This window comes from Desmodus rotundus, chromosome 4 (assembly GCF_022682495.2).
Source record: "Desmodus rotundus isolate HL8 chromosome 4, HLdesRot8A.1, whole genome shotgun sequence".
NCBI lineage: Eukaryota > Metazoa > Chordata > Mammalia > Chiroptera > Phyllostomidae > Desmodus > Desmodus rotundus.
The window spans coordinates 178,504,824-178,644,232 of NC_071390.1; the positions used below are offsets into that span (position 1 = coordinate 178,504,824).

General features: G+C 59.2%; 2 protein-coding genes across 4 annotated transcripts; both read right to left on the reverse strand.

Annotated features, from left to right (window-relative positions):
- Positions 1-2,022: 2,022 nt before the first annotated feature.
- Positions 2,023-87,515, reverse strand: PPP2R2C (protein phosphatase 2 regulatory subunit Bgamma). The gene is made up of 9 exons (XM_053923312.2): positions 87,041-87,515; positions 37,968-38,065; positions 35,704-35,869; positions 34,444-34,556; positions 31,172-31,349; positions 20,326-20,490; positions 10,972-11,141; positions 8,990-9,081; positions 2,023-4,720 (listed from the first exon to the last, which is right to left on the reverse strand). The coding sequence occupies exons 1-9, from the start codon at positions 87,108-87,110 to the stop codon at positions 4,429-4,431; spliced, it is 1,344 nt and encodes a 447-aa protein (XP_053779287.1). The 5' UTR covers positions 87,111-87,515; the 3' UTR covers positions 2,023-4,428.
- Positions 87,516-100,946: 13,431 nt separating this feature from the next.
- MAN2B2 (mannosidase alpha class 2B member 2) lies at positions 100,947-133,519 on the reverse strand. Of its 3 annotated transcripts, none has more exons than XM_053923533.1 (19): positions 133,422-133,519; positions 129,667-129,813; positions 127,112-127,217; positions 125,348-125,520; positions 124,548-124,636; positions 123,723-123,900; positions 118,603-118,801; positions 116,802-116,992; positions 115,942-116,080; positions 114,361-114,494; positions 112,529-112,794; positions 108,797-108,988; positions 108,090-108,342; positions 106,930-107,040; positions 106,668-106,860; positions 105,055-105,192; positions 103,694-103,806; positions 102,081-102,189; positions 100,947-101,214 (listed from the first exon to the last, which is right to left on the reverse strand). In XM_053923533.1, exons 2-19 carry the CDS (start codon positions 129,805-129,807, stop codon positions 101,123-101,125), a joined length of 2,817 nt encoding a protein of 938 aa, XP_053779508.1. In that variant the 5' UTR covers positions 129,808-129,813; positions 133,422-133,519; the 3' UTR covers positions 100,947-101,122. The 3 variants fall into 3 exon arrangements, 2 of the variants coding, with proteins under 2 accessions (XP_053779508.1, XP_053779509.1); XM_053923534.1 differs by lacking the exon at positions 133,422-133,519 and adding an exon at positions 131,351-131,514; XR_008426775.1 differs by lacking the exon at positions 133,422-133,519 and having other exon boundaries at positions 101,152-101,214; positions 101,905-102,189; positions 129,667-130,090.
- Positions 133,520-139,409: the final 5,890 nt, after the last annotated feature.

Sequence of the window (139,409 nt, forward strand, 5' to 3'; positions counted from 1 at the left end):
CAGCCTCCTGCGTGGGTGCCTGTGCAGGTGGAAGAGTGGGGTGACAGACGCTGCCCACTCAGCGGGGCGCCCGGGGCGAGGCGCAGCTCTCAGGGTCCCCAGCTAACACAGTAATGGCGCTGCATGTGGAGGGAGAGAGTGCCGGCGGCGTGCTGGGCCCATCACCAAGTGGCCCACGTGCCAGGCCGGGCAGAGCCCTGGGGGTGTGAGGGGCCTCAGAGTTCTCAGGGCTGAGGACCAATGGGGTGACAGTGACGTTTTCATCAGAGCAGACAACGCTCTGCCGTGGGCGGAGGTGCGGGGAGGGGAGCACATCCATGTGGGGCCTGCTCAAGTGCTCCCCTCCTGCCAGCCACAGCCCTGAGCCCAGGGCTGTCCACCTGGGTGGACCCAGCGGGATCCGGCCTGGCCGCCCCGCCCAGAGACCCAGCTCCCCCCACAAGTCCCTGGCCTTCTGGGAGCCCTGCCCGCCCCTATGTTTCACCACCAGGCTGCACGCCCCGCGAGTACTTCCGGGAGCTCCCCAGCGGGGTCGCACCCTGCCACCCTCACAAAGGGTGATGTGGCATCCGATCCCCCTCTGCTGCCCGCTCATGGTGAGTGACGAGGGCAGGCGGCTGGACGTGCCTGAGGGCACGCGGCTGTGCGGCCGCTGCAGCACCACCGCACGCCATGCCTCCTGTCTTGCAGTCTCTGGGCAGAAGTCTTACCTGGGTCCCCCAGGCTCAAGTCACGGTGTGGACGGGGCTGGTCCCTTCCGGAGGCCCTTTCTAGCTCCCAGAGCCGCCAAGTGCCCTGGCCTCTGCCCCTTCCTCCTTCCTGCCAGTGGCGGCAGGTGGGGCCCTCAGTCCCACCTCCCCAGCCCTCTCCCATTGGTGCGGCTCCCTCAGAGCAGGGCCAGCAGAGCTGCTCTGCTTTCCAGGATGCTCATGGCAGAGCATCCCCCTGGGGATGGGTCCCGCTGGGGACCCCGGGCTACTCTCCCCACCTTGGGGTCCACCTGCTGAGGCCCACCTCAAAACAGATAGCGTGAAGCCTAAATGAGATGACATGTCAGGTCCCCCGCACAGTGGGACCACGGGGTCAGGAATGGCATTGCCCTCTGGCCCACAGGTGAGGCTCAGAGAGGTCGGCCTCACGTCCAAGGTCACACGGCCAGGAAGTGGCTTTCTCCCACTTTACACTCTGTCCCGAAGGCTGTGTGGTTGGTAGAAATTGGAACCCAGGGAAGCCCTGCCGGCAGACCCTCCGGAAGAGCTCCTGCCTCCCTCCCGCCTCCCTCCCTGCTGGGCCTGGCGTGTAAGCGCCCCTTGATGGTAGCAGGGCGGGGCCACGGCTGGGAGGAGGGATGCCCACATGTGTCCCCACGTGTCCTCCTTCACCTCGGCTGTGGCAGCCAGCGAGGCTGGGCCTCTCTGGCTTCCAGAACTAATCCCGACACCCTGTGGTCTCTGTCCTCTCCGGCCCCTTCCCTTGGGACACAGAGGCACGGGGGCGTGGGTGTTGGCCTTCAGGGGAGCCCTGGATTAGGAGTGAGCCAGCCCAAGCTCAAAACCCGGCACCTGTGCATGCTAGCTGCGTGGTCTCCAGTGAGGCCCTTGACCTCTCCGAACCTCGGTGCCTCCTCTGTACCGTGGTCTCATGCTGGACGTGAGGGTCAGAGTAGATCGTGGGAGAGCGGGAGAGTCTCTGGAAATCAGGGTGGGTTACACTCACCGGCTCTGAACAAACTACACTTGTTGGGGGCTTGCGTGCCAGGCACTGGGCTCGGAGGCCAGGTCTCGCCCCACCCCCAGGACGGTGAGGTCCATGTTATTAATAGCTCCATGTCCTCGGTGAGGACCTCAGAGCTCGGAAAGATTAGAAGCCGCGTTAGGAGCTGCAGGCAGCAAAGCCCTGAGCCCGACCAGGCTTCCCAGTGCCCATGTGCACCCCCATCCACCGTATCACCCCCCGACAGGACCCACCGCCCTGCGCGGGGCCTCCTTAAAGACAAGCACCATGCCGAGCCTCGTTTTCGATGTAACATTTGTTGTTTTATTGGAAAAAGCTGGTATTCACATATTTATAATTTTATTCAACAGTTGGATAATTTGGGAGACACCAAAGAAAACAATGCACCTGTGAGTTACAGAGTCCAGGAGGGTCCGGTGGGCGGACGCCGCCTGCACACCCCCGAGAGCTCCGTCCTCAGCAAGAATGAAACCGAAAGCAAAAACACCCCACCCACTTCACAATGACCATGAGCACGCCACACAGTCCCCGGGGGCAGAAAACCGGGCAGAGGAAGGACACGAGGCCTGTGACCGCGTCACTGGTCCTTCCGCCGTTTCCCATGCTGCCCCCGGCCCGGCCCCGCCCCGCCCACCTTTTCTCAACACACATTTTATTCTTCACGGCTTGCTCTGGCCATTATTCCCCAGGCTTTTCTTCTGAAAAGATCCTTTCCTTTCTGGTCCTTCTTCTATGTTTCTTTTCGTTTTGGTATCCAAAACTGAAAACAGATGTAAGGACCTAGGAGCTGTATTAAGACCTCCTTTTGAATCCAGCGTAAGATGCGTACTTGGCAGGAGGAAAGGGCGACTCCACTATCGGATCCCACTGGACAGTCACCTCTAGCTGCCGACTCGAGCTGCCTCTCGGCGTCTGAGTCAGGAAGGGACGTGGATTGGGCCAAGTACCCCAGGGGGTGTGTGAGGCCCTCCGAGCTGCATTTTGGCTTCCACAAGGTTTCTATACAACTGCCCACACTCCTGAACCTCTTTACAAAGGGTGGGAAAAGGAATCCAATCCCGTGATTGTTCGTCTCCCTTAGGGTAGCTATGTACATATAATACTGTCCAGAGGGCCTGGGTTTTAAGTGACATATAAACAAGCATTTCTTCATTCATGTTGATTAAAAAAGAACCCAGGGACCCACGCCCTGTGTAAGTACCGAAGGGCCGGGACCGAGTGGACATGCGTTTTGTGCTTGGACAGACACAAAGGTACGCCGTCACCCACGGAGAAAAGTCTCGCGTGGGTCTGTTTCCTGGGCAGCAGGTGGGTGGGTGGGTGGGTGGTGGGGGTGGGGAGGGGCTGGCCTTGACCTCTGTGGCCCTGAGGGAAGTGTCTGGAGGCTGTGTGGTCAGGGAAGAAAAGGTACCCTAAAATGGCCATAACATGCAAGTTTCTGTCGGAAGTGGTTTGGTGCATCGGGAAAGGAGCCAGGTGCAGCGTGGGCGAAGGGAGACCACGGGGGGGGGACCACGGGGTGGGCCAGACTTCTGGCGCCACCAAGCAGGGCGAGGAGCCCCAAGGGTTTTCTCCATTCTGCCTCCCGCACCTCGGTGCTCCTGGGACCCTGTCACTGTCCCCCCTCCCCCACTCTGTCCTTCTTCACACTGAAGATCACCTTCCAGGTGAGACTCTGGTTTCACTGTGAGCCACCGACGCAGGCAGGAAAGCGCCCGTGGAAGACCCGGACGGGCTCTGGACGCCACCGCGTGGTTGGCGCGTGCCCTGGGCCGACTACAGATCATTGCAGGGCCTCCTTCCCCTCACGTGTGCGGTGGGGGTGATAACCGTCCACGTTCTCACCCCCGGCACCTGACGCACACAGGGCCTGGCCCTCAGCAAGCAGTTGGTGTGCTTGAGGAAGGTTCCAGAAGGTCAAAGACAGAGCCAGGTGAGTTCCCACAGAGCTCCCGGTGACGGATGAGGAATGAGGGTGCACAGGGGGACTGAGGGCCATGCCTGGCCCATGGCCAACGCCGCAGGGAAGTCGGGTTAAATCAGATGAGAGTTGCAGGCACACCTGGGAAGATGCCACCCCCGCCCCTTTCTACTCGGAAACCTAACAGACCTGGGATATGGAAAGACACAGAAAGAACCTAAAAGACGGGCTTGCAGCCCCAAAGTCTCAGCATGAACTCACAATCCAAACTGCGAAGGTGAGGCCCTGGGCTCTGAGACAGTGGAGACCACCCCCTTTATAACCAGAGGACCCCTGGCTGGCTGGTCTGAGCTTCGTTTGCCATCCCCAGAGCCCCGATGTGGGGCTGCTGAGGCCGTGACAGTAGCGGCTCCCACTGGCTCCCTCTTGGCTTGAAAGAAACTGCTGGAGTGAAAAATTAACCTGGCGATGTAAAAACCCTGTCAATGTGGAAAAGACCACAGGCAGGTCAAGCGCGGGAAAGAACGAACCCTGAACGTGGAGGCCGACCATCACTCCGTGTTATCATCTGCGGCTGTGACTGCTTCGTGTCCCTCGCTTTACACAGTTCCCAGCGAAGGCGGCCTGGCCTGCGGGAGCCTGGGGAGGGCCGGGGCCCAGGGGCCGACGGCCCCGCGGGGCCACGTCCTCTCCTCCTCCAGTGGCTGTTTGACCGTCGCGTCGGAGACAGCCGCCACAGGAGGGCTCCGGGGATGGGGCTCCCAGTGCCACGCCTAGTGCATCTCGGAGTTGACCTTGTCCTGGAAGATGTACAGGTTGTTGGTGGCCGCGATGGCGATGATGTTCTCGGCCGGGTGCCAGGCCGTGTGCAGGATCTTCTTGGTGAAGTCCAAGCTGTCCACGCTGATGTCGTCCCGCCGGCGTTTGCCCCCCATGCACACGCGCCGCGGCTTGAGCACCGCCCTCGGCTTGCTGCTCTCCCTGGAGGCCTCCAGGGTCACGTCCCGCTTGGTGTTCCGGTCGAACATGCGGAAGAAGTTGTTGTAGGCCCCGGTCATGATGACGCTGGCGGAGAAGGAGAGGCGTCGGGCGGGGGGCACGGGAAAGGGAGGCCCGCCCCTTCTCGCAACACACACCGGGGCTGCGGGGCCCTCGCTCCCTGAGGGGCGGCCTGTCGATGCTTCTCTCCCTCTGTTTCTCCCTCCCTTCCCCGCTCTCTAAAGATAAATAAAAAATCTTTCTTAAACGAAAGAAAGAAAACGAGGGGACTCGCCTCTCTCCTCTCTCACCTGAGGCAGCCCCTCGGAGTTCTGGTTCTTCACAGGAAGAACCTTCACTCGGCCGGGAGCCTGGCACGTGTGGGCCAAGGGTCTCCTTTTGGCTCCCGCTCGTGGGCCCTGCTTCGCAGCCAGTGCGGCGCCTAGAGGTGGCCGTGCACCCACGAGGCTGGGCTTGGCCAGAGCCCACCTTGCGCAGTGTTTGAGGTCACCCCCCCTTAACACCCAAACTGTTTTCTCTGGCCTCGTGTTCAGAGATTGGTGGGCGGGTGTTTTGGGGCAAAGGGACTAAAACCCATCTGTAAACTGGCTCTTCTGTGGAAGTTCTGGGGTGTCCAGGTGGACCCAGGAGGACCCAGGTGGTGCTCACCTGGGCAGCCAGGCCTCTGAGCAAGGCCAGGACAGTGGGGTGTGGAGGGCCTCTCGGAAGCTCTCTGGGCATCAGGTGAGGGGGGTGGGGGGCATGCCTGGGGAGGGGGCCAGACAGACAGTGCTGCCTTTTTGAGATTTGTCATCTCCGGCGGAGAGGGGAGGGTGGGTGGAGAACTTGAATGTATTATTGGGCTCTGTTCTTCGCTGCTCTGAGATTCTGCCTCTAACACCTCAGTTCACGTGGCGGAACAGCTGGCTGCTGAGACAATTAAACAATGTGTTGGAGGCACGCAGCAGCGGGTGGGCTCCTGCAGGTGGGCGGAGCCCGCCCGACTGCTGGGTGGGGAGCACGCCCGCTGACCCCACCAGCCCGAAGGAGCCCCTCTTTGCTCCGAAGAGAAGGCTGGACTGGCTCTAATGTCCCCTCAGTCATGGCCCAGGGGGCCTCACTGCAATGGGACCCCCAGGGTGGTAGCAGGGAGTCTGCTGAGCCTGAAAACGCTCCGGAACCAGGGAAGGTCCGGTGACTCGGCCAGTGGAAGAGGCGTGAGGGCCATCGGCTGCCCCTCAGCTGCCCGGCACCTGGCCATTTCAGCCAACAGGAGGCTACCCAGTGGGGGGCCCTCAGCCAGGTCATCACCGGGAGTGGCCTCGACTTTCACTGGGGACTCAGGACAGAGACCCACCTGGCGAGCCCATCAGGCCCCACGGCAGCCCCACCCGGGTGCCCTCAGCCGCCTGGGGTGGGTGCCGCCCTGGTCCTCAAGCAGGCCCACTGGGTGCGGATCACCCAGAGCAGTGGCCAGGAGCTCAGACGGAGGTCAGGAGCCAGGCAGGGCAGCCCCAGAGTCTGGGTGACCTGGGGCCGGTAGCTGCCCCCTGTAAAGGCAGGGACGGAGGGCTTGCTCTCCCCACCTGAGTTACTGTCCCTAAAAGGCAAAGGCTCGCTCCCAGGCTGGGCAGCTTGGGCAGATGCTGGGCTCTGGCCAGTCCCCCCAGGTCCATTCCCAGCTCTGCTTTCCCACCTATAACATGGGGGGCTGAGGGCCCCGGCCCTGGAGGGGGGTTGTACACTGGGTAACACAGTCAGGCACTTAGATGGGTGCTGGGCTCTGGAGACCCCGCCTCGTAAATGCCAACAGGTGCCTCTCATTCTAATCCTCGTGGCTTGAAGCCTGATTCATCTGAGCCAGGAGACTAGGGAGGCAGTGGGAAGGTGGCGGGGGTGGGTTGGGCCCTGCCTGCCCTGGGGGCTGGGGGCCCAGGGGCCACGGCCCTCCCTCCACAAAGGCAGCGCTCCTTTGTTCTTTAGCAAACACGTCACACCCAGTGGGTGCTTCCACACAACACCCATTCTTCTCCCGATAATTACGGGAAAGTGAGAGTCAGATCATCCAAGTCAGCTGCACCCACAGTTACTAATCCTGGTTTATTAAGGGGCAGGACCCAGGTGACGTGCTCCAGGGGAGACGCAGCCTCCTCCGCACCTGCAGGAAGAGGATCTCTCCCCTGAGAACACCAGGCCCTGGCCCCAGGCAAACCACGGCAAGCATTCTTAAATGTTCTCTTACATTCCAGAAGGTCCTCTGAACAGGGCGAAGGACAGCGCCTGCCCTGGCTTGCCTCTGGGCAAGTCGCTTCCCCTCTGCTGGCCTCATTTTCCTCATCGGCACGCGGGGTCAGGGGCCTGGCGGCTCCCGCTGCCCAGCTCTCCTCTCTCCACCGGAGAGGCGCCTGCCCTACCCCTGGGGTTCTGGAGGGTCTGTCAGTCACAGCGCTCCACCTGTCCCCAGCCGGCCAACTGTGACATGTTATAATCATGTCCATGCTGACTGGCTCAAAAAGGGAGCATGTGACCCAAACAAAGCCAATCAGATCCTTCCATGGGAATTTTTCCTAGGCCCTGGTAGGGGATGAGGACAAGCGAGGGTCACTGTTTGGGGTCATCATCCCCAGCAGCAAGGGGGCGATGTCCCCAGTAGGAAAAGATGAAGCTAAAGTGTAAGGAGACGGAGTGGGGAGCAGAGTGAGAAAGGACACAGAAGAGATGGCCCCAAAGCCACAGCGTGAGCCCTGGGCTAGCGGTGCCCGGAACTGCTCAGAACCAGCTTAGGCTTGTCTGACTCCTGCAGCCAGAAGACGCTTTGTTGACACAAATCCCTTTCTCCCAGGCAGATCAAGGAGAGCTTCCTAGAGGGGGTGGCATTTGAAGTGGGTCTTGGAGGCTCAGTGGGCAACCAGGGCGGACAACAGGCCCCTGCATGCAAATCACTGGGCCATCCACGGCCAGTGCGGACCCGTGGCCTTGCCAGGAGCTTCACACGCCAGGTCTCAGCCTCAGAGCAGTCCTGGAAAGCCACCTTCCAGGTGAGCAGACTCAGGAGGCTCAGGGGCTTATGCCAGGCTGGAGAATGGGGGAGTGCGGACCAGAAATCAATGTGCCAGACCAAAACCTTTCCTCTACCCCAGGCTGCCCACCTAAGTCTTGCTGGAGGCAGGTAAGGGGCCGCGGCGAGGTTAGCAGACACCGGCAGTCTGGGTGGCCATGCACTGGGCACTTTGAGTGTCCCATCAGCATGAGAGGGACAGCACACAGTGAGCCCATGGGATTCGGGTTTGCTTGGTCTGCAGGGATGGGGCCCTGGGGGGCAGCACTTGCCCTCCCCTTAGCCTCTGAGCTGGGGGAAGACAGGGGCCAGGGCTTATCCATGTCGAGATCCCTGTCCCCAGGGCGTGCCGGGCTCAGAGGGGTGTTAGGGATGAAGGAGAGGAGGTAGTACATGCCTATGCCTTCCAGACTGGACACTCCCAAGCCCCAGGGGAGCAGCTCAGAAGGGGCGCCCCAACCAGTGGGAGAAGCAACCAGAGGCAAGGAGGAAATGTGATAAATGCCAAGACTGAAAAGGAAAGCCCAGGAGGTTTGGGGGCAAGTTGAAGAGGATCCTGAGGCCTTCCTGGAGGAGGTGTCCCTGACTTGAGGCAGTAATGTGAGGTGACAGGAGTGGGCAGGGTTCCAGGGGCAGGAGCAGAGTGGGTTATGGCAGGGCGGGGGGGATAGGAACTGGGGGGCGGAGACCACCAGGGCTGGGGGTGGCCACAGTGTGAAGTACAAGGCAGGAAGTGGTGGGCGTCAAGCAGCAAGGAGAAGTCAGGCTTCTCCTGTTTGTGCTCGCCCCCTGGTGGCAATGTGAGGAAAAGGCGGGCAGTGGTCACAACCTGTGGGGACCCCCAATCCTCTCACACATAGAGTTGGATTTACCTTTTGCCAGCATTAAGAACAGAACCCCCACTCCACGACCCACTGGCAGTGTTTTCCAGGGCACCCCCAGTGTGGGGCCTACAGCTCCAGGTGGGTACCCAAGGAGCCTCACTGAGTGGGTCTGGGATCAGCTGGGGTGCAGGTGCCTAGAGGGAGTGCCAGGGGTGCCCTCAGCCCAGGCTCAGCCTGGCGCCTCCATCCCGGCTTTCTCAGTGTCCTGAAGTGTCCCCCTTCCCCCTCTTCCATAATGACCACCAAGCCGGTCCCTCTGACAGAGAGCACAGCCCAGCTCGGAGGCCCCATGGGCTGGGGGGCCCCAAGGTGTCAGCAGCAGCTGCAGGAGACTCCTACTCCTGAACATAAGGCTACACTCCACTTGGGCCCCCTGCTTCCTGGTGGCCCCACCGGCCCGAGGTCTGGGGTTACCTGTCGCTCCCGTTCCAGGCACACTCAAACTTGTCGAAAATGCAGTCGTTCTCATACAGGGAGCACAGCTTGCTCCGCAGGTAATCGTGGACCTGGCAGGAGAGGGGACAGGGTGAGTCGAGGGGGTCCCGGCAGTCCTGGCCCCCTCCATGGGGAGGGCCTCACTGAGCAGTGAGGCACTGTGCCCTCCGGGTCTGGTGGCATTCTCAAATGGCCCCTGTTCATCGGGAAGGGTCCACAGCCTGGCACATGGCCAACCCCTGAGCTGTGGCCAGAGAGGGAACAAAGGGGACCAAATCCTGGCTCCGCCCCTCCCCAGCTGTGTGATCCTGAACGAGTGACATTGCGTCTCTGAGCCTTGGTCCCTTCATCCTTAAAGCGATAAGAGTGTATGCCTTGTGGGTTCTTCTGGGACCAAGTATGGGACCCCGCTTGGTGCAGGGTCATGCCCCTGATGGTAAAGGTCACGTGAGCACAGTGTGATGACCATCACTGAGAAAAGGGAGAGACAGACGCCCTGCTCCGAGCCCCATCCCCTAGCATGTTGCAAGCGCCGCCACCTTTTCGCCCTGCCTTTGCCTGCACCCCTGGCCCCAGTCCACCCGTACGAGCAGAGGGAGAGGCCCCGTCACACCTCCACTCCAGACCCCTCGGACCTCAGGCTCTTCTTCCCTCCCCTTTGCTCACTCTGTTCCAGCCAGCTCCTCCACGAAATTTCACTACACGAACCACGCCCTGCTTCAGGGCCCTCGCACGTGCTGTTCCCACCTCCAGGAGCAGCCCCGTCCCAGACCGCTGAGGCCTCATCGCCCAGTGAGCGCGCACAGCTAACGGGGAGCTTGTCGCACGGAGCTGTGATGGTCCTTTTGTGAATCGACCCCAGAAAGGAGGGCAACTGCGGGAAGGAGGTAATGGCCAGAACACGCCAGATGTCCTTGTGGGCACGTGGCTTCTGGGAGCACCCCGTCCTTTCCTCTCAACCTTATGTCCCTTCCCAGTGGGCCCCTTCTGCTCCCCAGGACACTTCCCATCCCCGGCCCTGCCAGGGAGGGAAGGCAGGGAAAGGGGTGCAGGGCTCCGACGTGGTCCTGAACCTGCCACTGTCCACTATGAGGCAGTTCCCACACATCCCAACCGCTCAGAACTCCAGCTTCCCCGCCCGCAAAATGGGGCTGATGGCACCTCCTTCCCAGGGGCAGTGAGGAGTAGAGGTGACAGATGTCAAGTGTGTGGAACTCTGTGCACACCTTGGTGACACCATGAGGGTTTGGCTGGGGCTTCTCGGGTTAGGGGCTGTTCTCCCACTCACATCTGCATAACCAAATCCTACTCATCCTACCAGGTCCAGCACAAACATCACCTCCTCCAATAAGCCTCCCTGATCTCCCAGCTAAAGGCATTACTGGAAACAGCCTTAAACAACTTTATAGCAGTCTCATAATTCTTTCAAGTCTCCTGAAGTTTGTTTTCTACTCCCTAACATACCTGGGCGAATCATAACAGAAGAATAATTAATACTAGAGACTTTCCGGGAAGGCACCCCACCCTCCACCTGACAGGCGGGGCTTACGAGGCCTGTGCTAAGGACACTCCCCAGAGAGGGCGGAGCCTGCCGCCTGGATGGCAGGACTGCCAATGCTGGCTCTGGGGGGGATGCCACTGACTGCACCCTCAATCATGTGCACCCATAAATCAGGCCCAGCCTGATGTTCATCTTGCTGCCCTGGGCCCTGGACCGCAGGCCAGCTGCAGCCCGGCCTCAGGGCAGGAGCTGCAAGCAGAGGGCACACAGCTCCCCGAAGGGCCGGGCTGAGCAGGGCCTCCTGACCTTGGCCCAGCTACGTTGGCTTCATTTCCTGAGCCTCGGTGTCTTCGCCTACTACATGGGCGCCCGAAAGCCCCCCTACATGGGAAAGCCCCTCCACGGGAGTTCTCGGCATAGGAAAGGGCGTCTGGGGACTCCCACCAGCGGAGGGGCTCACCTGGTAGGTCTCAATGGGCCTCGCCTCCATGTTCAGGTCCCAGACCTTGACTGTGAGATAATCCCGAGTGAGCATGTACCGGCCGCTGTGGCTGAACTTCACGTCAGACACGGAGGAGATGATCTCCGAGAAGAAGGAGCGGTTACTGGGGTCCTCAGGCTCCTCAAAGACTACAGGGACAAAAGAAAAAAAAGAAAGACAGCCGTCACTGGCTGCTCCTGCCCATGGCCTCGGAACCACACACGACTCTGTTTCCACCCTGTGTGCGTGCTGCACGGTCACTCAGTCATTCATCAAACCTAAAACTGTCAGGCATCAGCCCAGAACGGTCCTACAAAGAGGGAAGAACCAGCAGTGTTTACTGAGCATCAACTCTGAGCCGGAGTCTGTGCCGAGCCCTTTCCATGCATTACTGCATCTAATCCTGGATGAAAAATAGTATTTTTATTCCCACGTTAGAGCCAGGGAAGCCGAGGCACAGATGGCTGACAGCCCTGCTGAAGGTCTCAGAGCTGGGAGAAAGGGTGGGGTTGGAGTTTGGAACAGAGCCCCTTGGGCTCGCTGCTCTCTACTGCCTCCTGGTGGTGATGCTGAACTCCAGGCCAGTGAGGTGTGCTGACCTCCCCAACGTGCTGGACCACGTCCTGGTCTAGGTGGGGCATTGGTTGGGGCTCTGACTGGCCCTGGGGCCTCTGTTTGTGGGGTGCAGTGTGCTCATGGCCGAGCCCTGCTTGCAGGCGCCTTCTGTTTGGCCACCCCAGGGCCCATAGCGTAATCAAGCCTCGATGCCCCGGAGGGAGCTAAAGTCCCATTTGTCGTCCACTACCTGCCCCTACTATAGTACTAGAGCAGCTGCTCCACACAGGGATCTGCCTACCTGGCCCCTCACGGTGACAGCTTGCTGTCCCTGCTGGGTGATCCCAGTCTAGGACATAGCGTACAGGGTCCCTTGCCCCCTGGTTCCCGGGAAGCAGGACAAGCTCTTTCAAACCCCTGTCCATGGCTGGCTGTCCCACCCATTTGCTCACCAGCGCCCCCACTGGCCAGTCAGATCCGACAGTAGTCCTGGGGATGGAGCAGGGTGGGAACTAGGTCCCTGCTGGCTAAGCTTTGACTCCTTATGACCTGGCCACAGGGGGGCCTGGGATGGGTGGGGGGTTCGGGGGGAGGGCAAGGGGCTGGGAAGCCAAGGACCAGGCAGTCTGGAAGGACTGAGACATCTGACCACCTGTCCAGCTGTCCTTGTGGAGGGCGGCCGAGTGGCTGCCCTGCCTGCCGCCCATGCTGAGCCTCCAGGCTGAAGCCGGGGGGCAGAGGGCAGATCACACCTCCCCAGAGGCTCCCGGGAGTGCCCTCCCCAGCGTCCCTCCCAGTCACAAGGTCCCGCATCCCGCTTCCCAGGACTGTCCCAGCCCTGTAACCCGCATCTGGGCCCCTGGTTTTCCCTGTTGTCTGAAGTTCATGCTATTCCCACCGTTCCTGCTTTTCCCAGAAACACAGCTCTGCCCCTAGCTCCCCTCTGCATGGTGGCTGGGAACACTCGGTGCTGATCAGATGCTCGCTTGTAATCACTCACTCATTCATTCACTCATTCTCTCAGTCACCCCGTCCATCGGGGCCTCCACCCTGTGCCAGGACTGGGGAGCTGCTGGGAGCCACAGGCCCCTGCTCTCCTGGAGCCGACACACCCCTCCCAGAGACGCACAGTAACACACAGGGACATGCTGTTCCTTCAGGCAGTGAGGGGCGCTGGGAGGCGGAACACAGAGCAGAGACAGAGGGCGGGGCTGCGGGTGTGGAAGGGCAGGCCTCTGCCGAGAGGCTGAGTGAGCAGAGATCCCAATGAAGTAAGGGGGAGGAGCTCTCCAGGCAGGCAGAGTGGCACGTGCAAAGGTCCTGAGACAGAGACAAGCTGAAGGCCGTGTAGACGGAGAGAGGAGTGAGCAAGGCACAGGGAGCCAGGGGAAGGAGGCCATCCCACAGGCAGTGGGGAGCCACAGAAGGGCGTGGAGGGAGGGAGGCACGGTGAGCTTCGGGCTTCCCTGGTGGGCGGGTCACCGTGGGCCTCTAAAACCTCCGAATTCTAACTGGCCACCTCACGAGACCACGTGCGGTGCCCAGGTAATAATGATGACCACACTGCCATCTTTATTTACGTCTGCAGGTCTAGACGTTCGTAGTTTTTCTTTGATAAGCCCCAAAGGGATCGATGGCATGTCCCTTTCCTCCCAGACGCCTGGAGTAAAGAAAAAAAAAATCAATACTGGATTTCTTTAATAAAATGGACAGTGATAATGACCTGATTGGGAAGGAAGCCGGCAGAGGGTCTGAGAGAAGAGGGACCCCAAACCCTCAGCAGGGGCGCCAGTGGCCCCAGCACCGCCCCAGGTCCGTGCATGTCTGCTGCGTGGGGTCAGAACAGAAGGCGAGTTAGAGAAACATAAAGCCGGGTCTGCCTCTTGCACCCCGAGGGTGAGGGGATCTTTTGTGCCCCCTCGCCCTCCTTGGTGGATTTCGCTGGCCAGTCCCCACCAGGGCCATGCGGGCTGGTCCAGCTCAACCTACCCCTGCACCCTTGTGGGGTTAGGGTGGGTGGGGACCGGGTCACAGCCGTGGGTGTATCCACACAAGATGTCCCAGAGCCATGGACTGCGCCTTCTGCGGCTCCGAGGGTCAGGAGACCGCGCAGGTGAAAGGCCAATAGGAAGATCGGATCAATAGTTGGAAACAGACCAGAGAGGCCCGCTGTGACCTCAATTCTGGCTGCACTGGGCATGTGCGATGGGTTTTTAAACACAGAAGGATCAGAGCTGATATTCATGGGAAGGGATTTTAACAAGCCTGGACTAAAAGTTCTTGTTTTTCTTTTCAAACATTTCTACGAAATTATTGACATGATTTTTTAATCAACTGACAGCAATCTGCTGTGCCCTCTCCTGCACCAGTCCCCGCCCACCCCTCCTCCCTCACACTCCCAAAGGCGCGCCTCCCGGGGCATTAATAAGAGACACGGGGGTCTCCCCTCTAATTGACAGGACCGCTGAGGACATTTCACGGTAATTACTGCTGCTGAGAGTTCCAGGGAACCCTCCCAGAGCCCCTGTCCCTTGTGACGGGCTCAGTTTGGCCTCTCTGCCCCGCCCCCGTCATTGTAAATTCTGACGGCTCCAGCTCCAAAGGAGCATCAATCTCCACCCTGCTTCTCTTTAATGAGTTTGCATAACTAAGGCCCTCTTGGCCCCTGCTGGTTCCCTGACAACCGTGACCTCTTCTTTAGGTGGCTCACTGTGTTATCACTGCCACACACAGGGGACGGATGAGAAGCACATCCCCCAAGGCCAAAGTGAAGCAGAGGGGTTCTGGGGAGCCCAGACGAGGCTCTGAAGCACCTGTGTGTCCCGTGGACGCACCAGCCGCACACACGACCCGCTTTGCTTAGAACCCTGCTTGGCTCCCACGGGATCAAGGTTCAAGCTCCGACCTGCGGCTGACATGCTCCCTCCAATTCAGCCCCCCCCCCCCCCCGGCCTGCTGCTCCAGCCCCTACACAAGTCCAACCTCCTACAGCCACACTCCAGCCCCTCCCAGCCGGAGCCTCCAAGGGGCGGGGGGAGCAGGCAAGGCCCTTAGGGCAGCACCAGGGGTCCCCACAAACACATGCCGCCCAGGGCTTGCCCTGCCACCCACGGGGCAGTGGGGTGGAGCGGAGCTCTGTGAGCCCTGGCGCTTCCCTCACCTGGCGCACAGCCCCACGGGACTTCAGGAGGCGATGCCTGGAAGCCTCCGCCCTGCGAGGGAGGGGCTGGGAACAGGTGCTTAGTAAGACTGCGTAACTGTATTTCTGTAGTGACTTTTTCACATGTTTTCTCCCCCAGAAATTTCCTTTCCCATTTTTAGCCCCGGTCTTTCCTCCCAACTCCTGTGCATCCTTTCGAACCTCAACTCCAACACCCTCTGTGAGTCTTGTCCAGATGCCCCAAAGAAATCAAACGCTCACCCTCCTGCAGGGCCCCCGCCAAGGTGTGTGGTCACCTCGTGGGGCTGTGAGTGCGCTCGGGGCAGGGACCTGGCCTCCATCACCATCACCTTGGCCTCCCACCCACCCTGGGGCCCACACAGGGCACGGTGCCACTGCCGCCATGGCTCAGCCCCCGCCTGGCACAGTCCCCCTTGAGTGCCAAGGCCCGGCAGGGAGGGCTACAGTGGCCTCTGAGTGCCCATGGTTCCTGCTGGGTCCCTCTCCGTGGACCTGCTAGGTACCACTCCTGTCACCAGTGTGGGGACAGTCTTCTCCGGGCACGTGGGCGGAGGGGGTTAAACCAAGCAGGCAGAATTGACTGGGTGGAGCCAGGGGTGAGGGGATCAGGGTTGGATGGCAGAACTGTGTTGGCCTGAGCCTCATATTCAGGGACAGCCGCACAGGTCAGCAAGGACAGGGAGGGACACAGATGGACGCAGTGCAGAGGTCAGGGGCCACCAGTCCGTGGGGGGTTGGGGGGGCAGCACACAGGAAGAGCCAGCCCAGGGAGCCCATGGGATCCTGCCTGGTGTTGCTCCCAGTTGCCATGGCAGTGGGTCCCTCCTCTGCTCTGATGTCCTACCAGGACACCCACGGGAAGGATGGGTAGCGGTCTCCTCGGGCTCCAGGAGAAGCTCCTGCAAGCCGCCCTCAGGCAGGGCTCCGGGATGACCTGGCGGGGGCTCTTCGCAGCAGTAAAATGAGGTGTGGGGGTGTGGGTCACAGGGTGACCCAGGTCCCCCTCAGCTCATCACTCCTGCACAAAACCAGTGTTGGGGCAAAGGCCTCCTGTGTGGTGGCCGCTCTGCCCCCTCACCCCTGCTGAGGCTGTGCAGAGTGGGCGGGACACAGAGTCACTACCGGCAGTAGGCACAGTTCTGTGCTTGTACCTGTGCCCTGCTCAGCCCCGGGTGACAGACCCCATCAGAAAAAACAAAATCCAATGCCCACCGTGATCTGCCCCCCCTCAGTCTTTGCCCCCTACAGCCTGCCCCTTCGTCCCCCTGCAGCTGGGCTCCCTCCCTCGCCCATCTCTGCGCAGCCTCACTCTTCTTTCTTTATGGGGCAGAGGAGCCTCCACTAACCACCTGAATGAAGAGCCAAGCGCATCAGAGCACCCGTGATGGACAGACAGACGGACATCTTCAGAAACCTTCCCCACGTAGATGCTCCTACTTATTGATCGGCCTGCTTGCCCCATAAAGGCCTGCGCCTCCCCTCCGCCCCAGGCCTGCAGCATCCCTCCCCTCTCTCCTGCCATTGGGTCCGGGAACAGCACCTCCCCCGGGACAGAACACGTGACCTCCCAGCTGGCCCCCACGTGCACCCCCACCGCACAGATGACAGCCCCAACTGAGCAGCCAGGGGACCCTGTTACACAGCCAGGCCCGGCCACTCCTGTCCTCCCAGTGCGGCTCCTCCTCTGGCCACACGCCCACCCCTCTGACTTCACCTCCCACCTCGCCCCTGCTTTGCTCCCACCCTGGGGCCTCAGCAGGAAGCTGCAGAGCCTTCCTGCCGGCTGGCCCCTCTGCTGGGAGACCCTGCTCTGCACGCAGGTGTCTAGAGCCTCCCCAGCAGAGCATGGCTGGGTCTGGTCTTTTTACCCCAGATCCCCGACCAGGTTGAGGCCTGTGAGCACCCCTCCCAGCCCCTTTCAGTGAACCGGGCTCACCCACAATGCCCCTAAGAGTTCTTGGTTCTCGAGGCCTCTGGGACGAGAAAGTGAGGAAGAGCACAGGCTGACAGGCAGAGACTATGGGAGCCTCTCTCCTGGGTCTGCCTGGCTGTGTGGCCTTGGGGAAATGTCTTAACCTCTCTGTGCCTCCCTGTGGTAAACTACAGTGGCCCCTCAGGATGCACGCATCCTCATCCTTGGGACCCAGTACGTGTTGCCTCACGTGGGAAACGACTCTGCAGACGTGACGAAGGGTCCTGAGCGGCAAAGACTGTCCCGGTCTCTCCAGGGGCTGCTCTGACCATGGAGGTCCTGAGAGGGGACAGGAAGGTCAGGGCCAAAGAGGAGACGGGTGATAGAGAGGGAGGTGGCGGTGCCACACTTTGACTATGGAGGAGGACTGTAGGCAGCCTCTGGGAGATTCTCCCCTGAAGCTTCTAGAAGGAATACGGGCCTATCAGCACCTGGGTTCTAGACCTCTGAGCTCCAGAGCTGCAGAAGCATCTGCTGGTGTCACTTGAGCCACCACCAAACTGTGTGGCAATTTGTTACAGCAGCCTCGGGGAGCGTGCACACTCGGTCTGTGAAGTGAGTGACCCGCTCCCTCTGTCACAGGCCGGCTCCGAGGACTTGAGGAGACGCCAGCTCAGTGCAGTGTGGGGTGCGCAGCAAGCCCCCCCACGTACTGGCTGTGGCGGCCATCTCACCCAGCACAGGCGGCACGCGGCAGGGGTCCCGGCAGGGGCTGCGATTGTCATTATCGCCTCTCCTGAGAAATCTGCGTGCTCCGGTACAGCCCTTCCCTTTGGCAGACTCGGAGCTGTTAAAAGCAGAAATAACTGTCTATTTGGAGGACTCCCATACAGTCGTTTCCATGGTTACACTGTCATAATGACTAGCAGACAAAAGACCTTGATCGCTACTGCTTTGGAGAAAGACGGGAAGCCATGGGCCACCGTGGTGGCAGCAGCCAGGCACCCCAGCTCTGCCCTGGGGGGGGGCCCGGGGAAGCCACTGCTCTTCTCCGGCCTCGGTTTCCTCATCTGCCCAATGGCAGCAGGAACATCCACCTGTGATGTGCGGGATGCCCTTCACTCAGGGTGCAGACACTACTGTGTCACCTGCTGGGGAGGTGATGCCGGGAGCATGCATCTCGAGGTGTCCCTCTCAGCCAGTCCCCAGGCCAGGAACAGCAGCTGGGTGAGTGGACAGGAGACATAGAGAAAGAGTTCTAATCTCCAGGTCTCTTTAAAACGAAAAATCTAGCTCAAATAACAATCACATGTGTTCAGAACCCTACCACCAGCCAGTCCGTGGCAGTCGACTGCTGGCCTGACTCCCCGTGAGAACGGAGGGCGAACGCAATCTGGACGGAGCCGATGAAGGACCGACGCGGCAGCGACTCCCTGCTTGAAATGGGAGCTGCGAAGGCGGCCACAAGCTGGTGAGCGCTGGGCCGCGGCTTCAAGGGGGGTTTCTGCCGGGGATGTCGAGTTGGAGAGTGGAAAAAATGTAGAAAACTTTAAAATACACAATTAACTCCAACAGACAACCCGTACAAACCAATCATAAAAGATTTACACTTGAGTTTTACTAAGACTTCCACACATTGCATTAACTGTTTCAGGATAAGAGAGGGCAAAGCAGGCTCAGCTCATTTTTACAAGAGGAGAATAATCTTAATAAAACTGTGCAGAGAGAGTGTAGGAAAGACAAGGACCAACTTCACCTACAATGTTTAGGCAAAAATTTCTCCACAAGAGCCCTGGCCCTGGCGTCACCAGGCACAGCCACAGCCCATGGTGGCCAGAAGCCACGATGTCCCTCCCTTCAAATATGGGCCCTGGAGAAGCCTTCTGGAGCGCATGGGTGACCCACGACTCCACTGCGGCCCCAAGGTTAATGTTCACGGCAGCCCTGGGGCAGGGGTGGGGGAGGTAGTTACCGAAAGTGAGGTTATGGCCCTTGCACTTGCGCCTGGGCCGGTTCACACGCAGCTCGTCCACCACCAGGCCTGGGACAGTCACGTGCTGGGGAGCAAGGCTGGGGAGCGGCCATCCTGGTGGGCGGCCGCTCAGCTTGCTCTGACCCCCTGGGGACTGGACCACAAAGTTCCAAAGGCCCGGGGCGGGGGCTCAGGCGTCCCCCTGCAGCCCACCGAAGAGTGTCACTCAGACACGGCTGGGTACACAGTACCACCTGTCTGCACCCCACTAAGCACAGCCCTCCCTGTCCGCACACACGGGGCCCTAACTCGACGCCGAAATCCACAGCGGGGGTGCAAGTGCAGACACAGACACGGGTCGGGAGGAAAGTGACAACTGCGTCCTCACTCGGGCACCTTTCTCAGCGTACTTCTTTCCAGCGTTTTCTCCGTTTCCAGTTGTTTGGGCCAGGCAGGCACTGCTGTGCCTTTTCCCCTGTGGCATTTTGTCACATGACCACCTTCCGTGTCATCAAAAACCCCCTAAATCAGCATCTGAAACGGCTGTACACTGTTCCACTACAGATGTCATTGTCTTTTGCTCTGGTGGACACACAGCGTGTCTGAACTTGGGCCATAGAAACAAGGAGGTACCATGATGCCTCATCCTTCCTCCCACGGGGCCCCTGAGGCACAGGGCTGGCCCCGGGGTGGAGACATGGGGTGGGCATCGAGAAGGTGGCCGGGGGTACCCGCTTGGGGCTGTCTGTGTCCTCATCACAGACCCGTGCGTGTGTTGCATTCACGGCAAAGGGGTCCTGAGGTTGAAGACCAGCTGACCCCGAGGTGGGGGTTTCCTGGCCTACCCAGGGGGGCCCAACGTCATCTTAAGGCCCTCAGAGGTGAAGGGGGAGGCAGCAGAGTCAGCCAGCGTGAGGCGGTGTGAGGGACACTGGAGTGGCCATGGCTGGCTTAGAAGGTGGGGGAAGGGGCCCCTCAAAGCTGGAGGAAGGTGAGTGCAGGGATTCCCCCCAGAGTTTCCAGAAAGGAGCCAGCCCTGCCCACACCTTGCTTGCTGCCAGGTGAGACCAGCACGTGGGAACTGCAGGGCTGTGAGAGAGGAGCCTGCGGTGTCTGAAGCCACCGAGTCTGGTCGCTGCTAGGGCGGTGCTGGGATGTGGACGCAGCCCTGGGTGGCTGTCGTGGGGTCGTGCGCACACTCACGCCCCAGGCACCTTAGGTGGCCCCTGGGCTTCCCGTCCATCCAAGCACAGAAAATTCCCCGCCCCAACTCCAGACTCGTCTCCTCAGCCCTCCTTGGAGCCCAGTACAAAGTCCCAAACAAGCCTGTGTCCCAAACAAGCTTGCCCGTCCCCTCTCCCCACCCCCCACCCGTGTGCTGTCCCAGCAAAGGGGCCCACCTTCACCCCAGGACACAAACCAAACCCCAAGGAGTCACTCCCGGTCCACGTGCCATTTGCCGAAGCCCACCGTCTCCACCTTCAATGAGGGCCGCTTCCCAGCCTCTGCCGCCCCACCCTGGAGTCCTCCTCCGCATCTTCTCCATGACCGACTGCAGGGGCTGCCCCCTCCCCCGCTCCACGCAGACCCCCTGCGGTCTCTCCTTTCCATTTTCATTTGCATCTCACTCGACACACCCATGCTCGCAGCCCTCCCCCCATAGGCTAGTCCCGCCCCTCTGGAGCCACGCCTGGCTGGGGCAGGGGCACTTACGCTTGGAGTGCTTGTCGCACAGGGCGGCGGCCCGCATGTCGCAGAGGCGCAGGGAGCCCTTGCTGCTGCTGTAGACGAAGAGGTTGCAGTGGTGCGGGTGGAACTCGGACGCGGTGATGACCTCCGTGAGGTCCTCCATGTTGGCCGGCTTGATGTCCACGATGTCTGCCCGGTCAAGGAAGGGCGCCCAGCTGCTCGGCCTCCCTGAGCCCAGGGACCCTGGGGTCTCCCCCACCCCTCTCCCTGACAGACCCATCCGGCTAAGCTGCCTCTCTGTTCCCCGGACTCCTGGACAAACACCCGCCCCAGAAGGTCCCCAAGCTATGGGCCCGCACATCGAACCGCCCACTGGCTGTGCACCTCCTTCTGGGCACCCCTCCACGGTCCCCCAAAAGCTGGACACGACACCTCCCTCTCGGCCTGACCCTCTCCGCAGCCAGTGCCCACCTGCTGCCCAGCCCCCACCCACCCCGGTAGGGTGACCTGAGGCCTCCCCGCTTGTGCATCTTCCCTATCAGTAGCCAGGAAGCCGACAGAGTGCCTACTGCGTGCCGGGCACCCTAAGAACTGTGCCTGGGTAAGTGAGGCACCTGGGGGCTCCCCTCCTGCATACGGTGTGTGCTGTGGCTGTGGAGGGACCCCAGGACCTGGAATACCGGGAGTGTGGGGGAGAGGAGAGCCGCTCAGTCCTCTCTGCTGGGCAGCGGCGGGGGCAGGGGGCGGGAGGCTTGTATCTGCTGCCCTGACAAAGGGGAACCCAGGAGCCTGAGGGTGAGCAGGCAACCCTGAAGATGAAGGGCAGAGAAAGCTCTGGCAATACCTTTGGAATCCTGGATCAGGCTGCACCTGAAGCCATGTGCCCTGGACTGTTAGATGTGTGGGAGCCGTTAAGCCTGCCTCCTGCTTAGGGCCGAGAATGCTGCTGCCTGCTAGGGCAGCACCCCTGACAGACACACGGGCACCCAGGGAGGGCGAGCAGCTTGCCCGGGTGGCTCAGTGAGCGGCAAGGCTGCTGTTGTGTCCTCCCCCGGTTGCTGCGACAGCTGATCGGAACTCCGTGGCATGGCATTCAAGGCTGGGCACACACCGGCCTCTTTACCTACCTCTCTGGCTTTGGAACCTACTAGTCGACTTGCCCTACTGGCCTTCTCCCCCCCGCCCCACCCAGGAACTGTGACACCCTTGGCCTCTGCTCTTCCCAGCCCTGCCTGGGGCTCTGCACAGTCTGTTCCCTCTGAATGAACCCCCTCCTGTCCCTCCACGTGTGCACTGGAGTCAGAGTCCGGAGTTCGAATCCCAGCTCGGCCAGCTCCTGGCTGCATGATCGAGGGTGAGTTCCCCGGTTCTCCAGGCCTCAGTTTTCTCGTCTGTAAAATGGGTTCACAGCCCTAACCCCAGGTTTGCCATGAAGGTTAGAAGAGGCAGGGCCTTGAACCTCTGCCTGGCACATCTCAGAATGTCAGCTGCCACCATTACTGGTGGTACCTGAACACGGACGGGGGCTCCAAGATCCCCCCTGTCAGCCCCTCCTCCACCCTGCCGCGCCCCGCCCCGGCTGCTGCCTCTCCCGGGAGACAGAGGCGTTTCCTGTAAATGCGTGTAAGCCTGAGAGTTCACTTGATACCCGAACAGCTGCCGCTGCATCCCTGCGGTCAGAGGCAGGAGCAGGGTCTCTGCACTCATGCTCACGTCGTGCTTCCTAGAAGCGCGCCATTAACCAGAAACTTGGAGTCACACGAACGTGAGGAGCGGACAAGGAGCTGCATCACCAGTGCCTGAAACGGTTTCCCTGGAAACCGTGGTTTTCCGGTGCCATAGGAAGCAGAGATGAAATCTCAGAAAACAAGGCTGAAGGTTGAATGGGAAAAGAGCCGAGGCCACCACCATCAGCCCTGCAGTCCCCCGGCAGCCCAGGACTGAGGTTCTCACAGAGTCAGGGACACTTGCTTGCTGTTTCCAAAAAGGGACTCCGGGGACAGAGGGTGCTGGGGATGGGAAACGCGGAGTCTTCGTTTCCACAGGACCCTGGTGGAGGGGGTGCAGCCACAGTCACGGTCAATGTCTGTCTCTAAATGCCACGATCCAGAGCCGCGCCCGGCACACCTGGGGCAGCACGAGGCCACCTCACCTGGGCCACAGCCACCTGGTCCAGGGACGGCCTCTCTGAGACCTCTGGCTCCGCTCACCAAGGACCTGTGGCCTTGCCACTCCCTGGTGCCTCGGGTGTGTGAGAGGCATTGGTTATTGGGTTGGGCTGTCCTGTGGGGCCCATCAGTCCCTCAGTAAAGCAGGGGCCTGACAATGGACTCCTGACAAGGGGAGCAGGTATGGAAGGAGACTCTGTACATAGCACAATGGGGGTGCCCCAGACAGACACCGCAAACACCCCTCCTGGACTCACACCCATGTGGCCGCATGCTGGTGAACTCTGACACACTTGGCCCCACAGTGACCATGAGCGGCGGCTTTGACTTTGGCAGCGACCTTGAGCTTTGGCCTGGGCGTCGGGTCTTGGTTCTCTTTGGAATGTTCTGTGCCACATGCCAAGTCATTTCCATTCTGCAAGCCTCAGTTTCCCTCACTCGCACCATGAGGGGTGGGCAGGACCCCGGAGGCCCTTCCATTTCCAGGATCAACCCCCAGATGGCCCCTCCTTCCGTGGCCGGCCTCATGAACACACCTGCAGACGGTGCTCCGCAAGGCTCAGGGCGGGACTGGTCGCCCTTGGGAGCCAGTATAATTAGACTCATTCACGAGCCCCGCCCCCGGCAAAGCTGGATGAATTATTCTCGTTGTGTTTTCCCCTCTCATTGTACTCCATCTGATGGGCTTTGTTAAACTCCAATCCCACGCTGGCAGCGAGGAGTGATTTTCCCTGCAAGGAAAGTTTGGCAGACACAGGCAGGCGGACAGAGGAGCGGGTCAAGCGGGGGGGAAGCGGGGGAAGGGAAGCTCAGGCCAGGCCCACTGCCCTCCACAGAGCATGAGGTGTCACTCTGCCGTGCAGGGCGTGGAGTGCCGCCCCCCACAAATCGATCCATGCCCACCTCCCAACCGTCAGAGACTTGGAACGCGACTTCATTTAGAAAGAGAACTTCCGCTGATATAATCAAGGACCCTGAGATGAGATCATCCTGGGTTTGAGTGGGCCCTAAATCCCATGACGAGTGCCCTTGGGAGAGACACCAGGACAACAGAGGCAGGGGCTGGGACAATACAGCTACCAGGAAGGCCTGGGCCACCAGGAGCTGGGAGAGGCAGGAAGGACGCTCCCCAGACCCTCCAGAGGGAGCCCAGCCTTGCCCGCACCTTCCTTTCAAACTTCCAGCCTCCAGGACGGGGGAGCACATTTCTGTAGTTTTAAGCCCCCTGGTTTGTAGAAATTTGTTAAGGTGGTCCCAGGAAACTCAGACCCCAGGCTGCTGCCTGTGAGCAGGGGAATACCGCACGGGCAGGAGGCTGGCCCCATGGACACATTTCTCTCTGCCCATCCTAGACCGCTTCTCTCACCTGCATTCCATTTCGGGTCCCCCAGCCCTGAGACACCAAGCCAGGAATCAGGGGGGCTTCCTGTCCTTTCTCCCCCTCCCTCCTTTGCCACATCCAAAGGACTCCAAATCCGGGGTCCCCTGCACCTGAAGATCCCTGCCTCTGGCTGCCCTCCCAGCCTTGGCCAGAGGGAGCCCCCAAAAGCAGGGGGTGGGGTTCCTGCTGCCCCACTTGCTGGTCTCCGCCCCTCTCCATAAGAGAACTCGAACACCTTGCTGGGCCTATAGGATGGGTCCTGATCACATGACCATGGCTCCGACCACACCCGGGGGACTCAGCAGAGCTCAGAAAGAGGGGCCTGCCCGCCCCAGAGAGAAGTCTGTGACTTCCTGCCGAGGATGCAGGAACAGAATGGAATGGGACTCGGGAGGACCTTCTGCACAGCCACCAGGTTCACGGAAGTTTTTACAGAAACTCCATCATCTCCCACTGCCAAGGGAGATGCCCCACTCCCAGCGCCCAACATCCATAGCCACGGGGCTCCCCCCAGCACCGCGCAGCATGGCCGGCCCTCAGTCCTGCAGCCTCGCGGATCCCAGGCGGCGGGCCGTGAAGTGTCAGCGGGGAGTCCACTGTGCCTCACCTCCGTGAACCTTAGCCCCCCTCACCTGTGTGGGGCACAGGGACAAACGGCCATCACAAGCCCACTGGGCCAATCTCTACTGACCACAAAGTGGGCCGAGCATGTGAAGTGAGCAAACACGGCTGGTGCGTGCTGCGAGCAGCTCACGTGAGAAGCGGCGGTGGGCAGCAGCCCGCACACACCAGGAAGCACACTCACAAGCAGCGATGGGCTTAGTAGTGATGCCTCAGCAGGTCACTCTGCGGGCACAGCACCGGCCTGACCTGGAGCCACAGTCAGCCCCCAGGAGCTGGGGAGCGCAGCGCCCCGCAAGAGTGGGCCCCCACTCCAACCCCAGGAAGGATGTGCCCAGCACTGCACACGCAGGTGGCAGAGCAGAGACAGAACCCTGGCTTCCCTCCTTCCGGACCCTGCACCTCTGTTCCAGAGTGATTGTGTCTCCCCAACATGCAGGTCCCCCAAGGACACCGCTGCCGGGCTCACTGGACTGGCTCGTGTCCTCTGCAAGGTGGGCACTGAGAATGGGCGGGGGGCTCAGGGATGAGAAGCGTGTGGCCTTGGGCTCCATCGATTTAACTGAGCAAGGCCGGCTTCACCCAGATGTCACAGCAGGAGCACGCTCTCGGGATAGGAGAGGCTGTTGCCATGGTGACAGAGCTGCCGAGGAGTAAGGATGGAGGCAGCTCTGCCCAGGGCCACGAGGGGCTTCCCACGCAGGCCCCCAGGGATGCTGGCTGTGCAGGTGCCCGGCAGCCTCCCACACACGGGGGCGGTCTCACTGGGGCACAGCCAGCAACGCAGCTTTCTTTCCAGAAAGTTTTCTCAGAAAGATGACCTGGCTGTAACAGCAGCTGGGAGCACTCGGGCCAAACAACGTCAGATGGATCAGAGGCTTCCTGGCACCCGTGCTGCTGCGCGAGCTTCACAGGCTGCCGCGGGCGGACGCCACAGCTGCGGGCTCCAGCAACAGGATATTATTCTCTCTCAGCTCTGGATGAGGGGAGGCCAAGACCAAGGTGTCCGCAGAGCTGGGGTCTTTGAGGCCTCTCTCCTTGGCCTGCACATGGCCACCTTCTTGCTGTGTCCTCTCCTGGTCCTTCCCCTGTGTGTTCGTCCCTGGTGTCCCTCTGTGTTGTGACCAAACCTCCTCTTCTTATAAGGACGCCAGTCAGACTGGCTCAGGGCCCATCCGACAACCTCGTGTCACGGTAACGACCTCTTTAAAGCCTGTACCTCCGCGCCGTCCCCTTCCGGTGTCCTGGGGTCACAATTCAGCCCATGACAGCCCCCTTCCCATCTCTGCAGAGAACCTTGACAATGACGGTGCCAGGTGCCCGGGAAGAAGAGCCCAGATTGCTGGGGGCAGGTGGGACCATGGGGGAGGGGCCTCCCGGCCTGACTGCTCACTGCACAGCCCATGGGAGCCCTCTCGTGTTGTCTGTGGGCGGGGAGCCAGTCTACAGGTCCCCACCACAAGCCAGGTTACGTGATTCCCAAGAGCTCAGACAGGAAGCAAGCACTGAGTTCGGAGTCACGAAGACCAGGGCTTGACCACCCAAACCCGCCGTGCAACAGCCGTGGGGCTTACGGAAACCTTCTCAGCATCCCTGTGCCTCGCTCTTCTCATCTGCAGAATGGGTTGGTCATATCCACTTTGCAGGGCTGCCCTAAGGATTTAATGCGATGACCTACGTCAAAGGCCCTAGCGCACCGTTAGTACTTTTACCAACAATTAAATCAGAATCAGAGCCTTTCTCTTCCTCTGAATAAACAGGAATATAAGCAGGTTGCAGAAGCGGCAGGGCTCGCTCGGGTTTCTGCAAGCTTGGAGGGAAACCTGGGAGGAAGAAGAGTGGGGACTCACTCCCAGATGGCTGTCTTCTCCTGGCTCTGAGAAGGGGCAAACCGGGAGCCACCCCAACTTCCCAGGGCTCCTCGCCCAGGAGCGCCGCCAGATATCAGCCGCACGGCTGGTGCTGTGGGAGGGACATTCCGGGTGCACGTGAAGGGGTTTGCAAGGAGGCTGGAGAGTCGGGGAGGGTCCTCCGAGGCAAAGGCCTGAGAGTGAGCAGGCGTAATCTGGGTGGAGGGCTGGGGTCGGGGGGACTCGTAAGGCTGAGGAGGTGCGAGAGGCCAGAGCCCTGAGAGGGAGGCAGAGGAAGGGAGCAGGGCTGTGGCCTGGGGTCCACAGGGTTTCCACCAGGAGCGTGTCATAGCAATGCCACGGAGGCCTGTCAGGGAGGGCCGTAGGCACCACCTTCCTGGCACATCCCCACATCAGAGGAAGCAGGGACACACACCTGCCAGAGCTCACGCATCCGCACAGTCCCCAGCCTGTGCTGTCACGATGTGAAAAGCACCTGCTTTCCCTTGGGGTCTGAAACAAGAGCCAGGAAGCATAACACCACAGATGGGGCTGGAGGGGCAGTCTGCATGTCTGGGACGAGGAGGGGCGTGGCAGCTGAACACCCCCCTCAGAGCTCATCTCCGGGGAGCAGGGGATGGCAGCACCACCTCCACGGGGGGCCTGGGGTCTGCTCTCAGGCTCTGCCACGTCCCGCTGGGTGGCTCTGGGTAGGTCACCTAACCTCTCTGTGGCCTCTTCCTCCTGTAAAGGGGGCATGTTAGCGATGCCAATGCCACGGTGTGGCCGAGAGGATGAACTGGGTTAACGTGTGCAAGGTGCTTAGAGCTCCGTCTGGCCCCGAGGGAGTGCGGTGGTCAGGGGGCCAACTGCGGAGGTGGCTGCCAACAGAGCAGCACCATGGACAGCGCCCGGAGCCACCGGCCACGGAGGACTCTCGCCCACCTGGCCTTGCTGAAGCCCCAAAGCCGCTGAGTGCTGGTCACAGTTTAACCACAGGTTTTCCAAGTGGAAAACTGATTTGGGGGATCCAGACTTGGGTCCTCCTGAGTGGATGTATCCCTGGGTCCTCTGCGCAGCGGTGCTGGGGCAGCATGAAGAGAGACAGCCTGTGTGGGGCCGACAGTGGTCGCAGGTCTGCGGCATTCCACCTGCCCAGCCCCGGCACCAGAGAGGCATGACCCACAGAACAGACCAGAACGGGGAGGCTTAGAAAGGCTGAGTGACTGTCAGGGATACTTGTGAGTGACAGAAGCTGGCCAACCTGCTTTTGGTTTTTCAGGCAGCAGAGAGAGCCTGGCAGGTGGAGGGGCCTTGGACAGTCCCCTCCATTGTCCCCTGCTTGGGGGAGAAGCCCAGGACTCAAGCTCCTGTGTGCTGATGAGGTTTGGGGGCCCAAACTGCTGCCTCACCACCCAGCCCAGCTCCAGGGCCGCTCCAGAGACAGGAACTGGACCCTTGTCCCAGACCGAGGGCTGGTGGAATGCCAGCTTTCGCCATGAGAACCCACTCCAGGGTAGGAAAATCAGTGGAACCATCTTTACGATTCTCTGGTGCTGAAAGGAAAGCAGAGGCCCATCCGCCGAGGCCGCCCGCCCATGCAGCACGCTACCTCCAAGATGCACCGACCTCCAGAGAAATCACCCGGCACTGCCCGACGATCTCAAAATGTCAGCATCAAGGACGGGAGGGTTTGTACAGAGAGGCGAAGCTGACACTGGGGCAAAAAAATAAACAATCAGAGAAGAGGCAGGAATTCTGAGAACCAGCCTTAAATATGTGAAGGCCCGTTGTTTAAGGGGGAAAATAATGCCAGCCACCCTCTGGGGCCCGATTCGTGCCAGCCCTTGTGTGGCCGGCTCCTCTGCCCCTTACACAGGTCCTCCCGACGAGGAGCTTGGTCCAGGCTGCATCGGCGTAACGCGATGGCCTGGAAATTAGCGAATCAGAGCCCAGGTCTCGGGGCCCAGCACCCACACGCTTCTCTGTGGTGTCTGGGACTGAGCGCCCTAGAGCCCAGCTTTACAGGGAGGTGTCCGTGTCCCAAGACCAGATGGAAACCGAGCCTTCCTGCTCCTGAGTCACCATCTACAGCCCTTCGTGAGTACCTACTATGTGCCGGGCCCTGCGTTACGTGTGGGGTACCAGCAGGGCGCAGACTGGGGTCCTAATCTCAAGCATTTCACCAGAACGTGAGGGAGGCCCAGTGTGACAGGGAGTGTGGGCCCAGGGGGGCTCTGACCCACCTGGGAGGGGCACAGAGTGGCCACTGCACAGGTAGCCAAGCGAAGGGGGCCAACGGGAGCCAGCCTGGCTATGAGAGGGAGAAGGATGGTCAGAGATGGGTAGCAGAAGGCAGAGCACGGCCCCAGCCCTGTAACGTGAAGGGAAACCCAGAGGCCTGAGGTGTGGGCAAGCCTGATGCAAAGGACCCTGGGGAGGAGGGCAGGGCGGGTCACCAAGGGCCGAAGGACACCATTGAGGGAGTCAGTCTTTGTCCAGGAGCTGGTGGGGACAGATGTGGTCAGACCAGAGGGTCCAATGAGCCACTCTCACAGCTCCGTGGGGGACGGGCAGGCTGGACAAGGTGGGATTCAGACAACAGGCCAGCAGGACCGGTATGGCCGTGCTGAGCCTCTGACAAAGATGGAGAGGAGGACCTGACGCCAGAGCCGCAGGGGGAGAACGGAAGGGCCTGGCACCTCTTCCCACCCTGTGGGCGAGGGAGGAGGCCGGGGGCCCTTGTGTTAAGCCTTGGTGGCAGACTGAGGGAGGCTCTGCACCCACGCGTGTCCCGCACAGAAGAGGCTCGGGAAGTCCCAGCCCCTCCCTCCATTCAAAGCAGCCAGTTCTGCAATTAATGGCCAAAACAAGGCCCACTTTTCACCCTTACCAAAAAGCTTCCCTTTCTCTTTAAAACCTTTGCTAAAATGCAATTCTGCTTAACTGGAAAGTCTTACTATTTGGACACAAGGACACAGTAATGCAGCTGAAACCTCCCTGAACAGCGGGTGGCAGCAGGACAGGTCAAGACACCAGAGAGCCACCGTAGAGGCATGAAGCCTCCCAGGTCCCAAGTCCCCTGGCAGGTACTTGCTCAAAGGGCGTCTCAAGTTCAGCGTCAGGTGCAGCTCAGCGTCAGCTGCTGCTTCTGGGCCTCCTCCCGCACTGGAAATGAGACGCCTTTTCTCGTCGCTTGGCTGCTATCTGACCCATCCTCACACCCACCACCCGCGGTCCTGACAGCGTCCCTGACACAGGCGCCAGGTCTCCCTGAGTCCTGTCACTGTGGTGGCCAAGCAGCAGCAGGCCACGTGGAGGACACACGCGGCGTGATTCCCTGAACACCCAGTCTAACCAGGGGGGTCTGCAAGCCTCCCTGACCCTGGAGACTCGGCCCTCTCCTTCCTTCTGCCCAATGGGCACTGGGGCTCCACAGGCAAGGGCTGCTGGGACCCCCCCCCTTCAGCAGAGTAACACACACTCCACCACCTCTAAGGGCCAGGATACTTTCATATTCAACCAACTACCAATTCATTTTCACAAAATTGGAGGCTACACACAGGCAGGACCGACAGCCAGGAGAGCCCCCTGGTTCCCATGGGGACCCCCAATCCATGGATGCTGCCTTCCTGTCACTGGGCCTCACCCCCCGACCTGGTTTAGATCCTAGGGTCAACCACTATTCCTGCTGCCGCGCATACACCGCCAGCCCCACGTCCGTTCGTTCACTTGGCAAAGCCACCTCCGGGCTCCCTCTGCACCAGCCCCCGCCTGTGGCTTCAGCAGATCAGGCTGGGGAAACATGCTCGCCAGCACACTCACCAGTCCCACCCAGGGACCAGCTCGCAGCCCTGACCCCCCGCTGGCAGGCCGGATGTTTTACATGCTCTTGTGTTAACGGTTTCCAACCTGTCCCTCCAGGAGGGCTGGGCCTCTGTCTGATTCCAGCCTCGGCAACAGGGCCTCCCTCACACACATCTGGGAGGTGTCCTTCCAAAGAGCTGTCTGGTGTCACAGTGGGAAACGCAGACTTGGGGGCCGGGCTGGGACACTGGCCAGGAGTGAGCCCTGAGCAGGTCAGTTCAGACTCCCCGTGACTCAGTTCCCTCACATGAAGAGGAGGATCGGGGTAGTGCCTATGTCACAGGGCTGCTGTGAGGGTGGAATGAGTCACATTAACACGCATTGATGTCGGACAAGAGCCTCACTGTGAATATTATCACCGTCAGTCTTCAGCATAGCGACAGCCGAGCAGCCTGCCTGCTCTGTCCCCTGCAGCCCCGCTGGGCCACCTTAGCACTGCCCCAGGCCCACAATCGTGCGTCACCAGTTCATCCCTCACCAGTCAGTGGGGGCTGGACTCAGTCCTGTGGCCCCTCGCTTGTCCAAACACAGGGGGCCACCAAGCAGGGCCCTCCTTGACTCCATGTGGCTGGGCTTCTCACACCCCAGTTGTCTCTCTAAGCCCTGGGTGGGGCCCTAGGGAAGGGGGTCCAGAGGAGACTTGGCCAATGGCCTCAGGTGGGTCGGCCATCCCTCCCCCACCCTCCGGAGGGCTGACTCCAGCACTATCTCCCCCTTCATCCCTGGTGAGGTCCCAGGGTGACAGGGATCCCAGCCACCGTGCAGGTGACGAGGGTCAAATGTAACCTTCACAGCCAGTTTTACAGCGTTTGTAAATGAACTCGGCACGATGTCATGTCTGGGCTTCAGTCACACACTGTAGACTCACCGACGAAGGTGAGTGAAGCAGAAGCCCCCAAGCCCGCTCGCTTACCAGCAAGGCCGCCATCCCCACCCAGAACCCACGGCGGGGGCGCAGGTGGGGCCGCAGCGGGAAAGGATACTGAAGCTCCTGTCGGTGATGGCCAGGTGCCAGAGGTTGATGCGCAGGTCGTCCGCTGACATGTAGGTCTCACAGTCGCTGTTGACGGAGATGGAGTTGATGTGGTAGGTGTGGCCGTTGGCGAAGACCCTCCGTGGGCTCACCTCCACCATCAGGTCCATGGGCTTCAGCACGGGCACCTACAGGGGAGCAGGGGCACCCACCCCGCACGTGTGGGAAATCGGCAGTGCCACGTACCCAGTGTCCGTCACCACCAGCCCGGCAGCAAAGCCCACCTCCTTCGCTTGGCCTCCTGGGATTGGCTCTGAGCCCACCATGTGACGCTTAATAAGTGACTGACCCCTCTGCACCCCAATTTCCACATCTTTAAAATGGAACGAGAAGATCCCATAGCAGAGTCCACTGATTCTCCACCAAACCTTGGCAACCAGTAAGTGACAAGGGGCTGCCCAGATAAGGACTACATTTCCCAGTTGCCCTTGTAGCCAGGTGTGGCCACATGACTGGTCCTGACCAATAGGATGTGAGTACAGTGATGCCTGACACTAGGGGCTCAGGTGGTTAAAAGACGAGTGTGCCATTTCTACCCTCTCTCCCCTTCCACTGAAGGAAGCTTTAGGGGTGGAGGCACAAGGAATGGAAGGGACCTGTGTGTGCCCAACGGGGACACCCACACTGCACAGTTCTAGGAAAGGGAAGGACATTTTCACGAGCCCTGCCCTGCAATGCTGGGGTCATTTGTTGGGCCCACAGTGTAAGCCTCACTCGCTTGGAGGGCGTGCGTGAGGAGGGCTGAGACAGCGTCAGTGAGCGTGCCTTTGCCTCCTGCCGTGCCCTCCCCCTGCAGCGCTCACGCCGCCGGACACCTGGCGAACCGCGACTCCTCCTGAGAGGCCCAGGGCAACAGCGCTCTGGGAGTGCGGCTGCCCTGGTAGGGAGGGGCGGCGTGTAGCCCACACCGCAATCGGGGCTCTGGGCCAACACTGCTGCGCGTGCCGTGGCCCCAACTGCGAGGTCTTCCAAGGTGCGGCCTCATCGATCCTTCCCAGGCGTGGCCTGGGCTCGATGCTCAGGAAGTGAAAAGGCCAGGTGCCAAGGTGAACCTGACTTGTCTAAATCATGGGGTCAGGAAATGATGGAGTCAGGCCGGGACTCGGTGTGACCGCTCCAGTGGGTGCCCGTGTGGAGAGGTGCAGACCTGAGGCCTGACCGCCAGCTCCACTGGGGATGTCACACCTCTGGCCTCAGTTTCCTTTTCTGAAAAGGGGTGGGGGGACGCTGGTGCCTGCTCAGAGTTAACATACAGTGAGTCTCGGTCCGTATGGGGCGCCTTCTAGGCCAAGAGACCGGAGGTGGAAGGACCCGTGTGCCTACCCCTTCCTTCTCCCGAAGCCTCAGGTTACAGTCCAGTGCCGTCTCGGGATGTGTGTGACACGCGGGGGACCCTCAGGTGCTAGGAGGGAAATGAATGGGACTCCTACGGACCACTGGCTCTGCCGCAAATGCCGGGCCCCTCACGAGGCGACAGCTGCATCCTTCCCACCAGAAGAAACTCGCACAGACTCGCTTGGGGCTGGTGGTGGGGGTGGGGTGCCGTCCTCCTGTTACTCAGCGTTGAAGCTAATTGGCTTTCTCAGAATTTACTTGTGCAATTTGACAGTCATTTAGAGGCCAACGTGTTTAAACGTTTATTTCTCCTTCTCGAGAACACTGGTTACCATTTCACATTAACAGTGATTTGCTAGATGCTTCATGCGTGCGCTGGCTAGGTCGTTTCAGAAAATGCGAGTCATCGTCTCCGTTTTGCTGGGGAGGAAACTGAGGCAGGGAGCGGGGGAGTGGCAGCGTGTGGAGCTGGGGGCAGTGTGTATGTGAGCCTGGGGGAGGCGCTGCCACCACCCAGCCCAGGCAGCACCCCACCCCTGCACCCACTCGGAGCAGCCAACACTTACACCTGAGGGACGAGCCGAGGGAGACGGCTTTCATGGGACGGGAATCCGCCTTTTCAAATCAGCTAGAACAGGCAAACCAGGACGGAAGAGAGCAGTCACTTCCCGACACACATCCCCACTCCTTCAAGGCACTCTGAGGCCACCTCCTCTGAGCCAGGCCTGTCCCAGGCACTGGGACACCAAGAAGACTTAGACCTCAACCTGCCCTCAGGCTCTGTGTTCACTGCAGCCTCCCAGGGCCTAGAGCCCGGCCCGGCACACAGTAGGTGCTCCATAAGTGTGTGTGCTGAATGAGTAACTCTAGTTAGCGGTGCGCCGGCACCCCTTCAGCAAACTCGTTGGAAGCGCCCACCCCGCTCCGGCACGGTTCCGGATGCCAGGGACAGATAGGGCAGCGCCCGCGGGCATCCTGTCCTGCTGCCGGGGGGCAGACCGATTTCTATGTCCTCCCGGCAGAACGCCACGAACCAGCCCGCGGCTCTCCCGTGAGGCAGGGACCGCATGCCCATGTTACAGAGGAGACGGGACTCCCCGGGTTCAGAGCCCGCATCTCTGAAATGGGGGTGATGATCCCCTTTAGTGGGACTGTGGTAAGGGGTTCAGTGAGTTATTCCAGCCAGAGTGCGTGGAAGGCACATGCTGGCCACAGGTTCATTCTTGTTCTCGATGAAGAATCGGAGGCTGGCGGAGGCCGAGAGCCCGGCCCAGGGTCACTTTGCCAGGAAGTAGCAGAACCCAGGCCCTGTGACTCCAGAACTCTTTCTTCCACACCTCGCTGCTGGGAGAGAGAAGGGTCCTCTTGCCTTTTAGTCACAGTGAGGACTGCAGTGTGCTTCAGCACGGCTCTCCAGGTTTTTTGTAAATGAAAGGCCACCCTTCAAGCTGAGTTTCTGTAAAGGCTGCGAGAGCCACAGGTCCAGGCCTCCCTGTGCCCCTCAGCAAAGGGCTCAAGTCCACTCAGCTCCGCCCACAACTTCTGTGCTCACTCAGCTGGGCGGCTCCAGGTGACTTCCTGCCTCCCTCTGGGCCTCAGCTTCCCCTCTGTGTGACAAGGGGTTACCGGATTTGCTCTGCAGCCTCAGGTGTGGCTGCAAAGCTGAACGTGCAGCCCCTGGCCCCATCCTCACCAGCTCGCCAGGAGAAGACGGCCATCTCAGCTTGGCTGCTGGGGAAACTGAGGCACGGAGCAGGGAAGTGACCACAGACAGGACCTGAACCCAACTTGGGCTCAAATCTCAAGGGCCCTTCACACCCTAAAATCCTCATGGTTTAATCAAAGAACCACAGGTGTGCTTCCCACTCGCTGAAGCCAACATCTTACCTGCAGGGACGTCACCGTGGACAGGTCCTTCAGCTTCCCTTCTTCATCTTTCAGGTTATAGCCCTCAGGCCTTTTATCTCGTTCAGTAATCTTCCACAATTTGATAGTTTTGTCTTTAAAAGCAGAGTGAGACAAGACGCAGGATTACACAGAGAAGGGAGCATCCACCCTGGTCCGCTCCATACGGACCTGTCATCCAGAAATTACTCAGCTGTCACATGCGGGTCCTCTCTCATTTTCCCCTGTGTAAGCGGATGCAGCGAACACCTTTGCGTATGGGATGCCTGTCTTCCCTCCCTAGCTCCTCACAATGGACCCTAACGGTGACATCACTGGGTCAAAGGGCATGACACGCTTAAGGGCACTTTCAGTCTCTCCGCTGACTTCCAGAAAGACTGGACTGGTGTCACCTCACTTCACTGTGACCACACCCCAGAGGGAGCTGTGTCAACCAGGTGCACAGATGAGGAAACTGAGGCTCAGCGCACTTCCCCAAGGTCGCAGGGCTGGGACAGAGTGCAGGCCTGTCCGCTCGCACCCTCAGGCGGCTCTGATGATGGGGTTGAGAAGAAGGGGGGCGAGCAGAAGGCAGAGCACGTGGCAAGTGGAGCCTCTGGCCCCAGGCCCAGTGCTGGCAGAGGCAGGACCGCCCCAGGGGCCCCACCCTCAGAAGGGACCACCTCGAAGCAGGAGTCCAGCCGGGAACCTCCTCAGGGGCCTGAATGGCAAAGGGCCAGCCAGGTTCCTGATCCTGTGCGTGGTCACACCACCTAGGGATGACCCCCTCTCTGGGCAGACTGGGGTTCTGGGGTGCAGAGGAAGAGGTGTCCCCGTGTTCCCTGGCCTGGCCTCCTTTGATGGGAATGTCAACCCTCCACCCCGGAGGAAAGCATCCCCAACGACGTCATGGCACCGCCGTGTAAACCATGGGAACAGCCCCGTGTCCGACAGGGAAGAGGCTGAGGACGCTAGAACACGCTCACTGCACGGAATTCACGTGCTGCTCAACGTGGTTTGTTAGGAGCCCCGCAGACTGAGAAACATGCTCAGTTCACCAGGGAAGTGAGGTGGGAAATTGCACTTGATGATGAACTGCTGCATCACACGCCCACAGCTGCACGTACTCACGCTCAGGCACAGAGGCACACAGCCACGCACACGCTCGGGCGCACAGACACACACGCATGTGCTCGGGCACGCACCACCCACACGCTCGGGCACACAGGTCCGCGTGCGTGCAGGCGCGCCGCGCTGCCTCACCGTTGGTGGACAGCAGGGAGTGGGCAGCGTTCTGCTGGGGGAGCCATTTGATCTTGTTGATTTTCTCCTCTATCTCCAGGCTCTTGAGATAGTCGAACTCGGGCTCGTGGCTCTGGAAGGTGCTGTAGACATCATACTCGCCCTGGTTGTGAGGAGCATTCTTGCTCTGCAAGGAGAGCCAGACGGGGCCTGAGCTCCAGGCCAGCAGGGCAGGTGGGACCAGGCCTGGGGCTGGGGTTGGGGCCGGGGTGGATTAAACCACAGAGGGCCTGACAGCCATGGCGACCGGGTATCCAGCAGGACCCCAGGACCCACCCAGGGGTCAAAGGAAGCCCTGCTTTTTAAATCGCCTTGCTGTGTGCTGCGGCCAAGCCCCCGCTCCTCCTTGGCCTGATAAGTTAGGACAACAGTAACAAAGCTAGCTCATGTTTATTGAGCACCTACTATGTGCCAGACACCAAGCTACGTGCGTCTTACGCCTCATCTCCTGCTAGCCTCAAGGCCCCTCTGTGTTGGGTACCGTGACTCTCCCCATTTCACAGGAGCAGCAACTGCAGGCTCAGGGGTGACTGGACCAGCCAAGGCCACGTGTCCACAAAGTGCAACTCACTCCCCAAGGTCTGACCTGCTCCTCACATCCAAGTGTCCGGCTGGGCCTGACTGAGGCACGAATGCATTTTGAAGCAGACTTTCCACTGGGGCAGAACATGCTGTGACGTCAGAACCAAGGTAGAATACTGTTCCCTGACTTTCCTCGGTGGACGGGTCCCGCCCCAGTATGGGCAGCCCCCACCTGGTGAAGACCCCGAATAGTGAGGCGAGGAGTCCACCCCGGGCACCAGGGGCCACATTCCCAGCAGACGATTCAAATTTACGTGACAATGTGGAAATGCAACCGGAAACATAACTGCCCGGGAGCAAATCCAAGACACTCAACCAGGCACAATGTCAGGTTTTGTGATCATTTTTTTAGAAGTCCCTATTCCATTTCTTTACCTGCCTTGCTTCCAGGAAGCTTTAAAGTTCTTCAATATTTGTGCATCTAATTCACTACGTCTCCCTTCAGCACCAGCTACAACAGAGGTCAGCGGGGCCAAAATTAAGAAAAAAACTAAAGGAGAAAAATTCAAAACCAAGAATCTGGCCTCACTCATTAAATTTCTTTCTGCGGTTTGGCAAAAAACAGGCTTGGCTTTGCAATCCCCGGTGGGGTGCGCTGGCTGCTCCGGTGAAACAGACACGCTCCAGCCATGGCACCGCGTGGACCCCACGTGTGGGCACCGCGTGTGGACAACGCTGTGTCCTCACTAAGCTGCCCCAGGGCCCCTGGGCTCCAGTCCTGTCTGTGAAGTGAGGGTGACCACAGCACCCCCAGGGCCGTCGTGAGAGGGGCGCTGGGAGCAAACACAGGTCAAGTCAGACCTCAAGGGGGTGACGCTTAGGGACTGAATGAGACCCCCCTTTTTTCTCCCCCCTCCCACTTTCCCCTTCCCCCCCGCCCCCGCCAGCTCCTGGTCCAGTCTACGAGCCCAACACGTGTTTGATGCCTCAGCTGCCCCCTCTCAGTCTTGGTTTCAATCCCTGGGGTTTGCTCACTAGCTGGGGTGACTACTCCAAGTGTCCTCATCTGTGAAATGGGGGGTCAGTCCCCCCACTTTGAGGTGGGCAATGAGAGTAAATGAGAAAAGTGGGTAGAGAATGTAGCAAGGTATCTGCACATAGTAGGTGCTCAACAAGTGGGAGCTTTTTTATCACGAGGTTCTTCCAGTGGTTCGAAAACAGTACCCCTGGGTGCAGTGTTCCAGGCCGTGCCTGTCTTACCCGAATTCTAATGGACCACGACGGTCACTGGGAAGGGACCCAGAGCCAAGCAAAACCCCCAGCCCAGCCCGAGGGCCGGCCCCACAGCTGCCAAAGGGCCTCACACCCTCCCAGCGTGGCCATGGCTGGGACAAGGCCAGCTCACCCAGGCACAGGGTAGTTTACTTGGAGGCCTGTCCCGGGACACCAGCTGACTCTGCCTTCCTGCTTCTCCAGGGCCCGGGACGCAGAGGCAGTCCACAAGCATCTGCTGAGCAGGCCCGGAGGGCTCCCTGCCCTGGACCTGCCGGGTGCCCGCCCCACACCCCACCCAGCACACCCTTGCTGTCCGGCCCCAGGACCCTGCTGGGAAAGCAGGGGAGCTTCCCCAGGGACCCACCCTGGTGGAGTGCAGGGTGGCACCCTGCAGGATACAGCCCCCCACCCACCAGGCCCCGTCACACCTCGGGTTCCCGCTGGAAGATGACGACCCGGCCACCCTTGTCGCCTGTGGCCAGCAGCTCTCCTGTGTGGTTGAACTCGACAGTAGAGATGATATCGGCTGGCGGAGGGGAGACAGGAAGGCGTGGCTCGTTAGTGCCCCAGTGCTGTGCAGTTCAACACCCCCAGAGGCCCTGCGCCCCTGAGCCGGGCCACCACCGGGCAGCAGGAGCCCGAGGGGTGGGGGCCCTGAGCAGGGGCCAGCTGCCCCTGGCCCCGCCCTGCTGGCTGCAGAAGAGAGACCTGTTCTTGGGCCTCCTTCCTGCCTCCTTGCTTCCTTCCAGAAGCAGCTGAAGGGTTTCCTCCTGTGCCAACTAGGTGATTGGGATGCAAATCAGACACCAGCCCAACTCTGGGGGCTACTGAGACCGACTATGCCCCTTCCTCACCTCTGTCCCCCCACTGCACTCCCCATGGATGGGACCCCTGTGATCTTCAGGTCTCTGGTGGGGACTCTGTAGGCACAAGAATCCCAAATCTGACTATAACAAACTGAATCCACTTTCAAACAAACTGCAGATCTGACCCACCTCCCCAAGGGCCCAGGTGGCCACTGAGCTGCCCACCCCCTACTTCCTCCTTACCGCTGCCAGGGGGACAGTGGGTGTCTCCGCTCATCACCCTCCATGGTCCCCAAACCAGATCCGATCCCTCCCAACTTCCCTCCTCCGTGACGGCCCCCACCCTCAGGGGACCCACCCTGCTAGGGCGCCCAAGGGCCCCCTTGACTCCCTCCTTGCCCTCCTCTCACCCTCCTGGCTCAGTCTTCGCGGCGCACGCATTCCAGCCCCCTCTCTATCTCTCCTGGGTGGATGGCCACGCAGCCTCCTACGGAGTCCTCGCTTCCTCCCTGCCCTGGCCATGGCCCGCCTCAACGGGGAGGAGGAGAGAGGGAGCTCGCTCAAAAGCCACCAGTGGCTCCCCATCTTATCTCAGAGTAAAGCAAAGGTCTCCCAGTGCTGAAAGCTGTTTGTGACTTGCAGTCCCCGGAGGCAGACCCCATCAGGACCCCAAAGCTTCTGCCCTCTCCTGCACCAGCACGTGGAACCTAGTGTGGCTGCCCACCCTGCACCCGGTAACCTGCCCCCACTCCTGGCTCCGGGGTGGCCCTGGGATTTCCTTGGGCCTGTGGGACTCCGGCAGACAAGCTGCTGCCAGGGGAAGGACCTACCCAGACTAGCCCATGGGTCCTGGGGAAGGGAGGGAGGAGGCCAGAGGACTTGTCTGTGACAGAGCCCACCCCCTCAGCCAAGCCAGCCCCAGGCAGGGCCCTGCGGGCCCAAACAAGCCTCATCAGCCAAGTCAGTGGACTCACAGTTACAAATATTTTGTGTTGAAAGCCAGAGAGTTCCGTGTTTCTAACTCAGTTCAAGGTAACCGACACCCTCTCTCCAGCCTCACCTGCCCCCACTCCCCACCCAACTGGTCCACTCCTACTCTGGGCTCCTTGCTTTTCTCAAAAGTACCAGCTGCCTCTTGTCTCCAGAGCTCTTCTCTCGGCATCAAGTGCTTTCCCCGCTTTTACTCAGTAAGTGTGTTTTCCTTGTCCAATCAGTGCCTGGCAGAGGCAGCCCCGGACCAGCACCAGCCTTCTGAACCACGGGTAAACGCCAGCCTTGCCGGCCAAGGGGAGGGGAGAAAGAAGGTGTGTCGGAAGCAGATGACAGGCTGGACGTGTTCATCCATCAAGAGAAACGCACGTTTCATTAAACTTAAAAAGACCAGACCAGACCAGGAAAGCGGCGCTCGGGGAAGCACTCACTGATTCGGAAACGCTGGACACGGCCCTCCGCCCGGCCAGGGACTCGGACCGCCACGAGGCAGAGCCGCAGCCCGGCACCGCTGGGGGCCCGGACGCAGCTCTGGGTCTTGCTATTTCCTATCAGGGCCCCCTAAGGGGGGGGAGAGCAGGATATAAAATTGTATATAAAATGTTTTTAATTATATAGACCAGTGATCACAACCATGTTAAACAGCAAACAAACCGGGCAGATAGAAAAAAGCTGGGAGGGAATTTTCCATCCTGTTAGCAAAGGTTGCTGAAAGGTCATTGACATAAAAGATTTTTTTCTTCTCTTTCTACTTTCCCTGTTTTCTAGATTTTTCTGTAATGAGTGCCTATTTTAATAGCTCTCCTACGATATAAATGGATATGCAAAAATGCACATATTTAACATATATGGTTTGAAGAGATTGTACATATGCATAATTTATATTATTTTTATGATGGGTAATAACAATGCTATTAAATTAAAATGGCAGTGTAACCCCTGGTGCCCACAGCCAGTGTGGGCGGGAGTGCCGGGTGGTTGCCACAGTAACAGACCCTAACGTCTGCGGGCAGTTCACAGTGGATGTCTGCTTCGCACTCCCTGCCTCCTCCGGCCCTCCCCACCCTGAAGGAGGTGGGACCGTGACTTCTGTCTGCAGCTGCGGAGAGGGAACACCCCTCCCTGTCCCCCCTTGACATCCCCATGAGCTCTTCGTGGACTGGCTGGACGTCCTGGCTTGGATCTGGGCCCCAGTGCTTTGGCTGTGTGACCATGGGTTGCTCACACCTCTCCTCCGAGGCTCGGTTTTGTCATCTGCACCACCGGTGGTGTGGCATCTGCTCAGAGTTAGAGGCCCCAGTGAGGCGGTGGAGGCCAGGGGTTCGGGAGGAAGAACCACTACTCAGAGCAATTACCAGCCTTTACCAAACAGAAGGCTGAAGCTCCTTCTCATCCTCCCTCCCGGCCTCCACGGAACTCACGGTGGCAGCTCGGAGGTGTGTGTGACGACTCTGTGACCCCAACTCGCTGTGCAGCATTCGGGGTCCTGTCCACTAGCCCCCGCCCTGTCCATCCTACGAAACACAGAGCAATGACCAGACCGCAGGCCAGGGCATGCATCCTCAAGCCTGTAGGACAACTGACTCTATTCACTGTGACAGCCAGTGTCTTCCAGGGAGAGGTCCCCCAGGGGCCCATGCTGTCTGTGCACCGGGGAGGCCCCCTCTGCTCGGCTGCAGCTCTGGGGAGTCCTCTGAGTGGCAAAGCAGGCTGGACCACCGGACAGGAGGCACCAGCCAACCCCCGGGACCAGGCACAGGAGCCCCATCGGCGAGGACAGATGGGGAGGGAGCCAGAAGGCCACCCTGTGGACCCGTGGAGGCTCAGGAAGAAGTCAGCAGTGCTGTCCCAAGCGGCCAGGCCAGTGGCAGGCCCACAGTGGGAGCTGCAGCCAGAGAGGGGAAGTCAAAGAGGCGTTGTGGGTTGAACTGTGCCCCCCAAAATGTATGTTGGAGTCCCAGCCCCACTGTGACCTGTGACTCAGCCCTATTTGGAAATTGGATCTTTACAGGTGATGGAGCTAAGATGCAGTCATACTGGACAAGAGTGGGTCCCCCACCAATGACTGGTGTCCTGAGAAGAAGGCCATTGAAGACACAGGGACACAGACACATGGGGAGACGGCCACGTGACAACAAAGGCAGAGACCGGAGTGACGGGCCTACTGTAACCGAGCGCAGGTCCGGCTGCCTGCCGCTACGAAAGCCAGCACTCGAGAGGCAGGTGCTGACGTCAAGGAAAGGGGTCTGTTTTCAGGTGCTGGCCACCTCGGAAGATGGGGGACTCACGTCTCAAAGCCCATCTCCCCCTCTCAGTGCGGGCAGAGGTTTTTTTAAGGAGGGGTGGGGGACAGAACAAAGAGATCAGGGGAGGGGGGTGCAAAGTTCTTTACGTGCCGAGGAGCTCCGTCCCTTCTGACAAGGTAAGTGCCAGTCTGGCGCACGTCACCCTGGTTTAGTCATCGGCTCCACATCATCCTGGCTCCGTGGATGAAGGTCAGCACATCTCCCGGGGCCGGGATGCTTGAAAGCTGGAGCCTGTGTCTTTCTGAAGTCAGCTCCTAGGGTTCTTACACACACACGCTGTGCATCCAGGAGCTGCATGTCAGTCAGAGCTCGCACTCACAGAAACAATGGAACGGGGGTAGGGGGTGTCACACTTTCCCACCGCTACAATTTTCCTCTGTTGCACAAGCAGCCAAGGAACGCCAAGGTGTGCTGGCCGCTGGCAGCAGCTGGGAGAGGCCTGGAGCAGAGCCGTCCCCGGACACCCCGATCTCAGACTTCCAGCCTCAGCGCTGTGAGCAAGCACATCTCCATCCCTGTGAATCAGTGAGTGTGGGGGGCTTCGTCGTGGCTGCCGGCCCCCGTGCCCCCACATAGGGAAAACAGAGCTGTGATGACACCAGGCCGACGCCCCAGGCTGCGGCTCCTGCTCGGGCCACGTGCTGGGCAGTTGTGGGCCTGGCCGCCGCAGAGGCAGATGGGCTTGAGGACCAAGCAGCTGTGGATGTGCCTGTGGTCAGCTGGACCCGGTCAGGCTGCAGGGGTGATGCCCAGGACGGGCTCTGGCACAGCCCTCCAGGTGACACCCCTCAATCAGACCCCTGTGGGCCCTCCAGGCGGTCAGATGGCCCGAGGCCAGCAGATGGCCCGAGGTCAAGGTGAAGGGGCTGAGAGAGGCCCGCCCGCTCTCTGCTCTGTTTTCTAGCAGCACAAGCTCCTGGAAGCCGCGCAGCTCCATCACCGGGCTTCTCTCCGAGGGTCCTGCCTGGACCCACTGGGTCAGAATCGCTGGCGCCTGGAATCTGCATTTGACCAAAGCACTGGGCTCGAGGGGCACTAGGGTTTGAGAGCCACCGGCCAGGCGCTGACTGGGCTGGGACGGGGGACCGCTCTCTGCCAGCCACCTGATTCCCAGCAAGGTACAGACATGCCCCGAGCCCCTTCCTGGTCTCTGACATGGGTGGGACGCGGTGGTTTCGGGGCTGTGAGGGTTTAACGAGGGGACAAAGGTCGAAGTGCCTGGCCACGGAAAACTGCCCCCAAATTGTCGCTGCGCCCAGCCCTCCGTTACTACCACGTGCATGCCAACCAAGCCGCAGTGCTGTGTGGGTGTGGGAAGAAGGCGGAAGGGCGAGAAGTCAGAAATGAGACGAAGACAGAGAGAGGCTGTGAGACGTGGCTGTCACTCCACCCCTCTGAGCCTCAGTTTCCCCATTTGTGTAATGGTGGCGGCAGGGGCGGTGCATGCTGGGAGGCTCTGCACACTGCAAAGGGCGGTCCCGCGCCAGGATGAGGAGCCGCTTTGGGGAAGAGGGAGGCGGCCTGGGGTGGTCCAGACCGGTTGCCTGTGTCTGTCTGGGCAGTGGGCCCGGGCTGGCTTCTGTCCTCCCCGCCCTGGCTCCTGGAGGCCATGTCCCCTGCTCTGACTGCGGCCAACCCCTCAGGCCCGGCAGGTGGGCCATGGGGCCAAATGGCCTGGCGACAGGCCACCTTTCGGGCCTTGTCACATCAGTGTGCCCATCAGCGCCCTCGCCAAGCCTGCATCTGCCTGTGCTAGGGGTGGGGGGAGGCAGGGCTGGGGCACGGAGCTGTGGCACAGCCGCCGATCCAGTCGGCTTCCCCAGTCGGCCTCCCCGCCTCTGCCTGTCCCAGGCCACTATCGCTTCTCTCCTGAGAGACTGGCTGCCTCTGCCCTGAGTCTCCTGACTTAGTCCCGGCCCCGCTTCCCCTGAGGCCAGAGGGCTTTTCTGACACTGGGGGCTCACATCAGGAGCCTCCCTAGAGCCTCCCGTGTCTCCCGCCTCCCTCTCCTGCCCTCACTGCACCTCAGCCAGCCCGGCCTTTCTGCATTTCCCCAACGGGGCCCTTTATTTCTTCAGTTAGCACCTACTGAGCACCTACTAAGTGCCAGACCCTGTACTAGGCAAGGAGAGCCCAGTGGTGGCCAAACAGGTGCTGCACAGTCCCCCACGCCCCAGACTGAGCAATCTCTGTACGTTGTCCATGCAAAGCCAAGCTCCTTCCCACCCCCATCCTCATGGGAAGGTCCCGTGTCCCAGCCTCTGGGTGACAGTCTGGTAGAGGAGGACAGCCACTCCCATTAAGGGCTGACATGGGGCGTAGGCAGTGTCCAGGACACTCCACAAGAGGGGCTGGAACAGCAGTCACAGCCCATTATCAGTGACACCCCAAGGTGGGCTGAGGGTGAGGACGGGGGCTTGGCAGGCCGGCGGACAGGCCCCCGGAACTGGCCCAGCTCCTTCGCCAGCCAGCTCCCGCATGGCGGTCACTGTGAAGTGGGATGCACAGGCAAAGGCTCAGCCCAGTCCCAGCCCAGCCGCCCCCAGATTCAGATGCTGTGCTCTCCGGGGAACGCCAAGCTCTGCCTTGCTTCTTGGTGGCAGCCAGTCCCAGCTGCCCTGGGCTCCCCGCTCCAGGCCTCAAGGCCACGGGGCTCCCAGAATGCCTGGCAGTGAACAAGGAGTGGCTGAACAAGGAGTGGCTGGGGAGACAGCCCCATTCTGGTCACACACTGGCTGCCCTGGCAGGACATGGCTCTCAGGGGTGGACTCACACTCGCTGAGAACCCGCCACAGCCGGGCACGGGCTGGGAGCCTCAGCCACGGGTGCTTAACCCTCCCAGCAGCCCTAGGAGTGCGAGGCAGTTGGCCATTTCCACGGAGGGAAACTGAGGCTCCAGGGGTTGGCCTGTCCTCGTGCTGGGAGCAGGCAGTGTCTACACAGGCTGGACCCCAGGGTCTGTCCTCCTGATGCTGGGACGCAGAGGGGCCAGCCTTGGTCCCTACCCTGGGAGGCGGCCACGCTCCTCCAGCGAGAGTCCCACAAGCCCTCCCTCCCCCAGGCCGCCCCGCTCGGTGCCCCACCCCCCGCCCCCCACCCACACCAGCCCCTCTTCCCACCCAGGCTCCTTGCTCTCAGGTGGAGATGAGCACACCAGGGCACCCCCCAGGCAGGACTGGGGGCCAGCAGGTGTGGGGCCCTCCCCTGCCCCGTCTGCTGTGGATTCTCAGGCCCTGTTCCTGGGTTTTTCCCGAAGTCACAAGCTTGCAGCCCAAGTGCTCTATTCTGCTGAGCAGCTGACAAATGCCGGCCGGGCCAGCGTGGTGACCACTTCACACCTGTGACCTCATCTAGGGGTTGGGATGGCCTTCATGGGTGGCATTACTCTTCTGCCCTTCTAGAAAATCTGATCGAGGTGAAGGCTTTCTCTCCGTGGGCGTGCAGCCCCACACACAGAGGCCGGGGCCTTCAGATCCTACCTCGCCGACGTGTCTCTCCGCAATACTTCTGCATGCGCACCCCCGGACAGGGTTGGGCATGCCGCCCTGACGGCTATCTGTGGGATTCTAGGACCGGGGTCCCAGACAGTTCATGGACGAAGAAGATGCAGTTCTTCGCCCTTCTGGAGACCAAGGGCAAGGCCAAACTGTGGACCTGCAGCTCGGGCCCGACGCAACGCAGAGCCCCGAATTCTGGGGCACCCTAGTCCCAGGTCCCGGTGAGCTGGCCTGGAGGTCTCCTCTCTGCTCTGCACGGCCCGTGGGCCTGATGGCCACGTGGCTCCAGGGGCCACAACTGCGGAGTGGTGACCACAGACCAGCTCCAAGGTGCCGTGGCAATGAACTCACAGAGGGCAAGTCACAAGCCAGTCATAAGCTCAAAGAGCAAAATCCAGGAGGGGACCTCTGCTACCTGGACACCACGGAGGGGGGTGACAGTGATGAAGAGGGCATTGGGGACGATGATGACGATGGCTGTCACTTAAGTAAGTACCCGCTGTGCGCCAGAATGGCACCACACGCTTACACGCGCCGTGCATCAGAGCGGAACAGTCAACGGCACCAACATCACGGCTGAGGACCCTGGTTCGAGAACTGGCTCTGTCACTCACCAGCTGTGCGACTTTGGCCCAGTGACCCCACCTCTCTGCGCCTTGGCATCCTCATCTGAACATGGAGTTAGACGTGGCAGGAGTACCACGTGCCTGGGGTACCACGTGCCTTGCTGCTGCGCGGATGTCTGGTACCAGGTGGGACACACTCGGAGTCACCCGGGGCATGGCCTTTGCTGCCCTTCTCATCTCTGGTCCACAGGCGTCCAGAAGGGGCGGGGAGGCCGAAGTGCCTGTCTGAGGTCCCACAGCGGGTGCTGGGCTTCACCCCCTGCCTGCCTGACTCCAAGCCCTCTGTGCGGTCCACGGCACCTGTGGCTCGTCACAGAGGCATCACCAAATTGAGCAACAGCCCCTCTTTGCCATTTTAGACCCACGATGAAAGGTATGATGAGCTGTAGGTGGGGTGCTTGGCTCCGACACTTCCCGGTTAGGTGTCCTCCGCCCTCCCTTCCTTCTCTCCTTTCCTTTCCCTTTCCCTTCCTTCCTCTCCCCTTCCACTCAGCAGACATGCGCTGTGCCTCTGCTTGGGGCCAGGAGTGAATCAGACACAGAGACCCCTGCCCTGAGGAGCCCCCAGTCTCAGAGGGGAGTCAGGGATGTCAACAAATACCACGTGGTGTGGCCAGTGGCGGGACCCATGGGGACTGTGTGGGCCCAGCCCAGAGAGCAGGGATGGATGGCTTCCTGGAGAAAGAGGCATGGAAGCTGAGTCCTGAAGGGTCAGCCTGAACAGAGAACCTGAGGGTGGGAAGAAAACCCAGGCGGGAGAGGCATGCATGTAGAGGCGGGACCACCATCCCAGGGAGGACAGCAGCAGAGCGAAGGGAAGCAGTGGGGCCTCAAACCTGAACAGCCACCTGCGGAAGATCCACTTGGTCAAGGAAACACGCTGGTCCCCTTGCTCTCTGGGCTAACACTTCCTAGGACCACCTGGTGAACTGGGAGGCAAAGGAGCCGTGAACGGAGCCAGGAGGAGCTGGGAAGAGCCACTGTGGGCTAATTAGAACCACAGAGCCTTAGAGCACTTCAATTACCGCTCTCAGCAGGAACACGGGGTGGGGGGCCTCCACAGGGATTTTGCTTACCACACAGGGCATTAAAAGCAGGCGGGGCCAGAGCAGCTCTGCATGGCTTAAAGGGGCGGCTGTTCCCCTGCGGGGGGGTGGGAGGGTGTCAGAGCCTCAGAGACAGGAGGCAGAAGCTCAGAGGGGCGCGCAGCAGGACCTGGTTTGAAGATGAGGATGGTAAGAACAGTGCCCGTCCTCCTCCTGGGCTCTGCTGCCCCTCCCCGACGTTTTATTTAAAAAAAAAAAAAAAAAAGGACAGAAACAAAACCGTACTTAAACCACGGCTGTGTCCAACCACGTGAAGTGCATGAGAAACGAGGCTCAGAACCGTTCCTCCAAGCGCCTGTTCCGTGCCCGGGGTTAATACACAGCCACCGCCCTCTGCCACTCCACCCCAGCGCTGTCCCCCGGAAAGGCACAGCGGAGCGGCAGGCAGTCGGCGGGGGGGGGGGGGGGGTCCCCAGCTCCCGCCCAGGCCGCCACCACCTCAAGGTCGAACCCGGGCTCTGGCGCTTGGCTGCTCGGGGTCTCCGTTCAGTGAACTGCCGAGCGGGCAGCAGTGGCTGGGCCAGGAAATCGGGCCCTCTGCCGCCGCACCGCTCCCTGACGTGCCCAGGCACTAGAGGTGCCAGTAAATGACGGGACTCAATTATTGTATATCCCAAGTTTTACACGCGACGTGCTTATCCTATTCAAAAACGTGCACCTGGCTGGTGTGGCTCAGGGGACTGAGTGCCGGCCTGCGAACCAAAGGGTCACAGTTCAATTCCCAGTCAGGGCACACGCCTGGGTTGTGGGCCAGGTCCCCAGTAGGGGGCACATGAGAGGCAACCACACACTGATGTTTCTCTCCCTCTCTTTCTCCTTCCCTTCCTCTCTCTCTAAAAATAAATAAATAAAATCTTTTTAAAAATTTGTTTTCTGAAGTCAGGTTTGATGTGGGCAAACTGTCTTTTTGTTTGCTAAACTCCATGACCCTATCAGGGCCCCAGCCCGCTCTCCATAGATTAAGCGGTGGTTCCAACAGGGTGCGGGGGGTGCAGGGCAGGGAGCAGAGGGGAAGGGAGGACCTCCCATCAGACTCCCCTGGGATGGGTCCCCTCTGTCTGAGAATCGCCGAGCCAGGGAAAGCCGACCTCACAATGTCAGAGTGGCCTATGGGGCACAGTCACTATTGTGTCGGTCTCCTTATTTCATAGACGAGGAAACTAAGCAAGGAGCGGGCGAGGGAATTTCCCATGGGGCTGCGAGGAGAGATCTAGCCTCCTTCCTCTCCCTCCTCTGCGTGCCCAGCGCAGGGCTGAAAACCGGCCCTCAGCAGACACCCCACGGCAGCTTGCTAGACAAATGAGTGGACAACTGAATCAATGAACACGTGAATGGGGGTGGGGGTGAAGGAGTGAGGGAATGCCACAGTGCCGACAGGCCTCCTTCAAGCTCAGAGGCAGAAGCAGAATCCCCAGTTTAATGATGGGAAGGGATCCCAAGGCAACCGCATGCCAGCAGGAACGCAAACACTTTCATTACTGTTTATGGCTTCCTGGGCTCATCAGCAAACCCCCAGACTGCCGGGGGCGGTTAGCTGGGGGAGGGGCCGGGCCTGCCCCGGACCACCGGGGGCGTCCAGGGCTGGGAAGCAGGGTGCACCTCGGCTCCAGATGCTGACATGACAACATCAGGGAAACCTCATCTGCAAACCCAAATTAATGCCATCCTGACAGCCATATAAAAGAAGGATGGGCACATAAAGCCAGCCTTGAACAAGCGTGACCGTGGTAACGGCATAACCGGGAGCCCCGAGAACTCAGAAAGGAGGGCTGCCGTCCTCGACACCCATTTGGTGGCTCTCGGATTCCACCCGAGTCTTCGTTTTGTATCCTGGCAGCTGGAGTCTCTTTTCCCTTCAGTCCCTCTATCGTGCTCCTCATTAACAACCCAGAAGCCTGCGCTAGGTGTGTACATACACAACCCTGGTCGCTACAATTTCGACGATGGAATTTAGCATTATCAGCGCCGTGCTGAGCCCGGCCCTTTTCAAAGTGCACTATAAGTATTCCCGTGTGTATGTGTGAACGATTTAAGGCTCGCCGGCCTTTCTGCTGTCTTTCGGTTTGCCTTCCTGAGCGCACCTGACATTTTTGCTCACCAGGCTACCCCGTGTCCAGGCCTGGCCGAAGTGACCTAAACCCCAGCCGATGGGGGCCGGCGTTGCCCGCTCCACTGAGCGGTGAGGCTGCGTATCAGTCTGCCCTTCATGAAGCACTGTCACGGTGTACGTTTCCTGCCGCAGAAAAACAAAACTATCGCGTCTCCTCAGGTCTCCATTCTTACGTTTCGCCGTGGGAGGTGGGGCGTTGCACACCAGCCTGCAGGAGATACGTCCCCATTCTAGTCCCCAGAATCTGTAAATGTGACCTTATTTGTGAAGAGGGTCTTTGCAGACAACATGGAGTTAAAGATCTTGAGATGAGATCACCCTGGATGATCTGAATGGGCCCTAAACCCAGTGACGTGTCCTTAGAAGGGACACAGTGAGGAGGGGGCAATGTGACAAGGAAGGCAGAAATGGGAGGGGTGCGGCCATCAGCTAAGGAGAGCAGGCAGCCCTGAGAGGCCGCAAGAAGCAAGCACGGACTCTTCCCGAGGGGCTCCAGAGGGGACACGGCCTGGCCTCCCCTGGATTCCAGGCTTCTGGCTGCAGAACTGCGAACAAATAAACCTCTGTTGTTTGAAGTCACTGCGTCCGCAGTACCACGTTAACGGCAGTCCCAGAAAACGAGTGCAGTCGCTACTCAGAAATGAACACGGGCGACAGCCGACCCGGCCTGGTCAGCAAGGACACGGCAAACACAGGACACGGGCAGTGGGGACCAGGGGACTGAACCCTCCAAAACTCTAGCAGATTTTACGAGCGTCTGTTGCTGGAAACCCAACATTCTGAAGTCAGGCAGCCCTGGACAAGAAACTGAAAAGTCCTCAAGCTATTCTAAACTGTCCAAGAGTGCATTAGACACATTAACAAGGACATAAAGCAAAGTCCCCACCCAACCGTGCTGCCCCGGACAGTGGCCGCCAGCCCCGGGGGGCCACCGGGCCCCTGAAACCTGGCTCGGGCTGAGCTGAGAGGGGCTGGAAGCACAAAGCACACACGGGCGTTCGAAGATTCCGTGTAAAAGAACAGCACGTGAACTCTCTCGCCACTGATTTCACTATTGATTGTACGTTACCCTTACTTTGGATCTATAACTGCCTCACAACATTAACTGCACCTATTTCTTGCCACTTGTGCGACGTGGCTGCTGGAAAATTTAAAATTACACGTGTGGCTCCCCTTACGTTGCGGGGACTCGGCGCTGAGAACGATCATCGGGCTGGAACCCTGGCCTCCCCACCTCCTGGCTGAGTGACGGTGGGCCCCTCACTTGCCCTCTCTGATCCTCAGCCTCCTCCTCATTAAAGTGCGGGTGACGGAAGTCCCAGCTTCACAGGGCTGTTGTGAGAATCCACTAAGAATCACGTGATGTGCAGGTGATAGACTTGAACCCTGCGTAAGTGCATCTGAGCAGGGGTGACCCGCCAGGCTCCCTCGGGTGGTGAGTGGCATAGCAGGGTGACACCCGATCTGTCATACTCTCCATGTGACACTCGGCCTTACGCTCAACCAGGCCCTGTCCGTGAACCAGCCAGAATGCCCTCCCCCCCCATGGCCCCTTCCATCACACGCCAGCCGCCTTCCTGCCACCACCCCACAATGGTCCTGTCAGCTGCAGTGCGCCCTTATCTTTCTGATGTTCCATCTCCCGTGTGAACCCGACCTCAAGTCCAGCCCCCGGGACTGACACACCAGCCCTCCTCTCCCCGTGCACATCCTGGTGATTAGGTCCCTGCTGCTCCCCAAGTCAGGCCGGGGTCTCCTCCTCGGCATGGGTGACAAGGCGCACCTGGGGCGGAGGGTTAATTAAGTCACGTGGCAAGGGCTGTAGAACAGGAGAGGACGCTTCACCGGGCCCTGCGCAAGCGAGCACACCCAGCCTGTTCCCGCCCCCGTGCCCGCTCCTGAGCTGGTGTCACCATGGCCTCGTGAGCTTGGCCAGGAAGCCAGGTGGGCTGCCGCCAATTCCAAGCCGGCATGTCCCTCTCCTGCCAGCTTGCTAGGGTGCAGAGCTGAGCCCTCTGTTTAATTAAGGGCATCTGTGGGACATGTGTCAGGTTTAGATGGTGACACCAGGCAGGCTCCTGGCTGTAAACAGCTTCTGGAGAGATTTCCCTAAACTCCGAAACCCGAGAAGGCTGCGGAGGGGGGGGGGGTGGTGAAGGGGGAGCTTCCGTCAAGCAACTGCCGAATGGAAAACTTCAAGGGCAGCCCAGGGCCACCGCTCCAAGCTAGTGGGGAGCCCATTGAGGCCACACTGGAAGCGGGGTGTGTGGGGAGAGTGACCCGTGGTCCTCTATGGGCCCCTGAGACAGTGCGGCCCCTGGCTGGCTCCTGCCCCCTGACCTCGAGCCAGGGCAGCCGCCCTGCTCAGCTCCCAAAGTCCCACACCCTTCCACCCACCGACCTTTGCAGCTGCCCAGGGGTCTCTCGCAGTGGCCCCGCAGACCTCCTGTAGCCAACACACCCAGGGGCTTGTTCAAAACGCAGGCTCCCAGGCCTCACCTGGCCTTCCAGGGGACGGGGCCAAGGAATCTGAATTCTTAACAAGTGCCACTGAAGTTACCAGTTTCCGGGCCTGCTCGCCTGCCCTGGAAGCTCAAAGAACCTTCCACTGCCTGAACTCCCACCCACATTCCCACCCCGGTCCCCGGAGGGCAACGCCACGGGCCCGGCTCTCTGGCCAGGGCCTTCAGAGGCGAGGACCTGCCTGATTCTCAAGCCGATGAAGCACGTGGAGACTCTAGCACTAGCCATCGCTGCCCGTCATTGAATGTGCGGGGGCGCTGATGGGCGCTCGTCCAGGTGGCCGCAGACATTTGTCCCGCTCTGGTCATCAGAGGCAGGGCCTGAGCCTCTGGGTGAGGAGACCCTGCCGCCCCCCGGGCCTGAGCCGGGGCGCACGCCTTGCTTCCTGCAATGATGGCAGAAGGTGACAGGTCTCTTCCGCCAACCGGTGCCTGATCTGCATTTTCACATTCAGACACCCCAACAGCCCTCTTACTGCAGGTGGAGAAACGGGGGCCCCAAGGAGCAGAGCGACTGGCTTGAGACCACAGCTAGCAAGTGACAGAGCTGAGGTCCCCACCCAGTGCCAGCCAGCTCCCAACCCACGGCCAGCCCCTGAAGCCCCTGCTCACCACTCCCTCCTCCCCCTCCCCTGGGCTTCATCCTCCTCCAGCCCCGGCCACACCTCAGCCTTAGCATCAGCATCAGTGTCTTCGCTGGGGGCTCAGCAGTCTGGGCCCCCGTCGCCAGTGAACGGCCAGGATCAACGGTCCCAAGCTAGAGGATTACACTCTGGACGACGCAGATTCTGTGTGTGTGTGTGTCTGTGTGTGTAGTGTGCTTTATCAGTTAAACATCCAAAGCAACACAACACTGCCACGTTTTTTTGCTCCTGGCTGGAGCTAGAACTGGGGAGCTGCTGATGACAGCAAGGGGCGGGGAGGGGGGCAAACGTACTGTCCACATGCGACAGGGGAGTTCCGGTGGGATGAACAGGGGCCCGGCCCCACCTGTGCCAGCCCAGCTGCCACCACAGTCCGGCCTCGTGGGGGCTCCGCGCCTCCCTGAAAGGACCAAGGGCACACCTCAAGGTCACACTTCCAGATGTTTAAATCCATTTGCATCTGGCAGCCACATAACACCTTATTTTAAAGGCAAATTTGTGCCTCTTTATTGTTTCTGCTTTAAAAAAAGGAAACCTCAGTGTGCTTGGCCAACCAGAGGCTCAGCTGCGCTCTCCGGTCCCCACAGCCTCTGCCCAGCTCAGCGCTCAGCACTGTGGCCTCCAGCCCTGCCTACCCACAGCCCCCAGCGGGGCACTCCCAATCAGCCACTATCTCCGGGATGAAGCGGGGACCCTGGCTAGGTGCCGGCACCCCGCCCAGGCTTCTCTCCTGGCCTTCCTGCCCCATCCTCTGCCCCTGTCCCAGCGACCTGCTGGCCAGGCCTGGGCTGCCAACATGCCTTCCAGCTGCACAGATGCCAAGTGGCAGAGCTGGGCGCAGAGTCCAGCTCCTGCTGTTTCTTAAGATTTGGGCTCCCACCACTGGACCACACCCCCCCAAGGATGGCCGGAGCCATCTGTCAGGATTGGGAGCCTGTGGCATTGGAGAACTTTCCATGGGGCAGCTCTCCAGGGTGCATGCTCTGGCCTCTCCCCTCCTTGGGAGGGGGTTGACTTCCAGCCCTTTGAAGGAGGGCTGGTAAGGGGAAGCCAGCCCCCCATGCCGGGGGCCCATGCTGCTCTGCCCTGCATACCTACCCGAGCGTCAGCAGTGGGCAGGACCCTGGGCCGAGCTGCTGGGAAGCCGCTCGGGCTGACGAGCCTAAGGCAGGTCTGCAGCATCCACAGCGTGGTGCCGGAAGACCCTCCTGCTTCTCCACGCCGCTGCCAGGGCCAGTGTCACTGTGGGGTCACAGCCAGAGCCCAGGGCACCCGGAAGGACATCACAAAGGATGGGGAGGGGACAGGAGGGAGTGAAAAGGACCAAGGTGGGGGAGGACAGTGGCAACAGGGCTTCTGAGAAAACAGGAAAGGACACAAGAGGAAGGTAGAGACCTGCCCCACAGCCTGGGTTTTTACAGGCTTGTCCCTGAAGTCCCATTCATTCAGGGTATGGCCCTTCTGCCCAACCCCACCACCCGTTGGCCTCGGGAATCTCCTGATGAGAAGCACCCCCTTTCTGGGGCTTCGGGCCCCTCCTCTTGGTGACTTTGCTTTGTCACCACTCACCACCCCCCCCCCCCCCCGCCCAGCCTGCCAGCCTCCCCCTGGACGCGCAGCTCCACTTCTGGGTGAACACATTCCCTTGCAGAGACTCTGGGGTGCGGGGGCCCCAGGGGTCCCAGGCCATGGCCTTGGCCCCACACAATAATCCAAAGATGCCACCTAGTCAAGGGCAACCAAACAGGCCTCCCCGGGAAGGAGTCTGCTTGAGGCCAGAGAGCCTGATTGAGGTGGGGGTCGGGCAGTGCATCGTGCCGAGGCTGAGGGGGACAGAGGAGGGGGGGCGGCGGAGCAGGGAGCAGCTGCCAGGGAAGTGACTGTGGTCCTGGAAGACGTGTGTCGTTTGACCCAATGATCAGCGACGATGAAGTTTCCCTTCGCTCTGGTCAGTGTGGCCTGACCGTCCACAGCTGGGATGAAGCCATGGGCGAGTGGTAACGCAGGACGGGAAGAGGGGCAGGAGGAGGGCCAGCCGGGGTGCCTGCCTTGCCTCGCGGCCTCAGGTAAGCCTCGCTGGGCCTCTGTGTCCTCATCTGTGAACTGCGGCGGCCTCAACAACCCTTGGGCAGTGCCAGGATAGGACGGACCCAAGGGGTGGGGACAGGAACCCACTCGGGGTGCAGAGAGGGCATGACGAGCACTAGAGCCCGTGAATGGCAGAGCTGTCACTGAGAGTGCCCCTGTACTGCGTGCCCACCCGGCCCCACAAGCCCAGGGCACTCACTCGGGCCCCCATGGCAGCCAAGCGGCAAAGCCAGACTTCACATCCAGGCCGCACTCCCACTCCTGGCTGCAGCTGCTTTCCGGGGCCACGTCCATCTGCTCCAGACCCTGACTGCCCTCCCCCACCTTGGGATGAACCCAGGCCCAGCCCTTCTGCTCTGCTAGGGAGGTGTGGGGCTCCAGTCATCCCACCAGCCTGGGCACAGGTCAGACACCCTGCAGTCTGGCCGACGTCCCCCTCAGTCATCAAACACTGTGTGGTTGACCCCACGGAGCACCCACCCCTCAAAGGGACGATGACGCCCCGTGAGTCCCTGTTGTGACAGAGGGAACTCAGAGGCTACTCGGCCCAGAGAGGCTTCCGGAAAGGCTCCCTCACTCCCCAAACACACCTCCCTCCCCTGCGCCCCCACCCTGTGCCCGGCCCTGCACCCAGCCCCTGGAAGGAAGTACCAACAGGCAGGCTGGGCATGAAGACTGGGAGGCCTGTGCCTGCCTCGAACAGTCCCTGGGCCTTCACGCGGGAAAAGCAGGCATGTTCCCTCCCACAGGTGAGAAACCCAATGCCCAGGGGCTGTGGACCCACCTCCCCAGTGGCAGCCTGTGGCCCCACAGCAGAATCCGTGACCATCTGGCCTCATGCGGGTGGCTGGGGCTCCCGCAGACAGAATTAAAGTCTCGCATCCAGGAGCTGACACACTGCAGCCCGCGGGCCAAATCCAGCCCAAGAGCAATGAGTACAAAGCAGGGAAAAATCTGCAACAGACACTGTATGTGGCCTGCGAAGTCTAAAATATTTACTCTCTGGCTGTTCTCAGAAAACTGCCGCTCCGATCCAGCTAACACCCCCTTGGCAGAGGGAGCGAACTGGGGAGATGGGCGGGTCTGTGCCTCTGTGCCCTGCTCCACCACAGATGGACGGAGAGGCAAGAACGACAGAACCGCACTCTCTCACGGTTCCCTGCAGACACCTTGACTTCTAGGTGTCTGTAGAGAACCAGGGTGGAGCCTGAAGTCAAGGTGTCCGCAGGGCAGCTTCCTCTGGAGGCCCCGAGGGTGGCCCGATCTGGGCCTCTCTCCTGCTGGCTGGGGGTTTCCCAGCCGCCCCGCTCGGTCCCTGGTTCACAGATGCGTCACCCCCCTCTGCCTGTCTTCACGTGGCACTTGCCTGCAGGTCTCTGTGTCCGACGTTTCCTCAGGAAGGCCCCAGCGGGTCAGGGCCCGCCCACCCCTACGCCCTCATCTTAGGTTACTGCATCTGCAAAGGCCCTCTTTCCAATAAGGTCACATGCTGAGTTCTGGGTGGACGTGAACTTGGGGGGCACTGTTCCACCCTCTACTGCCTGGAGCCCCCAGTTGCTCCCTCTCATTCATGCTGCCTCCCCTGGAGCACCCACTGCATTTCCAGGGCTGCGGGCACTTCTCTCTCTCACACACACACATTTCACTCCACGTGACAGGTGGGCGAGACGTCCCAAGGACAGGCTGTGCCACAACAGGCGGGCTGGCCCCCAGCCATGACAAATGGCTTGTTTCTTGCCAAGCCCCACTGCCCGTGTCTCCTTCCACGAGAAGGAGCCACCAGAGACCAGGGTAAGAAAAGGCTCATTCGCTGTGCATGACTCCAAAGCATCCCCGCCCGCCCATCTGCCGAGCAGGGGCTGCCCGCTCCAATCCAGCCCCAGGGCCCATGTGCCTTTCCTGAGAAGCATCAGCCACAGCCCTGCCTGTGAGCCCCTCCACCCACTCCTCACGCCCACCTGCCGAGGGCTGGAGAGGGGGCCGTTGGTGGCTGAGAACCTAGGATCGCCCGGGGACAAGGTCACCCACGATTTGGCCACCGTGCTCTTCAGCCACCCACAGGGCGCGCTGGTGGAGTGCTGGGCCCAGTACCCACAGAGAATAAACAGAAACTGACGCCCGAGGAAAGGTGGTTGGGAAATGCGAGACCCTGACGGCAGTGGCACCCACAAGTACCTGACTCAGAAAGAGGGTCACGGCACCCCCAGGGCCAGGACTGCGCTGGAACACTCGGGGGCCACACGTGTGCCGCACGCTCCGGATGAGACACCCGGGTCAGGGCACCATCCGTCAGCTGTTCACAAAGCCCCACTCTGCCCAGCCCGCCAGCCAGCCTGGGGGAGTGGCTGCTGCCGCCTGCAGGGGGCACCGGTTCTCCTAGGTGGACCCTCAGAGGGCTTTTGTGGAGCGACGGGCAGGGGCAGGGCCCTGAAATGGAGGAGGGGCCTTCCTGGTGGAGGGGTCGCTGGTGGGGGACCCAGGGTCACCAGGCACAGCCCCAGGCTGGTACCTCCTGACAGAACTCAGCTCTCCAGTCTGACCTCCTCCCCGCCTCCCCGCACCCCAGGCACAATGGGGGCGCACAGTGCTGGGTGTCTGCTGTCCCTTTGGCTGCTCTGTTCACAAGGCCCAGTCAGTCAGTACGTAAGGTTTACGGGCTACGGGTTCTCAGCTCTGCCGCTGCAGCGCCAGAAGCAGGCACAGATAACGTGGAAATGAACAGGGGTGCTGTGTTCCAATAAAACTTTATTCACAAAAACAGGTGGAGGGCTGGACTTGGCCCACAACCGGCACCGGCCGACCCTTGTCCAATATCACACCACACAGCCAAAGCGGTCATCATTTCTGACCGTGACATTGCCTCTTTGTGACTTCAATGCCACATGCTGGTTTTCGTTTCTAAGCTTATTTTTCACATCGCTTTTTAAAATTAATGTATGGATCAAACTGGATAATCAATAGCGAATCTCAGGCCCTGGTACCAAGTAGAAAGACAACAATGAAGATCAAAAGCCTCACTAGGATGTATTTTAATTGAAGGATGCAAAGAAAATGTCAAAGAAATCAACAACAAACTCTACAAGGAAACCCCAAAACAAGCAGCCACGTGTGATCGAATCCTCTCCAGCCCTGTCAATGAGAACTACCACGGAGCCGTGTGACGAAAGCACCCGGGTCTCAGCGGCCTGACCGTGGCTCCAGACCGCGGCTCCAGACCCCGTTCTGCAGGACACACGGCATGGCTTGGCTCTGTCCTACCTCTGGGCTCTGGAGTCAGGAGCTCAACTGGGATGAAAAGCCGGGTGTACGGCCCGTCTCGCCCTGTTTAACCAGCCCCTGGAAGCCTTACTGCGCACTAACTCCGTATCGATCCTCAATCCAGCGGGATCCACCATCGGGATAAACCAATGCCCAGCCACGTCCTAGAGGACAGGGTGTGCGTGCAGCTGGCCCCTGGGAAGCAGGGTGTGCAGTGAGGCCCGAGGACCCTCTCCGGAGGTGGCCTGCTCGTCCCAGCATGGGGTGCACCGAGGATGCCCAGAGGTGACCGCAGAGGCCTCGTCCCCACCTGAATGCTCCAGTTTCATGATCTTAGGACATTCCCCAAGACTTAACGGGTCACATCACCTTGTACCTGGGCCCAGATCAAACACGGGGATGGGAATGGCCACTGAAGATGAGGCCACGTGCGTCCACTCCTTTTCCATGACAGTGCACCGCACCGTCCCCAGCACCAAATGCAGTGACAGTTGCCACAACTATGTCTTTGATGTGCTGCGTGGTGCCTCACGGCTGCCACCAGCACTGTCTCACCTGACCCCCGTAAAACCCTGCCAGGCCTGCAAGGACCGTCCCAGAAGGAAGCCAAGGCCCAGAGAAACATGGATGCAATGAAATGTTACACGGCCATAAAAAAGAAGAAAATCCCGCCACTTGCACCAACATGGATGGACCCTGGGGGCTTCGTGCGGAGTGAAACAGGCCAGAACAGAAAGACAAACACCACGGCATCTCACTGACACGTGGCATCTACAACGAGCGCGCAGAGCCAGAGAACAGACTGGGGGTCACCAGAGGGGGCCTGACACGGGTGGAGGGGTCCAGCCAGGGGCGCACGCTTCCAGTAGTAAAGCACGAGAGTCACGGGATGTCGTGCGCAACACGGTGCCCGCGGCTGCCAACCCTGCGTTGTGCCGCGTGCTTCCCGGCTGCTGAGAGATCCGAGTCGCCCTCGTCACAGGGAAGAACGATCTGTGGCAGCCGGTGACTAGGCCCAGTGGGACGGCAGCGGCACTGGGACGGCAGCGGAGGAGTGTACAGGAGCGGGTCACCGCGCTGCCCACCTGGACCCAACGTGCCACGTCAATTACTGGTCCAGTAAACACCATCACCGCCCCCCCCCCCGGGGGAGGCTCCCCACGCACCAGCGAGGCCCCCTTCCTGCTGCTGCGGAACAGGGGCTGTAGCTCCCCTCCCAGGCAACCTCGCGGCACAGCCTTCTGCACACCGGCTCTGCCTGCGCTCTGCCGCCTGGGTGTCCTGTCTCCCTCCAGAGCCTCCTGCACCCATGTCCGACCTTTACTGAACTCCCCGCACTCGAGGTGGGGATGGTATTTGCATCTCCTCTTGTGCCGTTTGCCACTTCAGGATAGTTTCCGAAAGGACCAAGGGGAAACACTGTCTCTGCTTTTAAAACTGGAGTTCCCTGAGCCAGGCTTTGAACTTGGGCCACTGTGGCTCCACACCCACAATGCTTCCCCTGCCCCTCAGGGACTCATCCACGTAGGCCAGGGGCCAGCACGCATTTTCTGAAAGGGACCAGACAGTGACTACTTGAGGCTTTGCGGGCCACACTGTCTCTGTCACCCCACTCAGCCCTGCTGTGGCCTGGAGCAGCCAGACGATCCCCGAGCGAATGGTGTGGCGGCATTCCACCCAGACGGACCCAGAAGCGGTGCCCTTGGGCGCCTGGGCCGTGGTTTGCCCACCCCCAGTACGGACTGAAGAGCAGAGGCCACACTTGGTCACAACAGCCGGAGCCATCCTCGGGCAACTCGGCCCACAGCTGTGCTTCGGCCCAAATGACATTTTAAAACTTCTCGGTGAACATTTAAAAATGGAAAATTTGAACTGCAAACCTAAAATTCTGATTTCTTTTCAGAAATGGTAAGGGCTGGCCCCGCTGGAGTCCCACAAGACTAGGCTTGCCCACATGCCACAGTCCCCAAAACTCCCTGATGCCCCATGGAATGCCACTTGGTCACCCCTGGCATCACACTGCACTGGGTCTTCCTTATACATGCTGTACGTTGCTCCCTGACACGACCTGCCTGGCCCCTTTGGGCATCCAAGTTTATGGTCACCATAAGGAAGGACGAGCGTCTACTTCCGTTTCCTCATTAAAAGCCTGGTAAAGTGCCAGGCGTGCCATGGAGATGCACAGCTGGATGGCTCAGGAGTAAATCACACCCAGCCTGAGCCACCCCTTTGTCCCCCGCACAACAGGGAGGCTGACACGTTAAGGCCCGGAGAGCCTCTGGGGGCCGCCTGACACAGCCCCTTCCTTTCCAAGTCAGGGAGCTGGGGCCCAGAGAGGAGTGTGACCAGACCAGAGCCAGAGGAAGCTGGGACAGAGCTCTCATCACCTGTCTCCTCAGCCAGGACGCTGTCACTTATAAATCCACTAGGGCCCTCGTCTTCAAAACCAAACTCAATCTCGGCGAAGAAGAAGAGCAGAAGGAGCCGTGTCTCTTGCCATCTGTCTTCTCTGTTTACTGAAATGTACTTGTGAAAACTCACAAACACGCCCGAGAATTCAGCGTGCAGAGCGAGGCTCAGCAGCCAGCGCTGGGCGTCACCCTCACTCCACTTCCCGCAGAAGTGACAGGCGGCGCCCCTCAAGCTGTGTGAGGACGGTGGCCCACGTGGGCAAACTGCTCTCCCCCATCCCCCTAAGTCAGTTTCCTCACCATGACAGACTACGGACCCCCGCGAGGAACGGGACAGAAGTCGTTCGTCTGCCAGTTTTCCTCTTTCGGTGGTCTGCACCCAACCCCCAACAGTGCCGCTGTTGGCTTCGCCGAAGCCTCCCCAGGCTTTCCGGAAGGCGAATCAGAGCGTGGTGCACGAGTCTGCGCCAGGCCTGTCCCGAACTTCTCCCTCCACCCTTTTCCATCCCAGATGACCTCACGCGCTGTCCAGACCGCAGCCCCACGACAGCAGCGTCCAGCCCGCATTCGATACCACCGCCGGCCTCCGAGTGTCCTATCGCCACGGCTGCGGCAAAGCCAGTACGGTCATTTCTGACTTCAGGGTAATGTGAAAGGCAGGTTGGTTCCAATACACTCTCCTCAGGGGTCAAGGTTCTGCGCCAGCCACGGAAGCAGCTGAACATGAAACACACCCACGGCCCAACACAGCAGGTCACCCCAGAACGTGGCCCAGGATGCTGCCGGCTCCTCGCTTCTCCTGGCTCGGTGGAAGTGGCTGGAGGGCAAGCCACTCTCCGGCACTCGGGACTTGCCTCCCTCTGGGCTTTGCTCCTCCCTCACACCCCTCCCCTCCAACGACCTTCACCTTTTTTCCTAAGACAAAAATGCTGTGATTTCTGGAGTATTTATGAGGAATGGAACATCTTTCCCAACCGTGCTGAAGTTCCATAGGACTGTTACCATTTCTGTTAGAGTTTCGCTGAGACGCTGCACAGGCTGCCGGAGTCTGCCCGGCCTCATTCTGCCTGTCAGCCCGGATGCCGCTAACGTGAGAGGTGGCAGATGAAGACCTTTCTCAGGGACGCACGTGCCCCCTTCGAGCTGAAACACCTGCACTGGTCTTTACAGCTATGGGAGGTAGGGGACCTGGTTTTCCGTTCACGGCAGAAAGCCAATTCTTAAAGAATATTAAGTAAGTAATGATACGAGGGTACACAGGTGGTCCCTGACCCACAACAGTTTAGGGGTGGGAACTGGACATGGCGTGGGCCCCGTGCAGACAGAGCGAGCGATGAGATCGGCCAAGGGGCTTCAGAACACACGGGACAGATGGCATGGGACAGACACCCCTTTCTCAGTGAGTCCTTGAACAGCGCCAGGGAGGTGGCATGATCTCAAGAAGTGTTGTTTGTTACTATTACCGCCACCCTATTTCTAGAAAAGGCGACAAAGAAATCAACAGGAAGCCTCCTCTCCGGAATCAGGCAGCTGTGGCGCGCTGAGCGCGCTGTGGCGTCCTGAGCAACTGCGAAGGCAGGTCCCACGCATTTGCTTCCCATGAGCCCTGCGTAAGCGCTGCCTTGCCACTATCAGCAGAAATGACTAATTACTCTCGTCTGAAGCCTAAAAAGATAAAAAATGAGACCGATTGCAAGTGCAAGGATGTGCATGCTTGTGGAAATGACCTGTCCTGCAGTCTGCGGCGTGCACTGATTCACGGCGCCGTGTCCGCACGAGGCTGCTTTTTCAGCTTCTAGTGCCTGACATGAGACACAGATTAAAAGGGTTTTTGAAATCTAACTCTAGCTTGGTTCAAAATAGCTCATTTCCATCCCAGAAGAGCAGAGACGAGAAGTACCTTCCCTCCCCTTTTGTTCTAAATTAGGGAGACGGGATCTGGGTTCATGGATGCTTCCGGTCTCAACCTCTCAGCCAGGCCCTGCGACCAGCTGTCCCCCGTCCTAGGAAAGCCTGAATGTCTCCCCCACCGCCCTCCCGCCTTGAGGCTCCCCGTCTTGTCCACTTTCCCCTGCAGGCTAAGAGACCTCCCTGAATTAAAAATCTGACCCCATCGTGCCCCAGCCTAAAGACCTCTGCGGGACAGTTGCAGTGCCCGGGTCAAGCCTCAGGCCCTGGTCCCCCTCGGAGTCCTCACTAACTGAACGCACGCCTCTGGCTCACCTCGGCCAGCTCGAGCCCACGCCACACCTTGCCTTTTGCTCAGTGTGCTACTTCAGCCCTTAGGGACCAACGCCTCCACCCAGCCTGCTGTCACCTCCGCTCCCCTGCCCGGAAAACCCTTGCTACCCTCTTAAGAGCAGCTCCAGGATCATCGCGCTCCCCCCCCCCCCCACCGCCCCCACCCCATGCCCCACCCTCCATCACGACACAAAGGTCCCAAGCCCCTCCTTTCCTGCAACTTGTCAAAATGACACTGTAGTCATCTCTTGGCCAATCCCAGAGCAGGACCAAGGGCACCCCATCTCTAGGTCCCCAGAGCCCAGCATGGGGTCAACAGACAACTGGAAAGCCAACCACACTGGATGGGTGGATAGATGGGCCATATGCTTCGTGGACCCCTGTTCTGGGAAGTTTCCAGAAAAGGGCGTCCACCAATCCCGTGTCCTGGCGAGTTCACGCCAGAATCCCAATTCCATAGCCAGGGAAAGCAGGAACAAGGAAACCCACAGTCTTGTCCCCCTGGGGCAAGGATTTGCAGGGTAGGTGCAGCTCCCAACGGGAGGCCACGCCCCAGACACAGTGGCATTGACCAGAGAATGACCGGGCTTGCAACCTATACGACACAGGCTCTCCAGGGTCCCTGGGGCCCAGCCAATGGGGAGACAGATAGCCACCAAGGTGCTCCCCCTGGCGCTGTCCTCGGTGCTGACTCCTCCAGCCTCAGCACTTCCCTCCCTCCTGGCTCAGCCTCAGAGCTCCCGGCAAAGCTGACGGCCACTGCCTGGCCCTGTCTCATCGTACTTCCCCTGGACTTCCTTCTGAATGAGTTCCTTGGGCCCTTCTCTTTGCCACCCTACGTTAGGTTGGGTCCAGAAGCAAACTCAGATGCAAGGATTTGAGCAAGGTGTTCCCAGGAAAAACTGGGACAGGGTGGGGCGTGGGACCGAGGGAAGTCCCCAGGGCGGTGCCTGTGGCTCAGTCCTGTGGGGAGCTCTGGGGACAGTGCTGGTCAGCCCTCAGGGTGTCCTGCTCAGGAGCAAGGGACGGGGCGTTTGCCCCGGCGCACGTCAGACATTGTGTGAGGGTCGGCCCTCAGATGACAGATTCTGGGGACTTCTAGCTCCCCTGGATAGCCCAAGGGAGTGCCAGCAGCCCGAGGGAGACCAAGGCGAGGCTCTGGAAAAAGAAAGCACTTCACACCCTGGCTGGTGTGGCTCAGTGGATTGAGTGCTGGCCTGCGAACCAAAGGGTCACTGGTTCGATTCCCAGCCAGGGCACATGCCTAGGTTGATGTTTCTCTCCCTCTCTTCCTCCCTTCCCCTCTCTCTAAAAATAAGTAAATAAAAGAAAAAAAAGAAAGCACTTCAGGGGTCCTCATGCCTGAAAACAGCAAGGGGTCTGAGTGGACATGGCAGAACTCCACAGTGTCAGCCTGGCCCTCCTTCCTGCATCCTCACCTTCAAGCCCCTCCCACCATCTCTGCTCACCCCGGGCCCCACAGGAAGCCACTGCTGGGAAGACCCAGGATCCTCACCTGCCCTACGAGGAGGCCCCACACTGCAGTGCCCCGGCCCCCACCCTGCCGTCACAGCCCTGCCTTACCAAACGCCTGCAGTCCCTGTACAGCCTCCCAGGCTGTGCACCTAGTTCATGTCACATTCCGCTCTGTGTCACCCGCTCAGCACCCTGGGTCCCCACCCCACGCCCGTGCCTAGGCCTCACTGCTCAGCCCAGGCCTCTGCTCCCATTACCAGCCCGGAGAGGAGGGAAGGGACCTCGGCAAAGAACTGGGTACGTAATAGAGGCGTGGTGCTGTGGAAATCAGGGGGATGGGCCACCACACCCACACGAGATGACGGCTCCACCGTGTGTCTCGGGGAAGGCCCCAGCCCCGGAGTCTCAGAGTCTCTGTCTGCACAGGCCCCCCTGCTAGAGCTACCGCCAGAAGTAAGTGCCAGGCACCTGAGGCCTCCGGCCCCGAACAGCCCCTTCCTCCTCCGCCCTCCCGCCTCTGAACGCATCTCAGCGGCCACAGCAGGAGCCCCCAACCCCCCACCCCCACACCTGGGTCACACGGCTCCTCTGAGCCAAACGCTGACTGTGGGTGGCAAAAGCCAGCTGGCGAAGATGACCCCCTCATTCGCAGATTCACCCTGTTCCCTGAGCTGTGAGCTCCGGCTGTCACATTCTGATCTGACTCAGAAGGCTGTGACATGTGGCATCTTGGCGTGCACTGGAACTGCCGGCGGCTTGGGCGGGCCCAGGGTGAGGAGGCCACCAGACTGTCCAACGTGCCATCTCCTGTGCGTGTTCCCAGCACCTGGCCTGCCCCTCCCGGCCATCTGTCCCCACCAGCAGAAGGCCCACGCTCCCCGCTGAGCCTGGGGCTACAGAGGATTCTCCCACCAGGGGGGCAGCGCCAGCTCCCACCTGCTCTTGGCAGGAAGGTGGGTGAGTGCACAGAAGTATGGGCTTGGGACCAATCTACTGAGACCCTCCAGAACCCCCAGGGGAGCAGCCCTGCCTTCGGCCACCTTCTTCAGCCCCTCGGGCCTCTGGTCCACGATCGTGATGTTTTGCTGACCATTCAGTTCAGCTCAGTTCAGTTCAGGTGGCCCCAGGCCCCATTGCATGGCGCGCAAGGCACGGTGCCAACGGGCTGGGGGAGGACACAGTGAGGACAGCCATGACCATGGCTGCAAGCAGAGCCACCACGATACACTGAGCCCTCGCTGTGTCCCCGGCCTTCACTCAGTGTGGCCCCAAGTTAACTCATTTAAGTTCCCAACAACCCCGGGGCAGGAGTCCATGGTTTTATCACCCTCATCTTACAGATGAAGCAACGGGGCACAGAGAGGCTGAGCAACTCCCCCCAGGCCACACCGCTAGTAAGAGGAGTGAAGGCAGAACACCTGTGGTCTGACTCCAGGGTCCAGGCTGTCAGTGCTGCCCCCAGCACAGAGCCACTGCTGGCCATGAGGTGGACCCAGCATGCTCTACAGCGAGCTTTGGGACCCAGGACCCCCCCAGGAGGCACCTGCATTCCTCAGACACCACAAGGAGGCCTTGACCTTGAGTCAGCTGAGCTCTGAAGGCCGTGACTGAATCACCCTGCTTGATGGCCTCCCTGCGTGATTACCGCCACCCACCACGCATGTCCACACATCGTGGGGACGCTGTTTTCCACCCGAGGCCTCAAAGCCCTGGAGTGGCCCCGTGCGTGCGAACTTCCAAAGGGGATGAGGCCCCAGCTTGCTCTCAGGAGGACCCCAGACAGCCCACCCCACAGGACTAGTTCCACGTGAAGTTATTAGAAAGCTTCTCATAGGCAAATTGTTGGGAGCCAACCAACAGTTGATCCCTGACACAGCCGGGACGGATGAGATGCGTCTGCACAGCAGAAGCTGCTGTGGCTGGACTTCCTGTGTATCTCTTCCTGCACGCACGTCTTTGCTATTACTAGGTGGTGGGATTTTTGAGCACTTGTATTTCAGGTCCACCGATCTGCAGAATTCCAAAGCAATTGTACAAAATGCCTTCTTGGCCATAGAACAAAAGTCCCTTATAACCCCTCCACAGCCTACTTCCCCTACCTATTGGAAGATTAATATTAGACAATGGGCAGGCCAGCTGCCTGAAAAATGGAGAAAAGTTTTACTAGATATCCCCCTTAGCACAAGCCCCCTACACCTTGGACAGGAGTAATAATTGACGGAACTAGATGAGTAAAAGAGCAAGGAAAACAGGTGAACTATTATGATTTAAGCACCAGGGAACAAAGATCATCCCCTGCAAAGCGCATAAAGAAAGAACCTACACAGGAAGACAGGTGGCTGAGTCAGAAAGCCTAACCACACAGGCCCTTTAATAGTTCACATATAACCGCTGGCTAGTCTAGCGTATCTTTTTGACCTATGCCAAATTCTGAAAACTTTGTTAGACATCAAATGATCGATAGCCATTTGAACCTTTGCACATGTAGTTACTTGTGGTTGTCTGATTGATAGCCCTCCTGGTCAAAATAACCTTTGTTTAGTATGAATATCTGTAGAACTTCCTGTACATTTCCTTGGTATTTCCGTATAGACTTTTTCTGCTTGAGAAATCATGCCATGCACCTGTTCCTTTGATGTCACATAACAAATCCCTATAAAAATAAAGCTTGATTAGACTCTGAGAGTTCAGTCAGACCCACAAGGGCTGGCCATTCTCTGGCATCAAACTTGGTGTCTGACCCCTCATTCTTCGCCTGTGCCATCCATCCTTCGGGGACCCTGAGACCCGCCGAGGCTGGACCCCGGCAGCAAACGGTTATCTTCAGACTCCCAGACCGAACCGTCCCTCCTGGCTGTCCCATACTGCTCCAGAAAGCAGTCCCAGCTGGCGTACAGAGGCCCAAGGGTGCCCCAGGACCTGGGGGTCATTCGGTCACTGGGACAGGATCCTGCATGAGTTGCTCCTACTTACGAATGTTTCTGTGAGTCACTGCCACAGCGTTCAGCTGGAACAATGACCACAAATCTCAAAGCCCAATGGGCAGAACATGAGCTAAGACGTCAGGAAGCCCTGGGTTCAAATCCTACCTACCACTTCCTGGCTGTGTGACTTTCACTGGCAGCTCGACCTCTCTGAGACCCATGTTCCAGGGTTGCGAGAGGCTCTGGGCGAGGCTGGGTGCTCGGTCAATGTATTTCCTTCCCACTGTCCCCCCCAGGGGTCCTTGCAGGCCATCTGGTCCAAGGGCCCCTGGCACATCTTGCCCGGCTGCCTAGTTCGGCCCACTCAGGGGTGCAGGCAGCGTGACGAGGCCGGTGTTGGGCCGGCCCAGGACAACAGCAGCGCAAGCCGCCATCCTCAGTCACAACGTGGACTGCCCAACCTGGGTTCCAACCCCTGATGAGGAAAGAGTTGTCAGATCAGAAGAACGACAGCCCAGAACCCAGTAACGGACACAGAAGGACTGCACAGATGTCCACTGAGTGCTCAACGCAGACAGTGGGGCGTCGCCCAGGAACGGAAACCAGACTGGTACCTGTCACAGGAGGCCTGCAGGGGCGGAGCCAGGTGGGCCATCAAGGCAGCCATTCCCACACCCTCTTTCCTATGCAGTCTCCCCATCCCCACAAAGCCGAGCTGTCGCTCCCCGGCGTACACAGGGGGAGAACGAGGCCAACAGGTCACACCATTAGCCCAGGGCCCCGGATGATAAGCAGGGAAGCCAGGACGACTGTGAAGTCCAAATGCACCTCGCCACTCTCTGGCATCCCCTCCGCTGCAACTTCCCCGGTGGCCCTTCAGCGTGACTGCGCCCTTCTCCACACCTCCCCCGCCCCACGGCTCCCTGCCTGCGTGCAGCTCTGCACTTCAGAGGCAATAAGGGGGTGGACTTAGTTCCTGAACCTCTCCAAACACGAGGAAGCGCCACCATATGGAAGGAGACCCACGGTGCAGACACATACACTGCCCCCTCATTTCCCAGCGACAGCTAGCAGGACAGACAGACGGTGCACACACAGAGCTTTTTACTGAGACTCGCTATACGCTCCAGTGCGGAGCAGACAGCTGTCTGGCGGGCAGATGAGCAGGTTGCCGGGGTCACTTCTGTGTGGTACTGTCACCTCCGCAGCCCAGGGCACCCAATGCCTCTCTCCCCAGCCTTTCCAGGGTGCCTCCCGGTCACCTCTGTGCAACAGCTAAGAACGTTCCGGATTCCGGTGTCAGCTGCCCGGGCTAGACACGCCAGGCTGGACCCGCGCCCGTCTGCATCAGCGAGCGTGCGTTAATCCGCCAACCAGAACCGCTCAAGGGGACCGGACTAACTCCATTCAGGAGCGCACACTGTCTGCGGCAGTCTGGCCTGTTCAGCCCAGCAGTCCCAGAACAAGACACGGGCACTGTCACCGCACACATTGGGCAGCTTCGTGAGCGGACTGGTGAGGCTGCAAAGTTCAAGTTTTAAGAAAAACTGGAGTGTGAAATGTGTCACTTCCACTAACCCAAGTGGCTCGGAGACCATTCGAAGCACCAGAGCCCCTGCTTGCTTCAAATAACCTGACCCCCACGCGATGTTCTGAGGGAGGCGCTGGGCCCCTACCCTTGGGCCCCCCGGATATCCCGGAACCTGAAGCAGGGGGACACCTGCTCCTCACATGGCCATGTGGCCTCCAGTCCCTGAGGAGGCTGCACTGGACACTCTCCGAGGGCCACACCCTGTCACCTCCTGGCTGAGGGACTCTGACATATTGCCTAACCTCTCTGTCTCATGTGTACGAAGCCAGAAACGATGCTACCTACAGGACCACGTGGAAGGCTCAGGTGAGGTGCTTGGAACTGTACCTGACCCCCAGGAAGCACCCAGAAAGTGTCCGTTCTTATCCAGAGACGAGAACCCAGCGTCTTCAACCACCCCGGGCTGCAGGGCTGAGTCCCCCTCCCCCGACCTGCCCAGCACAGCCTGCTCCAGCCTCACCCCACCTACTCCCACCCACCGAGTTGGGGCTCATTCCTCCTCCAGCCAGGGTGGTCTTAGCCCAGCCCCACCGCCAGGCCTGGCAGCCAGGCCAGCAGGGGCACCTAGCCCGGTGCCTGCAGGCCTGGGCTTGAGTCCCAGCTGTCTCTTCCCGGGCTCCCTCAGCCTCCACTCCCTCATCTGTAACGTGCACATGGACCCCCCCGCTCCCCCCTCCCCCCACCCCCCGCCAAATGGGACTGGGGGTGGGACCGCTGAGAGCCGTGATCCCGCACACACTGGGCTCATAGGAGCTGAGGGGTCTCGCCGTCGTGCTGAGGACACTCCGCGGGTGTCTGAGGCCCCAAGCCCGTCCCCAGGGTGTCCCCCATCCATCCCCCGGTCCCGCAGCCATGGAGACATTGCTGGTACCCACATAGCACTCCCACCTACAGCCCACCTTCCCACCACTCCTCACCAGCCATGTGTACAGGCTGGCACCTGCGTCTCCACCAATCAGATGAGAAAAGTGAGGCCAGACGGCCAGTAGCTTTCACTGAGCGGAGGGTGCCGCTTGTGCAAAATGAGGTCTGCCGGGTGGAGGAGGAGTGGGTAAACGGGGCGGGGGGCACAGCGGAACACTGAGGGGTGCAACAGCTGCAAGCAGAAGTGAAGCACAGAGCCCAGCCACGAGGGCTCGGGGAGGCTGTGCCAGTTGCCACCCCAGACCTGCTGGGGAGAAGAGACTTCAGGCCAGGCCAGGCCTGGGGGTCCCTGGGAGGTCCTGGTCTCCCGTGAAGGAGCCTTGGAGGCTCAGGTGGGCAGTGCCAGTGGCGGGGTCACACTCACTGGCCTCTCTCGGGCCGAGACTCCCAGTCTGAGACCCATGAGGTGCAGAGAAGGTGCCAGCAGAGGCCCACACACCATTTAGCCAGGGACACGCAGCCACAGCAACTCGGCACTTCGCAAGGCAACTAGTATTACAAGGAGCTGACGCAGCCTCCTCCCACTGCCGTTTCCATGGGGATCCCCTTGAAATAACCCCGTCCCCAGGCTGCCAAAGGAGAGCTGGGGAGGAGTGCAGAGGCGGAGGCAAGCACTCACCAGCCCCCAGGATGCCACAGGAAGGGTGAGGCACAGGGCCGGGCCCAGGCCACCCCACCCCACCCCACCCCACCCCCAAACAGAGAAGACAAAGGCGGGGGGTGCCACAAGCCCGTTCCCCTGGCGATGGAAAGACATGAGGGACATTGGCAACGGCACCTGAATCATCCAGCTGTCTCACTTTCAGAAGGCTCCAAGCCGGCCCAGGTTTACGGGGACACGGCCTGGGGCCCCACCCAGGCTCTGTCATGGCAGTGGCGGGACCTGGGCAGCCCCTGGACTTAGATCCCCCAATGTCTCAGGTGCCTCAGGTAAGAGCAGAGGGATCTGATAGGCCCACCCACGTCCCACAGCCCCAAACCGCCAGCCCCCGCCCTGCAGCGGCAGGCGGGAGGCGTTTGCCTACGGACCCTAATAGACTGGGGACAAGTCCCAGGCCCACACAGCACGCACTCAGTGAGCTCCCCTGGCGGCGGGGAAGGGCGCCGCCCCCCCATGTGTAACCACAGCCATTGATTGCACCCACAGATGGTAAGGGCGTGGCTCAGGGGTCTCCAAAGACCACCGGGCAGTGAGAAGGGAAACTCGCGCAAAAGTCTACTGGGCGCTTTCTCTGACAAGACAACTTCCAGGCCTTTCCACCCATCCCCCCGTAGTTCTCACAGCCACCCTCTGATCTGAGAGCTGCTATCCCCACCCCACACCTCTGCTGATGGGAACACTGGGGGCCCAAGAGGTTATACAGACATGGGGCCTGCCTGGACCCAGGTCCAGGCCTCCTGACTCTCCCACCCTCCCCGGACAGCTGCAAGCAATGGCTTGCAGACAGCTCAGGCTTGGGTCCCTGCTGGATGGTCAGGGCGAGGCCAGCAAGCCTGCCACTGCACGTCTTTGTCCCCCTAGGCCCTTGGCCCACTCCTCCCTCCTGCCAACCCAGGGAGTGGGCGAGCTGGGGCTGTGGAAGCCACGTGACCCTCCCCAGGGCCTCCAGCCAGGAGCCCTTGGGGCAGGGCCGAGGATGGGAACTGCCACCTCCAAGGCCTTCTCCTGTGTGCCAGGCTGTGCCCCTCAGCCCAGATCAGCAAGGCACCACAAGCCAGTGGCTGTGACCCCACTGGGACCAGCAGGTGGTGGAAACATCCCTACCGACAGCACTCCCAGCAGAGAGCCCACCACAGCGCCCCCCAGCCCAGAGATTCCCCCACACTCGGCTTTAGTAACCAACCAGCCAACCTCCATCCCCTCAGGGGTGTCCCTGCAGGATCCTGGCCAGGGCAAGTGACTGAGCGCCCCCAAGGGCTGCGCCTGGGCCCACTCCACCCAGTATCTTCCCAGCAGGCTGCCCAGGCAGAGGGGAGGCCTGGAGAACATTCCTGAGGGAAGGGCTCTGTAAGCGTGAGAAGCCATGAGGCCCAGCGCTGGCGAGGGCTGCAGAGCCGGGCCCCGCAACGCCGGCCACAGCAATCACAATAAAAATGCACGCACCCTTTGACCCTCCAATTCCCACTCCGGGGATGAATCCTCAGAGACACAGTGTGGCGTGAAGTCACAGCAACACGCAAAACGGGGCAGAAACAAAACCACAACCGCCTCTGGTCTCCGGCACCTGAATCGGCTGCGCTCCGTCCCCACGATGAAGCCTGCCGCCGGCACAGAGAACGGGCCAGGTCTGGAAGAACGCTCCCCACAGCTCACCGCCTCCGCACGTGAACTGCACTTGACCGTGTGAGAGTAGAGGCCTTCAATTCCCAATAATAAAATGACTTTTGTTTTTAATGACTATAAAAGCAACTGATAATGAAATCCCACTACATACATATTTGAGAGAAGTGAAAATACAGAATTATACAGATATGAGGCATAAGGGAGCCCCCCCAGCCACAGACGGTACAGCGCCCCACCCCTTGTGGTCCCCTGCCCGGGGTCTGTGAGAAGGGACTCCCTGTGGGGGTGTCCACAGCCCCCCCGCACGGCAGGGTGTGTGCACAGGACGTGACAGCAGCAGCCAAGCGTTCAGCAGGGACACAGACCACCCAGGCTCCCTCCGGCCTCTGCCTGAGACTTCCAGAAAACGGGCTATGTCCCCCCACCAGGAGCCTGCACTGAGCGGCTAGAATCCACTCTTCTCCCGTCTCTGGAAGGCAGGTGCTGGTGGGCTCTGATTTCCAGAGAAGCAGGCTGTTCAGGAGGCGAGAGCAAGGCCTTCCAGGGGCCAGCGAGGCTGAGAGAGGCAGAGCTGGGGGGAGAGCTGCGGGGCCCCATTTTGTTAGAGTTCCCTCTTCATTCTCTTTCGTGGGGTTGCCTGCCCTACATAGCTCTGCGGGGTGGGGTTCCTGCAGCAGCAAAACTAGCTCTGGGCGCCACTGACTGTGCTGGGAACGGCATTCCCTTGGAGTCAGGCAAAGCTGGGCAGAACCCCAGTTCCACCACCCTGCTGCTGTGTGGCCCTGGGCAAGCATCCGAGCCTCAGTGTTCCCCTCTGTTGGGGGTGTGGGGTGTCGCGGGGTCTGGTGCCTCTGGCCGGCATCCAGCATCTGGTTCACGACATCTATTCTACAAATACCAGCTTCCCCTCAACTGCCACCAACACCCCCATTTTCAACATAAGTCAGGGTCTGTCATATCGGGAGAGTGACTGCCCAGTTCTTCATCTGGGTCAGAGAAAAATCGAGCCACGGCTCCACTGCCCTCTCACAGCTCGCCAAGTGCTGGACGGGAAACACCAGATGACCGCACAGCGGGTCAGCTCCGGGGATTCCGGCCCCTCAAGCCTTCAGGATGCTCAAAGCATCCCGGCCGGTAACAAAGGCAGGCGGGGGTGGGGGGCTGCCAAGGAGCCCCTGAGCCAGCGGAACACGGTACCTGCCCCACAGCCCCGCTGCAGACCTGAGCACAGGCTGGATTTGGCCTCTGCAGGCCTGGGTTCCAGTCCCAGCCCCTCCACTATGAGCTGCGAAACGCCCTGCCTCCGTGTCCTTGTCCATCAGTTGGAGAAAACAATCACAGGAGCCGCAGACGGGCCTTGAGCCAGGGCCCTCAGGTGTTGCCGAGCCAGCTCCCACCTGTGCCTCCACCCGCGTGGCTCTGGAGCCCTGTCCGCCACCCCCACACTCCTGCTTCTCCTTAGATCCTAGAACTCCCTCAGGGCTCTGTGTCTCCTGGGTCCCCAGCACCAATCTCAATGCCCACACACAGCAGGCCCCGGGAAATATGTGCTGGATGAATTTACTTCTTCCAGGAAGCCCTCCCTGACTTCCCACCACCTGGCCCTCCTCTGGGCAGCCCAGCCCCGAGACCCCTCCCCACCATGGCCCCAGCACTGGTCCCTGGCCCACGTGGTCTGTTCTGGGGCTCCTGGCATATGGACCTTGTCAGTCATATCCACAGCCGTGTTCCCCGCCCCCACCCAGCAAAGCGCCTAGGTGCTCAGCAAACTGTGGGCAGTCCAGGCGCATAGACGCACAAAGACCCCCCACCCCAATCCTTATGGAAGTCCCCTAAACACATCGGTCCCACCCCCCTCCTTTGTGGCCAGGCCTCTCAGTGTAGCTCTGTCTTCCTACCCCCCTCCTCCCCCCACTCCTTCCTCTCCTAAACATCCCATGCTCCCCAGCCCCACCTGACTTCTTATCGCCACCAATTCCGTCTAAAACGTGAAAGCCAGCATGCCTTCTCTTCCACTCACTGTGTTTTTGTGTTCTTTCCAAACAGCAGGCTGGACGGGGAGGGCAGGAGGGGCGGGCCAGCAGGGGCAGCCCCAGGGAAGGACCTTGGTTATCCAACCAGCCAGCAGGCCTATTACACGGGAGCGAAGCTTATACAGCCAAAGCACAATTAATGCTCAGCTGCCCACAGTCCCAGCTGGACCCCTGCAGCCCAGCCTGGGGGTCCAGGGAAGGGGGTGAGGGGAGACACCCTGAGTGCCCCTCCCTTGCCCCTCCTCTGGGCCTCAGTCCTCTGAGGGACTTGGCTGGGGTGTCTGCAGGCCCAGTAAGCAGCACCCCTGCCCCTGCCCACATTTGGAACCGCCCGAGGGGACAAAGAGCACTGGCTCTGTGTAGAGTCGGGCTCAGCAAAGCTCAGGGCTCCTGAGAAAGGACCCCCAGGGAAAATGGGATGTGAGCCTCACACCAGCAGGACCCGCTATCCCAGAACCCAGAGCGGACTTCACCCTCCCCACCCCACCCCTGCCATCAGCCTGTCCCCTTATGTCACGATTCTTCCCAAACCTACAAATCAGAGCAGCCCTCTGTCCCTGGAGCAGACTTGACCAGGGTGGGGAGGGTCAGGAGGATGGTACAGCAGCTTGAGGGCTGGAGACAGGGCCTCCCAGCAGCCTTCACGGGAGACAGGAGGGGCCAGGTCCAGCTCGGCTGCAAAAACAGACATGTGCCTTCCCTCATTCGTGAATGAAGCCAGCCCCTTCCTGCCGGCCCCACTCTGATCCCAAGTGTGTGGGCACCGAGCGTAACTGAGGGCCCCGGGTTCAGCGTCGTCCCATCGGAGCCCTCCTGGGTTCCCGTGCGGTCCTGCACCCGGGGTGCAGGCCTCACACCCAAGTGCGGTTCCTGCTGCAGACGCCCTCGCTCCAGGTAACACGTGAGCGTTCGCGTCCCAAAGCAGGGTCTGCATTTTACACAGGAGGGAACTGAGGCCAGGAGGCCCTGTGGCCTGCCCAGGGTCACACAGCGGTCACAGCTCTGCCTGGGCCTACACGGCCGCTGTCACCACCTGTCATCGCACAGCATGGCCCCTTACCAAGACACAGCCACAACGGCCCCAGCCCCCACATTTCAGCCACTGCCCCAGTTTATCACCTGCCACCCCACTGTCCCCATATGGACACACACCTGCACCAGCACAAATGTCCCAGTTCAAGGCTTTGAAAATTGGGTCACCTGCAGGGAACGTGCCATCAAAAAGGTGTACCTGGGTCACAGGCCAGGCCCTGAGAGTTTCCTGCCCCACCCTACCTCTTCCCAAGCCTGGGACTCAGGGAGTTGTCACCTGGAGGCAAAGTCACCACCGAGTCTTCATCATGGAGCTCACGTGCATCCTTGGGGCCCAGCTGATGCCCTAGCCCATTTTCACGACCCCCCACAGGATGTCTGCCCCCCCCACTGCACCCCCCTCCCCCCTCCCACCCTGCCCCTGGGCTGAACTGTCTCCGTGGTTAAAGGAGGCGGCTGGGGCCGAGGTGGGTCAGACAGGGGGGTCAAGGCCTCAGTCTCCCTGCAGTATCTTTCCCAGGGACACTGAAAAGCGTGGACGGGCTGGGCGTGGCTTCCTCCGCTCACAGTCCCACGTCAGTAGAAAGACGGGCATCTGATGGACCTTTCTGAGGGACAGGTGCACCCCATGCGCCGTCTCAGTCCGCCCGTGAACAGACCCGAGGGGGCGCTCTTTGGCCCCGATTTAGAGCCAAAGGCACAGAGGCCTCGACAGGCCAACTGCACAATGGGGCAGAGGACACAGAGCAAGGCCGGGCGGGGGCGGGCGGCCCCCCACCCCAGTCCCTCTCAAACACTAATTAGCACCCAGGACATGGTGTGGGGGAGGGGCCCCTAAGAGGAAGGGGCGGAGTTAAGGGTCGCCAGAGGCGCCCACAGCATCGGAAGCCAGCCGCAGCTCTGCCTCCTCCTGGCCAGGGAGGTCTCCGCTTCGACTCTCAGTTACCTCATCCGGGAAGTGGAGAGGACGCAGCCCTGCTTGGACGCCCACAGTTCAGTGACAGGAGTGGCCAACAGATGATGCCACGTTGGCGGAGTGGGCGGTGGATCCGCCCACACCTGCTCCCTGGCTGGGGCGAGGTGCCTTTGGGAAGCCTCCCCCACCTCTCCCTCCTGCAGAGCACCAAGGCCACCTCTGTGACATTTCTTCCCCGGGGAACCTCGGCCTGTTGAAGATCTAACTTCCTTCCCACCGTGGACCCCACGCTCGCTGCCCTACACAGACCCACAGGACACGAGGTGTGCGGCTGCGCGTAGCTGAGGCCCCTGGGGGCGCAATTCACCCAAACATGAAGCAGCTCAGAGGTTCCCAGGGGCTGGGGGAGGGCCCTGGCCTGCGGGACACTGAGCTTCTGGCTGGGGTGATGAGTTCCAGAACAAACGGCACAGTAGTAAGGGCCGCCTGCATGCGGAATGCAATTAATGGCACAAAATTAGCCCCTTAAAAATTGTTAAAATGGCATATGTTGTGATATATAGAATATATATTTTTACCACAATCTTCAGAAAATGAATTATGTGTCTTATCAAAAAGCCATTGAGTTGTGCCCTTTAAATAGGTGAATTGCATGGTATGTGACTTATGTCTTCATAAAGCTGCTTTTTAGAAAAACTTACAGTGTGGGTGCAGCCACAGGACCTCTGTCTGGCCAGCGTTCTGGCGGAGCAGGCTGCAGTCCCTGTCGGCCACACCCAGGGCACCCGCCTGTCCCGTGGCTGCACCCTGACGCCCCAAGCACAGGGAGCTCCGGGTACTCTGAGGCCAGGGTCACCTCTAGTGTGGGCCAACGGCCCCCTCTTCGGAAGGGAAGGACCTGCCGGCCATTGCCTGGGACTCGAGCGATGATTCTAAGATGATTCCAAAGCTTACCTGTCATTCGGAACAAGACCGGAAGATACTCCTTGTGGAGGTGTGGGGCAGGGGGTGGGGTCAGGCAGGTGGGGGACAGAAATGCCCCGAGAGCCCCAGCTCCTCCCCTCACTCCCTGAAACTAGCAGGTCCCTTCTCCGTAGTGAGCTCCGGGCCCAGGGCTGTCGAACGGGGACAACGACAGCATCTGCCTCAGGGACAATGCCTGGACACTGCCCAACCTGCCCAGAGCAGGGACACCTGCGTTTTTACTGAACAGCAGGGTGGCTTCCTTCCCTTCTGGCACATTTACCCCAGAGCTGTCCTCGTCCTCCGGGGGGTCGGTGCCGTGTGCGCCAAGGGCCATAGTGGCTTCTGATAAAGCTGCTTCCGCAGGTGGAGCAACTGGGGTGATCCGGGAGGTCTGTGTGGCCTCAGGGCCAAGTACACGGGGTCAGCGGAGCAGAAACACTGGCCGGCCCACCTGCGTCCCCTCTGCACCCCTGCACCCAGCGGAGGGGCCACCATCTGAGGTGTGGGCACCTCACAGCATACCTGCAGAGGAGGAGTCAGGGGGCCACAGACCGGCCGCACCCCAACCAACCTCTTGCACGAATTAACCGCCGCACGGTGCACGCTCAGGGAGGCGGGTCTGCAGGCAGTCTAGCCCACCCCCCAGGAAAGATTTCCTCTCCTCTTGTTCCCTGTACTATTTCTGCCTCCCTTTACTAAGGTATAACTGGCGTGTAACATTGCACAATGTGTCAATTCGATACACTTACATATTGCAAAATGATTGCCACCTTAGTGGTGACTGACACCTCCCTCAGGTCACATCACCCTTTCTGTGGTGAGAATATTTAAGGTCTGTTTCCTCAGCAACTTCCAGGTATAGAGTGTAGCATTATTAACTAGTCCCCATGCTGTTCCTTAGATCCCAGGGCCACCGACAGTCCAGGGACGACGTCAGTCTCCTGGCCATCCCCACCATGCAGGGAGCGTGTGGGTGAAAGCAGCGGGGACCCTATGGCCTACCCACCCCCCTCCTTGAAAGGGAGACTCAGCAGTTACCACACAGAGCAGACTTGCCCCCCCAAGCCCTGCCCCCGTTCCTGACCCACAGAATCCAGGGGACATAGTGAAATGCTTCTTTTCATAAGTCACTGAGAGCAGAGTGGTTGGCTGCACAGTCAGAGTAACCGTAACTCTCACCGTGCGACTCTGGGCATGTGACGCCCCCTCCCTGCTGCTGGCGCACAGGCGGGGTCACTTCCACTGCCTCCCACCGCTCGGTAACGTTCCAGCAAGCTCCAGGACGTCACAGGGTGACACAGGAGCAGTCCAGAAAGGGCAGCTTGCCTTGCCACCGCCATCATTACTTCCCCAAGAAGACAAGCCGGGCAGAGTCCGAGGCAGGGCCAGCGGCACCGCCCGCCAGACGCACACCAAGAGACAATGAACACAGCACAACGTCGGCACCGGCTGGAGCGGAGGCCGATCCTTTCCCTTTTTTTTCTAAAGCCGGAGAGACAGAGACTGATGGGTTCTCGGTAATCTGCAGATTAGTCCCCGCTGCGTGACGCGTGCGGCCTTACGCTTTTAAAGATCCTCCAAACGAAGACGTGGCCATTTTTAATGTCGTAGACAACGTGACATTTGAATCTTTGTTCAAGCCCTTAAGAACACCCCTAGCCTTTCACCAAGAAATTGTATTTCCAGAGAGCCAGAGACGGGAATAACCGGAAAGCAGGAAAATGCGCTTTCACAAGGATGCTGCTCACGTCTCAAAACACCCGGAGTTGGTACATGGGTACCCGAGAGCCGGGAGTCACCTGGGCGGGGCTGGCGGTTCTATTTCGGGAGCCCACAACTGTTACATTTCTCTACTGCCGTGTAACAAGGCACCTCGAAACTCGATGGCTCAAAACAAACCATTTCTCTCGCTCATGAACCTGCAGCCTGGGAGGGTCTTGGTGAGCAGTGAAGGGGCTCTGCAAGGAGAGAGGGACACCCACTGTGGCTGCTTCCCAGGATCCAGGCAACCCCACCCCCTCAGCCTTCCAGGCCCTCCAGGCAACTGGGATCCAGACATGAGATAGGAACAGTGTGGGGAAAGCGGAGCCCTTACAGAACAGTAGTGAATGACTCCAGCTGCCAGGGGTCTGAAATGGGAAGGATGGGGCTCGACCGGAGGAGACTGGAGAGACAGAACGAGCAAAGGCAGGCACGGGAGGGACTTCGGGTGCAAGTCAAACCAGCCACCGAGATGAAGCCTTTGTTGAGACACCTGGGGGCGTTGCTGAGATGGACCAGGACTCAGAGGAAAGGGACTAGTCCTCGTTTTGTGAGACGGGATGGGGACGTCTGGTTCTGCAAGACATGCCCCACCTTTCAGAGGTGCGTGCAGACACAGGACATCGGAGTTTGTTTTAAAATCCATCAGCAGCAAGGAGGGAGAGTGAGTGAAGGAGGTACGGCAAAATCCCGAGCGGCTGCAGAAGCAGCTGGGGAGGGGCCGGTGAGGAGCAGCTCAGGAGCTCACTTCCTCCACTACTGGGCATACTCGCACGTTTTCAAAAGACGTTTTTGAAATTATAAAAATGCAAAAGCTGACGGCGACAATGAAAGCAGCTCCCTTGTATTGAGACTCATGCACAGGAGGTGCGTTATTTCACTGAGCACACAAAGCCCAGGTGGCCCGCAGTCCCGGCCCGGCCCGGCCTCACGGACAGAGGGGGCAGCTGGTCCGCAGGCTGAAGAACCTGCAAAGGCTCACAGTTGTCCCCAGACGCAGCCCCAGGTGGCAGGGCCACAGCCCCTGCACAGCGGGGAATGCAGAGGGCCAGGCCTGCCCGAGGTGGCCCTGGGCCTGCAGTTGGAGATCCCATCTCTGCTTGGGGCAACTGGGACCTCTGAGCCGCCTTTGTTCTGCCTCAACAGGCCATTCAGCCCAGGGCTCTGGAGGACAATGGTCCCCACCGTGCAAGGAGGCGGTGCCGGTCTTGGGCACACACTGGGTCCCAGGTGGGTCCTGCTCCCCAGGTAGGCTGGCAGGTACCTCCTGGGCTCAGGCAGAGGAACCTGGAGGTTGCCAGGGACCAGCACATGTCACTTTGCACATGCTGTTCCTCCTGCCTGGAATATACTAGAAGGCCGTGTCCCTTCGATGTTGGTGCACCTGGGGCCTCCGGACGCAGCTCTTCTGTCCCTCCATTCTGCCCACTCGCTCTCCCTGCCTAGCACATAGTGGGCGCTCCTGAAGTAGTTGTTGAATGAGTGAGTGGGTGAGTGAGGAGTGACGGCAATGACCTTGTGCCTCAGCGCAACACACCCAGAATCCAGCACCCCCCTTGGTCTGCACAGGGAACCAGTAACGTCTGTTGCACAAAAGTGAAAAGAATGTTCAACCTCATTGGTATTCAGACAGGAATTAAAACAAATATTTCTCATCCATGACATTTGCAAAGGTCAAACAAAGCAGAACACCTAACGCTGATCGGCATGTGGCAAAACCGAGGAAACTTCTGGAGAATAGTGTGGCCATACGTGGCAGGACATTAAACACGTGCACAATTTTTACAGGAAATTGCGTGCACAGGGCTCACTCCTAAGAATGTTGTTCCAAGATTTGGGGGAGGGATGGGAGTAGGGAGTCTTCACACTCAAACAGTGTTCCTTCACTCGGTGTGGGTTATAAAAGCGAAAAAAGCAGCCCAGGCACCCGACAATCTGACGAGTACCTGACCGAGAGCACATCTACCTCGGGAGGAGTGTGCGCCCGACGGCGGGGCTGAGGGGCAAGGGCGTAGGTGACAGCTGCACGCCCCCCTCCCTGCTAGGGCTTCAGAGCACGGAAATCTGCTTTATTAATGGTGAACTTGGGGGGTGGGCTGGGGACTCCTTCTCCGCAGCCCTCCCCGTGGGCCTGCGGGGTGAAGGCTTGACTCTAAAGTGAGAGAAACCACAGCCACTTCTTGGAACAGCCTGTGGAGGGGTCCCTTGGATGCTATAACCCCGCCCAATAGGGAAAAGCTGCCCAGTGGGTGACAGGCTCTCACCTTTTGACCAATCACAAGAGCCAAGGGGGTGGGAAGCAGGCCAAGGATTCCACCTTCCCAGGAAGCCCAGTCCTCCTCCTACAGCAGAGTAGGGCCAGCTGTGCAGTGCGTGGGGCCCGGGCAAAATGAACGAGCAGAGCCCCCTGTTCAAAGAGCAGGGGAACGTGTCATCAAAGGTACTGAAACATAAAGCCTTTTCGTAGCCCAGGACTTGCATGGTGTTATTTATTTGCTACTTAATGGCAACTGGGATAAGAAAAACAGTTTAAGTAACAGGCATGGATTCTACCGCTCACCCTTCTGCACACAGGAGACTTTGACCTGGCGGGCGGAATTGCTGAAATACACCGGGCGCACATGCGCACTTGCTCTTCCCAGAGCGGCCCGAAACCAACTCATCTGCTTTGACTCCACTTTCTGACGCCCACGCATTCCGCACACAGGGGTGGATGAGGGCCCAGAGGAAGAGGAGCCAGGGTTTTCCCGGTCCGGCGTTTCCCTCCTTCCGTGTCCTCGCTTTCGCATCAGTGATCAGCTAACACCGGAACGACAGGAGCAAGAAGGGACGCGTCAGGGGCCCTTGGTCCTTGGAGCCTTTCCAAACGTGCCTGCCTGCTCTGTGCGCGCAGAATGGGCTCTGGTTCCCACAGGGAGCAGGGCCTCTCTGGGCTGCCGGCCCCTGCTTACGCAGTCACGGACACCACCGTGGAGACGCTTGCCACACATGTAACCTCTGCTCCATTGTCCCACCTGACCTCACTTACAAAACACGGGTGCAGAGATAAAATTATTAAGAATTGCAAGATGGTAACAGCAGAGCATTTAACCAAGCCCGGGGTTCTTCTGAGTGGGGGGCTGTCCACGGCTGCACAGGCGCACACGGAGAAGCCAGCCCAGTAGCACAGCGCTGGAAAACTCTGATAGCCTGGTGCTCAATTTGAAAAGTAGCCTTCAAAGCAGTGTGCACGGAGAGATGACGGCTCTTCTTCAAACTGGAAGTGGGCATTTAAGAGAAGGCTGGAAGGAACTACCGCGAATTGCTAACATGTGTCTCTGTGAGGGATGGGAGACGTCACTCTGTAACCCTCTCCCTGAAGCCCTGGGCCTCCCACACACTGCTGCATCTCCGACACCTCCTCCAAAACATCCCTTAGCTCTGCGGGCTTGAAGGATAAAAACCAAAAGCAGCAGCAAGTACCAACAAGCAGGAGATGATGTGGAAAAGTGTATTAGAATCGGACGTCCGCCTTGCAGAGAGAAAATGAGAAAAGCCCACCTCCGGGAGCCCACGCGCCTACCCGTCAGGACTGATGGAAAGTAAGCAAGCGTGTGGCACACAGCCAGGTGTCGCAACAGGAACCCCTTCACAGGGCAGACCTCGGCGTCCACAAGGCCTTTGCTCCACAGAGCTTGTGACAACCCCGGGCGGGAGCCGTGTAGGGAAACAGGGGCTCCGAGAGGCGACGCGCTTTAGTGGACAACACCGAAAGGTGTCCCATCACGCACAGCCTCCGTCCCTGCCCCCACCCCTGAAATGGAGACCACATCTGTTTGTAAGGTCCCAGGAAAGCTTATGCAAAGGACACTCCTGAATGGAAGCAAAAGCAACAAAGATCTGAGCGGTCCACAGCCTGCTTTTCAAAAATCAGAGGCTGGCTCTCCCCGCCCTCCCTCTGGGCTGGCTCTAGGTCACGGCCACAAGCGAGGTCCCCCTCTTAGCTGGGGTTTCCCGGCAGGATGGGGATGGATGTGGGGGCCAGTCTGAACACAGTTCTAAGGGCTGGTCCGACTCTGACCCCAAACAAGCGGACATCATTGGTGGTGGACAATATTTATTAAATACCGACTGTGCCCCAGGCCCTGGGCTGGACGTGGCCACAGACACCAAGCCATCGATGCCCAAGTTCACTGCAAGTTTTGCTTGCCTGAAGCAGAGTGGGGAGCTCATGGAGAAGGGGTCAAAGCATCAAACAACTGTGCGCCCCAGTTTCAAGTGACCTAAGCCACAGTCCACAGAGGACCCTGAGGCTCAGAGAGACTGAGTGGCCCACCCAGGATCAGGGACTGAGCCAGACGCCACCGAACACAGGTCTCCTGGCTCCAGACCTTGGCCCTCTCCTCCAACTGGACACACCAGCTCAGCAGCCCCCAGGACGGGAGCACAGAACCGGAAGCACTGATTGGAACCCAACAAAAGAGATCAAAGGCGGTGCCTATGACAACAAGCAAACAAATCAAAATCCTTCCAGGCTTTATGTATCAGAAACCTGGGCGGCGAGTGGCAGGTGCTGCCTGGGCTTCCAGAGATCCAGGAAGGGCTGGCAGGGCCGGGCGCGGGGGTGCCACTGGCCGCAAGTAACAGAGAGTTGGCTGAGGGTCTGGAACGCACACGGAACTGCTGCGTTGGGGGCAGCTGCGCCTCGGTCCTGGTTCACCCAGCAGGTCTCAGATGTGCCAGTGTCGCCAGGGCTCACGCGCTCTCCGCCCCGCCATCACCAATGCTGTGGGCTTACGGCCTGCTGCCTCCCTGGTCTCCAGGTGGCTGGTGGCAACAAGGGGGCTCTCGTGTTCCATCGCAGCACGCAGCCTGGCTTCCTGACCGCTCTCAACTTTCCACCCGACCTCCAGAGCAATGGCCACATCCCCGCTGGAACCAGTCAGTGCAAGGGGGGTGGTGTGACGCTCAGCGGTGCTGGCCCAGGCTGCGGCCCCAGATCTCCTGCTGGGAACCCGCCAAGTTCTCAGCGGGGTGAGGGGCACTCGCTGTTGGGAGATCAGCCACAATGTGCACCCCGGGGTGCCAATCTGGCTGAATGCTGGGTCTCCCATGAGCAGCACCCCCTCTCGACTGTGGCTGAGGCCTGGGCAGAAAGCCGGCACTATCAGGGCACAAGTTCAAAACATGGGGACAGTCCCACATGGCAGAGACTCCCCAAATGCTGGATGGAGAGAGGCCTGTGCCCCCCCCTCCAAGTCCTGAGCAAGTCCCTTCTTTCCTTGGTGCTGCCCCTCCACGCCCCCAACTGTAAAATCAGGATAACTCTGTAGAGAGAAACGATTACTCAGAAGCCCCATGGCGCAACAAGGGCTGCAAGGACGTGGGCTGGAGAAACGGAGGAGGAACATGTCCTTCCGTGCACGAAGAGGCATGTGCGCACCAGAGTTCAAGGGCAGAGATGCTGGAGGGAGGGAAAGCAGGGGGCCTGTTGAAGAACATGTCCCGAAGTGTATTACTAGTACAGTGTCTGGGAGTGACCACTGCTTCTCAACGAGACCACGCCACCAGCCACCGCGCCAGCCACAGCCCCTGGCTGTGAGCTCCTGCGTCTGGTCCATCACTGGCCCCCCAGGGCCAGGCCCAGAGGCACCGTGCGTGCGGGGTGAATGCGGCCCTGCGGGGTAACACAGCCATGCGGGGCAAACACTGCTGGGTGGCAGGTGGAGGGAGGCTGCAATCCAGTCTGGCCCGGGAGTACCTGCTTCACACACCCTACAGCTGAGTCCAGGCTGGGGGTGGCAGCCAGAGAACAAAGCCGGGAAGGGCCCTTCCTGGGGCCGTGTCTGACTCTTGATAAAAGTCTGGACAGACACACACCTCCTGGCATTCTCCTAGGGGCCCAGGTCCCCCCAGTGCCCCGAGAGCCTCCGCTGCAATCCTCTCCCCAACACCCACACATCCTGGCCAAGTCCTCTGTGCCCCAAGGTGACCTGCACCCACGCCCCACCCTCCACCCTCCACCCTCAATCAGCCGAGCTGGGCCGAGAGTTAGTGAAACACGAAACAAAACCGAACCCGGGCTCTTCCCAAGGCATTTGAGATGTTACAAGAGACCCAAAGAGTCAAGCGGGACTCCCACCATGGAGATGGCATTGAACCTAAGAGCAGAAGGATGAGAATGAGTCAGCCATGAGAAGGGCAAGGGGTAGAGGACACAGCCGGCACGACAGCCTGGAAGGGAGGAACCAGGCCTGCTCAAGGACAGGAAGTGCGTCAGGGCCGCTGGGGGGCATTGAGGCATGTCTGGGGACCAAATGGCCGGGCGGGCCATGCAGCTGAACACCTGGGTCCTTCGCAAACTCCCAGCACCCGCTATTTGCTCACGGAGCTCGTACAGGAACAAGACTTCCACATTTTAACAGCGCGGTTTAGTAAATGCTTCTAAGAGACCAAACGCCAGCCTGAGTGCTTTCTATATTAACATAATCACTCTTTGTCCCAACAACCTTGTAAGTCCTTAGGAATTCTTCTCCTACAAAGGAAGCAAGTGAGGCTCAGCAAGATGTAGTAACTTGTCCCAGGGGGCCCAGCACGGGAGGCATCAGAAGGAGGATTTGAACACAGCTCCCTCTGATTGCCAAGTCCGTGACCACCCGGTGCTCTGAGCGCACACTGCAGGCAGGACACAGCCGTGGGATCGTCCGCGGTCATGCGGGGAGGCCAGGAGTCTCACCTAATTCCGACTCTAATCATTACTGCCAGTGCTTCCTCCCCTAGACCTGCCCTCAGGGAGGGCAGGGACTACAGATGTGTCCCTCTCTGCATCCCTAGCACCTGGGCCCTGGGCCCAGAAACAGCTGGCGCTCAGTCTGGGGTGCAGACCAAGGCCAAGCCTCAGTTCCTCCATCTATAAAACGGGGGTACAGGACATGGGGATGTTGTGTGAGGCCCCAGGGCACCATGGGAGCTCGTCTCACTTCAGCCGCCAACTATAAAATTAACAATGTATAATTCCCAGGTGGCCCCTCACGGAAACCCGGAGACCTGTAGCGGGATGGTGCTAGTCACGCCCATTTTACAGACGAGGAACCGAGAGGGTGAGAAGAGTACCCTGGGCGTCCGTCACAGGAGTCCCTTCCAGAGCACGGGCTGCCCAAGGACAGGGTCGCTGACCAGCCCCCAGGGCTAAAACAGTGACTGGCACACAGTAGGTGCTCAGGAACTATTTGCTGAATGAATAAGCAGGAAGTAAAAACCATCCCTTCTACTCTAACTCTGCGCTTGGCCCCTGCTGTCCCCGGCTCAGAGCTGGTGAATTCAGGAAAAAAAGAGGGGCAGAGAGGACTAAGAAGGAATTACTGTTTGCAAACGTCCCCTATGGGTCAGGCAGGGTGCTTTTTACTTTCAGTCACTAAGCCCTATGACAAGTCCCGTCATCCTCCACGTGGAGATGGGAAAAGGAGGCTTTCTCTAGAAAGCCGGACCACAGTGCCTGCCAAGATCCCCTTTGGCCAGTGCCAGACCACAGAGGCCCCTGCCAGCAACCCTCTGCCACTCGCAGGACACACACGCTGATCCTCCCTCGACCTCACCCAGGCAGGCGACAAAGGGTCTTTCAGCTCCCTGGGCCCCGAGAGCCCTAGCTCCAGGCAGAGCGCGCCTGGCCCTGGGCAGCCCAGCCCCCTCTCCCCACACACACCCATCAGCAAAGCATGACTCAACGGTTCTCCTCTCCTTGGGGGAGCGGGAAGCGCCACCCACAGCACCCCCGGGCCCAGGTGACACACCCAGCCCCTGCTCTGTGTGTTGGGACGCCCTGGGAGCCGCTACCCCGGCAGCCTCCAAAGGGCTCGGCTACTCGCTCGCCTTCGTTTCCGGCGGAGCCAGGCAGCAACGTGGCGGGACACCACTTGGGAGTCAAGTCACCGTCACCACGGCAGAGCTCACACAGGCAACCACGCGCACCAGCCCCTCGGACGCGGTGCCCAGGGCCCCTCCCACTGGGGCATCCAGGGGGACCTCTTGCCCAAAACCCACACTTTTCTGCAGCTAGTCCAGCAGCCCCCAGGGAAGGAGCCCCAGTCCCTGAGCCCAGGAAGGCCTCCAGCACGCATCCGCGCAGCAGCAGGCTGACGCCTCGCACTAGCTCTCCCCATTCCGCACCGGGCTCCACTCCGCAGGCCCCTGGCTGCGGCTCAGCAGCTCTCCCCGCTCGCCCCTGGGCACAGCAGAGGTGGCCCAGAGGGACTCCTGGAAGTTACTGGCCTGTGAGAGGGAGGCGTTGACCCTCCGATCCCCACCAGCCTCTGGGCGGGCTGGGCTTGGGCTTGTAGAGACGATTTAGGGGAATTCAGATGCAGGGCCCCTTTGGAGTGGCATGTCCCACTTTTTTTTTTTTTTTTTTTTTTTTTTGGCAAATTCTGACAGTTTGGGGCCAGCTGCTTCTATCTCAGGATAATTCACCAGGAATAAAAGACCAACCCCCAACCAGCCGCGTTCTCCCACCCACTGGGGGCCCTGCCTCTGGAGGTACAGGGCGGGGCAAGGACACAGCCTCTCCCGGGAATCTGGCCATGCATTTTTTTCTGGGTCCCTCTTGGTCTCTGGGGAGGGAGCAGCCTAGAAAATTCTGCAGGCTTTGGGCAGGGCTCAAATGGCAATCCAGGGTTCTAAACCATTAAATTTCCCCGGGATTTCTTCACCAGATTAACCGCGGGGATGGCCTTTTTAAAAATGCTGGCCAGGGCCGATCCAGGATGCCCGCAGGCCTGGGGGCGGAAAGCGCCTGCCGGAGGGACGCGGAGGAGGGCGCTCCCCCCTCGGGCGGCTGGGCAGCGGCGGCCGGGGCCCAGGGGCTCCCTCCCTCCTGGGCCCGGGCCGGGGTGGGGTGGGTGGGGCGGGGGACACGACACACAGCGCGCGGTCCAAACCTTCGGAGGGCACTCGGTGCGACGGCATCCCCACGCCGCGGCCGGCCGGAGGGGGCCTCAGACAACACGTACGTTACCTTCAGTCACATAGCTGTGGTCCCGCAGGAAGCTGTGGTTAATTTTCCGCGTGTCCGTGTCCTCGCCCATTGAAGGCCGTGCCCGGTGCCCTGGGCATGCCCCGCCGCCGCACACCGATGCAATCCGCAGAGGTCGCGCCGGGCGCGCGGGCCATGCCGCCGCAGCCTAGCAAGAGCGCGGGCCGCCGGGGCCCCGGGGGGCGGACATCGCGGCCGGGGGCGGCCGAGGACAGGCACGGGCGGCCGGGCGGGCGCCGCGGTCAGGCAAGCGCGCGGCGGGCGGGCGGCGGCCGCGGGTGGGGGCGGGCCGGGGCCCGGGCGCGCATCCCGGCCGGTGCGCGCTGCGTCCGTGCGCCCGGCAGCGGCGGCCTGGTGCCGGGGCGCCTGTCCGCGGCGGCGGCGGGAGTGGACGCGCGCGGCGCTGCGCCGACCGAGCCGGGGCCGAGCCGGGCTGCGCGGGCTGGGGCTGCCGCCGCCGCCGCAGTCGCAGGCCCCTCCCTCACGCCGCCCGCTCCTCCGCCCCCGCGGCCCCGCCGCCCGCCGCGCGCCCGCCGCCCGGCGCCCTGCAGGTGGAGCCGCGCCCGGGCAGAGACGGCACCTCGGCGTTCCGGCCCTCACGGGTGGGCACCTTTGGTGCCCGGGTGCGCCAGCGCAAGAGGAGGGAAGGAGAGGCCAGATTGGGAGGGGGCGCTGGTCAGCTGCGCTCTGAGGGGGCCCCTGGAGTGCCCAGGTGCTGCAGTTGCGGGGGAGACGACCAATTGGAGGGGGTTAGAAGAGGGGAGGGGAGGTGGGCAGCCACCGGAAGGACAGGGTGGGGAGGACACGTTCTGAGGGCCGCGCGGAGCGCAAAACGGGAGCCGCGGGACGACCTGGGGGGCTGGGAGCTTACTGGGCTGGGGAGCGCGCTGTCAGCACTCTACGAGGTAAAGAAAGCTCTGGGTGACAGGGGGGTGGGGGCACTTGGCCCCCAGCAGAGCTCCGTGGTCTCTCCTCACGCTCACCTCTGTACTCACTGGTGAGAAACAGTGTTGAAACAGCCCTGGGTACGCTCCGAAAACAGGCTGCAAAGATGGGGGTCCCGCCTCCTCCCCATCCAGGCAGGGACATCCCCCACCACCACCTTCCCTTGTCACCAGTGTAACCTGAGTCACAGGATCCACAGTGCCTGGCACAAAACAGGCTCTCAAAATATGTCCTTATTTCATCGATTGGCCGCCTCCTCCAGGCTGGCCCCCTGCAGGATGAACAGAGTCCCTGGCACGGAGCACAGGCCCAGGTGGGGGCCTCGGAGGTGTTGGGGAAGGAATAACCAACCCACACTGTCTTTTCTTTTTTTTTCCTAGGGGCCTAGCAAACCCTCCTTGGAAAGGGAGGGGGGAAAGGTGCCCACTGCCTGGGGGTGACCGAGGGGCTGAGGGTTGGGGGTGCTGAAGGCCCAGGTGGGAGGTGGAGCCCTTCTCCCCCAGTTCCAATTCCGTGATGCTGTTTGAACTGGTTGCTGCTCTGAACTGGTTTGTCAGGGACTCCAGGTAGCTCTCCAAGCTGCAGCAGGGGCAGGAGGGCGGGGCTAGGGGGGGGGGGCTGCCGCCTGCCCCAGGCTTCATGCTGGGGAGTGGGAGGGGGTGTTCGCAGCCACAGCTGGGCTTTCCTTCCACAGACGGCCCCCAAATGGTCCTAGGAGGGGGTGAAGTGCCCCCCCACCATGGAAAGGACAAGAAAGACCCTGGAGGGGCCTGGGGCTGGGCCATCGTACTCAGTGGCTAGACCTGTCTCATGCCCGTAGTCCAGGTGTGTAGACTTGGTGCAAGGAGCAGTAAGCACAAGGCCCCTGGGGAGGGGGGCGGTGAAGGAGGCTGACATCCATGTCTTCCCTCCCCCACACCTGGTCCGCTCAAGTGCTGCGCACCCCACGTCCTGAACAACACCCCCTCTCTGTGCCCCCTTCACCTCTTTAGCTCAGTAGGGCAAAACCACTTCAGCCTCAGACACAGGCAGACAGACAGACTGTATCCCAGTGCTGACCACGAGGGGGCCGGGCCAGCACAGCCTCACCTGTGAAGGGCAGGCGAGCACAGGGGCGGCCTCACCAGGTTGGCGTGGTCCACTCTGGCCTAGCAGAAGTTGGCCTCGTCGGCACTCCGGAATGCTCACAGTTGTTATCAGGCTGAGCCTCACCCTAATTCATGTCTTTTACCCCTCCTCTCTGATCTTGGGGAGACCTCCTCATCCCATGTTCTCCATCTGTCATTCTGTCGGAACACAACCCCGCCCTCTGGGTTGTCCTGGGCCAACACAGCAACCCACCCCGAGTCAGCTTCTGAGCCAGGCTGGAGGCCCTGGAGCTGGTGACCTCACTGGGCCCCAAGGCTGGGCACCAGCCCCTCTCCACTCCCCCACCCACACCCATGCAGTCTCCTCCATTCTCCTGAAGTGCCCCCCACCCCTGCAGAACCAAGACCCCTCCCTTGACCTCCTGCCCCCTCCCAATCTCAGGCCACCCATCGCTTCCCCTTCTTCCTCCCACTCCCTGGGCACCAGGCTGAGCTCCTGACTCTGCCCCTCTGCCCTCCACCCTCAGCCTCTCTCTATCTGGACTATCTGGACTCCTCCCCTTTCTTTCTCTCATTCACCACAAAAGCCTTGTCGAGCATCTACTATGTGCAGAAGGGCTCCCAGCACAGGAGCAGAGGGCAGAACAGAGCAGACACAACTCCCATTCCGTGGGGTTGACCTCCTAGTGGGGCGAGAGCCGCACGATCAGGTGAACATGCAGCCTGCAGGTCATGGTGAGCGAGGAGAGGAAGGGGGTGCAGGGCTGCGGGTGGTTGGGGGCCACCGGTGTGTGAGGTGTGAGCGAGCAGGACCTCTGTGACACGGTGAGACTTGTCAGTGTCCCTCTGTCTCCCCATGGCGAAACCTGACTCCACGTGCCTTCCAGCTGCCGGCAAAGTGCCCCGTCCCCTTCACATTCGCCCTCTCCCCTTCCCCATCCCATGCGCACGCCTGGGGCCCCACCAGCCTGGCTTCCTACCACCACCCGCCACTCCTCCCCGGAAAGACACTCCAGCCCCACCAGCCTTGGCGATGACTTTCCTCTTCCTGACAGTGGACGGGGCGGTCGCTGGCCTCCTCCTCGAGCGGATGGCCCAGCAGCTGCCACCCTGTGGGCCACCCCACTGTGCCTTCCCTTCCCTTCCATGACGCCACCTTCTTCTGGGACTCACTGCTTTGTAAGTCATGCGTTTCTCATGGTCCCTGAAATGCTGTGTCACCATCGGCTTTCGGTGGCCCAGCTTTGCTTTACCTGGCGTGTGGTGCGCGTGCAGAAAAGTGCACAGAAGTGAGATGTCTGACTCATCATGGAGCGGTCACTGTATCAGTGCCACCCACAGCAGGAAAACAGCACGCAGCCAGCCTCAGAGGCCGCCCCCAACACAGCCCTGCGAGGTTCCAGCAGTGACAGTGTGTCGCATTCTGAGTGACGCCCGGACTTGACTCGAACATGTGGCAAGTCGACGGGCAAGCTGCTCCGGGACAATCGCTTCGTGTGCGTTTCTGGTCACTAGTGAGGTCGACGGTCTTTCCATCTGGCCATTGGCGGTCCCTCGTCTGTGCTCCGCCTGTTCTTCCCATCGCCCGTTTCACCACTGGGTTATTTGGCTTTTTTCTTGCTGACTTCCCGGAGCTTCTTGTATGCTTTCACTGCCTGTCCTCGGTCTACTCATGTGTGTGGCAAACACTCTCTTCTCGGTTTTGCTTTTCTCTTAACTTTGGTTTTGGTCCCCCTTTCCTGCAAAAGTCACTGCTTCTGATGTAGTCAAATAGACCGATTTTTGCCTCGCCTTTTGTGCCCTATGCGATAAACCCTTCTCTGTTGCTGAGGGTGGGTGGCTTTCTTTGACATTTAAATGCGGCCCGTTCACAGCACACTGTTCGTTTGGGGCGAAGTGGAGATCTAATTCTGCCATTTCCACATAAAGAACCTAATATCTGAACCATCACGCAGCGGACAGCCCGCCCTTCGCCCACTGAGTTGCAATGCCAGTCCCTTCCTTCCACGTTCCCCGGGACGTGTGAGTCGGCTTCCGGACTCTCTGTGCGGTTGACATATTTGCTTATCTTCACGCAAACGCCACCTGTATCAGTGCCTGAAGCTTTATAATAAATTCTTGAAATTAGATCATCTTAGTTCCCCAAATTTGCTCTTTTTTTCAAAGTTGTTTTGGTTATCTTAGGTCCTTTGCGTGTCCATATGAATTCTGGAATTCATTTGTCAGTTTCCACAAAAAAAGCCTGCTGGGATTTTGATGGGATTGTGCTGAGTCTATGGATCCATTTGGGGAGAAGTGTCCTCTTAGCCACATTGAGCCTTCTCACCCATTAACGCAGAGTCTCTCCTCACTCGGGTCTTCTCGTTTCTGTCGTCCGTGTTTTAGCAGTTCCAGTGTGAGGCTTTTCCCAGCTGTTGCCGGATTTACTCCCCCTTATCTCATTGTAGGTGGTGTTTTTAAATTTTCAATTCTGACTGATCTTATGTCCTGCAAACTGGCTGGAATCGTTATTAATTCTCGGAGCTTTTTCGTAGATCCTGTTGGATGTCCACGCAGACAGTCACATCATCTGTAAATAAAGACAATTTTACTTCTTCCTCTCTAACCCGGATGTCATCTGTTTCTCTTTCCGGCTTTATCGCACTGGCTGCAACCTCCAGTACAAGGCTGAACAGTCACAGTGCAGGTGGCCGTCCTCGCCGTGTCCCCAGCCTTGGGGGACAGCACTCATATTTCCCCACTAAGTCCATAGGTTTTTCGGGGACGTTCTTCAGTAACCTGAGGAAGTTCACTTCTCTTCATAGTAGGTTGAGAGACGTTTATCAGAAAGAGAGCGTGGGTTATGCCCAATGGTTCGTATATGTCTATTGAGGCAACTGTGTAGGTTTTTGTTGTTAATAAGGTGACTCACACTGATCGGTTGCAAACGGTGAGCCCACCCCACACACCTGGGACAAACCCACTTGGTCATGACGTGTCACCCACTTTCCAGGGCACTGGGGTCCACGAGGAGCACCGGCGTCGGTCCACGGTGTTCTTTTCCCATCACGTCTTTGTCGGCTCCAATGCCGGGGCAGGGCTGCCTCACAGGACAGCTTGGGAAATGTGTCCTTTTCTTAAACGTTCTGGGAGAGTTTATGGAGCATTGGCACGCTTTGTGTCTAAATGTTTGGTGGCAGCCATCAGCAGACACACACCTGGCCCCGGCATCCCTTCGTGGAAAGGCTCTGGGTCATCCGTTCAATTTCTTTAGTAGTTACAGGGCGACTCAGGGTATCTTCCTCTCCCTCGGTAAGCTTTGGGAGCTTGTCTCTCTCAAGGGACTGACAGATTCCACCTGCGGAGTTCCATTTATTGCGAACAGTTTCCATGGCGTCCCCTTGTCTTTCGTTTACTAGCCGCGGGACCTGCCGCACTGTCCTCTTCTGGTTCTGGATGTTGGTCCCGCCACCTTCTCTTCTGTTGTGCCGGGCGGGCTGCCAGGCGCTTTCTCCACTGTATGGGGGAAAGCGCCAGGAATCGGTTTTGGGCTTTATTGGTTTTCTCTATTATTTTTGTTCTATATTTCATTAACTTGTGTTCTGATTCTTATTATTTCCTTTCTTCTGACTGCGTTGGGTTGAATTTGCTCTTATTTTTCTAGTTCGTTAAGGTGGAACCTTAGATAATTTATTTGAGTTTTCCCCCCCAATGGAGATGTTTGGCGCTACAAAGTTCCCTCTATTATCTCAGTGACAGCTCACAGAGCGTGAAGCACCGTGTTTCTATTTCCATCGAGGTAAGAATACTTTCTCATTTCCCTGTTGATTTCTTGGTGGATGTATGCATTACATGGAAATGTAATTTCAGAGACATTTCCAGCATCTGGAAATTTCCCAGAGCGGCTTCTCAGTCATTCTAATTCAATGCAGTTGTGGCAGAGAACATACTTTCTGTGGCTTGAACCCCTTTCATTTATTGGAACACATTGTGCAGCCCAGAATACGGTCTGTTTTGGTAAGTGTGGCGTGTGCTGGAAGAGCGGGAGCTGCCCGCCAGGCGGAGTGCTCCGTAAGTGGGAACTAAGTCCAGCTGATCGCCGGTGTGGTTCATGCTGTCTATGTCTTCACACATGTTCGGTCCACTTGTTTTGTCAATTATTGAGCGAGGGTCACTGAAAGCTCCAGCTGCGATCACAGGCTCACCTGACGCCGACGCCGCTGCCGGCCGCGCGAAGGCACAGCACACATGGTTCTGAATGGCGCACAATGCCCAACAGTGACGGCAGAGGACTGTGGCGCGGCCACACGCACTTTCTAGACTTCTTATCGCTGTTTGGAGCGTGCTCTTTCTACTTACGGAAAAGTTTGCTGTGAAGCCACCTGCCCATCACCCCAGCAGCAGCCCCACCTCCCGTATCTCCTGTTTCCCGCGTCTCTTGACGGCATCACCACCCCTCGTCCCGATGAGTCTCGGGCTGTTCGGTGCTGCACAGGCCCGAAGCCTGGGAGTGCTGGGCTGTACACAGTGTGCAGTAGGCCGGGCTGTCCGGGTGTGCAGGTGTGTACAAGTGCGCTCCATGGGATCTGCAAAATGGCAAAGCCCCCTAACAGTGCGTCTCTTGGAGCGTGTCGCCATCGCCCCGGCGCGTGGCTGTGTAAGGACCGGTTTGCTGTCTTTGTCTGCAGACCCCAGCATCTCTGTCATTCCTGGGTCCGTTTCAATGGGTTGACCTCCCTCCTCATTAGAGGTTGTATTTTTTCTTGCTTCTTTACATGGTAGAAACTTATTTCCAGATACCGACATTGTGTCCTTTACCTTGTGGGGTGCTGGGCCCATCTGTATTCCTATACACATTCTTGAGCTTTGTTTTGGGAGGTAGGCAACTCAGAAACAGCCTGACCCTTTCGAGTCTGGCACTGGTGGCGTGCTGAGCGTGTGTGCAGCGGTCCTCCATCTAGAACTAACTGCCCTCTGCTCCGTGAGCAAGACCTCCCTGAGCAGCCCCCCTAGCGCCTGTGAGCTGCGGCTTTTCCGGGCTGGCTGGGGACAGCAGGTGCTCTTCTCCACTCTGTGTGCGTGCGCTCACAGCGTCCTTCCTCCTGTCCCCGGGGCGGCCCTTCCCCTGCCAGCTGGTGACTTCTCTGCACACCCAGTCGGTCCCGAGCTCTTGCTCTGAGCTGCCCTCTCCTCCCCCCCCAGCTCTGCCTCACCCCCTGCCCACTCCTCATGGCTCTGCCCTCACCACCTTGGCTTCCCCACCCTCGCAGTTCAGTCTCGTCTGATGGGCAATTCCACCAGGCTCCGCTTGGACAGTCCCTCCCTGCTGCATGGCCAGGAGACCCTCAAGGCACGAGCTGGGCCACCTGCGAGCTCACCGCGTTTGCCAGCATCCTCCACACCTGAGTCCAATGTCTCGGAAACTGCTGTTTCATGTTTGGTCCTGATTTTCCATCGTTGCAGGTAGGAAGGTAAACCTGGTCCCTGTTATTCTGTCTTGGCTAGAAGTGTGGAGTCATCAACCCACTCCTGGCTGCAGAGAGGGGCAAGCACCTCCCCTCCTCCCACCCTGCAGAGAGGGGCGTCCCCGCATGGCCCCATCGGGAGCAGCCCTCCGCCGCCTCCTTCCATTCCGCCGCCCTATACTTCCCGACCCTCTGCACTGGTAAGGGGGGTAAGGAGTGGAAGGATCCTTGCAACCAGCTTTCGACATTTTCCTTTGAGAAAATCAGATGTTTCTTCATCTGGTGCCCAACATGGGCACGTAATGTTTTCTTGTTGGGATGTCTCAGCGAGCACTAAAGGCGGCGATATGCACAGAGCCCGGCCCACCCCAGGCGCTGCCCCTCATCCTCAGATTCTGCCTGCCCCCTCCTCAGACAAGTGAGTCAAGTCTCGGGGGGAGAGCGGTGTGCACAAACCAGCACCTCTTTGCAACACCAGGCAGGACAGGAGCTCCCCTGTAGCAAGCACCCGAATCCATCCCACCCAGAGTTTGCGAACTTAACACCAAAGAGCAAAGGGTGGCATTCCTTTTCCACCCCATAGACTGGATTCTAGGGAAATCAATGGGCACAGCGCTAATCCCCACACCCCAGGCCAGCCCAAGGGAAATTTGGAAAACAGGCAATTAAGCATGATCGAGCAGCGTGGCCTGGGCGGGAAGCAACCTCCCTGCACGTTACCCTCTGGTGGTCAATAATTCACAGCACTGCCAGCCGGCCCAGTGTGCAGCCCCCACTCGTCCAGCTCTGTCCAGCCGGCCCGATGCCCATCCTCACTTCCCTGTTGGGCCTGCCAGTGGCAGGGAAGGAAGACCCCAAGCCTCCTGAGGACAGGCTCGCAAGAATTCAGTGCAGCGGCCAAAACCGGGCTCTGCTTGGGGACACACGCTCTTCATCCCCCCCATCCCAGCAGTTCCAAGCCCTCCTCTCATGGCACCTCTTCCATGCAGCCTCCCTTGATGACTTCAGTGCTTGAGGTCATCTCTAAGTCCTTAACAGCATTGATTCAGCATTCATTAATTTACTTAGAAATTACCGATCACCCTCAAGGATCAGGCCTGCACAGACGTGGGGCAGAAACCAGGGAACGACACACATTCCTGTCCTTGAAGTCCCTGAGAAACTACTGTCCTGAGGGACAGGTGGACAGCGAACCTTGCAGGTGACCACAGACCACAGTTGTGTAGAGGACCCTGTGTTTGTCCTGCTTGTGCAGGGGCCAATGGGAGCGCAGAACGGGGCCCAGCGGCAGGCGGTGGGCACCTCAGCCTGCCCCCAGATTCATCTCCCAGCAAAGCGTCAGAACCCCGCAGTCCAGCACGAACTTGTTCGGTGACGTGTGCGAGCAGGAAGGAGCGTGTCCAGTGAGCATCTGTTCGGTGCATGGCCCTGGGCCACCTGGTCGTCATCAATCATTGCACTTGTGTCTGCGAGGTAGCTCTTGGTGTCTTTGTTTTCTAGGTTGGGGTGGAAAATAGGGAACAGGGAGATGAAGTTACTGGTTCCCAGTCACACAGGGAAGCTCAGGGGAAGGGTCAGCCTCTGACCTGAGCTGTCTGCCCCTGGTGCCTGGGCCCCACTGGCAGTCAGTCGCCTTGTGCCCCCTATGAGTCCCACCCTGTGTGGCACTGGCCAGCAGGTCAGGAGCCTGCAGGGAAGGAGCGAGCAGTTAAAGGGCTGAATCCAGGCTCAGATATTCAGCAACCACAGCACCTCATGCCAGCCTCCCCCCACTCAGTGGTTCAGCCTGCTTGTGCATGTGCTAGGTGGGTGAGCACACACTTCTCAGGGCACAGTGCCCCCAGCACAGCCCCTGCACAGGGCCGCCCAGGGGTACTGGTTCCCTTCCCCTCCAAGTACCACAGTGGCCTGAGGACCCTACGTGACCTGCTTCTGTCTCCCCACTTCCCCCAGCTCCCTCCATTCCAGCCATACTGGCTTCCCTGCTGTCTCCCCAACTTGCCTCAGGGCCTTTGCACCTGCTACATTAGCCCTCCTTCACGATTTCTCTTTCCTTGCACATCTGCAAGGCTCAGTCACTCCAAAACTTCGCTCAGGTGTCACCTCCTCAATGAGGCCAACTAGAACCTCCTACTCACAACTGCAACACGCCCCCTAAGCCCCCCTATTCCCGGCCCCCTGTAGTCAGCTGTGCTTTTTCTTGTTGCTTTTAACATACGGTGTCATTTGCTTCTTAATTATGACTATTATTTAGTGTCTGTCTCCCCACCCTGCCCCATCTGAATGTCAGCTTGGTGTGGGGAGAACTTCTGTCTTGTCACACGCGAACCCCGGGGGGCACATGGTAGGTGTCAGGGCGTGTTCAGCCAGTGAATGGTGCTGGTGGGAGCGGGAGCCATTTGTAATGGAAAATGAAGACAATTAGTTCTGCCCATCAAGATTACACACTTCAGGCGCTCCGCACACTCACATGCTGTGCGAGCAACCCGGCACGTGCTAATCAATTTGCCACAAAATGAAAGATAAACGCACGCTGGTCTCGCTGCAGGAGAAGCCGGGTCAGCGGCCGGCCAGGGCTTGCGGTGGAAGGGCAGCAAACCAACGGCTAAGGGGTGGCACCCTGGGAGGCCCACTCTACTTGCTTCTCTAACTGGGCTGCGCTGAGAGCCCCCCCACCCCCCGCACGCCCCAGTCTGCAGCCCACTTAATGGTTTTCTCTTTCCACGACTCTTGGGTCGGGAGGTGCTCACAGCTTTAGAATCATACCCGCCTCAGTGTACTCTGTTACCTAGCAACAGCCATAAATCAACAGAGAATGCTGGAGCGTTACAGCAAAGATCCCTGGCTGTTGGATGCTTTGGGCTTTTTTATCCCAAACATGTTCCTTTGCCCCTGGGCATCACCTGCAACCACCTTTCCGCCACCAGCTCAGCAGAGCGCCCGGGTTCATGCCATTTTAACCTACCTTAAGGCCTGTCAGACTTTTCCGCAGGAGTCTGTGGTTTCCCAGCAAGCCTGTCTTGCTCTCAGTCCTCACCCCCTCCCCAGCTCTGGGCACCGTGGACTTCTCCCTTCAGGCTGCACAAGAGCCCCCTGAGGGCGAACACCTGTCTCCGCCCCTGCACCTCCCTTCCCGAGGACCCCACCTCATCCTGGGGTCTGTCGGTTACACTGAACTGAAAAGCAAGGCGGCCAAGTAATGAGACTTACTCATTAATATGTAAGGCTGTCAAAGGTGAACATGTTGCCCTGGCCAGTGTGGCTCAGTGGTTGGAATGTCGGCCCATAACCGAAGGGTTACAGGTTCGATTCCCGGTCAGGGTGCATGCCCAGGTTGGTGGTTTGATCCCCAGTCCGGGCAAGTGCGGAGGCCACCAATCAATACTTCTTTCTCACATCAGTATCTCTTTCTCTCCCTCCCTCTCTCTCTAAAAAGAAATTAAAAAGTCCTCTGGCAAGCATAAAAATTTTTTTAATTGAACCTGTTTATTGAGTAGATGATTGTTCAATGTTTGTGAGTGAATGATTTAATGAACGAGTGAGCAGTTGAACCAGGTGTTGTCCTCCGGAAAATTTTCTAGCTCTAAGATGTCATCAAATTATACTAATTACAGCAAGTCTTTAAAAATCCTCACCTTGAGAACAAAATTAATTCTATTATTTGAAAAATTCCCTAAGACACAGTAAAGCACAGCGGTGCTGATCCTGTGCGTTAGCCCCGGTACGACCCTGCTGTGACCAGCCGGCGGCATGAAGTCAGGCATCTGCAGAGCCAGGCTCCCCAGACCGGGCCTCTCGGGGTTTGTGGTAGGATGACCTGTTTGTTTTAGAACTGAACCCACTAGAGTGAAACCCACAGTGATTACACACTTGCATTTGTCGATAACCACCCTTGTATGCATGGTATCGTTGCACAGAACCCTGGGCCTGGGGACAATCACCCCCAACCTTTTTCTCATCGGTTGTCACCATCACCATTATCATCTCCACCACCACCATCATCACCACCACCATCACCACCATCATCACCATCACCACCACCACCACCACCATCACCACCACCATCACCACCGCCACCACCATCACCACCGCCACCGTCATCACCACCATCACCACCACCATTACCATCACCACCTCCGTCACCATCACCACCATCGCCACCATCACCACCATTGCCACCATCACCACCATCGCCACCACCACTGTTACTATCATCACCAGAACGACTAACCTTTATTAGGCACTTACTCCACGTAAACAGCAGAAGTGGCGGGAAGCCAACATGGCCTGCCTCCTCAGGACAGTGCTGACCTTGCCCTGGTTCAAGGCTCTACAAAAACCTAGTGGGCGTTAGGTGAGATGGACAGTCCACGACAGGCAGGGTGCTGTCACCACATGAATGGAAGTCCCCACTCAGCCGTTCCTGGCTGTGTGACCTTCAGCAGATTAGCCGATCTCTCTGAGCCTCGGTGTTCTCATATGTACCCTGAGGATGCTGCGTGTACTTCAAGGTGAGCTCTGAAGGTGAATGGTAGAAAAGCGTACAGCGCCAGCCCGTGAAAACTCAGCCAACGGCGGCAGCGAGCATCAATATCACCTGCGAATGCTGGAGCTCCGGGATCAGGCAGACTCGGGAAGAAGAGCAGCCAGCAGGTGCTGAGAGCCCACCATGTTCTGGCCCCATACCAAGCACGTTGAAGGGTCTCACCCAGCCCTCAGAAATATAAGGGGCCAGCCCTTTCATTGACCCGGGTCACCGTACAGAAACCAAGGGCCGGAGAAGGAAAACTCGCGGCAGATCGTCAGTGACCGGGCAGTTCTCAGAGGCCCGTTCTCACACCTGAGGCCCGAACTCTTCCCAGGCACACTCTTCCCCTCTGTATGCAGCCCTGGGTCAGCAGCAGAAGGCCTTTAAATATTCTCTTTTACAGTGCCATTGGCCTTTCCCAGGGGAGGGGCAGGGGGACAGGGCAGGTCTGGGCAAACCACTGTAGCTCTCTGGGCTTCTGTGTCCCCAGGTGGGATGGGTAACTTGGGGTTTGCAGGTTTCTCGTCCCAGCCCAGGTGTGCCTGTGGGCGCTTGAGAAGTTGCCCTGGTGGACCCGCCCCTGTGACTGGCCGGTGGCTGGCTGTGCCGGGAAGACAGGACTAGCGTTCCTGGCTCCTCCCCAGGAGGGAGTGGCTGCCTGGGCAGAGGCCTGAGTGCAGTGGGGCGGGAGCTGCGCAGGTATGCATGCAGGAGGCTTCCAGGCAGGGAAACGGCGTGTGCAAAGGCCCTGCGGTGGGACTGTGCTTGCGTGTTAGAGGAAAATCCAACAAGGCTGGTGTGACCGAAGCAGAGAAAAATGGGGCTGGAGAGGCACAGGCAGAGGGACAGGAAGCAAAGGAAGGACTCTGGATTACTCTAATAGAGTCGAGAACTCCAACCGCCAGGGTGCTGGAGGGTTCTGGATCACGTCCGCCAGGGCCCAGGGCAGAGCCTGCAGACTCAGCACGGCACTAAGAGCTTCGTGTGAAGGGCCCGAAGGCTCTCTGGGTGACAAGGAGGGATGGCCCGCGGCTCCACTCATCAGGGGAGGCTTCGAAACGTGACGCTGAACACACCAAGATTCCCTCACAGGCCCCCCACTCTGACCCCAGGTCCCTGTCCCAGATGGGCTTTAAACATGAGACAGACTGGCCCCAGACCCTCCGCTGGACTGTTTCCAGCCCAGCCCACTGAGGGTCCATGGATGGTGGACATAAACACAAAGAAGGTCCTGGTGTCCGCACTCAGGACCCGGCCATCCAGGGTCAAAGCCTCAACCGCAAGATGCATCTCACAGACACCTGTCCTGTCCCTGCCTCCCTGGTGCCCATCACCCTCCCCACACTCGCCATGCCCTCTGTATGCGGCCCTGGGTCAGCAGCAGAAGGCCTTTAAATATTCTCTTTTACAGTGCCATTGGCCTTTCCCAGGGGAGGGGCAGGGGGACAGGGCAGGAGGAAGTGGCCTCCCGCTGTGTCTGTCCTGGACAGGAGGGAGGCCTGGGGGTGTGCGTGTCCAGCAGGGTGTCCCACACTCGGGTAATCCTGCACTTGGGTCCACACGGTCTGTCTGCAGCTCCCAGCCCTGCCCGGGGACCAGCTTTCACGTAGCCTGCCTGACCCAAAAGCCAAGCCCCGTGCTCCCACAGACTGCAGAGGCCCCCGGTCCTGCTGGGCCCCAGCGCCCATGCCCCACCTCGCCAGTCACACAGCAGTACGGCCCGCGGGGCCTGCCGGCAGCTGCCCTTGCAGCCTCTGTGGGCCTCCCACCCTGCCTGTCTCTGACTTTTACCAATGAACAGGGAGCTGAGGGGGGCAGGGGGAGGACATCGCCCGGTGACGGGAGAGGAGGGCTGGCGCCAGAGGCCCAGGAGGAGAACCAGGTCCTTACGATGCAGTTTTTATTTTAAAAAATAAGAAGCCCCAGCCCGACCATCTCCTGCCATCGCCGACCCATTGGCAGCAGCTCTCCTGCCCCTCCTCGCTGCTCTCCCAGGCCTGGATCCAGCTCCTTCACCTGGGGCCCCCAAGCAGCTGTGGGCCCAGAGTCTGCCGCGAGCTCACTGCGTCCCAAAGTGAACGAAGAATGTCCGGATTTCCTTCGGGTAGATGGTGACAGTGGTGCCTTCCGAGGGCGGGGGCCTGGAGCCGCCTGGGGTGGGGCAGTGGCAGTCAGTACCGCCCTGTGCCTTGGAGCCCCTGCCTCCCCAGGACACTTCCTCCCACTCCCCCACCACCACCACTACCACACCTGCCTACAGCCTGCTGTGGCTCCCTGGTGATGCATTAGGGGACTAACCCCACCTGCCCAGTGGGCCTCTTGCATTTCTACCTTCGCCCTAGCGCCCCACCTGAGGAGGAGGGACAGCTGGAGGTCGAACCTGGTCCCACCTGGCCACATTTCCCCTGCTGTGTGGCACTCGAGGCCTACGAGATTTCTCACCGAGGCCCCTGGGGGCCTGCCCTTTATCTCACTGCGCTCCCAGAAGCCATGCCCTGGGGATCAGGCTGGAACTGCCCATCCATCCCTCCTCCCTTCCTTCCATTCACCCATTCACCCCCATGCTGAGTGCAGGGGACCAAGAGGAGGTACTCGGGACAGAAATCATGGGGGCAGGAAGAGCAGAGGAGGCCCTGCCCCAGCCCTGGCCTTGGTGGAGGCTTGAGTGGGACTGGCCGGAATGAAGGGACAAGGGCGTTCCAGGCAGAGGAACGGTGTGAGCGAAGCCTAGGAGCACAAGGCAGCCTGCAGTCAGCAGGAGCCGGCAGGACCTGTGCAAAGCGAGGCACAGCACAGCAGACTGAGAGAGCCCGAGGCGCGCCTGCACACGCCTGTACACACCTGTGTGGGAGCCCCGGCGGGCGGACACCAACCCTAAGCCTCTCTCAGCCTACCGTGGTAGGCCCAGGAGTGCTGCACAGTCAGAGAAGGCGGGCAGCCTGCTCTAGGTCACGCAGCCCGCGGGGGCGGTGCCAGGAATCACAGGCAGCCAGGACCTGAACCAGGGGCTCCCAAACCTCCATCCTTCGTCTTCCATCTCCAGCGCTGCAGCGTGCTCACGTTCCAGGTCCCCGTGAGCGAGCGCTCCTCCACGGCCAGCACGGTGCCCAGCCCCCGCAGCACAGACTATAGGGAGAGAAGTGCAGGTGGGGGGTGTGAGCCACCAGGGTCCGGGTCCAGGTCCGGGTCCAGGTCCGGGTCCAGGTCCAGGTCCGGGTCCGAGCAGAGCATACCCCTCAGCAAGGGGGACCACCTAGGGCCCAGCACACACCACATCTCATTCCAACAGCAAATCCTCTGGCTCAGGATGGGAGCCCCATTTCATAGATGAGGAAACTGAGGCGGGAGGAGCATGCTTCCCAGGTGCCCAACTGGGTGTAGGTGCCCAGGAGCACATGGACACTCAGAACCCCCTCTCCAATGTCCAGCCCCCCATGCCCAGTGGGGGCCGTATCCGCCCCAGGAGGAAGCCAGTCATGGCTACCCACCCCCTTTGCCAAGTAGCTCAACCCAGCCACCCTGTGCAGAGACGCGGGCAGGTGGCCCAACTGGCTGCCCAAAGACAGGGACAGTCTACTGACTGGGAGGGCAGGGAGGCCGTGGAGCGCTCTCTGTGCTGATGGAGGGTGTGCATGCGCAGAGGGCCAGGCCCCTGGGCTGCTTGCTGCCACCCCCAACACTTTGGTCTTACACCTGCTTGTGAGGCCTGATGCAGGGGGTGACCACAGGCCAGCAGCAGGAAGAAAAAGAGGCAGCTGGCTGAGGACAGCTGGGCGGGAGGACACAGGTGACCGGATCCCTGAGGGACAGCATTAGGCAGCTGAACATGGGCAGAGGCAGCCCCCCCCACCCCAACACTGGCTGGGGAGAAAACCCCGGGCCCTGTTCCCTGGCTGGCAGCTGTCACTCACAGCTAAGCACATCCCTAACCAAGAGCCGCTCTGGCCGCCCTGACCGGCACCATCCACACAGAGAAGAAACACATGGTGTCCACCCACTGTCTGCTCTGCTAAGGGTCTCCGAGCCTCGCCTGTCCCACAGGAGCAGCACAGGGTGCCCAGCGTCCAGACGCTGCCTTTGTCCACCCTGCACCTCAGAACACACTCACTCCAACCTGGGCACACGTGGCTCAGACCTGCGCTCCGCCTCTGAGGGGCCCATGGGGAGGAGCCAGGTAAGGAAGGGGCAGTCCCCTGACCCCTGACCCCGACCCCCTTGGTGGTAAGTACTGAGAAATGGGGGCTCCAGAAGGCACCACAGAGGAAGGCTCGGGGTGGCTCGTTAGGGTTCTGCAGGTTCCACGGAGGACCTGGGCATCGGAGGCACCCAAAGCAAGATTGGGAGGAGATGAACGGCGGCTCACAGCCCCACGCGGAGTGCCGGCGGGGTGACGGGGGCCTGAGGCGTCTCATGGCACCCTCTGGGGAGGAGGGCAGTCTGGCAGGGCACTGGCAGGGGCACGGGGTGGGCCCACCAGAGCCCATGCTGGGTCCTTTGGGAGCGTGTCCTGATGTACCTCGGACACTACTGAGTCAGGGCCATCTCCCTTGGGATTTGCCTCCCTGGCTCAGCGTCCCCCAGGAGGCCGGACACAGGGGTCTGGCAGCGGGGTGTGGGCGGGGTGAACTACCTTCAGATCCACAGTCACTGGCTGAGACAGGGCCTGGTGCTCCCCCGCCTCGTACAGGTGGTGCAGCCGCAGCAGGACACGGTGGAGGTCGGTCTTAGCCTTCCCTTGCCGGCCTGGGACAGAAAGAAGGCAGCCATGAGGACCCCACCTGTACCTGGCATGTCACACACACACACACCCCATTTCACATCCTCACACTCCTGGAGGCAGCGGACCAGGCTCCCCGATGGACGAGGAAGCCATGGCTTGGAGCCCGGGGCCATACAGCCGCTGCGCCCAGGGGAGGACTCCCGCCCAGGCCCAGCCACCCTAAGGGGTGACAGACGCTGGCGCCTGGGGAGTCTCGGTCCTCAGTCACTGATGTCATGATGGCCTTGTCCTCCAGGCTTCCAGTCTCTGGAATATTCTCTCCTTCTCTGCCCCTGTCAAGTGTGGCATGGCCACAGAACCCAAGGCCAGTGCAAAGCAAGCAGAGGTGACGCGTCACAGGCCAGTCACTAGGACTAAGGCAGCAGGTGGTGCCCTGCAGCCTCCGTCAGCCTCCTGGTGACCACAGTGAGAAGGGGCTCCCCACGGCCCCACTGGGTGGGGAACGAGCATGTGCCATCCACACTGGCAATTTGGGGCCCTTAGTTATGGCAGCAGAAGTTTAAAGAATCTCTTCTACGTGGTCCCAGTAGTGGCCCAGGATGCGTTCCGGGTTCGGCGAGGCTTCAGGCCGCTGGTCTTGGCAGCAATGGTGAGGGTGGTGGGGACGGTGGTGGGGACGGTGGCAGTCATCATCCTCTTCCTTTTCCTCTTCTTAATTCCACTGACTTACTTTGTGGGTACCAGGTCCCTGGTGGAGCTTCAGGGACCCGAGAGTAGCTGAGGCACAGGCAGCTCTGCCTTTGAGCTGCTCGAGGGCAAAGGGGCAAGTAAGGTGCAGCAGGCCCGGCCAGGCCCTGGCAGGTGTCAGCCCCTCTGATCGCCGTCATCACTGCCTGGTGACATGACTGCTCCCCCGCTAGACCAGGAGCTGGGGGACAGAGACCTAGCTCCATTGGTCGCTGCCCCTTCCCCAGTACCCAGCACAAGAGTCATGTGTTCGGGGAATGAACGGCAGTCCGGGACAATCAGGTGAGCAGAGCTCAGAGGTCAGTGGGGGTTAGCTGTTCAGGACTGCCGGCGGAGCCCGTGGGGGAAGCAGCGCCTGAGTGCAGCCCTGAGGCTGGGCAGGGTGTGGACGGCAGTCTAGAGATAGAGGTGGGCTTAGGGAGGATCCACAGGAGAATCGTGCGTTGCCCCTGGTTACTCGACGTCTCTCTGTGCCCGGCAGCACGATGGCAGGGGTGAGCCCGGCCCTGGAACACTCGCCTCACCTTTCTGGAGACTCCGCAGGTGCTCTGTGTGGTTGGAGCTGTAGTTCCAGCCGGGGATGCTCAGGATCTGCAGGTGAAGACTGGGGGGCAGCGTCACGGCCTCCTGCTGACTGGCGGCTGAGCGATTGTGGCCAGTCTCTGCAAAGCAGACAGCTGGGTGAGGGAGAGGGTGTGGGGTCAGACGCCCTGCGGCATCCGGAGCTCTCCACACCATGGTCCCATCACAGTCAACAACCCTCAGGCTCACCACAGGCAGCCCACGCTGCAGGCTCAGACCCCCGCCCCTCCAGGGGCTCCAGGAGCCCCTCAGACCAGGCTCCCTTCCTGGCCTTTGCTACCCCAGGTCCTTCCCCCCAAAAGCCCCTCCTCCCACAGGTCCAGCTGCTCAGAGGACAAACCTAAGAGCTGGACAGACCCTGAACCTCACGTCCAGCCAGTTCAAACTACAGAAGGGGAGACTAAGGCCAGAGAGGTCGCTGCCTGTTCCAGATCAGACAAGGAGCTCACATAGGGCCCCGTTTTCCATGCAGGGCCTGGGGATACCAGCTCCCCCTTGTCTTGTCACCTGTGCCTTTCTCAGCTCAGAAGACACCTCAGCCCCTCCTCCTTCTAGGAAATGCCCCTTTCAACTCTGGGCTGCAGCTAGAGCTGCCACCTCCCCACAGTACCCCAGACCACAGTGATTGGTCCAGTCTTGGGTCACATGATCTCATCAGGACCAATCAGAAACTTTCCCTGGGACTTTAGCCCTTGAGACCCAAAGTCCAAGTTTCAATTCCTTTGTGGGGAGAAGACCCATGGCCCCAGAGCTGCTCACAGCCATGTCCTGGGTGGAGGGGAAAGAAGGTCTGCAGGAAGAGAGAAGCACAGGTGACAGAAGGAGGGAGAGGGACAGCCTCCTGTCCCAGTTACACCTCTGCCTTTCCCTCAGTTATGGAGCCCCAGAATAGTCTCCAGTGGCTCAGACCCTCCCGCTGGATTTCTCTCACTTGCACCCAGCAGAGGCCAGAGTGAGGCCAGCTGGATGGAGCTGACCACAGCCTCAGAGCTTGCTCAGACATGGCGCATCCCCTGTGTGGGAAAGACTGCCCTTGCCCCTGCAAGCCATTCAGAGCCTGCTCCTGGAATCTGCGGCATGGGACCCGGCAGGGACAGGCAGGTGCTCAGGGTGGTCCTGGGAGAGAGATGGTGCCCGAGAGGCCCAGAGCTGCCCTGCCTGCCGCAGGCCCAGGCCGCTGTCGAGCTCCCCATCCATCTGTGAGCCTCCCCAGGCTCTGTGCCCCTAGCTGCTCCTTCAGGGTCTTCTACTGCCAAACAAGAGGACTTAGGTGACTCTCTCAGAGCTGACCCATGACCTCATCTCGGCCTGCAGTGTCCCACTACCCTAATCCCACAGGTCACCAGGCCCTCTCCGGTCACCTCTGCTCCCTCCTGCCCTGCGTCCTGGACCTGTCTGGCCATGTTTCCTCAAAGGACACCCCGTGAGGACTGCCTCAGGAGAGAGCTGGGCCCTACATTGCCACAGCCTGCCCTACACAGCCCGCCCTGAGGGCACCCACCCCCACCCAGAGCCACCCTGGCCCAACCAGCTCCCTCCCAGGGCACCCCCATACCGGTCAGCCTTCCCAACACCACTACCGGCCGGTGCTGCAGGGCCAGCCCACCCCTCTGGCGCAGGTGGGTGGTCACTGGCTGGGGTCCCAGCAGGAGCCAGAACACTGGGTGGACAATCGAGGTGTCGTTCAGTGTGAGGTTGTAGTCCAGGGACAAGTACAAGTTGTTCCACAGACGGCGGTGAAGCATGACCTGCAGGAAAGGGGGAGGTGATGCCCCTTGCACCTGGGGTGCCCGGGGGCGGGGCAGGCCTCCTCCTACCTCCACCTGTCCCTTCCCCTGGCTGGAGACACCGTGCGCCTGCGCCGACAGCAGCACCAGCCTGCTTCTGCCGTCCTCGATGTAGGCCGACTGCACCATGGGGTAGTAGTTCTGTGGGCACAACGTGGCCAGGGAGCATCGGGCAAAGGGTGAGCTAGACCTGCTGGTCAGGGATCACCTCTGGCCACCCCGGCCGGCCCCCGGCTCAGGCACAGCAGCCGCTGGAGGTGACATGGGGCAGGGGCTCTGAGTTCGGAGATAGACTGGGACTCGTGTCCAGCTCTCCTGCCCCCTGGCCACACGAGCTGGGGAACTAAGCCCACTCAAGCCTCCATTTCCCCTTCTGTAAATGGGGCGCAAAGACAGCGGATGCAGGGAGTGGGCGATAGGGGCCTGACAGGGGCCCTCGGCTGACAGTGCGGGCTGTACAAGGGCCCCGCGGGCCGGGTCCTCCAGGGCAGGATGTGCTGGAGCTGACAGACCGGTACCCGGGATCGGGGCCCCGCCCCAGAGGGTAAGGGCCAGCAAACAGAGATGGCGGCGAACATAAACTCGAGGAAGTCAGAGCAGGGTGGGGACACAGCGCTGGGATGGGCCCCTGAGGGAGGGAGGCAACAAAGGTGTATTGGGGGCATGCGAGGTGGCCAGCACCCTGCCTCACCTGGATTCTCCCAGGGGACCCTCACGGCTCTGGGGCGAGTAGTTACACCCATTCCCAGGAGGGCTCCCAGGTTCAGGGAAGCTAAGTTACCTGCCCAAGGTCACCCAGCCTGGGGCCAAAGGCTGTGGGAGCTGACCCTGGTGTCTGACTTCGGGCCACGCTCACTGTGGCCCGGCAGTGTTCTAGGCTGGGAACACTGAACACGGGCCAGGTCCCGCTTGGCCCCAGCCGGGTGCCATCCTCTCCTCCACAGAACGGCTCTCTGACAAGCCCCTCCTCATACAGAAGAGGAAACTGAGGTACAGACAGGACCATCAGGGACTTTCCTCAGCACACGGTGGCCCCAGAGTTCAGACACCAGGTCGACCCGAGCCTGGGTCTCCAGCCCCTAACGAGAGCGCATGGGCTGGGCCTGGACAGGCTCTCCCCAGAGCCTTTGCGGCTCCATGCTGGTGGGAAAGCGCCCTCAGGGCTGCACCTGTGGGCACCGTGGGCATACCCGGGAGATGCTGTTGTTGGCGTAGTGCCGGTAGGGCCTGCGCTGCATCTGGTAGCCGTTGCTGTCCGAGTAGAGGACCTGCCAGTTGTGCAGGTTGGTGCTGGTCCGCAGCACGGCCTCGCGGTTCAGCTCCAGGGGGCCCGCCCGGAACTCCTGCTCGATGCGGTGGCACAGCAGATCCCCGTTGTACCTACGTGGCACGTGGGCCAGGCGGGAGTAGATGGCGTATGTGGGATTCTTGGCGTTCACCGTCCTGGAGGGAAAGCACCAAATCAGTAAGCAACCTCCCAGAGCCTCTGGATGCTCTCCCCTCCCCCTTTCCTCCGTTCCTGCCCTTTCTTGCTTTTCCCCGACCCTCACCCCCCCTCCTTCCCCCCTCCTTCCCTGCCTGCCTCCTGCAGGCAGCAGGGTACCCAGGTGCCTTCTCAGGGACAGGATGGGAGGAGCCTGGTCCCCCGATGGTGCGGGCCTGTCTGTGCTGGTAGTGGAGTCCCCTTGCATGTGAGGCGCGGCCCCATGGGCTCCTGAGCCAGCACATGCAGACGAAACCAGGATGCAATTCATTTCTCCATCCGACTTCCATTAAGCAATGGCCGTGTGCCGGGCACAAGCCCAGGAGCTGGGCATCTGAGCAAAGACGGGCCCTTGACGGCTGCCCATGTGCACCTACTGTGTGCTGGGCACAGCCCGCGCGGAGGCCAGTGCACCTGTAAAAGTACTGCCGGATCTCGGTCATGAGAGTCCCATGTATGATCTCCATCCCCACCGCTTTCCACGCTGGGCTCGCACGCTGTCCAGGCACGAACACATAGTTATCGGACACAGGGCCCAGGTTCGTGTCACCATTGACGTGGTACTCCAGGAACTCCTGGGTCACGAGGACCGTCCGGTTACTCTGTCTGCAGAGGTGGCAGAGAGAACACCGTGTTACTGTCGGGGACAGTGTCTCCCAGGTGTCACCCTCAGGAACCAGAACCAGCTACCCCTCCCCCCACCCAGGCAGTCACCAGCCATGAATGGGGAGGGAAGTGACCGGCACAAAGCCACTCAGTGAAGCTCAGGCACTTGGTTCAGATAAAAGCCCTCTTGCCCTGGCTGGTGTGGCTCAGTGGATTGAGTGTGGGCCTGCGAACCAAAGGGTCGCCAGTTTGATTCCCAGTCAGGGCACATGCCTGGGTTGTGGGCCAGGTCTCCAGTAGGGGGCACCTGAGAGGCAACCACACTTTGATGTTTCTCTCTCCTTCTCCCTCCCTTCCCCTCTCTCTAAAAATAAATAAAATCTTTTTTTTTTTTTAAAAAAGCCCTTCACACACCACCCAAGTCCCTCCCTGCCCCAAGTAGATCACAAAGAGGCCGCATAACAAACCGCAGGGCGCAAGCACAGGGCTAACGCTGCCAGAGGAGACTGCCCACAGAGGCGGTGCGGGGGCCCCCAGGTGGCCAGCGGCAGCCGACCCTACCCGTTCCCGCAGCCCCCAGCACTACAGGGATGGGTTTTTTCACGCTGACTCCGAGCTGCCAGAGGTCCCACGCCAGAGCCTTCACCCACTTCCCGTGGTCAAATCCTCATGACCCATGGGCAGGGATTATAAAGCCATTTCTCCGCTGAGGCTCCCGCGGCAGGAGGTGTGACATCGCCCAAGACCCCGTTTGCAGGAGGTGCACAGTCAGGACTCAGGCCCACTTCCATGCCACCGCCTGCGCCCACCCGGTCACTAGGGTCTGGGCGACGGAGAGGCTGGGGGCGGGGGAGGCTAGAGCCTGTCAACGCATGTTTGGGCCACGAATCTGCATGGTCTGGGCCACGTGTTCCCATCAGGGTGCCGCCCTGCCAGGCAGCCGAAGGGGAAGAGACGCCTCTACACCCACTTTGGGGGTTTCTTAGGGATGGTGCTGGGGATGGGAAAGAAGAGCCGGCATCCAAGAAGCCCCTCTGAGCCCCTTGAGGGGAGGGAAGAGAAGAGAATCCTTTCATTAGTCTGGCACCCGAGGCGGTTCCCATCTGCTCCCAGGCTCCCCACCTGGCTTCTTTCATAAACACTCCCCTGGAGCCATCAAGGAAGTGAAAAGTCCCGCACAGAATGGGAGATTGGCTGGGCACACCTGACAAGGGGCTTTCATCTAGGAGAGATAAAGAACTCCTGTAAGGGAGGAACACAGAGACAGCCCAGCTTCAAAATGGACAAAGGATGTGCGCAGACATCTCACCAGGGAAGACACACAGACGGCCAGCGGGCACAGCAAGGGGCGCTCACCACTGTGGTCAGCGGGGGAATGCAAATCAAAACCGCTGCGAGGTACCACTTCACACCCCGAGGATAGCTGTCCTCGAGAAGACAGGCCATGACAAGCACTGGTGACGAAGTGCCCCCCACACCCCGTGGTGGGGCTGGAAAATGGAGTGGTCGCTGTGGGAGACAGCCCGGCAGCTCCTCCGATGGTTAAATGCAGATGCACCCTGTCTCTCCTAGTAATGCCGCACCTAGGGATCCACCCAAGAGAAAGGAAAGCTGCGGCCGCACAAAAGCATCACGGGCATCACCACAGCAGCAGTATTCCTGAGAGTCAAAGAGTGGAAACAGCCCAAAGGCCCATCAGCTACGGACTGGACAAATAAAGGCAGTATGTGGAAGCAGAGGAATATTACTGAGCCCTGAAAAAGGAATGCAGTGCTCAACAAATGTGCACCGTGAATGGCCCTTGGAAATCTGACACTACGTGCCACAAGCCAGTCACGAAAGGACCACATGTGGTCTGTTAATGTCCAAATCCAGAGACAGAAAATAGATTAGACCTGCCGGGGCCCTCTGGGGGTGGAAAATGGGGAGCGTGCGTCTTCTCTTTGGGGTGATGAGTATGTCCTGAAACTGAATGAGGTGAGGCTTGCACAACTCTGCGAGCACACTTGAGTCCATCGGTGCACACAGTTCAAAGGGGCGAACTGTGCGGCACGTGAATCACACCGACGCAGCTGTTACCCAGGAGAACAGCAGCCCCGCGCCCGAGCCTGCGACGGGGCCTGGGCTGTGCGCAGCCCACTCCCACCCCGGGCCTCTGCACAGGCGGCTTCCTTCTGTGGAACAGCTGCGCCTCGGCTGTGCCAGAGGATTTTCCGGCCCCTCACAGCCTCAGGCCTGACCCGGGGTCTTCCCCCAACCCCAAAGCCTCCCTTGAGCACCCCCACTCCCAGATCCAACAGCTCCCTCACCCTGATGATGCATCAGGTGCTGGTTTTGCAGTTTAGCCCCAGTTGGAACTTCAGGGAGCCCTGTACGGGACTCCCCTTTCCTCAGCCGAGTCCAGAGCAACTGAGAGACAGACGGACTCAGGCAGATGGACAGAAGGACCTGGCACCTAGCTTACATGCTGGGCATCCAAGGGCTCGGAGATAGGGGTGGTGAGCGGGAGGCGGCCCTCGCCAGGGCAGCCCAGATGGGGCACGGGGCCCCAGTGAAGGACCCCCAAGCCAGCGTCGGACTCCACCTTCTTCCTCCTGATTGGAGAGCTCAGAACATGTTGTGGGGCTGCACCCCATTTCTGATGTTCCCCACACTGCCTGCTCTCAGCCCTCCTACCAGCCACATGCTCTCAAAAAGGACCCCATTTAGAGGGACATCCCAGGGGTGGCCTGGGGCTGAGCTCCGGCTAACACTCCCCTCACAGCCACTCGCCCCCTCCCTTTCCTCCTCCCCCTCACTTCCTCTGAGGCCTGAGGAAGCCTCCCAAACTGCCAGCTGGCGGTCCCTTCAGGAGCTGGAAGCGGGTGTTCTGGCACAGGTGGCTGGGCCAGAATGAAAACTACTGGCGATGTGGCCTGAGGAGGGACAGGGCTGGCCCCTAAACCACCGGGGAGGCCTCCCCAGGAGTCAGCTGCCTTCTCTGCTGTGAAGAGGTAGCTCCAGCCTGAGTGGAGGTCTGCCCAGATGTGTGGATGGGTAGAAAGATGGGCGGATGGCTAGATGGGAAGGGTGTGTGGATATGTGGGCGGGGTGGGCGGGACAGTGGGGGCGAGGGTGGATGAGGAGATGGGTGGGTGGCTGGGAGACGACAGGCGGGAGACAGCGGTGGATGAACGGGTGAAAGCATGGGGAGATGGGTAGTTTGGTGGGTGGGTGAGTAGATCAGTGAATTTTATGTTCCTCTAAGTTTTAAAAAGTGAGTAAAATGAATATTATATTTATCCCCTGGGGTGGGGGATCCTTTAACACCCCTTTTTCCTCAGAATCAACATCTCTGAAATGAAAAAATTTCAAGACAGTCTCTCCTGCACTGGCCAAAGCTCATGCTCCTAGAAATAAAGGTGGTAAAAGACAGAGAGGCCTCCACCACCACCAGGTTCTTCTCCCAAGCAGGTGAAGAAATAAAGGCCCGTGCGAGGAAGGCCAGCCAGGGCAGAAGGCAACGCCTCCGCCTCAGAGCCAGCTGTGGCTGCGCCTCACCTCTCCCAGATGCTGTGCATCAGGTTGGTGTCCCAGTCGAAGAAGACAGTGTAGCACCCATTGTCCACGGGCACCAGGCGCCTGCCCCAGGGCCTGTTGTGTCTCCTTAGCCTGCGGTCAAACTTGGAGGTGGAAGCCTTGGGGGTTCCATTGCCCTCCTGGGCCTCCTTGGTGGGCCTGACGCTATAGTAGCGGTAACTGAGGCCCGGGATTGTGGTCAGCACATGCAGGTCATATTTATATGGTGCCTCCTTCGTTTTCTGGACCTGCGGGGCCAAAGGTACGTGATGTAACAGCTGTTTCAGGGCCGGAAGATACCAGTCTCCTCAGTGAGCCTCAGCTAGCCTTTCTCCTGGGCAGGGTGCTCACTGCCCAAGAGGCAGCAGGGTCTTCCCATCACTGCACTGAGCCGAGCTCCCCTCCTTGCATCTGTCCTGCTCAACAGGACCCATCCCTGCCTCATCCCCTCTGGGCACCAGCATTACCAACTGCCCTTCCTTCCCAGCATGCCTGCTGTTTCCTGCCTCCGAGCCATTGCTCATGCTGTTCCCTCTATCTGGAAGGGATTCTCTGGGAAGGACGCAACCTTATTCCCCAGTCCTCTGATTTTGCATGGAGGGGTGCTTTCAGGGTACCCCTGGCCTTTCTCACCCCCCATTCTCTGATCTGGGGAGGGGGTTTGAAGAACACACAGGGCACATTCAGCGACCCCCCTCACTCTATAGGGAGAGCACGCAGTCTCTGAGCCCCTGTGGGAGGCCCTGCGGGAGACGATTGCCGCACACCCCCTCCCACCCAGGCTCCACCTGGAATGCAGCAGACATCTTGCCCCCCACGCCCTGCTCTAGTGATTTTCCTCTGCCATCAGGGTCACGGTCTGTCCTTTCTCATCTTGTTCACTGCTTGTCTCTCCAGCCCGAATGCGACTCCCGAGGGCAGGGACTCTGGTTAGCATAGTACCCCAGTGCCTAGACCAAGGCCTGACACACAGTGGGTGCTCCGGGATTCGCTAAGTGATTCGCTCTAAGGGGTGTTGCGTGTGGTGGGAAGGGGTGTTATGTGCTGGGTCTGAACAAACCAACACCGTCCTCCAGCCCCTCCCGGCCAGATAGAGCCCCCCCCAGCTTCTGTCTCAGCTGAGAACGGCTGCCCCGGCTCCTAGGCAGCGGCTCTGCTCCTTGACTCTTTGCTTCTGTGTCTTCCCCTTCCCCACAGTGACCTGGCCAGAGACGCAAAGCTCAGCCCAGAGCCAGGCCCAGAACTGGCCAGAGGAAGCGTGCGCTGAGCCTCCTCCACCGCCTGGGGAGGGGGCCGCAGGGTGATAGGCAGGGTGCCCTGGGGTGCCCGGTCCAGCTCCAGGCAGCGGAGGAGGTGAGCAGGAACCACACGCGCACACTGGTGGTGTATGGGTGCTGGGGAGAGGCAACATGGGCCTCCGCCCCCAAACTCAGCACCCCCATAAAGCACCCCGTGAGGATGCCTGAAGGCCTGTCCTGGGAGGAGTGGAAATTTACATTAGACTCTAAAGAGTCCCCACGGGAGGGGGAGGGAAAGTGCCTCCGCGCAGTGCACACCACACCTGACACCCTCCAGGGAGGGGACAGTACCTGGAACATCTGGCCATGCCAGACACCCAAGGCCCAGTGTTAGTCCCCTGAGTGGATCCCACGGGTCCTCAGTGGACACCCCCCATGTTGACGTCCTCCGTGAGGGTGGGGTTGGTGGAGTTCACTTCAGCTGCTCCCCTTCCTGGGAGCGCCAGGCCCGAGCAGGGGCCAGCCGAGCAGGGGCCCGCCGAGCAGGGGTCAGCAGCAGCAAACTCACGCCCATACCTGTGCGAGCACGGAGCGGCCTGACTCGTCTGTGATGCTGACCTTGGAGAAGCCCACGGTCAGGCTGATGACAGTGGTGACCGTCCAGGCCAGGGGGTTGTAGACCGCAGCGAAGCGACCCTCAGTCGCCGGGCCTGCAACAGAGCACAGGCTTCACTCGCTGTCGTTGGGCCCCTCGGTACGAGAGAAACAGGCGGCGAGGCCTGGCCCTGCAGAGCTCCCAGGGGACCATGGAGAGGGCCGGGGCCTGGGGGTGGTCAGCCATGCAGGGTCCGCACTGCTCTGTGTGTGTCCCTGTTCCCAGGCAGGGAAGGCAGGAAGGGAACAGTGTCCCTCTGGACAGCTGAGGTTCCATGTGCTCCTCACTCACCCATCAGCACACACAACTGATGAGGAAACTGAGGCCCAGAGTAGAGTCACCTGCCCAAGGTGACCCAGCTCCTAAGGCCTGGCTCCCAAGCTTTGAGTGCCTGTTCTGAGTGATCGGAGAATTCTCTGGAGCCTGGAAGGTCGAGTCCAGTTGCCTAGCCCAGCACCCGAGACCCCTGCGGTACAGACCTGAAACCCCTCTCTGTCCCATCCTGCGCCCCGTGCACCATGAGCTCTGGCCAAGCCCGCCGACCCCTGAACCCACTGCACAGCGTCCAGCCCCCACCTCTGCCCAGGCTGCCATGGCGATGCCTTCCCCGTTGGCCGTCTCCACCTGCTCCTCATTCGGGGTGCCACCCATGTAAGCTCGTGGGAAGGGACTGCCACCAGGCAGTACAGTCACTGCCCTGGTTCTGGCTCTCTCCACAGCTGTCTCTCCCTCCTACCCCAGTCTCTGTGGGCCGGCACCACGCGAGCCGCCCTGTCCCCATGGGCCACCCAGAGTGTGGAGGTGGGGTGGGGCCGCACACAGACACAGAGGGGAGGGTGCGCAGTGGCACCGGAGGTGAGACCAGCACGGTGACAGGGTGCAGGCTGAGGGTGGGGACTGGGGGCAGGCAGCAGCCTTGCACACCATCTTTCTGGGTCGGAAACCCCTCAGGCCCCTCAAAAGGGCGGGACCGTCCCTGCGTCCAAATGAAATGCTCACAGTCAAGGGTGCTGCGCTGAGATGACATGTACCTGAGCTGAGCTCGGGACATGTGCCAGGGCCCAGGCTGAGCCCAGGTCCCCGAGGACACCTGCTTCCTCCGCAAAGCAGGGCAGTGCGGGGCCGAGGGTTCAACCCCTTCCTGCCTGTATGACCCCAGGCAAGCCCACCGCCCCGTGTCTCTGTGTCCCCAGCTAGAGTACGGGGCCAGTAACAGTCCTGGCTGGCACGCAGGCCACAGGGCATCACGCCAACTGCCGCAGGGAGCGAGCTGGGCCAGTGCCCAGCGCTGCCTTGTGAGGGCGAGCAAACGGAGGCTTAGGGAGGTGATGGCACCGCCCCAAGGTCAGGCCAAGGGTCAGAGCACATGAGGCAAGTGACTCCTGAGTCTGAAGTTCAGGTGGTCACGGCCCCCTCCCCAGACCCCCAGCTGTCTTCTCCAAAAGGACCGGAGCCCCCACCAACCCCCAGGTCCCCACCCCACCCTGCAGGGCCTCTCTTACCTTCGTGGGCTTGGGTCCTGTCCAGGACGATGGAGGACATCAGCTGGAGCACGCCCCGAATCCCCGCACGCAGGTGCTCCACAAACATGTCGCTCACCTTGATGGCCTCAGTCCCGGTGATGGCATCATGGTGCTGGACCTGCGGTCCCCACCAGATAAGGGAACAGTGGGGTCAGGACCTGCCACTGCAAAGCGCTTCTGGGCACCTGGCAGCACCCAGGCTGGGCACCCTTCCTCTTGGCAAGAGCGAGGAGAGTGGGGGTCCCAGTCCCTCCTACGTCACAGGGAGGAAGCCGAGGCTCAGGGAGGCTGACGAACTTGCCCGTCGTTTGCTGACCTTGTGGAAACCCACTGCCTGCGTGAGTCCCCCCCTTGGGCAGATGACAGACTTTAGGATAGAACCCACCCTGGCTTCACATCCGTGACATTTCCTTCCCTGGTGATAAAAGAGCCACCGGGCTCTCTAGGAGCGACCCACTGTGCGGCACACGAGCCCGTGGGCTGTGGCAGCTGGGGGCGCACGTGGTTCTCGTGGTACGGGGAGGGAGGTGGGGCTCAGAGAGGGAACACCCATGCCTGAGCCCACACAGCAGGGCTGAGGCCGAATCCAGGAAGGACCCTGGACACAAGGCTGCTCTGCCTTGCCCTTTGCCTTTCGGGTCAATTTGGCTCTAAAGCTCCCTGGAGCCACCAGCTGATGCTATCAGAGGGTCCCACATCACCCTACCCCAGCCTTGTCACCAAAGGCAACCTCAGTGTTCTCATCTGTGAAGTGGACTCCCAGGGTCCTGCCTGGGATGCGGATGGCCCCACATAGGAGGTTCCCATCCTGCTAATGTCGCCAAAAAGTGTGACATTACCTCGGACACAGCCCAGCGGAGCTGCTGCAGCTGCTTCAAGGCCCAGGCGGGGTCCAGGGCCCGGTAGGGGGCCGGCCACATGTAGCGCGTGAACATGGACTCCCCGGCGTGCAGCAGGGCACTGGCCTGCCTCGCCAGCCCCTTCAGTTGGCTGCGGGACGTGTAGAAGCCAGTCCAGGCCTTTAGCATTTCTGGGAGACAAGGGCCAGCGTGGGTGTGAGTTTCCTGCCCATGGAACTCCCCAAGCCCAACCCCAGAAGAGCTGGGGCCAGAGAGGGCACGGTCAGCATGGGTCACCCAAGAAGGCTTTGGGGCAGCTGTAACACAGGGCTCCTGCCCCAGCCAGGCTGGGAACTGCCCCAGAGTGCTTCAGGGCCTGATGGGGGACAAGAACGCCCAGGGAGGACCAGGGAAACCTACATCAGTCTGTGAGCGAGAGCCCGGAGCCCTGGGGCCACAGAGCATGAGATGAGGGGATGGGCAGGGCCCAGCTGAGAAGGGCCCCGAGTGCTACAATGGCCTGAGTGTGACTGCGGGATGGGCCTGCATTTCGGTGGGCCCCTCTGGCCCCCAGGGAGAAAGGGTGGGAGGAGGCTGGAAGTTGCCGAGAGACCCCAGCAGTCGCTGTCCGACCCAGACAGAGGATGAGCCCTGAACAAGGTGGGGTGGGTGGGGAGGGCCGAGTGCCTCCTGCCTCCTGCCTCCTGCCTCCTGCAAGGGCTGGGCTGGGCCTCCCTTCCCTGTCTTCCCCCAGGACCTGTGCCAGACTGGGACAGGGAGCCATATGTGGGGGAGACCGTGGCTGGGGGCTCAGAGAGACCTGGTCCTCCATGGCTCCAGTGCCACACTGAGGGTCCACGCCAACACCTGAGCTCTGAGCCCAGCACCAGCCCAGCCTGTGGTCCTCCCACGTCCCCAGTGCCGTCAGGCAGAGCCCAGCTTCTTCACCGTCTAGCCTCTGTATTAAAGGGGCCTCCTCCAGGAACCAAGCTCACCTGGGCACACCCACTGGGCATCACTTATCCCCACCCACCTGGAGGCTGCCAGAATGGCCCAGACTCTACCCACCCAGCTCACATGGGGAGGGGAGCAGTGGGGGCAGGCCTGGGAGGGGTGCACCTGCGGACCCTGCATTAGCCTCCTGGGCAGAGATTGCGCGGTCACACCCAGGGCAGGACCTGGCCCAGCAGGACCAGGGATGACATGGTAATTGCTAACAGCTGCATCTGCTGAGCCCTTGCTCTGTGCTGGACACTACGCTATGAGCTTTCCTTGTTTTACTTTATTTTTAGAAACCTGTCGACTAAGGACCATTCATGTCCTCATTTCACTGAGGCACAGCAGTTCCCTGACTTGCACGCAGCCGCGACACAGGCTCAGCCCAAGGCCGTCGCTCCTAACCCTCCACTGGGCTGTTTGTAGCCTGCACGGGCCCAGCCTCAAGGACGCAGGCGTGAAGCAGACAGGGTCCCCCAATTATGACCATGTAGGAATAGAAGGAAAGCTGGGGCCTGTGGACACACAGAGGAGCCACCCGCTGGAGCCTTCATGTCAGGGAAGGTCCTGGGGGAGGTGACATTACAGGATCAGCAGAACTGATGCGGGGAGAGAAGGTGGGAGGGCGCACTTCTGGCCGGGAGCACTGCAAGGGGCCCCTGTGTGGGGGCAGTGCTGGCCGCCAGGGTGTCCGGGCAGACAGGTGGGGGGGGGGGGCAGCCTCCCAGGCTGGAAGGGCAGGGCAGAGCAGACACTGTGGTGGGTGCTCACCCTAGCACCACCCTCAGCCCCCAGAGGCTGGTACCTGAGGAATAGGGCAGGAAGTCCTGGTGGTGGCGGACCTTCCAGGTGACATTGTGAGCATGCACAGCACGAAAGTAGTCCCCCAGGGTGGCGTACTCCACCGTGACACCAAGTTTGGATGAGTGTTTGTTGATGTTGCCCAGCAGGAGGTCCATGTTGGCAAACTGCACCGTGGCATTGAAAAACTGCCTGTCACACCCCTGCAGGTGGGACACAGGGGCAACGTCCTGTCCTGAGAGCAGAGCTCAGCCCAGGCCGAGGGGCTCAGTCCTGTCACACCCTCCCACTCACCTCGGGGGCCATCAAGTCCCCAGACCTGCTCCCGCAGCTGAATCCCCCCGGGCATTGCCTTCTCCCGCTCCTTCTTTCCTTCATCTGGACCACACGTGTCCCCTGTGCTTGCTTATCTTCCATCTTAACAAGGGGACCTTTGTACCTTTTGGCTGCCTGCACCCACCTCTGACAGCCACAGAGCTGGTCTCTTTTCTGTGTTTCGTGTGTGTGCACATTTTTTTTTTAATCCTCACCCAAGGACACGTTTTTCATTGCTTTGAGCAAGAGAGGAAGGGAGGAAGAGAAACATCGATTGGTTGCCTCCCATACGTGCCCAGACTGGGGATCAAACCCACAACCCTTTTGGTTACGGGTCGATGCTCCAACCAACTGAGCCACAGTGGCCAGGGCTCTGTGTACTTTGAGTTTTTAAATTTCACATGTAAGTGATATCACACAGTATTTGTCTTTCTCTGACTCCTTTCACTCCCTTGCGTCTCTAAAAGCCATTTAGTGTTACTACTCACCAAGATCATTCATTATAATACTATGATAGTTATGAATAGCAATGATAATAGCCATGACTCATGTTTGCTGACCTCGACACCACCTTCAAAAAGGCAGTCAGAGTCAAAATTGCTAGAAACATGCCACCTACCAAGACCGGGTGAGAAAAAACAGAAAATTTGAACAGACGTATTACCAGCAAAGAGATTGGTCAGTAATCAAAAAGCTGTAAACAAACATAAGCCCAGGACAAGAGCAGCTCACTGGTTAATGCCATAAAATATTTAAAGAAGAATTAACACCATCCTTCTAAAGTCTTCCAAAAAAAAAAAAAAAAAAAAAACACAGAAGAGGAGAGGACAGTTCCAAACTCATTCATGAGGCCAGGATCACCCTGATAACAAAATCAGACAAAGACGTCGCAAGCATAGAAAAGTATGGGTCAGTATCCTGGATGACAAAAGGTGCAAAATTCTCAACAAAGTATAGCAAACTGATTTCAAAAATACATCAAAAAGATCATACACCATGATCAAGTGGGATTTATTCCAGGGGTGCGAGGACAGGTCCGCATCCACCAATCAGTCAATGTGATACATCACATTAATAAAATGAAGGATAAAAATCCTAAAATCAGGTCAATAGATGCAGAAAAAAGCATTTAACAAAATTCAACATACATCTATGATAAAAACGCTCAACGAAGAGGGTATAGAGGGAACATACTTCAACATAAGGAAGGCCATATATGGCGAGCCCACAGCCCACAGCGAACTCAGTGCAGAAAAGCTGAAAGCTTTTCCTCTAAGATCAGGAACAAGACAAGGGCACCTACCCTTACCGCTTTATTCAGCATGGTTTTGGAAGCCTCAGCCACAGCCACTAGGCAAGAAAAGGAAATAAAAAGCATCCAAATTGGAAAGGAAGAAGTAAAACTGTTCTTATTTGCAAATGACAGTATATAGAGAGAACCCTAAAGAATCCACCAAAACTGTCAGAACTAATTCAGTAAAGTTGCAGGATATGAAACCAATATACAAAATCAGCTGCATTTCTATACACTAATAAACTATCAGAAAGAAAAATTTGCCCTGGCTGCTGTGGCTCAGTGGATTGAGTGCCAGCCTATAAGCCAAAGGGTCACCGGTTCGATTCCCAGTCTAGGTCACATGCCTGGATTGTGGGCCAGGCCCAGTGGGGGACAGGCAAGAGGCAACCACATATTGATATTTCTCCCTCTCTCTTCTCCCTCCCTTCCCCTCTCTAAAAATAAATAAAATCTTTTTTTAAAAAAGAAAGAAAAATTTATAAACAATCCCGTTTACAATTGCGTTAAAAAGGATAAAATAGCTAGCAATAAATTTAACCAAGAAGGTGAAAGATCTGTATGTTGAAACTACACAACACTGATGAAGAAAATTGAAGAAGACACAAATACATAGATTTGAAGAATTATTACTGTTAAAATGTCCATATTACCCAAAGCAATCTATAGATTCAATGCAATCCCTATTGAAATTCAAATGGCATTTTTCACAGAAATAAAACAAAGAATCCGAAAATTTGTATGGAACCACAAAAAAAAACCCCAAAAAACAAACAGCAAAAGCAATCTTGAGAAAGAAAAACAAAACTGGACATATCAAGTTGATCAGATTTTATTAGAAAGCTATAGTAATCAAAACAGTAAGGTATTAGCATAAAAACAATCACATTGATCAATGGAACAGAAAAGAAAGCCCAGAAATAATCCTATTCATATACGTTCAATTAATTTATGACAAATTAGCCAAGCATATACAATGGGGAGAAGGCAGTCTCTTCAATAAATGATGTTTGAGAAACTGGACACCCATGAAAAAGAATGAAACTGGACCACTCTCTCACCACACACAGAAACAACTCAAAAGGGTTAAAGACTCCCACGTAAGACCTGAAACCACACAATTCATAAAAGAAGGCACAGCCACCCAGCTCTTGGACATCAGTCTTGGTGGTGAGTTTTGGCTTCGACACCATAAACAAACACGACAAAAGCAAAAATAACACGTGGGACTACAATCAAAAAGCATCCGCGAGCAAAGGAGACCATCGAGACGAAGAGGGGCCTACCAAATGGGAGAAAATATTTGAAAATCATGTATTCAATAAGGGCTTAATATCCAGAATGTATAAAGAACTCATACAACTCAATAGTAAAAAATCAAACAATCCAATTTAAAAATGGGCCAAGGATTTGAGCAGACATCATTCGAAAAAGGACACACAGATGCCAACAGGCCCACGAAAAGGTGTTCAACGTCACTCATCATCAGAGAAACGCAAATTGAAACCGCCAAACTGTATCGCCTCACACCTGTGAGAACGGCTGTCACCAAAAGGACAAGAGACAAGTGCAGGCGAGGGCGTGGAGGAAAGGGGACCCTCCGGCGCTGTTGGTAGGAATGCGAATTGGTGCGGCCACTGTGGAAGACAGTACGTAGGTTCCTCAAAAAATAAAAATAGAATTACCATATGATCCAGCAATTCTACTTCTGGGTATTTAGCCAAAGAAAAAAAACGTTAATTCTAACAGATACATGCACCCATATTCATAGCAGCGTTATTTACAATAGCCAATACTTGAGAGCAACCTAAGTGTCCACCAATAGGTGAGTGAAGAATTGCGGTACACAGACTTCCGGCCAAGATGGAGGCGTAGGTAGACTCACTTGCCTCCTCGCACAACCAAAAGAAGGACAACAATAAATTTAAAAACAAAAAATAACCAGAACGGCCAGAAAACTGAACTGTATGGAAGTCCAACAACCAAGGAGTTAAAGAAGATACATTCGTCCAGACCTGTAGGAGGGGTGGAGACGGGCAGCTCATCATCACCCAGCCACTAGTATATGAAACGTTAAAGGGACTTACCTAAGAACAAGAAGATCAAAACTATGAACAGTAAAATGACAACAAACTCACAACTATCAACAAACAAACCTAAAAAAACAAAAACAAACTAAGCAAACAACTAGAACAGGAACAGAATCACAGAAATGGAGATCACATGGAGGGTTATCAGTGGGGAGGGGAAGGGGGGAACGGGGGTGGGGAAAGGCACAGGGAATAAGAAGCATAAATGGTAGGTACAAAATAGACAGGGGGAGGGTGAGAACAGTGTAGGAAACGTAGAAGCTAAAGAACTTATATGAACAACCCATGGACAAGAACTAAGAAGGGGGAATATGGATGGGAGGGGGGTGCAGGGTGGAGGGGAATAAAGGGAGAAAATGGGACAACTACAATAGCATAATCAATAAAATATATCAATAAAAATAAGATAAACAAATGCAGGATATATATATTTATGACTCTGTGCTCATACATGCCCTTATGTTCATGGCAGCATTATTTACAATAACCAAGATCTAGAAACAGCCTAAGTCCCCGTCAGTAGATGAGTGGATAAAAAAGCTGTGGTACATTTACGCAGCGGAATACTATGTGGCCGTAAAAAGGAAATCTTACCCTTTGCGACAGCATGGACAGACCTGGAGAACATTGCGCTGAGTGAAATAAGCCAGTCGGAGAAAGACAAATACCATATGATCTCACTTATACGTGGAATCTAATGAACAAAATAAACTGCCAAACAAAATAGAAACAGAGGCCCGGACACACGGAACAGACTGACGGCTGTCAGAGGGGAGGGGGAGGGGGAGACTGGTTGAAAGAAGGGGAAGGGATTAGCCAAAGATCAAGTGTGTAAACTCCATAGCCACAGACAAGGTGAGGCGATGGCCAGGGGGAGGGGGAGGGGTGGGGGCTGGGTGGAGGCGGGCAAAGGGTGGGGGAAATGGGGACATCTGTAATACTGTCAACAATACAATAAACAAAAAATAAAATAAAATAAAAAGATATGCCTCATCTAAAGTTACATATACATAATACTACACGTGTAGTTAGATTAAATGTCACACAATGGCCTATTGACACAATGCATGGAGTTTTATAGTTGTCAAAAAATATTTCAATTAACATCTGCACCTATAGAAAAATGTGATAACAAAGAAAAAGAGCAAAAAGCCCAAAATGTCATTAAAAGAAAAAGAGAAAGGTGGTCAAGAGTGGAAAAGGAAGAAAGCCGTGGGCGAGGGGTTGTATTTCAGGGTGAGGTGGGGGGTGAATCCAGGGGGAGGCCCGAAGCGGGGGCAGGGAAGGAGGGCCGACCACGGCTGAGGGCGGCAGTCCAGCCGGCACCTGCTGGACTGCAGAGACAGGCCCAGTCAGAGCGGGACCGAGCCCAGAGGGGTCCCGCCGGGTCTGTGATGCAGCCAGTGGGCCTGGGACGCTGCTTACCCAGGGCCAGAGGACGTGCGGGGTCTGGAACCAGGCGGCCCGCAGCTTCGCCTCCTCCACCAGGGCCTTCGTGTACCTCTGGACGGTGCGCACGGTGACAGGGTCATCCATGTCGGGGTGCTGCCCATCCTTGGGCGGTTCTGGGAACTGGGCCAGCCCTTCCCAGGAAAACCCCAACCTGTGGGAGAGGGAAGGGTTGGGGGGCTCTGCCCCAAGAAAGGAGGCCTCCTGCAGTCCCGGAGGGCAGGCAGGGCTCAGCCAGCCCACAGCACAATGGGCAAGACCGAGGTGGGCGGCTCCGAGGTAGGCAGGCTGAGGGGCTCCCATCCAGGCCCCACGCTCATCAGCTGTGGGGCCTCAGGCAAGTCACTCCCCTGGGCCCACGTCACTCCCCTGGGCCCACGTCACTTCAGCCCTCACGTGCAGCCCACCACCTCTGCGTCCCACGTCACCACGTGGGTTACGTGGAATTCATTAGGTCACTCCCCTCAGGGCACCTCTGAGCCCACCCGGACAGGGCTGAAGGACTGAGGGCTGGGCCTGGGTGGGCACATGAGCCACTCGCCTTGGGCACAAAACACAAGGGGCTGCCACAGGCCTCAGAGTCAACGTCAGTGAGATTTAAGGTAGTATTTTAGAAAACCAAATAAATACCAAAAAGTCATGGCGAACAAAATCTCAAAGTGTCAACCAAAGACAGAAGAAGCATTAGGGTTCCCCTGTGGCCTCGGCCTCCAGCGTGGCTTGGCCAGCCCAAGGTTCGGGTTGGCCCTGCTGGGGGTGCAGTGAGGGTCGTAGCTGATCTGACGCAGGGAGAGTGCTCACGAGCAGTAGCCGAACTCGTCCAGGACGTGAGTGAAGATTTCCTGCTGCGCCGCCAGGGACTGCGACCCGCGCCACACGAACTGCAGCTCCTGCAAACCAGGAGGAGTGAGGGCTGAATACCCGCAGGGCGGCCGGTTCCACCTCCCTCAGCCACGGGGGTCTCTGACTGCACTCCCCTTGGTCCCGGGCTGCCTCCTCCCGAAGATCCCATCTCACCCCTCAAAGCCACAGGAGGTTGTGGACCTGAGCTCCAGAGGAGCCTGCCTGCTCACTCACCCCGCCTCCTTCTCGGGGACACCTGCGAGACAAGCTCTGCTTGAATGCCCCCAGCCACTGGGAACTCATTACCTCTCACTAAGTGGGCAGCCTGTTTTGTACTTCAGATGGATAGAAAGTGTTCAGAGTTACAAGCAGGAATAAAATCCTGATTCTGTTAGCGTCACCTCTGGGACCCACACGTTCCCTGACTCGCCTGTGAACTGATTTCAGGCCATGGAAATGGAGGGAAGCCATGCCCAGCTCACAGAGTAGCCCGTGGGTGAACAAGCTGGCACACACAGGAAGTGTGCTCGGTGTTCAGTGTGGCTCTTCATGGGGCTCATAAGTGTTACTTGTCTTGCACACCCGCAGCCCACCCACGCTGCCCTCCTCCCTCTGGGCTACCACTGCCCTCCAGAACTCTGCTGCCAGGGGGCTTCTGCACAGGACCCTGGCCTGAGGGCAGGGGCTTTGGGGGACACAGAGAACTAAGTGGTGGGGGGGGTGCTTGAAGGGGCGGTGCAGGTACACCCAGCCCTCACCCGAGCCTCCTGCATGGCCTCCTTCAGGTCGTAGTCGATCCGGCCGATGACGTGGGCGTTGAACCCCGCCAGGGCAAACAGGGTGGGCGTCGTGGCGGAGGCGCCAAATGGGTCAACCTGCCAGGAGAACCACGGCCGGGTCCCGAGTGTTTCATAGAGAAAGCCGTGTCCTTCTGCAGAGAGAGCGCCGCCACTGAGCTTGGGGCAGGGGTGGGCCCTCACCTCCTAGGGCACTGGGTGCCCTGTTTCCCGGCCAGCAGGGTCTCCGGCACCAGGCGAGTAATACAAAGGCCCATCTGAGACCTCCCCGCCACTCATTCGTTCACTCACGGCTCAGAACTGCCGCCACAAGCCAGAGGCCCGGCCGAGTGAGGCGGGAGGAGGAGACCACGTGGTGCTGGAAACAGAGCCGCGTGGGGCCCACTGCAGAGAAGGGGCCCTTCCTGTCCCAGAGGGGTGCCACCCCACACTTGCCATGTTCTAGGTCTGGCCTGCAGGGTTAGCCCTGGGGCGCTCAGAGCACAGGGCACAGTGGGCTAGGCCAGAGGCCAGGGCTGTTCCTGCTGTGGGTGCCCTGGGATAGCCCAGCCAGCTCCCTCCTGGTCACCCCATCTTGGCCACACCCACCACACTTGTTCGGCCAGACCCTGAGCTGAGCCCTGGAGCCCCAGAGAGGAGTCAGACTCATGTGGCTGACAGAGGCCACCTGTGGTTTTGGGGTGAAAGAGGGAGGTGGCAAGGAACTGTGGAGACCCAAAGGAGGGTTCCTGGCAGAGGAGACTCCTCAGCTGAGTATGAACAGTGAGGAAAGTACCACCACTGCCACGTGGATGGTGACGGTAAGGTGGAGAGGGGGTGGAAGACGGTGATGGTGGCAATGGTGGTGGTCATGGTAGTGATGGTGGTGGTGGTGGTGGTGGTGGTGGTGGTGATGGTGATGGGGTGATGGTGGTGGTGGTGGTGGTGATGGTGGTGGTGTTGCTGGTGATGGTGGTGGTGGAGGGGGGGGTGGTGGAGGTGGTGATAGTGGTGGTGGTGGTGGTGGTGGTGGCGGCGGCGGTGGTGGTAATGGTGATGTGATGGTGGCTGCGGTGGTGGAGGTGGTGATGGTGGCGGCGGTGATGGTGGTGGTGGTGGTGGTCGTGATGGTGATGTTGGTGGTGATTATGGTGGTGGTGGGGTGGGGGGGGTGGTGATGGTCGTGATGGTGGTGTTGGTGGTGATCGTGGTGGTGGTGGTGGTAGAGGTGGTGGTGATGGTGGTGGTGGAGGTGGTGGACGTGGTGGTGGTGGTGGTGGTGGTGGTGGTAGTGATGGTGGTAATGGTGGTGATGGTGATGATGGTGATGGTGGTGGCCATGGTGGTAGTGGTGGTGGTGGTAGCGCCAATGATGACCGTGAACATTTCATGAGTCTTTACTTCGGAACACTGCATTTTATTTACGTGGTCTCTTTGAATTACCATCAATCCCCTCTTAACGAGGAGGACACTGAGGCACCATGAGGGGATGTACCTCACCCAGTCCACAGGGTTGGGGATGAGCAGAGCCCAATCCAGGCAGGCCTTCGGGGCTCTGGCCCACACCCGCAGCCCCTGCACTCAGGAGCAGCACAGGCGTGACTGCGGCACCAGCAGTTACTGTTCTCAGTGGTCAGTCTCTGGCTCAGAGGGGAAGGTGAGGCCCAGCACCTGGATTCACACATCAAGTCCCAGCCCAGATGGCAGCTCCAAAGGGACCCTGGTTGTGGGGAATGGTGACCAAACCTGTGAGCTGCAGAATCTGGTCATCAAAGTGGGTCACAGCCTCATCATGCATGACCTGGCCTCCGATGACAAACTCCAGGCGTCCTTGGGCCAGGAGCTGACGAACCTGGGCACGGTGGGCGGAAAGGAAAAGGCAGGTCACAACCCCAGAGCTTGGGAGGCCCTGCAGGGACATGCCTACAGCGTCCCATGGTGCCTTCCCTAAAACTCCTCACTTGCCTTCACTCCACAAAAGCACTTGGCCTGTGGCGGCTACTAGATATGTCTTTTTCAAATTTTTTACTTCTGAAAGCATTTCCAAGTTAGAGAAAATGTGCAAGAATTGTACAAAGAACTCTCATGTATCCACTCCCTGGAGTATTCATGGCTTAACATTTTTCCTCGTTTCCTGGACACCCCCGTCTCTTTCTGTACCAGGCAGCCTCTCTCGTAAGCCATCCAAAAGTTCGAGTCAGCAAGTGCGTGCCTCTCAGTACTTCTGTCTGTAAGAACAAATGATTTGATTTGATTTCATTATTTATTTATTTACATTTAGAAAGAGGGGAAGGGAGGGAGGAAAGCAAGGGAGAGAAACATTGATGTGTGGTTGCCTTTCACGTGCCCCCAACCAGGGACCTGACCCGCAACCCAGGCATGTGCCCTGACTGGGAATTGAACCGGCGACCATTCGGTTCGCAGGCCGGCAATCAGTCCCCTGAGCTGCACCAGCCAGAGCAGAACAGAATGATTTTAATCGTAGCATAATGGTCAAAATCGTGAAATTTAACATAACACACTGCTATCTAACCCGCAGCCCTTAATCACATTTTGCCAGGAGCTCCACGAGTGTCTTTTCGTACGAGACTCGGTCCGGCAGGGGCGCTGCATTTCATCGCCGTCTCTCTTTATCGTCTGTGGTTTGGAACAGCTCCTCAGCCTTTCCTTCTCCTTTGCGGGACTGACCATTTTGAAGATTACAGGTTATTTTGTAGAATGTCCTTCAGTATGGATTTTTCTCATGATATGCTGAAAGTTGGTTTTTTTCAGAAGACCTTCACCTGATCCATGTGTCCAACATGTTTCTAATATTTTTTAAATGTTAGAACATTAGCCCTGACTGGTGTGGCTCAGTGGACTGAGTGCAGGCCTGTGAACCAGAGGGTCACCGGTTCGAGCCCAGTCAGGGCACATGCCTGGGTTGTAGGCCAGGTCCCCAGTGGGGGAGGGGGGGGCATGCAAGAGACAACCACACATTGATGTTTCCCTCTTTCTCCCTCCTTCCTCCATCTCTAAAAATAAATAAATAAAGTCTATAAAAAATAAAAAAGAATGTTCATTTAATAGTATTTAATGTTCTTTTTCTTTGTCCTTAAAGAACATTAAATACTATCGAATGAGCAGATGGAAGAAAGGAACACAGCAATAACCAAAGAGCAGGGGCCACGACGTCCCCTGTACGGCACTCTTCACTTCTTTGTGGAGGTGCTGCGTCTGTGCGGCATTCCCTCAACAAATGTGGAATAAGCCCCCGCTCTGTGCTGCTGTGGATGACAGCCCACTGCCCACCAGGCCCTGCCCAGGCTTTGGGGACTCAGCCTGGAAGAAAGCAGACAAAAATCCCTGCTTCCAGGTGGGCCATTGAGATGCCTGTTCAGGTCTTTGTCGGGACCCTCCTCTTCCCAGGCGTGGGGGTGGGGGTAGGAGACAGACGGCTGGGTTTGGGGGTGTCCGCAGAAAGAAGGGCTGACCCCTCACTGGACACCTGGAGAAACATACTTTGTCAGGCGTGTCTGGTTCAGATCCTGCCTGTGACGTATAAGCTCTTGACCACAGGACAGTCCCCTGCCATGCCTTCTCTGAACCTGGGCCATCTCAGTAAAGTGGGGTGACTATCCCCACCACACAGGCCGCAGGCAGGGCTCAGTGAAGTGATGTGGAGAGCCCAGCGCCAGGCACGTGCCCACCGATGCCAAGACCCCCCTCCTGCCCCCCCAGCTTCAGACCCCCCCACCCTGCTCAGCCTGCTCGGTGCTGATCCCTCCAGCAAGTCACTCGGCCTCCCTGCAGTTCCGGGGCAGGGGCTGCGCTGAAGGCAGGCTGGTGCCTGGGGGCAGTGGGACTCAGCTCGGGAGTGTGTTTCTAGGACAGCCCCTCTGAGGAGGGGAGGTCACTGCCACCTGCTGATGTGGGACCTGCAGTGCCAGAGCCCTGTCCCTGCCTGTGAGCAGACTAGGAGGTAGCAGCCGCAGGACGGGCCCAGGGCCGCCTCTCCGGGGAGAGGGGCCTCCCTGACTCCCTGCAACATGTGATTCCAACCTGCTGCCACCTGTAAACCACAGGAACTGTGGCACCTGGCCAGTCACCAGGTCCCGGGCCCATGGGGGTTGTGCAGACACAGAAACGAAGGAAGAGGGTATGCGCTAGAGGCCACCCAGGGGGCGCCCCTCGCAGGGGCACAGCTGAGAGCAGGGCAGGGTGCTCCGTGCTCTCACGAACAGCCAGAAACCCAGGGCTGTCACCACCTAGAGCCCGACCCTACCCTCTACGGGGACCAGCGAGGCCTCGGAGTCAGTCACCTGCTTCTTCTGCATCTCGGAGGCGATGCCATCCCACCACAGCCGGAAGTACTCCTGCTCCGCGAGGACGAAGCGCCGGTCCTTCCTGCGGGTCAGCTCCTGCACCACGGTGGTATGCACACTGGCCACGTAGGCCCGCATGTTCTCCTGGGGAGGGCCGCCATGGGGGGCACGGTGACCAAGCGTCCCTGGGCCCTGCCCCTCCAGCAACACCTACAGGGGCTCGTCCCTCTGCCTCCCCACTGTGTCCCCACTGGGGAGGCCAGGACAGAGAGGAGGATGGGGCTGCCCCTTGAAGAGAACATGCTGTCCTGCAGAGACAGGAGGACTCGGACCGTGACACTCTCCACGGGCATTGTCCTGGAGTGGCATGCTGGCTCTCCCCAAGGGCATCATCAGGGACAGCACAGTCAAGCGCCACCCTGGGGGCCTGCGTGGGCTGACAGGACAGGGCAGAGTGTGTCAAGAGTTGCCTCTGAGAGGAGCTGCGCCCAGGTTGTCCCTGGGTCACTGGCCTGCCTCTGCCAGGCGGGGGGCTCTGGGGGATGGATGGAGCCCAGCTGCTTTCATCCTGGTCTCTGGGTGCACAGTGCGCCCAGGCGGCTGGGCAGAAGGCAGGCCCAGAGCCCTGGGCAGGCAGCCAGCAGGCTCCAGGGCTCTTCCTGAGCGACCTTGGGCAAGGCCCTACCCTCTCTGGCCCTCAGTTTCCTGTTCTGTACTGAGGAGAGCGGGGGTGACAAGCATGTTCCCACCCCTTAAGCCATCTCCACCTGCAGGTGAGCCATCACCCCCAGGGGCTCCCACGTGCCCAGGACCAGACTTAACACTCAGCATCAGTCATCTCCCCGCCTCTCTCTCTCCCTCTCTCTCTCTCTCTCTCTCTCTCTCTAAAGCTGGCTACTCCCTCGCTAACGTCCTCTGCAGAGGCATCGATCCACAGCCACAGGGTCTTTGTTCGCTGTCACGCGTTCCCTCTCTCATTCCAAAGAAGAGTCTGAGGCAGCCTGGGCCATGGGACCAACCGGCCCCCCACCCCATCCCCCCCCCACGCCAAAGAACCTAAGGAAACCAGGGACTTGCCCACTTTTTCTGTTTGTGCCAATTCATTCGCTGATTCAACAAACAGCATGGCGTGTCTGCCGTCCCCCAGGCACAGCGAGAATGGCAGTGAGAAAACAGGTGAGCCCCTCCCCCAGCCATGGAGCTGCCCCCAGGGGGAAAGCAGTCCACAGACAAGGCCGCAGGTGAAATGTGGGGAAGGGGGCGGACCTTAGATGGACCCCTGCAAGGCCTTGCCAGAAAGTGGCCTTGGAGGAACAAGCTAAAGGACCTCAGAAACTGAGCCCACCACCACCTGGGAGGAAAGCCCTTGGGGCAAAGGGAGAAGCAGTGCCCAGAGCTGCACCACCCTGCAGAGGGGAACTGGGGCCCAGAGGGCATCTTCCAGATAAGCGCCCACCTTGGCCTGATCTGGCTAATGCACCCTTCAGCTGACCTCCGAGCCTGCCACTCTCCCTATCTCCCTATCTCTGGTGGGAAAACTGAGGTTCGCAGGCAGGAAGAGGTCCAGAGGCAGCCCTGGAACCAGACCCTCCCACGCTGGTGCAGACCCCCAACAGAAACCCACACAGGGATCCAGCAGGCGGAGCACCAGGGGCACACGGGGAACGGCGCTGGCACCTACCTCGACCGTGTAGAGCCAGCCCACGTCCATGTGGCTGTGCGGCACCACAAAGATCCTGATGGGGCCCGCGGGCCGGGCCCCCGCCAGCTGCCATGCCGCCAGCTGTGTGAGCAGCGGCAGCCAGCGCAGTAGCCCCATCCCAGTGCCTGGCAGGTAGTGGCAGGTGCAGGGACGGCTAGTCCGCCAGTGGGCAAGCCACCAGGCAGCAGACTGGGCAATGGCCCCGTGGGGGAGGAAGCATGATGCCCCAGGCTAGGTGTCACCTGAGCCCTGCAGGAGGGGGTGCTTGCTCAACAGCTCCCAACGATCCTGCCCGTTCCAGGTTTCAGGCCACTGCTGTCCACCTGGAAGCCAAATCCTAAACACCACCGCCCCCAGCAGCCTGGCAGACATCCCTCCAGCCAGGAAATGCCCCTTCCTCACCCCAGTGCTCACACCCCTCCGGGGCTCTCTAGGTGTCCACTCTGCACCCCCTGGGCTAGGCTTCTGGCCTTGGTTTGCCCAGCAAAACTCTACTCAGTCCTCAGCTTGGAAGTGCCGCCCCTGAAGTGACGAGACCTCGGCCCTTGTCCTCTTGAAGGACAGATTGGTCAAGAGCATGCAGCAAGGGCGGTAAAAATGTGCTGGCCACACAAGATACGCTCTGAGGGGACTGGGTAGGCACCCGGGTGACAGCGTCTCGGCCAGTTTCAGAGTTCAGGTATGCGTGGGCTCTTCATCCTGGCCTCCTCCGCTCCTGTCTCCCCTGCACTCCTACCCCCGTCACTTACCTGTCAGCGCCGTGCTGTGTGGCCCAATGGTGTCCTGAGACTGAGTCGGACACCTGGGGACCACAGTTCCGCTGTGGCGAGACCAGTCAGGTTAAGATTTACCTGAGGCCCTGTGGATGTGCAGGCATGCACAGGGGAACCCATCTCCTCCCCTCCCTGGGCCTGCCAGGGTCCTGTCCCCCACCACCACCAAGAAGCCCGCCCTGACAACTTCTCCCCAGGGAGTCCCCCATGCGGCCCAGGGAGCAGGGACTGGTATCCCCACTTTAAGGAGGAACACTGGTCATCAGAAGGACTTGCCCGCGGTCACACAGCAAATGCAGGAGCAAGACTGTCGAAAACACTCGAAGTTAGGCCTGGGTCTCCGGACGGGAGCCTTGGCAAAACACTTAAGCTGACTCCAATGGCACATACAGAAAAACAGGGTGGCAGGAGAGGAGCTGTGGACTCAGTGAGACAGAGCACTGAGGTGACAGCTTCTGTGTCCCCAGCCCACCCTGGGAGACTGCCACGGTCCCACCGGTGCAGCCTGCAGGGGCGAGAGTGTCGGCAGGAACCATCTCTGTGCCGCAGAGCAGGGACCCATATTGGGGGTGCACTGCCTGAGAACCGAGAGGCCAGCCTCTCAGGCTGCATTTCCTGGCACTGCCAGGATGAGACCCACTCTCCTGCAGTGGCCACCCACCCCGCCGCCCCCTCAGCGAGCACACTGGGAGAACGCCATCTCCAAGCAAGCCCGGGACCCCTGGCTCCGCCCGTCAGACCCTCCTTGGACGCGGACGAGGAAAGTGTCTCCCACCGCCCATGTCCTCAAGGCCCTCCAGATGCGCCCGGTCTCAGCCCCAGGATGCGGGGCAGCGCTCCCCTTCCAGGCTGGTGGGACGGGGGGGCCCTCTGAGGGTCCCTGAGAACCCAGAGCCACTGACGGAGGCCCCTGGGGACCCTGTCAGCAGACTGGGACATGAGGGACCAATGACTGGGCAGTGTTAGGCTACTGCGTCTGTTAAGCGTACCCCCATTCTCTTTCCCGAGATGGCCACACAACGTCCCCCATGCAGGGAGCATGTCCCAGGACACGACCTTGACCTCCGCCCACTGAGAGATGGGGTCTGTGCATTCTCCCGCCGCATCTGGGTGGGCTGTGGCATACTGGAACCCATGGAGTGCGGTAAAGTGGCCCTGCTTGGTGAGTGGGGTGTCCTCTGAGGCACCCGCCCCACCATAGCCCACGCCCACATCTCTGGGTCTTCGGACACCTTCGTCCTCCCTCTGCCCAGGGCACTCTGGCATCCCTTCATCACCTGGTGTGGCTGACACTCCCCAGGCGTTCAGGGTCGTCCCGCAGCATGCTGGCACTGCCTCCTGGGGCCAAGTCCTTCACGATGCGGTCACAGTCCATTTGGGCCACAGGCAGACACACCACGGGCTGGGGGCTTCCACGGAGACGTGTATTTTCTCACATTTCGGAGGCTGGAAGGGCCCCGGGTAGGGCAAGTCTCGGCAGGGTCTGCGACAACCACAGAGGCCCGCTGTCCCTAGGGACAGGCCTGGTGTGCCAGCCTGAAGGGAGTTCTGCGACTTGGGTCTGAGCAACTGGTTTTCCACAGCCAGGCCAGCACACACTGGGGTCTCCCCACATGATGCTGGCGGCCCCCACACATAGCCCGTGTGTCAGGCGTGGGCACACCCCTCTCTTGAGCGGGCCATGGCTGCAGGGGAAGGGTGCGAAGCGTGACCTGCTCTGCGTGATCTCAAGGAAGAAACAGCCTGGCCGTTCCTTGGGTGTGTGGGGAGGAGTTTGCAGGACAGGCATGCTGGCACCCTTGCCCGTTAGTCCTTGTGACGCCGCGTCCTCTGTCCTCTAGAGTCAGTGGGATGGGCCTGGGGGCTCGCACTTGCTGTGATGGGCAAACTGCCCAGGCCCCCACGCCCAGGCCCTCTTGGGCCAGCAGCAGGGACCCTGGCACCCTTTGCCTCCGACCTGCCACTGCTCCCAGGGTCTGCCCGCCGGAAGCCTGACCCTCAGCTGTGTCTCAGACCTTCAGGATTTGGCCCTTGATCTGGCCCTTCTGGAAAACAAGTCTCGGTCTGCGGTCCTTTGTTCTGGTGGCCCTGGAAACCAGCAGGCTGATAATCCTGCGGTGGCAGTGTGCTGTTCCCAGTAACTCTGTTACTGGGAGGTACCGTGACTGCGGGCCCCTCGCCCAGGCCAGGTCTGCCCTCAAGGGAGTGAGGCAGCAGGGTCCCCAGGGTTGCGGGCTCGGGGTCACAGCCCTGCAGCTGTGGGCCTGTGTGAATGATGCAGAACCAGCTTACCCTAACCACGCGACCAGAACACTCACTAGCAGGCCAGAGTCCCCCTCACCTTCCATTTGTGACGTTTCTTAGTCCTTAACGAACCCCTCTGAGGACCACTGAGGGAGAGCTGACACAAATGGGGCACAGAGGCCCCTCACGAGTGACCACGCAAAGGCCAAGGCTGCGGGGAAGCCCTGGGAGGGTGCTCCGAGCGCCAGGCTGGGACGGGCCTGCAGGAAGGGACCGCCATTTGGCTTAGAAAATACACGCGACACATCCTTGGGAGAAAACAAAGCAACTTTCGGGGCACCTCTGTACGAGGGTCCTAGGGCTGCCATAACCAAGTGCCACAAACTGGGGGCTCAAGCCACAGAAGCGGGTTATCCGCCAGGTCTGGAGGCCAGGAGCCCCGGGGTCCCTCTGAGGGCTCCCAGGGAGGGTTCTGTCTTCAGTCCCAGCTCGTGGCGGCCCTGGCAGCCCCTGGTCTTCTCTCGCTCCCATTTGTCTCTGCCTCCACCGTCACGAGCCATCTTGCCCCATCTCTTCTCACAAGAGAACACGAGTCACAGGGGTGTGGGGTCCTCCCCACTCCAGAACGGCCTCGTCTACCTCGATCACTTCCGCAAAGACCCCACGGCCAGAGAAGGTCCCGTTCACAGGTCCTGGGGATGGAGACTTCAGCATGTCTTCGGGGGTCACGACTCACTGCAACCCGAGAGCACAGCTCGCGTCTCCATGTGTAGCCATGTGTGGACAGATTTCCAGGCACCGAGACGTTCGGGGAGATTTCCACAGGGTGCCCACGCCCTGCTTTTTCAGGAGCAGGTGGGACTGACAGACTTTGGGCATTGAGCAAGTGGTGGCATCATACCTGACCGCTGCAAGTTGCAAGTGACCTGAAGGCCCGCCCCCAGCAGCATGGGTGAGCCAGGGGCGGTGGCCTCCACGCTGGGCCCCAAGGCCAGCAGTCCATGCATCGCTTGGGAAACTGTTAGAAACACAAACTAGCCCGTCATAGGCAAGTGGATAGCCCTGCCGGAGAGGCTCAGTCGGCTGAGCATCATCCTGCAAACCGAAAGGTTGCTAGTTTGATTCCCAGTCAGGGCACATGACTTGGTTCGGTCCCCAATTGGGGTGCATACAGAACATGGCCAGTCGATGTTTCTCTCTCACGTCAATGTTTCTCCCCCTCTCTTTCTCCATCCCTTCCACTCTCTCTAAAATCAAAAATAATTTTTTTTTAAATACAAATGATCAGGCCCTAACCCAGACCAAGTGAACGAGCCGCTGTGGGGGAGCCCAGCAGTGTGTTTTAACCGGCCCCCGTGCTGTCCCGGTGCCTGCTGCAGGTGGAGAGCCCCGCCACGGGCAACTGGAGCACGTGGCCTGTCCCCACCACGTTAGCCCGGGCAGGGGGAGGGGTGCGGGCGGAGGGATAATGATGGCTCCATGTACATGGGGTTCAAACAGGGAAAACACACCAGGCTACTTAGGATCGTATTCACAGCTCATAACACAATAAAGCAAAGCAAAGAAACCGGCACCCAAACCAACAGGGGTCACCTCGAGGGGAGAGAGGCAGGATGGGACTAGGAAGAGACACAACAGTTTCCGGGCATGTCGGCATAGCTTTACTTCCTGACCTGGCGGATGGGTACGTGTGCATTTCCTCTAAAACTAAGTATTATTATAGTTACATACGTTGTATGTAGCAAACTTCCTATGTATCACATATGACCTATTCCCTATATAAGTATATATTACATGTGACATATATATGTATTGCTGTTTTCACAGGAAATGTTAAAAAGAAAAAATACAAAAATGTGAAAATGATATCAGTGACAGTGAAAACAGAAAGAACGAATCCAAAGTCACACCTAACCTGCACCAGCACCCCGGCCAGAACCCAGCCTGTGCAGACCAGACTGGGGCGGCCTTCAACCACCTGGGGCGCCTCTGGCTGCGGCAGGGACAGGGCGCTCTCCACCCAGATCCCCTCTCCCGGCCACGGGCTCCGCTGGTTTCCGCCGAGACGTGGCTCCTCAGGCGGGACTCCATGTGGTGGAAACCCTTCCACGGTGTGACCACCTCCGGGCTCACGAGCTCGTCGGGCCAGGACGCAGCCGCTTCCCCAGCACTGCCCAGTGCCCATGGAACTGTGACCGGAGGTTACTCGGGTTCTAGCCCATTAAGTTTCGGGGTGTTTCGAGCACAGCGAGAGAGGCTGACTACAATACTAACTCCTCTGTAAGCCCTGTCACTCGCTACATGATGCCCCTCTTCCTCCTGTTTCGTGCTTTTGACCTTAAATACTTCTTTATTCCTTTCTTCTACTTCCCTTGTCCCTCCATCACAGGTGCTTCTCGTGAACGGCACACACCCAGAGTTCAGTTTTTCCCTCCACCAGCCGGTTTCTGCATTTGAAGGAAAGCTGGTGTGCTCGACGGCATTTCTTCCCTTCCCCGAACTGAATTACTTCATTGTCGTTGGGTTCTTTCCTCCTTCCAACTGGCCAGTTTCTATTTTCTTCTTTCTTTTCCCCTCATTATTCTGAAGTTTCTATGAGTCTTTTCAATTTTGTTAATACTCACTCCCAGGGTTTTTTTTGTCCTATTTGTTATGGATAAGCCCGTATTTGTTTGCTGGGATATCAAAACCACCATTACACCCCACCATCCCCAGGGGGCTTCATCACCCATCACCCATCTCCTCCCTCCTCTCCCACCTGGGAAACAAAACCCGGGATGGAGTGAATATCCCCACCACCCCTCCCTTTCTGACCCCCTCCGAATTTGGTTTTGTGGGGCTGTCCAAGCCCCAGAGAAGCGTGCAAGAGAGAAGCGGAGGGAGCACAGAGGTGTGAGCCCCTGGGAGCCAGCTGGGTGCAAATGGCAGGAGGAGGGGTGGGGTGGACAGCCTGCCTTCTCCCAGCCCTGGAAGTGCGTGCTGCTCCGCCTCCAGCCCCTGCCAGCAGGGCTAGCAGAGGGGCCCAGGTTCATTAGGACCACAAGTGTGCCAGCAGCTTCGGTCCTGCCCTGCCCCAGGCGACTCACAGGTGTCCCAGGCTGTGCTCCAGGCCCCGCTCACTGGGCCCCCAGCGCTCCCTCCAAGGGCATCAAGAGAGACAAAAATCCCTTTTTCTGCCCCCCCCCCCCACACACAGTGTTCAGAACCAAGCCAGGGGACTCGGAGTCCCCACTCCCGCCCCCCGTGGCCGCCGCGCTTCACTTGGTGCAGGGCACACTGTTCAGTTTCAGACTTGAGGGGAAGCAAACTCCCGCCTTGCTCACGCTCACTCAGCTAGAACGCCCCGTTTCAGCTGACGTCGCCCTGGGGCTGCGGAGGAGAGCAAAACTGGGTAAGAGCTGCATCTTTGATTTGCCAGTTTGGGCGGAGGGAAAAGGAAAACGTTATGGCTCTCCTGGGGGCGCCGGGGTGGGTGAACGCGTGCGGGGTGGCGGCCGCAGTGGGCCCAGGGCAGGGCACTCACCAGGAGGCAGGCAAAATAAAGGGCGTGATGTCCAGGGGGCATTTAAGGCCAATAAAACCAACTGGGTCTGCTTGTGACCACTGCTCACAAGCAGCTCAGACAACATGCTCCTCCCGCAGAAGGCACCAGCCGGAGGCCCTGCTGGAACTTAGGTGCACAGGGCTGAGAGATGCCCCCAGGTGCCCAAGTCCTAACCCCTACTATGGTGAACGTCCTTCTTCATGCCCAAAGGGACTCTGCAGGTGGGACTGATGAGATGAGCAGGTGACCTCGTAAGAGAGGAGGAGTGGGTCAAAGTCAGGGAAGGAGGTAGAAACGTGAGCAAGGGGCCAGGAGCCCACGGGCGGGGGCGCCTGCAGAGGCTTGTAAACACAAGGGACCAGGCTCTCCTCGGAAGCCTCGGGAGGCCCGCAGCCTGCTGACTTCTCCCTTGGACTTCTCCCTCCAGACAGGTTGTGGGACGAAAGTGGATCTCAGGTTGCCATCATTTGTCGCAGCAGCCACAGGAGACTCATACAATATGCAAGCTTGACATTAGCTCATTCGAACGACGTTACCCTTCAGTAAGCATTTATTCTACCCAGGAATCAATTCAGAAACTTCCGACTGCAGAGCTGTCCCTGTGCCGGAGGACGCTGCTCACACCGGGGGGCCTCTGCGCTGGTTTGGGCGCGGCTCAGTCAGTCCCTGCAGTCCCTGCGCTCCGCAGGGTCAACAGTGACAGCGCAGCCCATGTGAGGAGGAGAAACAGACCTTGCTCCATGTGGTCTGCACCCTGGGGGGCCGCTTGGGCTTTCAACTTCCCTCTGCAATTTAAAATGCAGTGCGTTACCTTTGTTGGGTAAGCGCAAATTTCATCTAGTACGCGATATATTTTAATTTGAACAATACCTTTAAAATGCATTTTTAATTGTTAATTGCTTTAAAACTAAGGAGCTAACTGAGAAAAGAGAATGTTCTATTAGTGGTGTAATTTACTAGTTGCCTAAACTGCACCTTTGGCAGAGTTTTCGGTTTTGTTAAAATTCACCTCCTAGTTATTGGACACTTGGTTGTGTCAAACATTACACGAGACTAACCGGAAAAGAAAAACTCACTGTGTCTCCCCCACACACCACCTCACGCCACGTCGCACAGCACAGCACCCGGGTGTGCTCCCAGCATCCCCTGGACACCAGCTGCCGAGAATCAGCGCCAGGCCCCACAGGGCAAGGGGCCAGCACCAGAAGGCTGCCCGCACCTCAGACACTGACCGCAAGTCTCGTGCTGCCACCAGTCCTGACAGACGGCTGTCAATCAGGTTCCCACAAGGCGCTCCTGGGCTCTGACACCCGCTAGCCAGCTCTCGGAGCGCAGGGAAGCACTCATTTACTGGTGTAGTACAAAGGACACGACAAAGGACACAAATGGACAGATGAAGAGGAACAGGGGTCCTGGGCACAGTCGCTGGGGTGCCCACCCTCCCAGCACGGGTCGTGTTCCCGGCTCAGCAGCCTTA

Bases quoted from the DNA above. Each gene is read 5' to 3' on its own strand.
- PPP2R2C (XM_053923312.2), bottom strand. From the start codon at position 87,110: ATGGGCGAGGACACGGACACGCGGAAAATTAACCACAGCTTCCTGCGG. The intron at 31,350-34,443 runs GTAAGATGTTGG...GCTCCCCTGTAG, and splicing joins CCACGGTGACGTCCCTGCAG to GTGCCCGTGCTGAAGCCCAT. The intron at 20,491-31,171 runs GTATCCTTTCCC...TTGACCGGGCAG, and splicing joins CATCACCGACAGGAGCTTCA to ACATCGTGGACATCAAGCCG.
- MAN2B2 (XM_053923534.1), bottom strand. From the start codon at position 131,488: ATGGGGCTACTGCGCTGGCTGCCGCTGCTCACACAGCTGGCGGCATGG. The intron at 108,343-108,796 runs GTGCACTGGCCT...CTTTCCCTCCAG, and splicing joins ATCCGGCAGTACTTTTACAG to GACGGTGAACGCCAAGAATC. The intron at 102,190-103,693 runs GTAGTTCACCCC...CTCTCCCTATAG, and splicing joins CAGTGACTGTGGATCTGAAG to TCTGTGCTGCGGGGGCTGGG.